The sequence below is a fragment of the Monodelphis domestica genome, chromosome 2 (genome assembly GCF_027887165.1).
Source record: "Monodelphis domestica isolate mMonDom1 chromosome 2, mMonDom1.pri, whole genome shotgun sequence".
Classification (NCBI taxonomy): Eukaryota; Metazoa; Chordata; class Mammalia; order Didelphimorphia; family Didelphidae; genus Monodelphis; species Monodelphis domestica.
The window spans coordinates 214074920-214219098 of NC_077228.1; the positions used below are offsets into that span (position 1 = coordinate 214074920).

The following is a 144179-nucleotide window of genomic DNA, read 5'->3' on the forward strand; positions in this document are numbered from 1 at the left end:
GCTGGATGGAAAGATCTGGCACGTTGATTTCATTGCCCAGCAAGCTGCTAAGGGAATAGAGTGTCTTGTTTTGCCAGGTCTTCATCTCAAACTCCCCTTTCTCCCTTTTTCATCCCCCCAAACCCAACTGCCCTATGGGATATTCAGGGCTGACTCTAAATTCTCTAATCATTATGCTGGTGGCACCGTGGATAGAGCAATGGGCTTGTAGTCGGGAAGACTTAAGTTCAAATCCAGCCTCAGACACTTATTAGCTGTATGATCCTAGATAAGTCATTTAACCCTGTTAACCTCAGTTTCTTCAACTCTAAAATGAGGACCCTGGAGAAGGAAATGGCAAACCATTCCAGTATCTTTGCCAAGAAAATCCTGCTAGGGTTATGAAGTGACTCTTCATAACTGAATGCAAACTTAACAGCAAAACCTTTTCTAGAAAGGATTCTGTTATCCACCTTATGGAGAAATCCTGGAAGTTAGTCACATCTAAGTTTTCTTTTAGAGATTTCTGGAGGTACTCTGGAATGACTGTAGAACATACTGGTGTTCAGGTGAAATTTCTGGCATCTTTCATTCACTCCCCGCTTCCTACTAGCCCCCATATCAGTTCTGTCCCTGATCCCAGCCCTCACCATCATCTTTCTAGGTCCATGAGAGTGGTCAGTGGCTAAAGAAAACAAGGAGGAAAGCCATGCAGAAGCTATGTAAGCCAATACAGATCATATGCAAATACTTGCCTGGCTTAGGAAACTGTTTGAGCCCACTGGGAAAACAATAAGTTGAAATGAGTCCATTACGGGATTGCACGACTCCCCAGCCTGGCAATGACTATTGGTGATGACACACTGGGGAGGCTGCTACAAAGATCTGAGAATCCAACATGAATCCAGAATGAGAATTCAAAATGGGGATCTTAACAAGGATGGAGTCCGAAGATCTGAGGTCAAATGTGACTTTGTCACTTACTAGTTTTTGTGCCCTTAAGTAATTCAATTTCTACTCTCCCTCTTGACTTCATTATCTTTGTATAATCAGAAGGCAGGACTAATTGATCTTACCTTGTCTTAGTATCAGTTCTAAAAAAGAATGGGGGGGGGGCAGCTGGGTAACATAGTGGCTTGAGAGTCAGGCCTAGAGACAGAAGGCCCTAAGTCCAAAGGCCCTGGCCTCAGATGCTTCCTAGCTGTGTGACCCTGGGCAAGTCATTTAACCCCCATTGCCTATTCCTTACCACTTTTCTGCCTTGGAACCAATACACAGTATTGATTCTAAGGCGGAAGTTAAGGGTTTAAGATAAAATAAAATAAAACAGAAGTGGAGTAAGAGCTAGGCAATGGGGATTAAGTGACTTACTCAGGGTCATATAGCAAGTCATATAGCCAGATTTGCACTTAGGTCCTGCCAACTCCAACCCTGGCTGTCTGCTGCACCACCTAGCTGCCTCTCTCTAGCTGATTGGTTTAAAGTTCCTTCCAGTTCTAGCATTCTGGGAGTCTGTGGATATTGTAGAACTGTAACCTCATTGATGCTCAGCAATCCTGTCCTATTATTATTCTCTTACAAACTCTTACAAACCTCCTCCTCTTGCCTCAGCTTCCATCCTCTAAAAATTATAGTAAATGATCTAACTTTTTTTCAGTAAGAAAACTGAAGTTATCTCGAAAGCATTCCCATCTTCCCTCCAATCCTCAAAACGTTTGTCTCATCACCCATTCTGCTCTCTCTTCCTCCTTTTTCAAAGAATAAATAATCCTATTCCTTTTTGTTTCTCACAATCTTTTCCTTCCCTCACCCCCAATTTTCCTGCTCAGGGCATTTTCTCTGGCTGTCCTCTATGCCTGGAATTCTCTCCCATTTCATCCCTACCTCTTGGCTTCCCTGATGTCTCAGCTACTGTCCTGCATTCTGCAAGAAGTCTTGTCAAAAAAGAAAAGACTAAAGTGAAGAGAAATCATGCAATTAAAGAAAAATGAGATTAAAGAATTGAGATAAATCTTTAAAAATTATTGGGTAGGGTCAGTGGATAGAGCTCCAAGGTTGGAGTTTGCAACACTGAGACTCAAATCTCGCCTCAAACACTTCCTAGCTGTGTGGCCCTGATTAAGTCACTCTTCTGAAATTTAGTATTGATTATAAGACCAAAGGCAAAATTTTAAAAAGAAGACTGAGGAGACTCTATCGTGTATATAGGCTAATGGAAAAGATCCAACGGAGAAGGAGAGAAAGAAAGCATGGAAGCAGGAATGGATCACCAGTAACAAGGACTTGGAGGGTATGTCTAGGACCTTGTTGGTGAACCTATAGCACATGTGCCAGAGGGGGGCTGCTCTCCTTCCACTCTCCATTGCATCTTGGGTCATTTTTCACATTACCAACCCACCTGCCCAGCAGCCCAATGGAATCACTTCTTCCCTTCCCTGTCTGGGGTAAAGGGCTGCTCACATGTGTTGTGAGGGTTGCAGTTTGGGCACTTGGTCTCTAAAAGGCTCACCATCATGGGTCTAAGGTTTTCCTCATTAGGTTAAATTAGAAAAAGCATTTATTTGGGATCTATTTTGTGCCAGGAATGCCTAAATCTTCCTTAATCTTAGTAGCTTCCATCTGAGATTATCTCCAATATATCCTAATTCTATCTTGTTTGTATGATTGTTTGCATGATTGTTTGCCTGTTGTCTCCCTCAGTAGACTGAATTCCTTGAGAACAAGGACCTTTTTCTTTTTTTGCCTTTCTTTATATCTATATCTATATCTATATCTATATCTATATCTATATCTATATCTATATCTATATCTATATCTATATCTATATCTATATATACCAGAACATAGCAAATGCTTCTTGCTGACTTGACTGCTGGGAAAAACCCTCAAGTCATGTCCTAGGTTCCATGTCCTTTGTAACTGATAATTATTCCTGCTTTCATGCATGTTATCCCTCCCTCAGATTCCTCATCAGTCTATATACATTCCTGGATCTCTCTCTAGTCATTAAAAAAGATAAGTAAACAAGCATTATTTCCTGTCTTAGAATCAATAGGTATTGGTTCTAAGGCAGAAGAGTAGTAAGAGCTAGGCAATAGGGGTTAAGTGACTTGTCCAAGGTCACACAGCTAGGAAGTATTTGAAGCTAGATTTGAAATTGGTACCTCTTCTCTCAATATTTTTAATCTTATCCTGATTTCTCTTCATTTTCTCCCTTTCCTTACTGACAAACTTTTTGGAAACATAGTCCACATCTGATGCTTACATTTCCCCACCACAATAAAAATCTGGTTTTTATATTCATTACTCAACTGGAAACTGTTCGCTCTCCAAATCCAATGATCTTTCTTCAATTCTCATCCTCCCTGACCTTTCTGTAGCATTTGACTCTATTCAATATCCATTATTCTAGATATGGGTTTCCCTCAGTTTCTCTTGGTTCTTTTACCTTGTGAATGCTTCCTTTTGGGGTTTTCTTTTCCCCAAATCCCTGAGAAGGGTTTTCTCCAAGGTAGTATCCTCATCTCTCTTCTCTTATTTAGCAGTCTCATGGATTCTCACAATTTCATTGCTCACATCTACACAGAGGACTCCCAAGCCTATATATCTCATGCTGTCCTGCCAGGCTTACATCTCTAGCTACCTCAAGGACATCTCCGCCTAAGATATATTGCCAGCATCTCAAACTCAACCTGGCCCAAACTAAGCTTCTCTCTCCTCCCATACCTGCTCTTCTTTTTTCAGTTCATGATTTCTGTTAATGACATCATCAGTTCTTCATCAGTTAGATTATCTATATGTTCACAGTCATATTTTCTTCCCAGGACTTTTCCCTTTCTCTCAACAATCCTATTTAGGTACCAAATCCATTTCCCCTTTTCTCACTACTACTACCCTAATACAGGCCTTCAATCCTACCTGCCGTTATTATTTTGCAGACATCTTTTGGTAGATTTTCCTCCATTCTACTACCAGATTATTACCCTTATACTTCTTTAAGCACAGATCTGGTCATGCCACTCTTGTGTGCAAAATCCTTTGATGGCTTCCTCATTTTCTGGATGAAGTTTGGATGTTTTAGTCTAGTATTCAAGACACTCCACAATTGATCACTCTGTTACTTTCCTTGCCTCATTTTATATTATTCCTTGTCATATACTCTGTGCTACAACCTCAATTTCCTGGGATGCGTCTCATGCTTTCTTCTTTCTGCACCATGGCTCACTTTGCTCCCTGTGCCTAGAATACACTCACTTCCAGTCTGTCAAATTCTTGTTATTCAGTCATACTCAACTCTTCATGATCCCATTGGGGTTTTCTTAGCAAAGTTACTAGAGTGGTTTGCTATTTCCTTCTCCAGCTCCTTTTGTAGATAAGAAAAGGGAGGCAAACAAGATTAAGCAACTTGTCCAGGATTCCACAGCTAGCCAGTGTCTAAGGCCTGGCACTCTATCCACTGTGCTACCTAGCCTCTAGCTCTAGGATTCTTTCATTCCTTTATGCCCCCTCCCCCAGCACATGCTCCATTATCCTTTGGGGAACCATAATTGTGACCTCACAGAAATACAAGGAATGAGACAGTGGACAAGGAACTAAAGGGGTCCTTTGGGTATCAGAACTGCCCCCAACATCCTTAATCTTTCTTTAGCCTAATACCCAAAGAAAATGCTCATGACTCTCTCTTCTAAACCTCAGCCTCTGAGCTACTCAAAGGGGATGAGGTCATAGCACTGTGGAGTTGGTTCAGATGCTTTCAATAATTCATGGAGTGTCTCTTAGTGGGAGCAGGTTCCTGAAGGGCAGTGGTAGAGATGGCAGAGTAAGCCAATCAGGCACTCTTGTTTAACCTTGGGACATCTTTCCTCCTAAACATCTACACAAATCATTCTTGGGACCATGACTCCTCCAGCCTCCATTCACTCGCTGATAGGACTTAAGGTTGCAATGGTGCCAAGACTCTCCTTTTTAAAAAAACCCTTACCTTCCATCTTAGAATCAATCCTGTGTATCAGTTCCAAGGCAGAAGAGTGGTCAGGGCTAGGCAATGGGGGGTTAAGTGACTTGTCCAGGGTCACAAAGCTAGCTAGGAAGTGTCTGAGGCCACACTTGAATCCAGGATCTCCTGTCTCTAGGATAGGTTCTCAATTCCTTGAGTCACCCAGCTGCCCCCAAGACTTTTCCTTTTGCAGGTGATAGTGTCTCAGGCTTCTAAAGTTATCACTGCTATCCAAAAAAGCTTTATGTGAGGTAGTGATGAGAAAATGGAGGAGGGGGCAGAAAAGAGACTGTAGGTACTCTTTACTGGAGAAACCTAGTGAGTATTGTTGTAAGGGATTTTAACAGGAGCAAGCTGAAAGCAGCCCAACATTCCAGGGCTCTCAGGAGCTGAGGAACTGAACACACAGTTTCTGGGAGCAGTTGGTTGTCTTCTCCGGAGGAGTGAGAGGCTGTTGCTTTCCCTAATAGTCAGGAGAGCCAAGAGGGTTTTCTCTATGGTTATTCTGGGGTGGACCCAGAGAGTCAGTGACTCTCTCTCCTGTACCTCTCCTGAGATTCTGTCTATCTGCTGCTGCTGAGGAGTGAATTTTCAACAGAGCTGCTGCTGGTGATTTCCTGCTGGGACTTCTGCTTGACCCAAAGTGGTCAGTTGTGTGAGATTAACTTTGACCCTTATTCTTGCTCCTACCAAACCCTCCCCAATCTTAATTAGTAATTAAGGAGTTAGTTATAAAAGGTTGTTGGGGTTTTAGTCTCTGATTTGGGTGTAAAGTTAGTTATTCCCTGATCTTTCCTTTCTCCCTTTAGTTATATAAATCTGTTATTTTGTTATATATTTATAATTTTGAACCCTTATTTAACCTGCCTATTTCAGTACTAGGAGTCAAGAGGACTCACTCAGGGTGCAACTTCGGACAAGCTATTTACTCCTCTGGGCCTATCTTTCTTGTAATAAATGCTAACTTCATCTGCCTCAGTTTCCTCATTTTTAAATTCAGGAATTGGTCTAAATGACAAGGACAACTTAAGATGTGTGCATTGTATACATACATATAGAGACAAATATTTTTTGAAGAATGATTCGTATATGTCTGTCTCCAGAGAAAGAACTGGTGGATAGAAACAAGTTTTACATATACGTGTCTTTTTTGTTAAATGCCTTCTCTAATGGGGAGAGGAGAGGGAGGGTTAGCTGGGTATTTTAATGTCACTGATTTTTAAAATGTGTATACACATACACATATATACACACAATTTCGAGTGGGCTTATTTTCTAATCCTACGTGTTTCATTATTTATATTAGCTGAGGAGTCCATCAGATTCATCCAATTACTAAAGGGATCCAAGGTACATAAAAAAATAGGTCTTGATCAATGATACATGTGAAACCCAGTGGAATTGCTCGTTGGCTACAGGATGGGGGTGGGAAAGACATGAATCATATAACCATGGGAAAATATTCTAAATTAATTAATTAAATAAAAGTTTAAAAAAATTCAAGGTTTATAAAAGGCTAATGGTCGAGATAATGTGATGTCAAATTAGAAGAGAAATGGAGACCAATTATCTCTACAGGGGGCAGCTCAAGTGGACAGAGCCTTGGGCTTGGAGTTAGGAAGATCAGACATCAAATTAAGCCTCAGATGCTTACTGTGTGACCCTGGGTGAGTCACTTAACCTGCTTGCTTTAATCTTAATTAATAAATTTATAATATATATAATAATAAATACAATAAATTTATAATATAATAAAAAGTTAATAAATATATATATACTGAAGTAGTTTGCCATTTCCTTTTCTTTGGGTCAGTATATGACCCAAAGGATCTTAAGAGTCAGACATGACAGCACAACTAAAGAAATCTCTGGGGCAGCTCGATGGCTCAGCAGATTGAGAGCCAGACCTAGAGCCAGGAGATCCTGGGTTCAAGTGTGGCCTCAGACACTTCCCAGCTGTGTGACCCTGGTCGAGTTACTTAATCCCCATTGCCTAGCCCTGACTACTCTTCAGCCTTGGAGCCAATACACAGTAGTGATTCTGAAGACAGAAGGTAAGGGTTAAAAGGAAACCTCTATAGAAGAATCCCTGCCATTGCATATTGATTTAGCTGTCGTGTTTCTATTTGTTTTGTTAAATATTTCCCAATTACATTTTAATCTGGTTCAGGGTACACTAGGGAGTGTCAAGGGCAACATGTAGCCTTGCCCTGTGACTGACACTTCTGGTCTAATAACCCCAGAGGTCCCTGGTAGCTCTAAATTGATGGTCTGAGTCTTGCTCTCAAGGTTGTAGTTAAGATAATCGCAGGTGTAGCTGGGAAAATGCTCAATTATTCCCTTCCTCGCTAGTGCTTTAGCTTTTCCCTAAATCCCTGGACATCATCTCCAGGGGACCAAAGCAGTTCCATGGCTCTGGTTCTATTCCCAGGGAACCAGTGGGAACCTGATTGTGTAAGCAGCAATGGCCTCTGGGGCATATTTGGTTAAGAGTTCAACCAACAATGGAAGCCCTGACCCCTAGAAATCATCAACCAGGACTCCAGAGCTAGAAGGCTAAACAAAGCCGAATGGTATTCTTAGTAAGGAGGGTGGGTTTGAGCCCAAAGCAACCAGGCATGGATCCAGGTGAGGAATGCTTTCCAAAAGTTGACTGTTGCCAGTTGCCTTCTCTTACTCCTTATAACCTCTCCACCAATGCCAATGCCTCAGTAGCTCTCTCCATAGATGTTCAGTTGTTTCAGTCATAAATGATTCCTTGTGACCCCATTTGGGGTTTTCTTGGCAAAGAAACAGGAGCAGGTTGCCATTTTCTTTTACAGATGTGGATTGGAGGCATACTGAAGTGACTTGCCCAGGGTCACAAAACTAGGGTCTCAAGGTCAGATTTGAAGAGAATGCAGGAGCCTTTGACTCTAGGTCCAATGTTAATTCAAAGCCACTTAGCAATAGGTAGTCAGTCATGCAGTTAGATGATACAAAATTGGTTCCAGGTTCATTTACTAAGTGTGAGCCTGAGCAAACCACTTCACTTCTTTTAGTCAATTTTTCTGGCTTTGCAAGTACCACTGCTATCACAGATTGTGAGGATGATGTTAGCAAACGGTAGCACGCCCTGCAAACCCTAAATGGCCACAGATGCATTTATGAAATCTTAAGTTTGCATTAATATTAATCTATTTGTAGATCACAGGAAATAGTTCCCCACTACTCAATAACATAATGCAGTGCTTGCCACAGTGCCTGTCACATTTTGCTCAGTCTTTTTAATGTATTTGATTCTTAGTGTCCCCATTTGGTGTTCTTGGGAAAGAAATTGGAGTGGCTTGAGACTTCTTTTCTCAAGCTCCTTTTACAGATAAAGAAACTGAGGCCAAGAGGGTTATGTGACTTACCCAGGATCACAGCAAAGGTGTCTTCCTCATTTCAGGTCCAGAACTCTTATCCACTGGATCATCTCTAGCTATATGCTTCCCACACCTCCAAAGTAATGGGATTCTACTCAATGGGATCCAGCATGCAAAGAATATTAATATTGGAATCAAAGAGCCTCTGTTCAAATTCATGTTCTTCTGCTGGCATAAAGATGACCAAACTTGGAATCAAGCCTCCGCTCTTGACCCTGGGGCAAATTACTAAACCTCTCTGGAGCTCTACCTCAATTCATGGCCTTTGATGTCACCTCCAATTCTAAATCTGACCCCATCAATTCTTCCATTGTGCCTTTCTCTGTGCAGTCCAGGTCTACCATGAAGAATGCCTTAGCTAGACCTGAAAATGAGAGATCCTGGGTTCAGATACTTCCTAGCTGTGTGACCCTGGGCAAGTCAGTTAACCATATGTCACCCTTACCCCTTTTGGCCTTGGAACATAGATAGTATCAATAAAAACAATCAATCAAACCAGAAAAAAAACCCTCTTACCTTCCATCTTAAAACCAATACTAAGGGTTTTTAAAATAAAGTGCCACTTTTCTCTCCCCTCCCAAAGAGTAGCTCCATGGCTTTAGGATTCTTGCATCTGTGGCTTGGATTGTGTGTTTTTTTCCCTCTCCACCCTATCCCACCTGTTCTCACCCATCTCAGAAAATCAGAGATCCTTCAGGGGACTTTTGCTATCTTCCCTGGCCAGCCTTGTGGCTGATGGGCCCATCTTTGGCTGGAGCAGTCAAGATGCAAACATGACTTATACAAAACATATTAAAACTTTATTCACTCAAAGGGATCTTTGGGGGGCTAACCAAGATCGAGGAAACTTGGGGCAGAACAAGGAGACCTTTCAATCCCAAACCCAATCCTTCCCATGGAGAGGAAGTAATACCCAGGTTACAGGTAAAACAGGGTGAAGGCACAGCAGGTCACATCCAGCAGGTACAGATCCAAATCACGGGCTTCCTCTTGTGTTCTTGGTCCATCCGCCCTTTGCTTACCTCCTTGCCCCCATACTATTAAGTTCATTAAGCTTAGCCCCAGAAAAATACTGTTTGCCTAGAAAAGTACTTGGGTAACGTGAGAGTAACTTGCTGCACCTGCTAGCACCCATAGCTAAGCCCTATTCTGGGCAGTTGAGGCTAGGTCAGAGTGGGGATGCTAAGGGTACAAACTCCTTTTGGTTTCACAGGGAAACCTTCACTGGGGCAGGATCTCTGCCAACAAAGATGGCAAAGATGACTCCTTTTGTATCTTCTTTGGGTTGATTGGACTATTTCCTAGGTGACCATTTGACAGTAAGCCCCTTGACCCCACTCCCCTTCTCTGGGTGGGAACTTGTATTTCAAAATAAATAACTCCTGATTCCCCCAGTGGACACACAACATAAGGGCAAATTGGAGGGGGCAGGGACCTTTGATATCTGACCAGTAGGAAGTAAAAGTATATTCTAGACCTTTTAAGTACAAAGAGTCCATTTTCAAATGCCCTGAGCCCGCGTTCTGGTCCCTATCCCATTCTGGTCCAGGGAGCACACAAGGCTCCTTCTTTCATCTGGGTGTCTCTTAAGGACCCTCTTCCAGCCTTAGTCCAGGGATGTCCAATTAATCAGTCCTTCCTGTTGCTTCCTGTCTCCTGTGTGTTCCAGTTGGGAGTCCTGGTCATTTACACTGACCAGGATTCCAGGACAAAGTAAAAGAGGATACAAGGGGGAAAACTTCACAGAAAGGAAAGCCAATGGGCGTCCAAACAGCATCTCTGCATCGTTCAAGGCAGCCAAGCCCTGCAAATTCCCTACCCTTCTTGGCCAAGTTTCCCAGGAAGAGGCAGAGGGGGCTAGGGAGGCAGGGTGTCGAGCTTCCAAGTAGGACAGTCTGTGTAGTCAGCATCCCCTCTGATGAAGTAGTGAGGAGGCCAGAGTGCTCAAGGTCTCATGGCCCAGGGGTGTGAATCTGATACAGAAAACTAGTGGCAGAGAATGTAGGTGGGGGGAGTGAACGCCGCTGCACTGAAATGGCTCAGATCCAGGAACCATGGCCCAAGGAGCATCACTTACAGCAGAAAAAAAATGTCACTTCTCCAGGAGGATGTTAGCCAAGAGGCCTGCTTCCTGCCCAGGAAGCCTTTCACCCCTGGTCATTTGCTTCCTTCCATTCAAATGGCAACCATTCACCCTCTTGGATAGCAAACCCAGGGGAGCAGGGCTTAAACTACCTACCTGCAGGGTCACCTCCATCTCAGGACAATTCCAGGAGGCTGACCCTTCCAGAGAAAATGGTCTGTGGAAGGAGAGAGGGTTGGAGTGGGCAGCAAGGGGCATGGCTACATCAGTATGGTCCCATGATGTGGGCCCAAGAAGAAAAGAGGTACCTGAGATGTCAGCTCACAGTGGCAAAGGTAACCTAGAGGAAAGGCAACCACAGGGATCCTTCCTTCATTCTGGGATCCTTCCTTCATTCTGAAGAGCTAGGAGTAGCTCCAGACGGGATTGTGTCTTTGGGGAGTAGGAGGGTGGGAGGGAGGGAGAGCTGGGACTGATCCTTATGGCCCGTAGCTCCCTGGCAGACAGGGAAGCCCAGAGACAGGTAAAAAAGGGATATAGGGAAGTGAGTCCTGCTTTTTCTCAGATCAGACATCCATCACGCCCGCCTAAGTCCACTGCTTCAGATCTGCTGAATCCGGGGTCCCTCCTAGTTTGCATTACAAGGCCTGGAAAGGTGTTGGGTCCTGCATAGCCTGTATAAGGAGGAATGAGGACATCAGAGAGGCTTGAAGTCCAGGGGAAGGAGGGAGTCTACCATCTCGTTTTATTGGAAGGGGAGTGTTCCTAAAGTAACCAAGAGAGAGAACAATAATCAAAAGGGGACAGGGCTACTAAAGTTTGAATCACCCTGGTTCTTACCCCTCATCCCTAAGGAGGAAAAAAAATTTTTTTAAGGCCCCAGGAAGTTTGTGTAATCTCACAATCACAAAAAAACACAAGATGTTTTGGAAAAGTTTCCTTATTTTCTTCTCTGATCTTTCCCACACTTTCAATCAAAACATTTCCCTGGAAACAGTGCCAGAAACACACAGCATTTAGCTAGCAGGGAAGGGACATTCCAAAAGTCTAGGGTGACATGACTTGCCTAAAGCAGATGGGACAAATACCCAGGATATCAGCCAGTCTCCTAGCTAGAATTTCGAGGTGAATCTGGACACTTCTTTCCTATTATTCTGAGCGTCTTCTCTATTTGGGCCTCAGTTACCTCCTCTGCAAAAATCATAGTGATTGGACGAGGTTGTCCCTATGGTCGTTCTATTTTAGCTCTGACATTCTACTTGATATTCTCGGTATAAAAACCTTGGGTCACCTCACAGGGGATCTTATCAAAGCCTGGCTACCCTCCCGAAGTCCCACCTTTCCCAAGAATGAAGCAGAAACTGATAATAAAATCAGCTAGCATCATTTTCTCTGGAATACCAGGAGCTAATATCCTGTGTGTTTGAAGCCTTTGCCTCCCATAAATGAAATGCTTGATCTCCAGTTCCAATGCTACTCCCAGAGGGTTTGTATCAAAAGCTTTTCCCAAAGAGAAGCTACAATCAATCCCTCTTTTACAGATACCTCACCCTGGGCTACCTGTCCCATTGTCTTCTCCAAGTGCCTTCAACATATGGAGTTACTGTGGGGGCCCTTGTGTATAGCTTAGATGAGTGTAGATAGGGAAATAGCAGCTGCTCCCTCCAACAAGCCCGGATCAGGGGTTTGATAACACTCACACAGTGTATTGTTGTATGAGGAAGTTTTACTTCTACGGAAGGTGGGACTCTCCCAGAGGGCAACTGGGCTTTGATCCAGTCACCTGTGCAATGACTCCAGGGTATTTACAACTGTAGAATGCCAGAGCTAAGAGAGACCAACCACAGGGATTGCCTGGTCCATTCCTCATTTTACAGAGGAAGAAGCTGAGACCCAAAAGGAAAAGTCTTTCCTCAAAGTCACATTCATTTGGGTGTCTATGAGGGGGGAAGCTGAAATATCCAGAATTCCCATATACTGTAACACACTGTGTTGTTAGAGCTGATTGATTTTTCTCTAAGATAATATACAAATTACTTCTACTAAGAGGGGGTGGGATATGTCTCCCCCGAGTGGGCCTTAAACACCATATAGATCTAAATAGTTTTTTTAAACCCTTTTCTTCCATCTTAGAATCAAAATTGTGCATTGGTTCCAAGGCAGAAGAACTGTAAGGGTTGGACGATGGGGGTTAAGTGTCTTGAGGCCAGATTTGAACCCCAAGACCTCCTGTCTCTAGGCCTGGCTCTCAATCCACTGAGCAACACAGCCCCCTCCCCCGATCTAAACAGATTTTAAATGAGCTAGGAAGGAGGAAGATGAGGGGAATCAATACCAAGCTGATGAGTGAATCTTGAACGGGGTACACTAAACAAACCCCAAGGTCAAGTCTAAAATCCTGTGATCAGAAGCAGAATTTAGAAGAGAATTAAAGTGGTGGAAGAAGGAAATGGTGGTAGAAGTCTACAGGAAAGAGATGGGATGGTGAAAAGGAAGATAAAGAGTTAGGGTCTCCAGAGTAATGAAGACAGAAACAACATGGCCAGAGAAAGGAATAATAAAGCATAGATATGTTTATTAGATGCCCTTGTTCCTCACAGAGGAGCAAGAGGTAGAACAGAAGAGTTCATGAAACTCCTGAGGCTATAGAGTTCTCTCTAAGCAGATCCAGAGAACAGGAGGCCCAAATCCAGTGGCCAAACAATGAGAGAACACTATATGGCTGGAGTGCTGGTGGCACACAGGGCAGGCCCTTCTGCTTTCCAAATAAACACTGTGGAGGTGCGTGGGAGATGGGTGGGCTGACCACACCAATTTTGGCAGGAGGGACCTGAGTCAAAGGCTGCCTGCCTAGTCAGTGGTGGGGAGAGGGCTTCATTCACACCCCCCACCTGAGGCCCCAAGTCAGAGGGCATCTCTGCCCACTCCCCTTCTAAAATCTTCCCATCCCTTTGGTTATGGGGATCAATCCCATGAATAGGGGTTTCTAAAGACCTGCGCATTCTTGACATCCTTCTGTGATGCTGCCTGGTGGCTCTGGGTGGCATATACATCTTCAGCCCGAAGGGTCGAGTTGGCACTGCCCATCACCTGGCTGCTGTTGGCAGTGGCCCGTGGGAGGATGACATCATAGGGCCCTTCAGACTAGAGAAGAAAGAACAGAAGACTTTATGGTCAGAGATGAAGAAGGATCACAGGAGGTGATGAAAAAGATACTCAAGATTCCCATGAGGCAGAAGGGTCTATATCTGCTCCATCCCCCTTGTCCCTTAACCTGAAGTTCCAGACCTCTCAGGATGACCAGCACACAACCTGATAAGATTGTAGTTGATTTCTAGAACTCTATGCCAGAAAGGGACTGACCTTTAGCATCTTATGCTTGGACTGGGTCACTGGAACAAATAGCCATTGATATGATGGTTTGTCTTTTTTTTTTTTAACTAGTTGAGCAGATGGGATGGTACATGTTCTTCCCAGAGCACCTCCCTTAAAACCAGCATCTCATCATTCCAAACCAAACCCAGAAGACAAATGGGTTTCTAAGACAGCCTAGGATTCCAGGCTAAGCTGTAGGGTGAAATCATCTGTGGGTTTTTTTTTTTAACTCTTATCTTCTATCTTAGAATCAATACGAAATGTCAGCTCCAAGGCAGAAAAATGGCAAGAGCTAGGCAATAGGAGTTAATCTCAAGCGAGGAAGTGTCTAAAGCTACATTTGAACCCAGGATCTCCCATCTCTGTGCCTGGTTCTCAATCTCCTGAATCACCTCACTGCCCCCAATGATATTATTTTGTCTTCCTGAATTTCTAAACCTTCTGAGATTTCAATTGAACATTCTCAGCTATTCCAAACCATCCCAGATGATTCCATACTTTCTTGAGATGCCTCTTCCTTGTTATGTATGCACCTGAGCCTTTCCTCTCCTCTGGGGTAGACCTGGGCTTTCAGTGATTCAAGATTTATAAGCAGTTCTATCCCCGGCATATAGTTGGCACTAAAAGGGTGGGGATACCATCTCCACAGAAGGGGCCTTAAACACTATTCCATTTCTCCATGTGATCAGTAAGTAGTCCCTCCTCTGAATTTATTTCCCAACTAAGCCTTTCTCTATGACAAAAATCCTCTTAAACCTTTGACTATTCAATTGTCAGCCACCCAGAGTCAGGAAATAGAGTTTAAATTCAACCTCAAGATACTAGTGAGTATCTAAACCCCAGACGTCACTTCTCCTCTGTAAAATGGGAAATCATACTAGCCCCTACCTCCCAAGGGTGTAAGCATTTACCCCAATGGCTGGCACATGGTAGGCACTTAATAAATACTTATTCCCTTCCTCCTTTTTTTGGTTATGCAGCCATAATTGACTTTAGATGTTCTCCACCTCCAGAGAAAGAATTTTTGGAGTTGTCTTTCATATCAGAGTATTTTTGGTTTTATTTTGAGCTTTTGGTTTGGACTTTGCTCTTACAACAATGGAAGTGTTTTGCATGACATCATTAACTCCTGGTGACCCCTTTTGGGGTTTTCTTGGTAAAGATACGAGAATAATTTGACATTTCCTTCTCCAGCTTCTTTTACAGATGAGGAAACTGAGGCAAACGGAGTTAAGTGACTTGCCCAGAGTTACCAGCTAGTAAGTATCTGAGGCAATATTTGATTATTGATTAAATCAGGTCTTCCTTACTTCAGATTTGGAGCTCTATCCACTGCACCATCTAATTATAACTGTCTTCCCTTCCTCTCTCTCTTTCAGAATAGTCACTGCCTAGCACAGCAATAGTCAACCCTAGGATTCTCCTGACACAGCAGACTCAGGAATGGAGGGGACTGGGGAATGAAGCACAAAGTAGAGGAGGGAATACACGGGAAAGAAGCTGTCTTGTTCACAAACCTCAATCCACCTGCCTCCCAATAGAGGCAAAGAAGAGAAGGTAAGCAGAACCCCAGGGATCACCCTTTGCTTCCCGTTCCAAGCCTCTTGCCAACTCTCCGAAGAGCATGTGGGAACCAAATCCAGTTTAGTCTTGTTCCTTCGCCCAACATCCCACTTAGCTGGCCTATCTACGGAGAGGAATCTGTAGAAGGTATAAGGCTGAGGAGACCTCTAGAGACTTGGTGACCATATAGGGTGTTATAACAGCTCACAATGATATACACTTTAAGGATTATGAACTACTCTTTATAGATACTTTGTGAGGAAGGCACTGTAACCCATCTTAATAGATGAGGAAAGCTGAACCTCAAAGAACTTGTGCCTTGCTCTTGTTGTATATGTCAGTCAGGATTTGAATCCAGGTCTCCGAACTCCAAATCCTTTGCTCTTAGGTGCTCTAGTAGCATTAACTTGGCTAGGATGCCCATGGTAGTGGGAGAGGGTCATAGCCAATTATATAACACTTTTTCTGTCCTTCTACAGCTCCTAAGTACCCAGAAAAAGAGCAAATAGTTCATCTCTGGATTTCAATTATTGCCTTCTAGTAATAGGTACCCCAAGAAGATGCCAGAGGAGGGGGTAGCTGGGTGGCTCAGTGGATTGAGAACCAGACCTAGAGATGGGAAGTCCTAGGTTCAAATTTGGCCTCAGATACTTCCCAGCTGTGTGACCCTGGGCAAGTCACTTAACCCCCATTGCCTAGCCCTTACCACTCTTCTGCCTTGGAACCAATACCCAGTATTGATTCTAAGATAGAAGGTAGGGGTTTAAATAAAAAAATAAAAATAAAAAAAAGATGCCAAAGGAGATCGGTACTCTACCCAAAGCCCCAACCTAGGGGAAAAGGCTTAAGAGTCAGAAAGATGAGTCTTCAAATATGGCCTCTGACAGTTATTAGCTTTGCCTCAGTTTCCTTATCTGTAAAAGGAGATGGGGAAGGAAATGGCAAGCTTTAAAAAGTCATTGAAATGATTATTCTAACTAGGACTGGCTTTTCTCTTTCCCCAGAGCAAATGCCCTACCTTTCCCAGTCCTATCAGCATCCCTGCTAATGGTGACATTGGTGGAGATGTCCATTATGGGTTACTACAGAGGAATAATAATAATATGTTCTTGCTAACTCTCCGCCCCTTCCCCAGGGCAGTGAAATCCAAGTTCATGAAGCCAGAAAAAGGAAATTTCAGGATAAGAGGAATGTGTCAGGAATGTAAGTTTCCTAAAATGAACTCACTACATATGGTGGAATACTCATACCACCCTGTCCCATTCTTAACCCCCAAAAGATCCCACCCAGGCCTTAGAGTTTCCCAGAAGAGGCAATAGTCCTGTCCTTCAGAAGACTTAAAAATGAAGAGATGGAGCATCTCAGTAGATAAGAGTGATAGGCCTGGAATCAGAAGATCCCAAGTTCAAATCTGGACCTAGACACTTCCCGGCTGTTCGACCCTTTTAAATTGATTATTATATAATTATATACACATAATTAATATATAATTAAGTAATTAAGTTATTTAATTTCAATGCCTAGCTCTTATGGCTCTTCTGCCTTGAAACTGACATTTAATATAGATTCTAAGATAGACAGTAAGGATTAAAAACAAAAAAAGGATGAGGGGAGGAATGAACTGCCCTTCATACACCACCAAGGTGGGACTTTGCTTTGCTTGACTATTTTGTGATAGTCTTTATGAGCTCTGGACCCAATCTCAAAGAACATCACTCACCAGGCCTTTGTGCATCAGGGCCATCTCAGTTGGCTGGTATACACTTGTCAGCAGTTGGCCATTGTATCCGCTGTACGGTGACACAGGTCTCTTGGCTGTAAGGGAGAAATGAGGTGGAGAGATGGAAAGTCAATGTCTGGGGCTCCTCATTCATTTCAAGGACCAAACAGGATTGCCCTGAAGGCAAGGGGTGGACTTCAAGAGGACAGGTGCGGGGCTGGACGGTGTACATCTGACAATGGTCTCTTGGTTAGTGTAGAAGTTGTTAGTTGGAAGCCCTGGAAAGCTTGCTATCTAGAGAGTAAGAGGGGTTGTCTCCCAACCATTAAGGACACTTGCAAAGTCAGATGTGACTGGGTCATAACATGGGGATACATTAATGTAGCTCATGGTAGATTTCTACTCTTTTCTGGAACTAGAGACGTTCCACCATCCTTTTGGTTACTCCTTACTTGGAGGTCTATGGCAATGTCAAATAAGAGCACTAAGGCTGTCTGTCAGTGGTTCCCTTTGCTCCCATTAGCCCCATAGACCAGATGGCCGTCTCCTGCAGGAGTCATTTGCTCACAAAGCCCTCCCCAGATCCCACTTCTCAGAAGCTTTCCCACCACCTGTTTTTACATCCATCCTTTGGCCCCTTGGTTGACAGTGGTTGAGAATGAGAAATGGCCCAATTTCCATTTGCAGCTTTCCTTACCAGCTGCATATCCAACAAAATACCTCTTTGGCCTTGAGGCAAGAGCTAAGCCCACCCTATCTGTGGACTAAGAGACTTGTTGGTAGTGAACAGAACATCAGGCTTGAGTCAGAAAGCCTGAGTTCATATCCTAACTCGGAAGTTTGGGTGACCCTGGACAAGTTTCTTCAACCTCTTTCAATTTCCATTTATTGATTTCGAATATTGTAAGGATCAAACAAAGGAGACCCGGTGCTTTGTAAACCTATTATTACTTGCCTCCTACCCAGGGCCCTTTGGCAAGCCTCTGGGGCTGCTTTCAAGCACAAGAATGCTTCTCTGTGCCCCTGGGAGTTGGTTTCCCTGGTTTCTCTTGCCCCTAGTTGGACATTTACCTGTTTGTTTGGGTAGGAATGCTTGAGAGCCCCTGGGGCTTTACAGGAGATTATGCTGGAGGGCCCACAGCTCAAATGGCTGGCTCCTGACAAGGCTATCTGCCCACAAGCTAAGGGACCACAACCTATATATGGCTTCCTAAGTGCTAGGCTCAGTCTATTGATTTTTCCATTTTGAAAAACAAACATATGCACAAAAACCCAACAAGCTGCATTTCCTGAAGTGTTTACTTTGGGAGAACAAAAGCACAGGGCTGTTTGGCCTTGGCAAACTGGTATAGGGGCTAAAAGCAGGAGTACTGGAGGGGCCAGAGGCTCCTTTCTAATCACTCTATGGAATTTCCCATCATTCCCTGTCAACTTCCAATCCCCCACTGGATCTATTCCACATTCTACAGTCAAAGCTGAGAAATGTGAACTCCTGAAGAGCCTGTAGTGCAGCCTAGGGGGGAGAAGGGTTAAAGGTCAAATAAGTTGGATGGACATGGATGACTGTTCATTTCCCTTGAGGATTGTAGGGTGACTATGGCCTTTGGTGAGGGGACAGGAAAGATCTACAAATCAGGGATTTCCAAGGGTCCTTTGGCCAGGAGGCTAAAAGTATGACTCCTTCAAGAATTGGGTTCAGGAGTCCCCATCCTAGTTCCTATATAATAAGGAAGTTTAGAATTTGGGTCTTATGAGCCATTCCACATGAATTAAAAGGTTAGCTATGTGGAGTGAGTCAAGCTGGTTTCATTGAGACCTTTCTTGACCAAAACTCCAAGAAGAATCTGCCTATTCCCTTACCTACTAAAGACTTGGTTTGGATGTATGTAATCTCCCTTTATTCTCCCAAATTCCTCCTGAGTAATCCCTCTTCTTTAGTTCACAGACCAGTAGAGGCCCAAAGGCATCCTTGAATCACAGGGCCCAGAGTCAAGGCAAGTGTGAACAGAAAGAACATTAGGGCTAAGGGTGATGACCTAGGTGGACAAAAGACGAGCCACTATTTTCTCTTAAGTGAATTGACTTATTCTTAACTTGAAATAAAATAAGTTGGTCTTCAATCCCTGTCCTTGTAGGATGCAGTAAAGTATTTTCAGGAGTTCATATTTCTTAGCTTTGAATGTAGAAGACAGATCAGGTGGATGCTTGCCAAAAATATAAATATATAAAAGATGAAGTACAAAACAAATTCTTTCTCTACAGTCCTAGGGGTGGAATTTTAGATGCCATCTTTCACCTCCCTTGTCACTATTTACTTCCTCCGTAAAGAAATGCCTATGGTGTGAGGGGTACACAGAGCCCAAAGTTCAGCCACAGGGTTGACTTAATTCTTTAATAGGTCCACACCCTAGATCTACTGGGGTGATGGCTCCTTGGACCAATTGTCCCTATGACTTGTAAACAAGAAAAAAATGCCTCATATGGAGAGGACAATATTCGAAGACATTCTAGGCCACTCTTCTCCATTCCATCCAGCACCTACAGGCATAGTGACTGCCATGTAGCCAACATTTCACTGACTTACAAGGAATCTCTCATTTTCCACAAAGCAATATATCCTTTTTGTCATGCCCACAAATATACACCACTTGGCTCATTTCCCCAATGAGAGGTGTTAATTCTTAGAGAATTAAGGGCCCAATATCCTCCCTACCTACCTGAGGATGGCTCATCCATTGAGAAAGCCTTGTTTTCCACAAACATGCTCTGTCCCTTCTCCTTCAGAATGGTTTCATAGCCCACGCCCCGGGTGGGATAGATATCCCCCTGGTAGCTCTGTTCTGGACTGGCCTTGGTCACCTGGGAGACTTCTGGGATTATATAAAAGAGAACAAAAGCCCAGGCATTGGCAGCCAAGGCTATGGCCAAGGTGGGGTCATCCCAGGTAGGACTGTTCCGCTGTTCGTTGCCATAGGTGTACATAACAATCCATACCACCCAGATAGCAATGGAAGTGGCCGTGGTCAGCAGCACAAACACCCCGTGTTTCCGCCAACGCTTGAAGCGGCCACAGAGGATGGGCCAAGCCCCGACAAAAGCAGTCAACAGCAGGAGCATAACATATATGAGGGCCATGACGAAGTCCATATTGGCAATGGCACAGGGGGATGCCTCACCCCAGCTGGTACTGCTGTTGCCATGAAGAACGCCTCCCCCTCCATGCCCACCCCTGACCAGTGTAATGATCAGCCACTCTGTGTTGATGATAACCTCCACCAGGGCCAGCAGCAGAGCCACAGCAAAGATTACCCAGCCCCGAGGGCCCTGGTTCTTCCGAGCCAGGAAGTTGAGGGCGAAGACATGGGCACTGAGACAGGAGAAACAGATGCCAAAAAGGACACCAAAGAGAAAACGCCTTGAGGCACAAGTGGAGAAATCAGGCTTGACCACACAAGCAAACACCAGGCAGAAGAGGCCCAGAGTCCCCAGCAGGAAGAACACCTGGGTCCCTAGCAGGCTCCGTTTCTTGCTGTCCTGCACAAAAGGAAGGCTGGCCACCAGGATGATGGTGAGGACAAAGGTAGAGATAACCCCAGCCCCTGCCAAAGCCTCCAGGACAATACCCCAAGCCCCTGAGCGGTCACACAGATTGTAGTAGAGGGGGTTGAGGTCTGGGCTGCACCCAGGTGGGGCATGGACCTGGGCTTGATTCCTGGGGAGAAGTAGCAGCAAGACACCCAGGCAGGATAGGAGGGCCTGGGGGATAGCCATTCTGGCTCTGGAGCCAGTCCAGACTGGGTCCCAGAAGAAGCCTGGAAAAGAAAGAGAAAAGAGAAGAATAAATTCCTCAAAGGTCGTCCACAAACTAGAACTTATATAGAATAATATACATTTATGGGCGAGGTAAGGATATGTTACATGACTATGCAGACTTGTTACAAGGTTTATTTTTTTCCAGAAGAGGAGAAAAAATGCTTGTAAGTTGAAAAAGCTTTTAAAGAAAAGATACACGTACATATATTAATGAAATAACAGATCATAATAGTCAATGACAAAACCAGGAACAAAAATGAACTGTCCCTGACTTCTACTCAGAAGAAAATTTTCAGTCTAAATATATTTCCATAAAACAATCCCCCCCAGTCCCCCCCCCCCCGGGCTGGATACAGTCCCCTCACCAGTTGTCACACTCTTTTGATCAATACACTCCTAAGTAGAAAACATCTGAGAATCCTCTCTCAATAGATGAATTTACATTTACAATAGATTTACATGAAGTGTATGCATGAGCTACTGTAAGTAAACCATATGCAAAATTATGATGAAAGAATAATGAAATAGATCCTTTTAAAATAGTTCATTTTATTTACTAATGATATAAAAATGATGACACTCAAAATACTACAAAATGTATTTTAATGAGAATAATGTGATTAAATATGACTTAAAAAAGATTGGTTTTGCAGGTCTGCATCTAAGTTCAGGTTACTTCAAAGCTTCTGTAGAAAAAGATCACTTATGAAGATACAAGGACCCAAAAGGAAGAAGCCAAGGAGTGCAATGATGAATATAGTGCTAGGCCTGCCATTGGGGAAGACTTGAGTTTAAATCTAGCCTCAAGACACCGGGCAAATCATTTAACTGCTGTCTGCCTCAGTTTCCTCAATTGTCAAACGGGAATAATAACTACTTCTTGTGGTGGCTATGAGGATCAAATGAGACCAGATTTGCAAAGCACTTATTAGCACAGTGCCCAGCACATAGTAGGTATTATGTAAGTGCAAGCTATCATTATAATGGCAAACCATTCTATTATATTAGCCAAGAAAATGATCAATGGGAGTCATGAAGAGTTAGACATTTAGTAATGACAGAAAATGACCGAACAACTATTATTCTTTCTGAGAAGAGTATCAGGGCAGCAGCTAGATGGCTCAGTGGATGAAGTACAGGTCCTGGGTTTAAATCTGGTCTCAGACACTTCCTACCTCTGTCATCCAAAGAATGTCATTTAACCCCAATTGCCTAGCTTTTACTTCTCTCTTCTGCCTTGGAACCAATACTTAGTATAGATGGAAGACAGAAGGTAAGGGTTAACATTTTAAAAAGGTATCACCCAAGCCCACCCAGCAATTTTTGTTCAAATTCACCTGGGGGTTCTTAACCTTTTTTATGTCATGGTCCACTTTGGCCATCTATACTTGATCTTCTCAGGCTCTCCTTACCAACCCATTCCACCCCATCCAGTGAGTTGAACCTCCCTTGTTTTCCAAGAAGATCCTGGGTGGGCACTAATAAACTCCAGGTCCAGGGAAGTACTTTCCTTACTTCCTGGCCACCTGGACTCCCAGAGATTCCCTTTATTCATCATGGTGTAGCTTCATCTGTCCCAGCCAGGTACAGCACCTTGTCCAGAGTAAGGACTAAATAAAAATGTGCTATTATTATTAATTATCATTTTCTAAGATTAAGCCCCGGAAGAGGATTCCTGCTCCTGGGGAGGCAAGATCTGCCTCCTTCCCACAAGCCCAAGTGCCCCAGATGTCCCAGCAGCAAACAGAGCCTGTTGCAGCTGCTGAGGTTCCAGCTGGAGTGGGGGCTAGCACAGCAAGGACAGGGGCATTCAATGAATGAGTGACTGCCTGCAGCCTCTCCCCTCCCTGCCTGCCCCTAACCTGGAGCTATCATTGTTCATCACATAGTACAGCCCACATTGGATGCAGACTCACTAACCTCAGTCAGGCTGGAGACATTATCGACAACCAAACTGTTCACTCAGCATTTCTTCTTTCCCCTCAGATTCTTTTCAGAGAACTCCTTTGGCACTAGTACCCAGAACTATCCTAAACCCCCTTCCTGTAAAACCTTCAACCCAGAAGCAATCATTCATCAAATATTTATCAAGCAATTACAGTGGACAAAAATGGGGCCAGACGATAGAAAAATCCTATTAAACAAGATGGATCTTTAGCAGTCCCCTTCTTAGACTCTCCACGTTGGATACCTACCACCTTCATAGGCATCTAATATTTGTATTCTTCTGGTCAATTACCGAATGTATAAGATAAATAGATTCATGCTGAGATTTCAATGACTTTGCCTAGAGGACAGTATGGGATAGTGGGAAAAATCTCTTGATTTTCAAGTCCTAGGACTTGGGTTTGAATCGTGCTTCTTCTGCCCTTTATTTCTAAGTCTCATTGAGTCATTTTTCAGTCGTGTCCAACTCATTAAGTTGGTAACTTAATAAAGAGAATAATATTAATATTATTATAAAGAGAATACCTTTGCAGATAAAGAAAAAGAAAATAAACAAGCTAGAATAGAGAAAGTCTCTAGTTTCAGTAATACACACTGTGGACTAGAAGACCCTCAAAAGAAGTAACCTGAAGGAATAGCTAACTTCAGCAACAGCCCAAGAAATTTAAGTTGTTGATTTTCAGTAATTGCAATTGTGTCCGACTCTTTTGTCACTCAAATTTTTCTTTTCAAAGATTTTCAAAGATAATAAGAGCGATTTGCCATTTTCTTCTCCAATTCATTTTATAGATTAGGAAACTGAGATAAACAGGGTGAAGTGACTTGCCCAGGGTCACACAGCTAGTAAGTGTTTTAGCCAGATCTGAATGTAGGTTTTCCTACTTCCAGGTCAGGCACTCTATCCACTGTGCCAACTGGCTGCCCTACTAGGTTTGACCTTGGGGAAATCATAGTCTCTGTGGGCCTTATATCTTCATCTTTATAATGAAAGGACTGCTGAACCTCTAGGCTTTAGTTTCCTTAACTATAAAACGAGAGGGATGTTTAACCTCTCTGGACTGGCATTTTTGTCTGTAAAATGATAGGGCTCCACTAGATGATGCAAGTTCCCTCCCAACGTATGATCTATGATAAGTCTTCATCGTAGGACTTCATTCACGATGGAGGGAGATTAGTGAGTTATTTTCTCAGTCTTGGTACCCCTCAAATTAAATTCTATTCTTCCATGTGTGTTAACCAGCTCTGTATTAAGTACTGTCTGATATGGTTATGAAGATACAAAAAATAACTAGAAATAGCCTCAGATACTTCCGAGCTATGTGACCCTGGTAAGGTCATTTAACCCCCACTGTATAACCCTTACTGTTCTTCTGCCTTGGAATTGATACCAAAATCAATTCTAAGACAGAAAGTAAAAGTTTCAAAAAATAAAATAATTAGAAAACAAAATATGTTCCTTGAATATTTACTCTGGAGGGGCAACCAGGTAATGCAGTGGATAAATGAATTCATCATCCTGAGTTCAAATGTGGCATCAGATACTAACAGGAGGTGACCCTGGGCAAGTCACTTAACCCATTTGCCTGGGCCCCTTCAACTGTTAAAAAAAAAAAGGTGGAGAAGGAAATGGAAACCAGTGTATCTTTGCCAACAAATCTCTAAATGGGGTCAGAAAGAGTGAGAAACAATGAAACGACTGAACAACTAAACATTACAACATTGAGGTTGCCCTGTTTGATATAAGAAATCAAAGCCTAAAGAAATCAAGCCTCATTTGGGGAATTCAACCTGAAAACTTATAGGGAAACAACACATACAAAGAAAAAACTTAGGAATAACCACAATGATGCAGTTAAGTAGTATAGTGGATAGAATGCCAGCCCCCAAGTTAAGAGGACCCAGGTTCATATCTGGCCTAAAACACTTCCTAGCAGTGTGACCCTGGACAAGTCACTTAACCCTGACTGGCTAGCTCTTGCCACTCTTCTTCCTTAGAACTGAGAGAAGGGTTTAAAAAAAAAAGGAATAACTACAACGCAACACACAATTTCTAGAAAACACTGACTCTTTTAGGCATGAACATCATTTGCCTTGCAAACAACTCCAAAAGGTGATGGGTAAGACCAGTTGCATATTGCCAATCCCCAAGAAAGCTGGGAGTGTTCTGCTAATGTCTTCCCACCAAAACCATACCTGCTCCCGGACCCATTCCAGAGAGCACCTAAGCAGCGATGCTCCCACCTTGTCTCTCTGGCCCTTCCTTCCTTTGCTGTGATCAATGTGTCATCCTCTTTTTTTTGACCCCTAACAGTAGACACACACCCAGGGTCTGTGTCTGGGGCCCTCTTTTCTCTCTATTCTCTCTGCTTTGATGACCTCATTAATCCATCTTGGATTCATCCGTCTATCTGCAAATTCTTTTAAACTTCTCTATTCTCGATTAAGATATCAAATGTCCACTTTTTCAACTTTAGAATTAACCTTGATTCTTCCTTCTCCTTCTTCCACAGTCCCAACATCAAATCAGGTATCAAGTTATATCAATTATATACCTATGACCTCTCTCACATTTGCACTCCCCCCCCCTTTCTCTAGATGTATGACCCTAGACAAGTCACTTAACCCTGCTTGTCTCCTCATCTGTAAAATGAGCTAGAGAAGGAAATAGCAAACTACTACAGTATCTTTCCCAAGAAAATCCCAAATGGGAGTCTAAAGAGCCACGCCCAAGAAACAACTCCCCTGTCAGTCTTTACCATAACCCATTCCTATTTTCACATTTCACCTAAACCAGTGATTCCAGGAACCCCTTTTAACAACAACAAAATGTGTTGTGACCCCTTAGGGTAATTTAATATACTACTTAAATTTTCTACAAGGAGCTACTGCAAATTAATATTCCTAAAACATAGCTTGATTCAAAAATCTTTGATGTATCATTGGATTGAGAGCCAGACCTAGAGATGGGAGGTCCTAGGTTCAAATCTGGCCTCAGACACTTCTCAGCTGTGTGACCCTGGGCAAGTCACTTAACCCCCATTGCCTAGCCCTTACTACTCTTCTGCCTTGGAACCAATACACAGTATTGATTCTAAGAGGGAAGGTAAGGGTTTAAAAAAAAACCTGATTTACCTCTACATACAAAATCCTCAGCCTGGCACTTAAAGCCTTCTCCACTCTTGCTTCTACCTATTTCTCCGGACTTATTTTAGATAACTCCCCTGCTTACACTCTCCTCTCTAATCAAAATATCCTAATCATGCCTAGCAGTGTGACCCTGGGCAAGTCACTTAACCCCAATTGTCCTAGCCCTTACAGCTCTTCAGCCTTGAAATCATACTTGGTATCAATGATCAGTGATTCCCTTTCCCCACAACCCTCACCATGATCCTAGGACCCCGATACATCTTTTATGCTGAAACCCAGAAAAACCACAAAACTTCCCTATCAACAGATTCCAGTCAAACGTTATACTGTGAAATTTTGGGCATCTAGAAGTAATTAATTGCAATTGTGATATAAAGAACATCATTCATGTAGAAAGAAAGCATTTAATGCCTGGGATATGAATTCTGGATGTAACATGAAGCAACTAACCTGGGTTTTTATTTGCTTATTGTTTTTGGTTTTAAAATACTTAAAATAGAATGCTAAAATATTGCCAATCTCCAAGAACCTTGGGTTAATTTAATGTTAGTCTATCCATGGAAAAATAACAGTAAAGTTTAGAAAATGCTAGGTGATGAATTGAAGTCTTTATTACCTAGTTAAGGCAAAGGTTTAAAAAAAAATGTTCTCCTCACTATTCACCGGGCACAACATTCAGATCTCCTGGCTCCAAGTCTTTGCAGGGCTGATTACATACTTAGCTTTCTTACTTTCCCATCTCATAACTCCAAGCTTCCTCCAAAGTACAATTTCAATGACATTTCCTGCCTAAGACCTTTCCTGGTCTCTGGCACAAGTTAGATGTGTCTCTGAAATAACTTGAAATATCTATTCTTTCCACAATATGTTAAAGGATTTTACCAAGGGTCAGCTAGGTGGGTCAATGGTTAGAGACAGAAATCCTGAGTTCAAATGTAATCTCAGATTTTTCCTAGCTGTGTGACCCTGGTGACCCTGGGCAAATGATTTAAGCCCAACTGTCTAACCCTTCTCTTCTACCTTGGAACCCATACTTAATAAAAATTCCTAGAGAGGGGGTACGGATTTAAAAAAACAAAACAAAACAAAACAGGACCCAAGCAGTCTCACACAGAGAATTTAGGGGAGAACACGTAGATAATAACTAACTTCACATGACGACAGGTTAGGATTAGCTGTGATCTATACCCATGAAGGGAGAACCCATACTGAGAGAATAACCTATCCATTCAGGTAAGTTTCTTGGGAGCAGCTAGGTGGCTCAGTGAATTGAGATGCAGGCCTAGAGATGAGGAAGTCCTGGGTCCAAATTTGACCTCAGATGCTTCCTAGCTGTGTATGACCCTGGGTATGTCACTTAATTCCCATTGCTTAGCCCTTACCACTTTTCAGCCTTTGAACCAATACACAGTACTGATTCTAAGAAGGAAGGGAAGGATTTTAAAAACAAAATAAAGGTAAGTTTCTTGCAGGGTTTCTAACAGGGGCTTCTGTGAACCATAGGGAACTGGACACCGGGATGGAGCTGGAGAAAGTGAAGCAGGAGTTGGAGAATGCTTCTCCCTCAAAGAACCTCTAGGCACCTTTACTGGTTTCTCTCCCATTCCAAGTTCCTTTTTTTTTTTTTTTTTTTTTTGCATAGAGCCAGTACTTGGCGGATATCAAGTAAGGTCATCCTTTTGTCCACACTGATGATGACCTATATAACAAGACAATCCTTTCTGTCCTCTTTGCCTTGGTTACCACCCCAGGAAAATACCGGATTGGAACCTTCTCTGAATTCTCTATAAGAACACACAGGCAAGATAAGGAAGCCTCAGCCCAGTCATCTATTTTCTTACTGTCTGTTATCAAGCAATTCTCCCTGTCCTTGACCTTTCCTCCCATCTGGAGCTCCAGCAGCCTTCCCAATCGACTGCCTTCCTAACTGTTATCTCCATCACTATGGAAGTGTCCAGGAAAGTATGAAGGATAGGGCTATTAAGAGAATGCCAATGGCTCACCCCATCAACTATACTCTGCCCTAATAAACCAGGGAGGGGCAGGAGGGCCAGAGGGAGTCACCCATTTTCCACAAGTGGAAGAATGAGTTTTCTGAGTTGCTGTGCTCTAAGTATGCCTAGAAAGGGGACAACCTGGAGCTCATATGTAAGGATCTGGTAGCTATAGGGTCTGAGCTCAAGTTCAGTTTGTGGTATAGAAGCTAGGAATTCAAATTCAGTCATGGCCAACTATTTCTCCCTTCAACAAGAGGTGCTGGAGAAGGAGGCAAAGCAGGTTGTACTGTGCTATCTGAGGTGAAGTACAGGGATGCTCATTCTCTTTTCATTGCTAATATGATCTATTTCTTGTGTTTTGTAAGGGACTCCCCAGGCCTGGACCTAGTGCTGAGATTCCTAACCTGGGATCCATGAACAAGCTTCAGGGATTGGATGGAAAAAATTACATCTTTCTAGGTTCCTCCACTGGACTGCTAGAAGGGACCAAGAGATGAGAACTCCAAGCCTGGAGCTTTTGCTTTGGGGCTCAGAGTAGGATACTGAGATTGGTTAATCGAAACCTCAGAGAGGAGAATTGGAAGAAATCCCTTCTGCCCCTCTGTACATCCCCTCTTATTTTGATGCTGAAGCAATACAAAAGTAGCTTTCCTTTCTGTGGCTTCTGACTGACCAAAGGGCTTTTAATCACTTTTAAAATCAAGCTGATCTCAGATCAATCCACCCAGCTCCCCAACACAAGTCCTGGTCAGTCCAGTCCAATCTAGTTCCCCCCTTCCTCCTCATCTTGAGAGGTAAATGGGCCCAGGGAGGGAACTGAGGGAGGAGGGGAGAATAAAGGAGATGGAATCATCTCAAGACTCAAACCAGACTAGACTAGCTTTGTTGAGACATTGTTTTAGCGTAAGGGCTGCAAAGGCTCTTTATTCCTTCTTACCCCCAATCTTTGGGATTTACAGTACCTACTCAGGTCACCACATGCCTCACCATCAGAAAACTCATTGGGCAAAGGATGATTTCAAAGAACATTAGACTTTTACAAAAACCAAGGAGGGTCAGCATAGTATATAGTCAAAAAGAATGCTGGACCTGAACTCAGGAGTCTTTAAGTTTGAATTCTACCTTGAAACTCGCTAGTTGTGTGACTATGAGGAAGTCACTTAATTTCTCTGTGACTACTCCCTCTTCAAATGGGATGTTTATTATTACTCACCTTATCCCAATATCTGTAAAGTTTAAATTCTAGACACCACCTAGAGATAGCCTCCACACCATCGCCTTTCCTTCAGCTTTCCCCTCCCCCACCCCAACACAATAGGGCAACAGGAGGAAAGCAAAGGATGGGTCTAGAAAGTCTGGGTCTGAAGCATCCTTTCTCTCCTTCCTTTCCCTCCTGGATCTCTTACTATCCGTTCCTTCCCCCTCCCTTCACCACTTAAGCAGCCAATCAAATCTATTGATATATCGACAGCTTTACCATTTCCTCCTACTCTAATCCCATTTGTTCCATCCTCTTCCTATCCCTAGGGTAGCTTTTAGCTCAGTGGTCAGATTTCTCATTCTGAGGGCTCCAGATTTGTTTCTACACTTCCTTCCACCCCCATAAAAAGAAAGGAGCAAAATTAAACAAAGGACAGTCAAGTCAACAAGGAACATGAAACAGGCTCCAAAGGTGGGCATCTAATACTCTCAGAAACTGTTCCCAACCTTCTAAGATCTGCATGCTTTTTGCACTGGGCCAGTCACAACTCCTGACACTGGGACTATTTTGAAGGGGAAGGTGCCACATCCTGTGCCAGTAGTTTCCTAGAGAAAGTTTAAAGAATTTTGTTTTGTTTTTCTGTGACTTTTCCATACAAGTGCAGGGGTCAAAGAGAAGCTTAATGGGTGGTTTGTGGCTAGTAAGGGAATTTGGAAAGCAAAGACACCAAGGGGGGTGGGGGGGGGAGCGGTGAGAGAGGATGGCCAGAGGACAAAAAATCAAATGACTTTAAAGGGAGGTCGGAGGTTTTACCTTGCTACGGTCTTTCCTCCAGTGTTTCTTGAAGTTAGACACTCCCTCGTCTCTCTGGCTTCTGGGGTCTATTCCTACAGTTCCCAAACTGATGAAACCGGGGCTACTACGTGCAGTGTGGCAGCCAGATTTCTCGGGCAGTCTTTTAGGCACGAGAATCGGCCCTATCCGGTAGCGGACGGCCAGAGGAATCCTACCCACAAGAGTCAATATTGACTGAGAGGCTCCCTAGAAGTAGCAGTCCGGGGAGCCGCTGAGAGTGCCTTCTACCCCCGAACTACCGTAGGAAGGAATACTCCTCTCCCTGAACGCTCCGTCCCCAGCCCCTCCAATGGACAACGAGTGCTCCAGGAAAATCCCCCAGGGAAATCGCCTATGGCCCGGGAGAAGGAGGTGCCAGTGCCGTCCCACCTCGCGACCCTCGACTCCGAGCTCCCTGCTCTTCCGCCCCACTCCTCTCCAACGAGGCCAACGGAAAGGAAGCCATACTTACCTGGGACGCCTCTACCTCCGGGACGGCAGCAGGGAGATCGGGGCCAGCAGCGGCCCCGGGCTAGGCGCAAGTGGAAAGATTGGAGTGAGGGAGGAGAAGGAGGAGGGACTCTCGGCGGGGCGTGGGCGCAGGTCTCAGCGCCGGATCCCGGGGCAGATTGGCGCTGGGAATTGGGGAGGAGGGTGCTGAGCTGGGACGCGGGAGGGTCAGGGGTTGCCGGTCTCAACCCGAGGCCTAGACTGGAGAGAGGGGCTGGCTTATCTGCTTCCCTCCCTCTCCCAGTCCCAGCCCCACTCTCGTCTTTCTCTTCCTAGAGGGTGGGCCGGCTTCTGCATCAGCGTGACATCACCTCCATTCAGGGCCCTTATCGAGCTCTCCGCAGCGCTCCCAGGTATGTGCAATCAGTTTACGCCTTCACCAAACCTCGCCCGAGGGCTTCCCGCCCCCTGGACTTATTTCCACCCCTTCCCGAGGCTAGCTTTTGGGCAGATGGGGGGGGGAAATTGAGTTTCTGGAAAAGCTAGTTTGTGGGTTGTTACTGTTCTCCACCCTCCTTTCTCCCCGCCCCCTCCCCCCACCAACACGTGGGCAAACACTCTCTATACTTTCTACCTGGCACACGCGTCTGTGTTGTAGAAACCCACCCTACCTAGCCCAGGATCCTAATCTTCCTTCAGTCATTGTTTCCCAATTGCACTCCCCTTTTGTCTTCCCTTTAATTTGTCACTTGTATTCACACATACATATACACACATCCACACCCGCTTTCTTGGGGCAGCTGCACATAATGGCTTTCTTTGTCGCTTCGGCGGGTCTCTCCTGTCCCACACGCGCCCAAACACGCCCCCCCCCCCTTGTCTGCCTCCCTCCCTTCTCAGGCACCCCTTTCCAAGAGAGCGATAGAATTAGCCACTGTGGCCACTCCAAACTCGGTGTGTTGTATGCGTAGTGATAGTGCATAGGGTTCCAAACCCCCCAACCCTCACTGGACTGCCCTCCAAACTTCCCTTTGGTTACTCCTCCCGAAATAGATCGGAGAGTTCCCCCGATCAGTCCTCACATGTCCGCGGAAAAGTGGACCAGATATCATTCCCATTCCCCCAATCTTTCCCCCGCGCTCGTTCTCCTCTGGGCCGACCTGCCCTAAGGTGGTTGTTTTTGTTAGAGGATCTTTTAAAAGGGCCGGCCGCAGGTTTCAAGGACTTCCCTTGATTCCTTTTATCTCCCCTTCCCCTTCGAGCTGGAATCCTTGTTAGTCCTGGTCCTCCCGAGCATTTCCAGAGGATGATGGGGGGCTTTGGAGGACGTTTAGAAGCCCTTTCGCATACACTCCAGGAACCAAAGAAACCAAAGGAAGGGGAGACGAAATCGGGAACCAGCCTCCAATTCCACCCTCTCGGACATGTAAACAAGGGGAGAGTTTTCCGGCTGCCTTCCCCACTGGAGCTTTGGGGCCCGGCTGGGGAAAGGTGTAGGACGCGCAGCTAGTGACGGAGCAAGGAGACCTTGTTAATAAGGCATAGAGGACCCAGAGGAACCCTATCGCTGCTGAGAAGGGAGATGGTGTTGGGACCTAGAGGGGCCCAGGGGGAACTGGGAAGGGGAGAGGTGGGTCTCTGGGGCGCCAGCTGGTTGCCCCGGGAATCGCCAGCAAAGCGCGCTCGGAGCCAACGGGCTGGTGGGGCGTGTTTGCTCAACTCTGACCGCAGGCATGGGGGGGGGGGGGAGGGGAGAAAGCAGCTGGTCACGGCGAGGGGGGGGGGGGAGTAGGCGGGGAACTAGACTGGGGTGAGGAGAAGGAGGAGGAGGGGACCGGGAAGGAAAGGGGTAAGGGGATAGTGTGGCAGCTTGTTTGTTTGCTTGCCCCTATCTATGACAACCAGGAGTCAAAACTCAAATGAATCACCCCGGGTTGCCGGAGCGATAAACCTCAGCCCGGCCTCTTCCCTGCTCACCATGTCAGAGCTGCTTTGCTGTCTCCTGGAGAGAGGAAATGTTTGCTTAGCGGCGAGAGCCCGGCTATGAGGAGCCCAACCTCCCCAAACCCTGCTTTGCCCCAAAATGAAATCCGAAGGCAAAGAGAGTAGATGGAGTTTAACGGGTAGAGTTGGAGGAAAGACTGGATCGTTTTGAAGTTCTTGGGAATCTCCAGGAGAAATAAGTTTCTTTTGCAAAGTGTGCCTCAGCTTCTCTGATTCCCACGGCTACCCCAAACTTGGGGTCCTCTTTAGAGGCATGCATGTATGCAAACATTTCTACTCTTCCTAGAGCATAAGCCTACTTGCCCTTGTATATATGCAAAAGCAAGCCAAACCTCCATACAAAGGAATGAGCAGGTAGCTGCTTTAAAAATAAACCACGCAGTCAAAACAACCCTGAGATTTGACAGCACATCTAGCAAATTGGCAAAGATATCAAAAGACGGAAATAGTGTTGGAGGGGTAGTGGGAAGATAGGCTCAGTAGTGCATCGTTGGAGGAGCCATGAATCAATCAACCTTTTTGGGAAGGCAATTTGAAAGAATTCAAATAAAATTAATAAAATGACTGTACTCTTTGCCTCAGAGATTCTATTCCTATCTATACCTCTGGGAGGTTATTGATAAGAAAGTCCCAATATGTACCAAAATTCTTTTAAAGCACTTCCTTCCTTCCTTCCTTCCTTCCTTCCTTCCTTCCTTCCTTCCTTCCTTCCTTCCTTCCTTCCTTCCTTTCTTTTTTTCTTTCTTTCTTTCTTTCTTTCTTTCTTTCTTTCTTTCTTTCTTTCTTTCTTTCTTTCTTTCTTTCTTTCTTTCTTTCTTTCTTTCTTTCTTTCTTTCTTTCTTTCTTTCTTTCTTTCTTTCTTTCTTTCTTTCTTTCTTTCTTTCTTTCTTTCTTTCTTTCGTGGTAGCAAAGAACTAGAAATAAAGTAAATGTCCATGTCTTGGGAGAATGGCTAAACAAATTGCCCTACCAGAATGTAGAGGAATATTATGGTGTTTTAAAGAAACAAAGAATAGGAATGCTGAGAAGCTTGGAGGGAATTTAAAAGCCCTCCGTACTGAAACAATTTGAAGTGAACAAAAACTAAACAGTATTTACTGTGACTGCAACAATGTAAATGAAAAAAAAATCACAAAACAATTGGAAATGAATGTTGCAAAATTACTAAGAATAAACATGACTAAGGGTATATGAGAAGACACACCTTCCCTCCACACACCTTCCCTCCTAGCCCCTACTTTGCAGAGGTGGAACATTGTATATATTTTTAGACTTTTCAATGTATTGATTGTTTTTTGCTGATTTTTTTCCCTCCACTTTTTCTTTTTTAAACAGTCTAGTTATATGGTATAATTCTTTAAAAAGGGAAGGGGAAGGGTTATTAGGAGAAATTTAGATGATGCTAAAACAAACAAAAAAATATCAATAACATGTATTTTTAAAATAGAGGGGGGAAATAAATTGAACACTCTGATCATAGGATTTATAGCCAGAAGGAACTTTGAAGATAATCTAGTCCAACCTCTCCTTTTATAGATGAGGAAATTGAAGCCAGAAAGGGGAAGTCAATTGCACTATTAAACAGTAAAGGACATTGGGACTTATGCCTAGATTTTCTAATTCTGAAATCCCTTTCCACCACAGTGCCCTCTGTATTTATTCATTAACTAGGATGAATAATGTTGGAATGATCCTGCCAGCTTATATTTTTGTCCACTGACAAAGGGAGTCTTTGAGTAATATATGTGAAAAACCATTTAAAGAAGTTATATGAATAATAGTGTGAGAGGTGAGAAAAAATAGGGAAGTAGGTAGAAGGTAGGACAAATATAAATAATGTCTTCATAGGGGGCAGCTGGGTAGCTCAGTGGATTGAGAGCCAGGCCTAGAGATGGAGGTCCTAGGTTCAAATGTGAGCTCAGATACTTCCCAGCTGTATGACCCTGGGCAAGTCACTTAAGCCCCATTGCCTAGTCCTTACAGCTATTCTGCCTTGTAACCAATATACAGTATTGATTCCAAGATGGAAAGTAAGGGTTTAAAAGAAAATGTCTTCAGGATACCCAGAAATGAGTTATTGATTTAGCTGAGCTATCTCCATTTCTTTCTTTCTCTCTCTCCATTTGTTTTTAAATTATTTTAGATCAGTACCATCTTTTTTTTTTCCTTTTGGATAGACCAGGTCACTGACTCAAGATAGAAGGATTTGCTCAACACTTTGCCCCTCCTTACCTTTAAGTTGTAGAATCCTTCACATCCTTGAGAATCTAATTCAGATGAGGCCTTTCCTTATCTCTCCCTCTTAAGGTTACTATGGTTAACTATTATTTAGTTATTTTTCTTGAGTAAGCAGAGGTAGTATAGAATAGAGTATAGAGAGCTGGTATTGGAGCTTGGAAGACCCAGTTGAAGTTCTGCCTCTAATAACATATTGCCCTTGTACGTCATTCTCAATTCTCTAGGGCAGCAACTCTCTGAGGCTATAAATTGCAGAGAAGGAACCAACTGGCACTCTGGAGTTCCCTAGGCCAATGTAATGACAGGTATAGCTCCTTTCTTACTTGAGTGTATTGGCCATATACCCACATTAGAATCTGAGAACTTTGGTGGAAAATGCTGGGGGGTTTTCTTTTTGTCTTTTGTCCCTGGCACCTAGTACAGTACCTGGCACACAGTAGGTGCTTAACAAATAATAATTAAACTGTTAAATTCAAGATATGGACCACTAAGATTCTGGAATTAAGTAGATGGATAAGAAGTAGAGTATAAACTTCTTGAAAACAAACTTTATGCCCAGCATTCAGAATGCCGAGAGCCTTGCACAAAGTAGCCTCAGTGTTCATTGAATTGAACCATCAATTCTCTCTTCCCTGCCCATCCTTTAGTAGATTCTTGTTAACTGAATATTGAAAAGTAGGGCCCATACTGATGATAACTGCTTCTTCTCCTTTCTCTTCCCTAATTCATTTCATCATATCACTTCTGAAACAGGATTCTCTTCAGGACAACCATAATCCTTCAATCAAGTAACATTGAGGTCTCAGAGTTGCCACCTGTGATAATTAAAATATTTGAGAGACTGGTTTTGGGGGTAAGAATATCAATTTATTGATTAGGCTAGCATTTAGCTAAATTAATGTCAGTAATAATCGAAGAGTAGGAAGTTCTTCATGCTAATCTATAAATACAGATTGGGAGCTCATTATTCACTTCTTCCCTTGGACATCCCAAGATATCTCTGATTAGTGAATAGTTAACCAGGTTGTCCATAAATGATTAGGGGGAGAGGTGCAGTCATATAAGAGCCTTTTCTATTAATCAGGTTTTGTGCGGTGGAAACATTCTTGGGAGTTGCTAAGAAGAAAATGTAAAAGTCTACAGACTGAAAGATCTCCTAATCCAGGATGCTGATATAGGAATAATATAGTATATAAAAATAAAATTGGGGGAGGGATATTCAAGTGCCTCAGTGGATTGAAAGCCAGATCTAGAGAGAGGAGGTCCTGGATTCAAATCTGAACTTGAACACTTCCTAGCTGGATGATCCTGGGCAAGTCACTTACCCCACTGCCTACCCTTTACCATACTTCTGCCTTATAACCAATATACCAAATTGATTCTAATATAGAAGTTATAGATATTTTAAAAAAATAACCCACAAGACATATGAAACCTGCTACAATGAGTAAGACATGTTTTATCTAGCCCAGTATAGTATCTGCCAGTGGAGTGATGGGAAATTTCATAAGGACATTTTCATTTTCCTGATTGTGGCCTTCTAAATTAGGGATATGTTCCCCAGATGCCTTCTTCTCCCTAACTAGCCTATGATGAGTTGCTCATCAAATAAACTTGCCTAATTGATTCTTGAATCTTTACCACCTTATCGGGTTACATAGTTTTGCTATTCATCTTCCAAAGAATTCTTCATTGCAAGCATGAATCTTTTTTTTCTTCTGAATCCTTCCATTGCGTCTAGTATTGAGCTGAGCAAGCAGTGACCCTCCAAATCTTACTGAGGAAATTTGAGAGTCCCAGATAGGAGACGATTTATCCAAGGTTACACAACCATTAAGAGGTAAAGTCTGCCTTCAGAGTTCTGAACAGAAACGGGGCTTTCAGATCTGGCAGTCACACCATTTACACCACGGTACCTTGATAATTCACTTTTACCTTGGGCAAGTCTCTCTCTTTTCCTTAGACTTTACTTTCTTCTGTAAAATGTGCAGTGGCTAGAGCACTAGGCCTGGAGTCAGGAAGACCTGGGTTCAAATGTGCCTTTACATGCTTATTAGCTATCTTACCCTGGCTTTGTTACTGTTTGCTTTAGTTTCCTCAATTGTAAATGATGATAATAATAGCACTTATCTTCAAAGGTGGATTTGAGGATCAAATAAGATATTTGGAGGTTTTCTTTAAGTGCTTACAGATAGCGAGGTGCCTCAGTAGATACAAAGCCAGACCTGGAGTTGGGAGGACCTCGGTTCAGATCTGGCTTCAGGTACTTTCTAGCCATGTGACCCTGGGCAAGTCACTTAACTCCAATTACCCAGCCATTACCAGCTCTTCTGTCTTAGAACCAAAGGGTAAGAGTTATTTTTTTTTAAGTGCTTAGCACATAATTTCTGGAGGCAGAAAGTTTCATATTCATGATTTCAAATTTAGCCTTACTTTATGACTCTGGGCAAGTCACAAACCCTGTTTGTGTTAACCCTGTTTGCCTCAGTTTCCTCATCTGTAAAATGAGCTGGAGAGGGAAATGGCAAACCTCTTCAGTATCTTTGCTAAATCTCTCCCCCCCACCCCAATCCAAATGGGATCATGAAGAGTCAGACACAACTGAAATGACTGAAAGACAGAATTCTATGACTAGAATTTCGAAATCCAGTCTCCCTATTGCTTACCATTATGTGCCTTAGAGGTTATATACCACCTAAAAAAGGTAGTATTAATATTTATTTGGGAGGCTAGGTTACAGTCTCAGTTATGTCACTGTCTGCTTGCATAGGTTCATAGATTTCTAGCCAGAAGGGACCGTATGATCTTCCTTAAGCCAGTTCCTCTGTCAAGAGAAGATACACTTCTCTGGTGGAGTTTAAGCCCTCCTTTGACTACAGCCATAGCCCAGATATTGACACTGTGGAGCTGAGTCAACTAAGCCTCTGGTTCCCAGATATCTTGCTGGTTAACTTGGATCCTTGTGCCAAGCAGGAGCTAAGACTGGTCTGGTAAACAGATTTTTGCATTTGACCTCTCCTGGCTCCCAGTCACCTGCCTTATCAGCATTAACTTGTTACTGCTGAGGCTATAGTGTCCTAAATTAATAAATGGCCTTGTCTTTAGGCATCACATAAGGGCCAGAAAGACTCCTTGGGAGGAACTAGGCACCTGGCCAGCAATGGGCACCTACCTCCTGGGTGTTTACGAGAGTTCAGCTACTCGGGTGGGCCTTGGCTCCTTAAGAACCAGGAAGTCAGGGGCCAGGGGCGGTTCCAGTTAAACATACATTCAGTGCAGCCAGTCGCCCATGGCTGAAGTCTTTGGAAATGTACGCCAGAGGAGGGTGCTGGGCAGAGCCTGCAAGGAATGTCACCTGATGAGCAGAGCTGAAACCTTTGGCAGAATCTGTACACTTCCTCTCCTCCTCGCTCCCTCCTCCCCTCTACCCACAGCTACAACACACTAACTTATTCCAGCCACTGGTGATCCAAAGGCAAGAAACTAAACTATTGTGGGTGGAGAGAACTGGACTTTCCACCAGATGGCCAAGCCTGAGGCATGTTTGGGTGAAGACCACCACCAAATTGGCTAGGCAGTTCTGCAGAATGCCAGAACACTGAGAAAAGCATTGAAGAGAGAGCATGTTGTTGTTGCCTTTTCCCTCTTTAGAATAGGGTGAGACTTGTTATCTGGGGCATTTGTCCACAAGTCAACACATATTTATGAAACAGCTACTATGTGCAGAGTACTAACTAGGGCACTATGATAGGTGATAGGAGTTAAGACAAAGATGGGGGGGAGGGACTGGCACATTTCCTGCCCTCCAGAAGCTTATGATCTCTTACAGATAAAAAGATGATAAGGTGTACCTAAAAAAGTAAGATACAAGTTAGAATGTCACCATAGCCTTACCTCCTGTCCTGGCTTCAGAAAAACTACAGGACACAATTAGCCACCTCTTCCTTGACCTTGCCTTAAGACTGAGCTTCCTCACCAATGACATAGCAACACTACTTGCCAACTTCCATTGCCAAGGTTGAAAGACTTTGAACTTTTCAATCTCCTGCTTTCATCAGTACTACACCCTGCCATTCATTCTCTGCCTATACCCATTCCCCAATTTTGTTGTTGCTAAGTCCTTTTAGTAGTGTCTGGCTCTTCTTGACCTCATTTGGGATTTTCTTCTTATATAATACTGGAGTGCTTTGCCATTTGCCATTTCATTCCTGATCTTCTTTTACAGTTGAGGAAACTGAGGCAAAGAGGGTTAAGGGACTTGTCCAGGGACACACAGTGTCTGAGTACAGATTTGAACTCCGGTATTTCTCTAGGCATGGAGCTCTCTCTGTGTCTCTCAAGCAGCCAAGATTTATTCACAGAAGGTAAAACAAGGGAACCCCTGGAGTACCTTTATTGGGCCAAGACAAGTGTCTGAAAGGGAGGCTTCCAGCTCTGTTACTTGTCAGCGATGAGTGGGTTTCTGAGGACCACTATGATCAAATTCCCCTGCGGGAACACCTTGGAAATATAACAATCTCTGCTCACTGACTTCATCTTCTTGCCTTTGCTGCTTTTAGGGACCCCTGTCTCTATCTCCTTCATGTTTCAATGCCCATCAAAAGCCTTAACTCAACCCAGCAGTCTTCATTGTTATTTCGCTCTATCCACTAATTGTCCCTATGTTCCCAAAAGGTGAGTATATTCCTTTCATTCCCCTTCCCAGTGATACTGAATGAAAGACTATCAAAGAATACCCCATTCCCATAACTCCTACACAAAGGTGCCAAGCTTTCAAGAGCATAGGATAGTATAACCAAAGCAGGGCTAATGACCCAGGGAAAGACTAAGGGTAACAGGGATTGTTGGTCAGAGTGAGGACAAAAAAGTTTTAAGAATAAGGCATAGTATGAGAAAGAATGCTATCTATCCACATCCAGAGAAAGAACTGTGAGAGTAGAAATTCAGAAGAAAAACATGATTTAATTGGGATATTGGCATTAAATGATCACTCTATTGCAAATATGAATAATATGTAAATAGGTTTTGAACCCAGTGGAATTGCTTGTTAGTTCTGGGAGTGGGGAAAGAAGAGGGATGGGAAAAATCATGAATCATGTAACCAAGGAAAAATATTCTAAATAAATAAATTATATATATGAATAAGGAATAGGGGGTGGTAGCTAGGTGACTCGGTGGATAAGGAACCAGAGATGGAGATGGGAAGTCCTGGGTTCAAATCTGGATTCAGATACCTCATAGCTATGTGACCCTGGGCAAGTCACTTAAGCCCCACTGCCTAGCCCTTATCACTCTTATGCCTTGGAGCTAATATTAATATCAATTCTAATACAGAAGGCAAGGGTTTGGGGGGGGGGAAGAATAAGGCATAGGAAGAGATGGAGCACACAGCTTAGAATCAGGAAGACATTTTCTTAAGTTCAAATCCAGCCTCAGATATTTTATTAGGTGCATGAACCTGGACAAGTCACTGAAGCCTGCTTGCCTCAGTTTCTTCATCTGTCAGATGAGATGCAGAAGGAAATGGCAAACCACTGCAGTATTTCTACCAAAATGAGGTCATGAAGAGTCTGACATGACTAGACAACAACAAAATTTCAGAGGTTTTGAAAACCAAAAGTATAATACTTCAGGTAATGGCAAGATCAGAAGTGTGACCATCCCTTTACTTTTCTGAGATCTCTTTGTTTCTTCATTTTCTGGTGCTCACTGAGACCTGGTACTCTCCTCCCCAACCATGACATTGTATCCCAGCCATCCTTTCCAATAGTGGCTCAATCTTACATTATTAGTCTTAATGGGAAAGTTGAGAGTCCTTGTTCCCCATCATCACTTCTAGCTTCTCCTCCTGCCACCACTTATCATATTCTCCTCTGAGGTTGACTTTCTCCAAATTTATTACACAATCCAGACCATCCTTATAGTCATTATTTACTGATCTCCAGGACTTTCCCTTTCCTTTCTCAATGAGTTTGGCTCAGGCTCCCATTCCATCTCAAGTCCTTCAACATATATAGTAATGATTTTTCAAAAACACAAAATTCTTAGTTTTAAAAAAATATTTAATTATTGTTTGTTTTTTATTTTAAGCATTTTCCTATGGTTATATGATTCATATTCTTTCCCTCCTCTTTTCCCTCTACCCCTCCCAAAGCCAACACACAATTCCACTGGGTTATACATGAATTATCATGCAATACCTATTTCCATATTATTTGTTTTGGTAATAGAGTAATCTTTTAAAAACCAAAACCCCAAATCCTATACCCATAAAAATTCTCAGTTTTTTTAGCCTACTCAATTCTCATTACTTACTATTCCCATTACTATTTTATTCAAGCTACATGCAAGGATGGTTATCCCCTTGACCTTGCCATCTTCACAAGTGCTCTACTTTCTTCATTAAGGACTCTGAAAATCCTTTATCCAATCATTTTATCATTCCATCTCTCCTTATGCTTTACTCCTAAATCTATTTTTTTACCTCAATGTGACCTCCAATCCTTACACCTTCCTAGACCATCATTCCTACTCTGCCTATACTATCCTAGACTTTCCAATCTTTTGAAAAAAAAATGGGAAAGGACCTACTTATACAAAAATATTTATAGCTGCACTTTTTGTAGTGGCAAAGAATTAGAAACTAAAGAGATGTCCCTCAATTGGGGAATGGCTAAACAAATTCTAGTATATGATGGTGACAGAATACTATTATGCTATAAGGAATGACGAACAGGATGATTTCAGAAAAAACTAGAAAGACCTTCATGAACTGATGCAGAGTGAAATAAGCAGAATTGGAGAATATTATACATAGTAACTGCAATATTGTGGAATGATCAAATGTGTCAGGCTTTGCTACTAACAGCAATACAATTATCTAGGACAGTGATGGTGAACCTATAGAATAAATGCCAAAAATGGCATGCAGAACACTCCCTGTGGGCACACATGCTGCCCTCCTTCTCTCCCACCACCAGAAGGGCAGAGAGAGGGCCTCAGGCAGAGCTGCTCCCTTCTCCCTCTCCATTGTGCCTGTGGATGTTTTTTTCACATCATCTTCCCCTCTACCTAGCAGCCCAATGGGAGTGCACAAGGGGTAAGGTGGGCAGCTGATAGACAGCAGAGATGTAGGGGAGGGGAGCCCTTGGGTCATTCCCTGCCTCTATACTCTCTGAGGACATTCCTCATTTCACCCACCCCTCTGCCCAGCAGCCCAGTGGGAGTACTTTCTTCCTCCCCTGTGTGGGGTAAGATGGGGGGTGCCCAATACTAGGGCTCTGGAAGAAGTGGGCAGGACACTCTGTCTGGGTGGTGGGCTGGGGGGTAGGGCCTGGCACTCCATCTCTAAAAGGTTCACCATCACTGATTTAGGACAATTCTGAGGACTTGTGAAAAAGAATGCTATCTACCTCCAGGGAAAGAACCATTGAAGTAGAAATGCAGATGAAAGCATATGATTTTTCACTTATTTATTGGGTATATGTTTTACAGAAATGAATAATATGAAAATATGAAAAAATGAAATAAAATGATAGTGATTGGGAAAAAAAGTCTTGTGCACTCTATACTATTTGTCACTTATACTTTGCCAAATTCCAACTCTAGATTACTTCTATCCTACACCTCCTTTGTTCCCATTCACATGCTGCTGGACAGAATTAGAATTCATGAAGCTATGCTCATTGGATTCTTTACAAATTTATATTATCTAATTTCAGCTGAGCCCTCATTGATGAAAGGCAATCTTGTTATTTCCCCTAATTGGTTCTCTATTCCGCAAACCACATAGGCTCTTCCAAATATTTTCTTCAACCCTCAAGCTTCCCACTTCCTCCACCCACTTAGCAGACCTTACCTCATACTTTACTGAAAAAAATAGAGGCTGATCACCTTGAACTTCACTTCTTTATTTCTCATCTCATATCCCTCCTACCTCCTCCTTTATTTCTGACTCACATGAAGAAATGTGCTTTTTTCCTTTCCAAGACTAACTCCTCTACATGTTGATCCCATTTCCTCCTGTCTTCTCCAATAGGTTCCCCTACTATAATCTCTCTACTTGTAATCTTCAATCTCTCTATTGGCCCCTTCCCTCCATTCTATACCCAATATATGCCCTTATCTCAGCTTTTTTTTTTTAATTTAAACCCATACCTTCCTTCTTAGAAGCAATAGTAAGTATTGGGCTAGGAAATGGGAGTAAAGTGACTTTCTCAAGGTCACTTAGCTAAGAAACATCTGAGACAAGATCCTGAACAAGATCCCCCAATCCCCCCTTTGCTGGGCTCAGCCATTCTTAAAACAACTAAGAATAATCCTTCTTTAATCCTACCATCCCCTATATCAGTGATGGCAAACCTTTTAGAGAGGGAGGTTTAGGGCTAACTCCTACTCCCTGTCCTTACCCCAGATGGGGGAAGGAGAAATCACTCCCATTAAGTTGCTGGGCAGAGGGACTGGTGATGTAAAAAAAATGTCCTCAGGACAGTGTGGACAGGGGGAAGGGAGCAGCTCCACCCAAGTTCCTCTGCCTTTCCAGTAACAAACACTGGGTGGAGGGAAGGGCAGCATGTGTGCCCACAGAGAGCTCACTGTGAGCCATCTTTGGCATCCATGCCATAGCTTCACCATCACTGCCCTATATCATTCTATATCTCTCCTCCCCTTCTCAGATAAACTCTTTGAAAAAATATTTATTTTTGTTACTTCTACTTTCTTTCCTCTTATTCCCTTTAAATACTCCCAAATCTGGCTTCTGACCTCATCCTCAAGCTACAACTATAGTCTTCAAAGTTACTAGTGGTTCTAGTTGCTGAATCTAACATGTTTTTTTTTCAGTCCTCATCCAGTTGAACCTCTCAGCATTTGCCACTGTTGACTATCTTATCCTTTTAAACTTTCACTCCTTTCTGAATTTTAATAATTCTCTCTTTCATTTCTCCTATCATTCCTTCTCATCAACACTCACTAACTGTGGGTGTCCCCAAGACTCTATCCTGGCTCCTCTTTACTTTCCTCCTAGATCTCCAGGATCCCATCACTGGTTTCCAACTGGTTTTCCCAAAGACATCTCAAACTGAACATGTCCAAAACAGAATTATGATCTTTCCTCCTAAACCTAACTTTTTGTACTTCCCTGAACAGTGCAATGGATAGAGTGCTGAGATTGAAGTCAGGAAGACTCATCTTGAGTTCAAATATAGTATCAGATCTCTACTAGCAGCAATGTATCAATCCAGGACAATTCTGAGGCACTTATGAGAAAGAAGGCTATCCACACCCAGAGAAAGAACTGCAGGAGTAGAAACACAGAAGAAAAACAACTGCTTGATCACATGGGTCAATGGGGATATGATTGGGGATGTAGACTCTAAATGATTATCCTAGTGCAAATATGAATAATATGGAAATAGGTCTTGATCATGACACATGTACAACCCAGTGGAATTGCTATGGGGGGGGGGTAGGAAGGGAGGGATAGAACATATGTCATGTAACCATGGAAAAATATTCTAAATTAATTAATTAAAAATTTTCAATTAACTATGCCCAAAGGGTGCTAAAAGACTGTCTGCCCTTTGATCCAGCCATAGCACTGCTGGGTTTGTACCCCAAAGAGATAATAAGGAAAAAGACTTGTACAAGAATATTCATAGCTGCGCTCTTTGTGGTGGCAAAAAATTGGAAAATGGGGGGATGCCCTTCGATTGGGGAATGGCTGAACAAATTGTGGTATATGTTGGTGATGGAATACTATTGTGCTCAAAGGAATAATAAAGTGAAGGAATTCCATGTGAACTGGAATGACCTCCAGGAAGTGATGCAGAGTGAGAGGAGCAGAACCAGGAAAACATTGTACACAGAGACTGATATACTGTGGCACAATTGAATGTAATGGGCTTCTCCATTAGTGGCAATGCAGTGATCATGAACAATTTGGAGGGATCTATGAGAAAAAACACTATCCACATTCAGAGGAAAAACTGTGGGAGTAAAAACACTGAAGAAAAACAACTGTTTGATTAACATGGGTTGAAGGAGCTATGATTGGGGATGTAGACTCTAAATGAACATCCTAATGCAAACATCAATGACATGGAAATAGATTTTGATCAAGGACACAGGTAATAGCCAGGGAAATTGTGCGTCAGCTATAGAAAAGGTGGGGGAGGAGAGGGAGGGAAAGAATATGATTCTTGTAACCAAGAAATAGTTATAAATTGACTAAATAAATTAATTTAAATTAAGAAAAAATATTTTCAATTAAAAAAATCAAATATAGTCTTAGACACCTACTAACTATGTCAACTTGGGGCAGTCCCTTAACCTTGTTTGCCTCAGTTCCTCATTTTTAAAATGAACTGGAGAAGGAAATGGCAAAGCACTCTAGTATCTTTGCCAAGAAAACCCTAAATGAGGTTATGAAGAGTCAGACAGGACTGTAAAACAACTGAATAACAACAGTATTATTGTCTAGTATAACACAATCTGTCATTTCTCTCTCCACAATCTAATATCCACCCTGTTCTCATTCAGATCTTCCTCACTTCTTGTCTGGCCTAATGCAATAAAGCTCGTAACTGACCTTCCTGCCACAAGTCTCTTCTGACTAATCCATCTTCTATTCCAGACACCAAAGTGATTTTCCTAAGGTGAAAGTTTTCCTGGGTCATTCATCTACTCAATAAACTCCAATGTCTCCTTATTCCAGGATCAAATATAAAGTCCTCCATTTGGCATTTAAAGCCTGTTGCAATCTGGCTTAAGCCTACTTTTCAAGGCTTACTGTACAATATGTTCCAGCCAATACCAGCTTACTTGCTTTTCTTCACACATGGCATTCTACCTCTCCTAGAGATAGCTAAGTGGGCACAGTAGGTAGAGACTGACTGGCTCTATCTAGAGTTGGGAAGACAATGACTTCAAATTTGACCTCAAACTAAGCTAACGTACTACATGGATAACCATGAGCAAAGTCACCTATCCCCTCTATTTGCCTGATTTTTCTCATCTATAAAATATAGATTACAATAGCACCAAGTTACCAAGATTTCTGTGAGAATAGAATGAAATAATAGGTGTAAAGCACCATCTAATTACTAGCTATTATTATTGTTTTGTGCTATTATTCTGTGCCTTTTTTTGGTTGTCTCCAGGAGCTCAGGGAGAGCTCTCTGACTTCCTTCAAGTCTCCCTTCTGGGCACTTAGGTGACTCAGTGGATAGTAATGTCTGGAGATGGGAGGTCCTGGGTTCAAATTTGACCTCACGCACTTCCTAGATGGGTGGCCCTGGATAAATCACTTAATCCCCATTCCAAGAAAGATAATGTGGGTTAAAAAAAGAGAGAGAGAGAGAATTCTGTTGTGTTGTTCCTTAGGAAATCCTTCAGAGTCCATGAAGCTGCCAGCACTTTTCCTTCTAAGGTTATGTTGTATCTGTTCTGTATGCATCTTCTATAGCTACACATGTTCCCATTGTCTCTCCCAAAGCCAGGAGAGGTAGGAAACAGGACTCTCATTGACCACATTGGCTTAGGAGACTGCCAGTGAAGAATTTCCTCTGCCAGTTGCTGATAGGAACCTGAGATGGATAATCTACCCAAGAGTCTGTTATGGATCTCATCTAGTTCAATCCCCTCATTTTACAAATTAGGAAGTAGAGGCTTAGAGCAGTTAAGGAACCTTTCTTCAGGGTCTCACATGATGCATATCAAGTCCCCAGGGTCCTGTAGTCACTCTTAGAGGCATATCTTAACCTTAACGCCACCTTTAGCTCCCCCTTTACAAAGCATTTTCCTCACAACTAACCTGTGAAGAAAGTAGAACAAAAATGTTCTCAATAACACCTACAATTTATATAGCACTTTGAGAGTGTCTGAGTGTTTAACAAATATTATCTCATTTTATCCTCACAATAGCCCTTTGAGACAAGTGCTGTTATTATCACCATGAGCTAATTGACTTGGCCAGGATCACACAACCAGTAAGTGTCAGAACCTGGAGTTGTGCTGAATCTTCAGTAGTACAATGCCTTATATATCCTGGGCACTCAATAATGAAAGGTGTTGTTTGATTAGGGAGAAGCAGATAAAGAATGCCAGGCTTTTGTAAGGAGGAGAGGGAAGCTGAGGGCTATATAGTACAACCAGCAGGTGATTCGGAATCAGAGGACCTGGGTTCAATTCCCAGCTCTACTGTTCATTATCTGTGTGACCTTAGAAAAGTCAAGACCTTAGGGAAACATAATTTTTCTGGGCCTCAGTTTCTTCATGTGTAAAATGAGGGAGTTAGACTATACAAATTATCCCTTCCAGGCTCTAAATCCTGTGATTCTATAATCCTAGTATGCCCCGTTTAAGTTATTCTAAATGAGAGAGCAGAACTAACTAGATTGGATGTTGATGACTTGAGTTGTTAAAAGGTGTTTGGGGAGGAGGGGAGGCAATGTGAGTGTGGGATGGAGCTAAACCAGACCTACAACAAAGCTTCACCCATAGGCAGACAAGCTTGAGTAATTAGGTGTAGGTGTAGGTCCCTGGCTGTCTTTTGCCTCTGCCCCCAGATCCTTAGGTACAGCAGATAAAAGAATCAGTTACTACACTGATAATAATTATCTCATATTTCTAAAGCATTTTTTTGGGGGGGTGTATGTGTATACACACATACACAGATATATGTGAGGGGCCATTAGGTGGCTCAAAGTGCTGAGTCTAGAGTCAGGTAGACTCATCTTTCTTAGTTCAAATCTAGTCTCAGACACTTCCTCACTATGGGACCATAGGCAAATCACTTAACTCTTTCCTCAGTTAGTCTTTGCCTTTCTGTCTTAAGGTGGTCATTAAGGCAGAAGGTAAAGGTTTAACAAAAAAGGAAGAAAGAAAGGAAGAAAGAAAGAAAGAAAGAAAGAAAGAAAGAAAGAAAGAAAGAAAGAAAGAAAGAAAGAAAGAAACAAAGAAACAAAGAAACAAAGAAACAAAGAAACAAAGAAAGAAAGAAAAGTGCTTTGTAAAGAGGCAGCTAGATGGCACAGTGGAAAGAGTGCAAGGCTTGGAGTCAGGAGGTCAAATTTGGCCTAGAAGTCCTGAGAAGGGAATGAATGAGCCAGAGAAGGAAATAGCCAACCCACTCTAGTATCTCTGCCAAGAAACCCCCAACTGGGGTCTGTGGAAAGAAAAACTGAGTTGAGCAACCTTTACAATGTTGAAGAGTTGGACAAGACTGAAAAATGACTGAATAGCAACAGGTATGTGTTATGGTCATTCCCTTTTTATCAATGGGGAGACTGAGGCCCAAAGAGTCATGTCCTTGACTTGTCCATTGTTACATTGCTAGCAACATGACTAGTTGGTCACATTGCCCAATAAAACCCTAGACTGGTGTTCTTTTATTACACAAACTTGTATACAAAGAAAAGAATACTGCTGTCTGGCTCACAGGAAGGAGCAATATGCCTGCTCAGTCCACTTACTTCTTCAGCCCAGTAGAGACTCTGAAAGAGAACTCAGCCTCATGGTGGGACTGTGCCAAAGCAAGACTGTATTGCTGAAGCTCTGACAGGGCTGCGTCTCCCTCTTCTTCCTTCTCCCCATCACCATTTAATAATCCTTAAGTGTGTACTATACAGTCCTTCAGAGGCCATGCCTACACTAGTTATATTCTATCTGCCCTCCCCTGACTTTAAACATTTGACTATGTCATTTTGCTCAGAGACAGCTGTCTGCATGATTTGGGCAGTGGACCTCACACTGGTATATGATGGAGAAAAATAGATGCCCCCCACCCCTGACTGGACTAGGATTTGAACCCACAATAGGGTCAACCAAGGGAAGGACCAAGCCGTGGTGTTGACACTCACCTGAAGGGGTCTGAAGGGTGTCCTGTTCCAATTGCTCCAGGAGCTGCTTGGCTCTGTTAGAAAGGCCTGATCCATCCTCTTCCCTCCTTGCCTCAGCGGCAGTATCAGGTGAAAGCTGCTGGAACATGGCTATTTTGGGAACATGATGGAACTCCAGGAAGTCTGGCACCAGCTGAAATTTCAAACCTTTTCCCCCTCCCCTACATGATATAGCAGAGTTCAAGTTTTTCTGCAAAGCCAAAAAATTATGGATGGCAAGTTTGAAGGTCTTAAAAGTAGCTACGATTGTCTCTGAGAAGCTACTTGATAGAGTAGATAAGAGAGCTGACCTTGTAGCTAAGAAGACTTGTGTTCAAGTTCTACCTCGGTCACATATTGGCCATGTCAGGTTGGGCAACTTACTTAACTTGCCAATGTTCTAGGACAGAGATGTCAAATGTGATCATCCATCTGTCCATCTGCTATCTGTCTTCATATGTCTATCAACTCAGCTTTTGATCATTTACCTTTCTATATTTTTTGCTATTTGATCATTTTTCAGCTGTGTTCTACTCTTTGTGACCCCATTTGGAGTTTTCTTACCGGAACAATTTTCCATTTCCCTCTCCAGCTCATTTTATAGATAAGAAAACAAAGAAAACCAGGGTTAAGTGACTTGCCCAGGGTCACATGACTAGTAAATATCTGAGGCCAGATTTGAGCTCAGATGAGTCTTCCTGACTCCATACCTGGTACTCTATCCACTTAGCTGCCCTCTATCATCTGTCCATCTATTAGTCTATTATCAATTTTTTTAATCTATCATTTATCCATTGAACTATATCTATCTCTCTCTTCAGCAGCTAACAGTGTTCTGTCCAGAATAGGCACTTTCAGGTGGTTAGTGCATGTATGTAATGAGTTCGGGAACCTGGCAACATACATTTCTATCTTCCAACATTCAATCTCTTCCACAAAGAATTTAATCTCTCTGTCCCTCCTCTTCCTCATCTATAAAATGTAAAGATTGGACTAAAGTCCTTTCCAAGTGTAAGTCTGTGACTATGGGCCTATGATGTGATGTTGTTGTTTACCAGAGGGCGGGGAATTCCAAGGATATACAGCTTGTTCCAAGTCTTAGTGCAATTTTAAGCTTTAATAACTTCAGAAATATAAATGTTATGAACAATAAAAAGCATCATTTGAAATTTTGCATCTGAATGCTATTTATTATGTAACCTCCAGGCAGGTGTGGCTATATTTTTAAAGAATAAATAGCATTATTTTTTACCATTAAGAGCCTTTCAAATAATTTACATATTTTTATCCAAATGAAATGTTTAACAGGATAAAATATTCAGGTCCATAACTGAAGGGAAAATTAACAAGTTGAATAGTTTAGCAATCCTAATAACTATTGGACAGTAGAGGAATAGGAAAAGTGTCAATACTGGTTGCCTTTTAACTATGGTCACATTCCCTTTAGGTCACAAGTTGGAGCCATCCCTCTGTGTGCATGTGGGTGGTGCAGTGGTTTTGGTTATATGGATCTGATTAGTACAGTAACCTCCTATGTTTCCTTCAGTACTTTGATATAAATAATTGCCTTTTCCCCTTCAGTTTTAGAATCAATACTGAGTCTTTGCTCCAAGGCAGGAGAATGGTAAGGACTAGGTAATGGGGATTAAGTGACTTGCCCAGGGTCACACAGCAAGTAAATGTCAGAGATCAGATTTGAATCCAGGATCTCCCATCTCTAGGCCTGACTCTCAATCCACTGAGCCACCCAGCTGTCCCCTAATCCTATGTAAAATTAGATATCAGTGATATGCATGTTAGAAATAAAGAGGGCAGCTGGGGTGGCTCAGTGGATTGAGAGCCAGACCTAGAGACGGAGGTCCTAGGGTCAAATCTGGTCTCAGCCACTTCCTAGCTGTGTGCCCCTGGGCAAGTCATTTAACCCCCATTGCTAAGCTCTTATCACTCTTCTGCCTTGGAACCAATACACAGTATCAATTAGTAAGGGTTTAAAAAAAGAAAAGAAATAAAGAAAAATAGCTTAAGAAAAAAACCAGAATATGTTCCCCCTACCCCTGCCCCGAATCCTAAAGCCAAACCAAGTCCTTTCTTGTTTAATAAAACTAATCTTTCTTTCTTTCTTTCTTTCTTTCTTTCTTTCTTTCTTTCTTTCTTTCTTTCTTTCTTTCTTTCTTTCTTTCTTTCTTTCTTTCTTTCTTTCTTTCTTTCTTTCTTTCTTTCTTTCTTTCTTCCTTCCTTCCTTCCTTCCTTCCTTCCTTCCTTCCTTCCTTCCTTCCTTCCTTCCTTCCTTCCTTCCTTCCTTTCTTTCTTTCTTTCTTTCTTTCTTTCTTTCTTTCTTTCTTTCTTTCTTTCTTTCTTTCTTTCTTTCTTTCTTTCTTTCTTTCTTTCTTTCTTTCTTTCTTTCTTTCTTTCTCTTTCTGTCTGCCTAGATATCTAATATCTATATTCTAGATATTACAAATATTATGGCAAAGCCTTTGACTTGCACAGAAATTATGTAATTTTACTAATGTGGTTCAGACTTTTGCAGGATAGTTTATATTTATTTTCTATGTATGTTTGCAAGATCATTTATAAACTTTGTATAATCCTAAAAAAAAAATCATACATAAATAGTCAATTCTTACAGTAAAAGAGGCAGTTACCCTGCCTTTAGCAAAGCTGCCTTGCTCCCAAGACTTGCTGGTGGGCACACACCAAAGACCAGGATGAAGAAATAAGAATGCTGGGAGGGTGTGGGTTATAGATTCTTGAAGAGTGTTTACTAGTGCTCCAGTCAGGAAGACCTCAGACACTGTTTGACCTTGGGCTAATCACCTAACCTTTCTGCTTCAGTTTCCTCATCTGTAAAAATGGAGATAATAGCATCTACCTCTTTGGTTTGTTTTGAGGACTAGATGACATAATATTGATAAAGTATGTTGTAAACCTTTAAAAGTACTATATAAATACTAGCTATTATTATTATTTAAATCTATAAAATAAAAATACATAGGATTAGAGGGCAGCTAGTTGGCTCAGTGAATTGAGATCCAGGCCCAGACAGGAAGTCCTGGGTTAAAATCTAGCCTCAGACACTTCTTAGTTGGGTGATCTTGGACAAGTCACTTAACTCCCATTGCCTAGCCCTTACCATTCTTTCTTAGAACTGTAATGGAGGGAGAGAAATGGAGTCTCCCACCACTGTATTCAGGACCAGAGTGTGGCAGAGGTGGAATGGAGCCAACAGGTGGAGAGAGGGGATAGATTGGTTTCCCTCTCTCTTTCCCTGGTAAACCCCACTCTGGTTGCCTTCAAAATCATAGGTTACTGTTCCCTCAGAGACTTGGTTGAAATAAATACAGGACAGACAGCTTCTCCTTCTCTGAGGAGAGAAGTGTAATTTTCCTCCCCCCAAACTCCAAGTCTCCCTTCTTGGATACTATGAAGCTGGCACTTGATCTAGCAAATAGCTGTTTATTCTAATGGAACACGTGAAAGGCAGGGCAAATGAGTTGTGGGATAAGGTAACAAGAAGGTGGAAATAGGAATTCCCTAAATAACAATTGAACCTCTTCTCCCCAAATTCTGCAGGGTCAGGCTTTGCCGGCCTGACCCTCTGGGTGTGATAGAGACTTGAAGAGAGAGAGGTTTTGCAGGACAAGCCAAGATGCAAGAAACAAGGCTGGGGACCTGTCTGTCAATCAAGAAGAAGGTTCCAAACGGAATGTTCCCAGGAGAGGCAGTTGAGGCTAGCTGAAGGACCCTTGTGGGGCTGACTTGGCTTTGGGCTATCTGACCAAAGGAGGATCTGATTCTGTCTCTGTCTCTGGGGGTTTGACTGACCAAAAAAGGAGGCAAGCCTAGTTGTAGAGAGAAGCTGAACTGATCCTTGTAACTTCCTGTTCCAGGCTGAAGGACCCTTGTGGGGGGCTTCTGAAATTAGGCTGAGAGACCTTGGTGGCTTTGTGAAGAAGAAAGATTTTAGCTGTTGACCTCCATCCATCTCTCTAACTGTCCCTCTGTCACAGTTACTGGACTGATTTCTCAAACCCTCAAATTCTTATTATAAATTAGGGAAACCCTCATCCCTCTTACCTCAGTTTCCCATCCTGTTGTTTCCCAATAAACCCATTACCTGAGAAAGAAAACAAGAGTATTTTATAGTCCACTCAGGGGGGAGGGAGGAAGCCAAAAGGCTTCAAGAAGCAGGTAGTGAGGGAGGAAGAGGGTGGGAGGAGATTAGGAAATTTTTGATCCATTAACCTCACATAGGGATCAGTAGGCAGACCCCAGAGCATTCCCCTGTGGCAGCATCTCTCTCTAGCATTCTCTATCTGTAGCCAGTATCTCTCAGCATCTCTCTATCTCTGTAGCAAGTGTCCCATACCAGTAGCTCTCTCTAGTCACAAGCCAGAGTACATCAGTCACTGGAGCAACAAGAAATCATGTCACACAGATTATCCATTCTATTTCATGGGTCAATTGTGAGAGCTGTCCTAATTCCTAGCTGTCCTAGATATGATATCAAATTCCAGGCTGTCTAGAGGGATTGAGGGGAAATGTTCTTGTGGTGAATAACTTCTGGCAAAGTCCTATTCACTCTGGTTTGTCTTCCACCGGTTACTGGGGTCTGGCTTTCCAGGAGGATGCTCCAGGCTCAGAGGTTCTCTCAGATCAACCTCCCTGGTGGGCTTCCCAAAGAGAAGTGAGTTCAACTGTTTGGATCTTCTCAGTTCCTCTGTTCCTTCTCCAGAATTCTCTCTCCTTCCGGCCCTTCCCCCACTTGAGTTGGTCTTCCAGCATGATGAATCTGCTTTCTTTTCTTACAAATTCCCCTTTTGGCTTTTTGTGAATTTGTCAATTTGACAATTTGCATTGCCTTGAATGTATTACTTACCTTATGTCTTTTGTCTCTACTATTCTATCTACCTATTTGCTATCCCCTCTATTTCCCTTCCAAAATAAAAAATCTCTTAACCCTAACCTATGTCCTTATTGTTAACCTAATTTATCTTGACTAATCCCTAAACTAAGATAGGGTGTCAGGAAAGTGGTTTGAGTTAAGTGTGTGGGTACAAAGGTTTAATACAATGAAATAATTCTGGTTTGGAGATAAACAATATATGTAAACAGTATGCAACAATGTTTGTAAATGCTCTGATAACAATGTCTTATAAAATTCTAACTAACATGAAATTTTTTCAAAGTCCTTACATAGCTAATACTTACTTAAAGTTTTAGCTATCACAATTATATAACTCTATAGGATTTTACATGTATATTTTAAGATTAGTTTATCCTTTCCCAGCATCTAACTATCTGAGTTATTTAAACTTTCCTTGTCCACCCTATTTCTGTCCCTAGTTTATTAAGGGTTAAATCTGTTCATTCCTACTCTAAGTTAGTCTGTTAATATGTTAATGACTTCATATTATGTACATGCATGTTTACTGTATAATTATAACATGTGATACATACATATTACATATATACATTAGTTCTGCTTTGGAGTCAACCAGACAGGAAGATATTGTCTTTCTGCTTGTTTGAGTCCTGCAGGAACCTTATTTACAGAAATCAGTTTGTCATCATGTTTGTTTTGGATGCATATACTCACACCCATGTCAATTTCTCCTCTTCACATCTTGCTTGTTGATTCTATTTTCCTTCCTTTTTATCCAGGGGTCCTGCATATGTGTGTCCATTTCCCTAATGTGATGTTCATGTGTATGACGATTCATCATACGTGACATGCTTTATAGAAGTTCTTTTTCCTATATAGTTCTTGGGTGACAGTTCTTTCTTGTGTTCTTTATGTCCATTTGCAATCTTTGGTGTTTTCTGGAAGATATCTCAGGTCCTGCTCTCTTCCTCTGTGCAGCTAACCCCATCTTGACTGTCATCTCACCTTGATTGTAGATTTTTCTTTATACAGGAGCATACGTGTGTGTGAGAGTGATTCAGATTGTGTGAGAGTAAGACTTTGCATGAAGTTTATCTTGTTTGTATTATGTGTATGAATGTCTGACATGTTCTTGTATTGTGATTTAGAATGATTGAGGGTTGAGATGGAGTTAGATAAATATTATTCCTTGTGGATTATGTCTTTCTGTTTTTATGCATTAGTCAATTGCAGCATCACTTTCTATGGGGCTATATTGTGTGTCCTCCTCTTGGTCATTTTCTCTTTGGGTTTGAGCATCTTGCCTGTGATCTGGGGCAATTTCTGTATCAATTTCTCCTGGGCTAGTTGAGGCAAAGTGGTGTTTAACGTGAGAAGCATGGAACCACGGTTCTTTATCTCTCTCTGTTGTAAGAGTTAAAATGGTTGGTAGATATAAATTGTAGTGATTACAATAGTGGAAGACTTAATTGTTGTAGATAAAAGAGTGGATGAGTAAATTGTGACCGCAGAAAATATGTTTTCACTACAGTGTCTTGTTTTTAAATCAATACATAAGGTGGTCACCAGGGAAATATTCCCAATTATGAATATACCCAAGTCAACTGGGTTTTATAGAGAATTTAATTAATAATACAATGAGGAATTTAAAGAAAGAGAGAAAGAGTAAGAAAGGAATAAGTATGAAGGGCCTTAAGCCAACATGGCCTAGACCTGAGTCTTAAGAGAGAGAGATCAGTCAGTCCTTAATCACTCACCACAAGATCTGTCCAAGCAAGAATATAGACACCAGTTCATCCAGCCATCCTTCTCCAGAGAGGGATTCTTCTGACTGTCCTCAAGAGACTGTCCCAAGAGCCTGTTTCCAGAGCTCTCTCCCAACAGCATCCTTAGAGACTGGTTTTTTCTTAAGGGCATTTTCTCCTATGTCACCTCCCCTTAGTCCTTATATCTACCAATCACAGTAGATGGTTTTCAAAGGACAGACCATTCTTAGTCCACACCTAAGAAGGTGTAAATTTTTGAGTAATTCACACCAGAAAAGCTCTGAGTAAGTTTCTCAGCTCTTTGTTCCTTGTAAATTCACAAGTTGCTTGACCTTTATAGGTACTTCTCTTAAGAACTTTTTGCCTTATTATAAGTATGGGTTTAAGTATTTTTCATTGTTCAGAAAAGAGTTTACAACTTTATCTTCCCCTAGTGTAACAGTTAAAATTTAGGGAGACTGAGGCAGGTAGAAATTAGTTTCTCTCTGCAAGGAGTATTATATTTTTTAGAGGTTTATTAAAGGTTAAAGATTAAAGAAAATACAGAATAGGAAAAAACACGTGCCTAGGCCAGAGGCCTAGGCCAGATAACCTCATATCATGGAAGAGACGCATCTGCTCCAAAACGGAAGTCCAAAAGAGCCCCAAAACCCTTTGCCACCAGGTTAAATACCTTCTCGATCTCGGCCCACCTGAGAATTTCCATGAGATTACAAAGCATTTTGGGGAAGTGGAGCAAAGGCTTGTGGGGATTGTAGTCCTGTATTCGAGTCTATTTTTTACACTAGGGCAGACTTAAGTAGGTGAAGTAGAGTTCTCACATTCCTGATCTAAGTAGAGTTCACTGCCCAAATGGGGAATGGTCTTAATCCAATCTTATGAAGTAGGGTCTGGGAATTTTTAAGGTTCACACTGTTCTGGCAACTTGGACAATGTCTGTTTCTCCTTGGCAATGGTTCTTGAGGATAGCTTTTGCCATTCCTTTGGAAAGCAGTCTGCAATGCTTTCTTTCAGCACCAAGGATAGGGCTTCTACTTCTCTGGGGTCTTGGGTTGCTTCATTTAGCAGTCTGAGGTTAGATGTTGCATTCATTTTGGCTTTCCAGGAGGATGCTCCAGGCTCAGAGGTTCTCTCAGATCAACCTCCCTGGTGGGCTTCCCAAAGAAAAGTGAGTTCTACTGTTTGGATCTTCTCAGTTCCTCTGTTCCTTCTCTGCAAATCTCTCTTTCTGCCCTTCCCCTGATCAAGTTGGTCTTCCAGCATGAGTCTGCTTTCCTCTCTTACAGAACCAATGCACAGTATTGATTCCAAGATTGAAGTTAGGGGTTATTAAATAAGAGAGAGAAAAAATATATAGGATTACAAATGAAACCAGTTACATTGAAATGCAGTTACCAAAAAAAAAATGATGTTAATCTCAGGATTAGGAATCCCTTCTTTAAAGGACCTAAGAAAACCACCTACCTTATAGCATAAATGATTCTTTTTCCTTCCATAAAAACAAGACTAGAAGCATGCAGACTGGTACCTAAAATTTCTCCTATATGTTCTAAAATTCTACTGATTAGAAATTGTCCATCCAGGATTTAGTCCTGGGCATTGGCAAAGTACCAAATCTTTACTATGTAAAAGGGAATTTTCAAAGGGTAAATTCCCTTTTCATGGAACGGGTGGGGCAAAGAGCAATTTTGGATCAGGAAGACACCTGGGGCATGGCTTTGTTCAGAGGGACTGAGACCCTCATAGTTTGGATCTTTTGAAAATTGAGGGGGGCTAAAGAAGGAAGGGGGGAGACAAATTGCAGCTTTAAATTTTGCCCTGGGCCTTCATGTCTTTATCCAAAGTCTAGGTAAAGTTACTTTTTAACCTTAATCTGGTTATACCTTCAACACACATAACACTGCATGCTTGAGTGGTGAAATTGGGGAATGCAGAAATCACATGCAGTAGTATTCCTTAGTATTTTCCAGGGAACTAAAATGCTAATGAGAGGGCCCTTAAGTGGTACAGAGACTAGAGTACCAGCTCTGGAGTCAGGAATATTCATTTTCCTGAATTCAAATCTGTCTTCAGGCACTTAATAGCAGAGTAATCCAGGGCAAGTCACTTAATTCTGTTTGCCTCAGTTTCCTCTGTAAAATGATCTGGAGAAGGAAATGGCAATCCACTCCATATCTTTGCCAAGAAAACTTCAAATAGAGTCACAAAGAGTATGACAATACTGAAAAAAAAAAGACTAAACAACATCAAAATGCCAAGGTACATAGAATAATTAGGAGGCTTATCACAATATCTAAAGGCTCTTTCAGTTAGGCACTCAGTAGGCATTATTATGTGCCAACTATACCCCAGAGAGGCTAAATCCTGGGGATCTGAAGAAAAGCTAAAGACAGCTCCTGCCTTCAAGGCACTCACAATTTAATGAGAGAAACAATAAGTAAACATATAGAAACAAGCTGTATACAGAATAAATGGGAAATAATTAACAGATGGAAGGTAATAGAATCAAGAAGAATTGGGAAAGGCTTCCTGAAGAAGGTGGGATTTCAGGGACTTGAAGGAAGCCAGGAGGCAGAGATATGGAAACCATTCTAGTCATGGGAACAGCTAAAGACAATGACCCGGAATCTACTGAAGTTGAGTGATAGTTTCTTGCTTATGGAACATTCAGGTCAGTGTCTCTGGATCAAGGAATATAAGGGAAGTAGGAAAGAGTGGGAAGCATAAGAAGACTGGAAAGGCAGCTTTTCAGGTGAAATAGAGGATTTTGTATTTGATCCTGGAGGTGGTAAGAGAGTTTATTGAGTATTGGCATGACATGATCTTATTTGGGCTTTAAGAAGTTGGTAGCTGGATGGAAGATGAACTCTATTGAGGAGAGATTTTAGCAGACAGATGAATTAGCAGGTTTCAGTATGGGATAGTGAGAGCCTTCCTCAGGATGGTGGCAGTATCAGAGGAGAGAAGGGGGCACATTAGAGGTATTGGAAAGGTGAAATTTACAGATTGATGGAGGGTTGGGGATGACAGTAAAGACTTGGGAGCCTGGGGGACTAAGAGGATGGGAAGTTTAGAAGCCTTTAGGGGGAAAGATAATGACAGGCCCAGAGATAGGAGGGTCCTGAATTCAAATGTGACCTCAGACACTTCCTAGCTATGTGACCCTGGGAAAGTTATTTAACCCCCATTGCCTAGCCCTTACTGGTCTTCTGCCTTAGAACTAATACACAATATTGATTCCAGGATGGAAGATAAGGGTTTGTTGGTTTTTTTTTCCCCAAAAAGAAAGATAAGGAGTTCAGTTTTGAACATGATGAGTATAAGATGTCTACTGGACATTCAGGTAAAGATATCTGAAAGACAGTTGGAGTTATGGAACCAGAGGTCTCCCTTACATGTGATTTTCATAGCTTATTGCAGTGATGGCAAACCTATGGCACAGATGCCAAAGATGGCATGCAGAGCACTCTCTGTGGGCATGCATCTACTCTCCCCCCCCAAAGAATTAATTATTAGAAAGGCAGAGGGGGGGGCAGCTGGGTAGCTCAGTGGATTGAGAACCAGGCCTAGAGACGGGAGTTCCTAGGTTCAAATCTGACCTCAGCCACTTCCTAGCTGTGTGACCCTGGGCAAGTCACTTGACCCCCATTGCCTAGCCCTTACCACTCTTCTGCCTTGGAGCCAATACACAGTATTGACTCCAAGACGGAAGGTAAGGGTTTAAAAAAAAAAAAGAAAGAAAGGCAGAGGGGTTCAGGCAGAGCTGCTCCCCTCCCCCTCCCCATGTGCCTGATGACACTTTTTCACATCCTCACCCCTATGCCCAGCGGCCCAATGGGAGCTCACAGGAGGTAAGGTGGGTTGCTCACAGGCAGCAGAGCTAGAGGGGAACGGAACACTCAGGCCACTCCCTTCCCCCTCTTTACCTGCCATGAAGACATTTTTCACTTAACCCACATTTCTTCCCAGCAGACCAATGAGAGTGCTTTCTCCCTCCCCTGTGTGTGTAGGGGCATGGTGTGCCGAGCACTCAGTGCGGAAGTAGGGAGTGTGTAGCCCAGCATTCTGTCTCTAAAAGATTCACCATCATTGGCCTATTATAATCTATTCAAAGGCAGTTTTCAACTACAATTATAATGCTACTCTAAACATCTTCATTTCTTATTCTCCTTCCTAGTTTCTCAGTCATCTTTCTTAACCAGACATACTAGCCAAGTGTTTGACAAGAGTGATGAATTCTGGCCTCAGAGATTTCCTAACTGTGTGACCCTGGGCAAGTCTCTTAACCCCCATTGCCTAGCCCTTACCACTCTTCTACCTTGGAACCAATATACAGTAATGGATCTATGACAGAAGGTAAGGGTTTTTTTAAAAAAATGAGGCAGTTAAGCAAGTTTCAGAGGAAGAGGATGGGATAAGAGTACTGTGAGAACTTGTAAAGGTCTCACTTGGATTTCCAGCCACAGCTTGTCAAAAGCAGTTTAAGTCATTTAAACTCAAGTTGTCTAGTAATGTCAGCTGTCTTTTCATTTCTCATCATTACATTCCTCTAAACTTCATCATAGCCCAGAACCTTTTTTTAAAATGTATACTCTATTGCAAAAATGAATAATATGGAAAGAGGTTCTGAGTGATAACATGTACAACCCAGTGGAATTGCTTGTCACCTCCAGGAGGGAAGAGGGAAGAAGGGAGGGAGACAACATGAATCACGTAACCATGGAAAAATATTTAAAAATAATTAATTTAAAAAATAAAATGTTGGAAACAATTTAAAAATTACTCTAGACAATAAAATAAGTAATTTTAAACCTTTACCTCCCCTCTTAGAATCAATAGTGTGTATTGGTTCCAAGGCAGAAGAGTGGTAAGGGCTAGGTCAGGGGTCCCCAAACTACACCTGAGGGCCACATGCAGCCCCCTGAGGCCATATTTCTGGCCCCCACTGCACTTCCAGAAGGGGCACCTCTTTCATTTCAGTGAGAGAAGCACTGTATGTGGCGTCGCTGCAAAGTAAGTCACATACAGTACTACTTTCAGTGACATAATTCTTTGGGTTGCGCCTTGTTCTGAGAGTAACTGAACAAGAACAAGGGGCCACACAAAGGATTATGTGGCTGCACAATGGAAGACATCAGCATGGTGAGCAGTAATCTGGGGGGAGGGAATTCTGCACTGTGTATACTGTGCAAGATGTAACATCACATTCAGTGCTGCAGCCTTCGCTATCCCCAACAGCGTTGTACAGATTTGTTCATTTTTTTTTTATAGTCCGGCCCTCCAACAGTCTGAGGGACAGTAAACTGGCCCCCTGTGTAAAAAGTTTGGGGACCCCCTGTGCTAGGCAATGAGGGTTAAGTGACTTGCACAGGGTCACAGAGCTAGCCTGGCTATCAATCCACAGAGCCATCTAGCTGCCCCGGTTCAGAAATCTCTTGAAGGATCATCTCTTCAGCCCAGTTACTCACATCTTGGAAGTTATGTATTTTCAGTCCCTGAAGCTCCTCCTTCTGATTAGAAGTTTGGAAGGCTCCTCCCAGAACCTCCATTAAGAAATGGGCCCAAGATAGTCATATCTTCATTTTCTACCAGGCTTCACCTTTTTGGATTTCTCTCTTTTTTTTCCCTTTTCTTTCCCCACCCTTCATTTTCCTCTTTGGTGGCGTGGTTCACAGTAGAATGTAAGTTCTCCCCAGAAGATACTATCTTTTTGTTTTTATTGGATCCTCAATGCTTAGCTTTGTGCCAGGCACTCTGTAAGCACTTAGTAAATTCTTGAAGTAACTGATAGTGAAATTCCTTTCCTCCCAATGATCTTAGGTTCATTAAATTTGCAAATGTAAATTACTAGGAAAAGAACTCCATATTTGACAAGAATTTCTGAGAAAACAATTTAGTAAGAATTAGGTTATAGGGTCAGCTAGGTGGCTCAGTGGATTGAGAGTCAGTCAGTCCTAGAGTTGAGAGCTCCTGGGTTCAAATCTGTCTTCAGACACTTCCTAGCTATGTGACCCTGGGCAAGTTACTTAACCCCCATTGCCCAGCTCTTACCATTCTTCCACCTTGGAACCAATACACAATATTGATTGTAAGAATTTTTAAAAAAAAATTAAGTTAGAGTAATATCTAATATGACATGCCCTCATAAGCTAAAAATTGATAAATATTAAAAGTCACAACATAAAAAACAATTAGAAAAGAACCAGATTAAATACCTTTCATAGCTATGGAGATTACAAATTCTTAACCAAAAGAAAGGATAAAGATGATTACAATTTTAATTACATGAACATTTTTACACAAACAAAAGCAATGCAACTAGGATAAGAAAAGAAGGAGTCAACTGGAAAAAAAGTCTTTTCATAAGGCATCTCTGATAAATTTCTGGTATTGAAGATATATAGGAAATTAATACAAATGTGTTAGACCAAAAGATTTTCTCCAACAAGTGTTCAAAGACTTATCTAACCAATCTGTATTTCATAATCCTAACCAAATGTCCACTGGAGCCATCTTTTCATCTGCACTCCTTCTCTTTTGGAACATTATCTCCAGAGTGGACCTTTAGGAATCACACCCCCTTAATCCTAGAGCATTTAATTAAAGAACTTTAGAACTCTTATTCTGAGACTGAGCTGTCTTGATTGGTGAGTAAATAAGCAGAAACTCATCCCACCCACTATGTCCAGCCACCCTACATAAGACCATGCTTATTAAGTTACCTCCCTAGGCCATCTTGCCTTCTGCCTAGTATCTTCACACAGAATTCCTTCACCTCCTTCTATCTCCTGGTTCTAGGCACAGTAATCTAGTAAGTACTACTATTGTTCCTGGAAAAGGCATGTCAGTCAACTGTCCCATGGATTTCCATCATCCCCATGATTCTCAAGACCAAAATTCCTTTCTATGACCATCACTTTCCATATGTGTTTTTTCCTCTAATAGAATATAAGCTCATCAAGGACAGAAACAATTCCATTTTTGGATCTATATTCTTAGTATCTAGCACAATTTCTGGCTTATAGCAAACTCTTCAAAAATATTTAATGTATTCATTCAAAGGATATAAACAAATAAGTCTTGTCAACTCAGTACCTTCCTCAGTGTCCAGCCCTACATATTAGTGTCAGATTGAGTGAGAGAGGCATTGAGAACCAAAGGGAGAGGCACAGGCGTTGTGTTTATTATATTCTCAAAAGAACAGCATGTATGGGGAACTCCTTTCCTAAGAAAGGAACCCACCAGCTACAGGGGCTAGCTAGCTTTTATTGTTCAAAACTACCATAGCTCAGGAGGATGGATATAACAGTCAATTCCTGGAGTAGGCTTAGGGGCATTAAGGAAAATGGACCAGGTGGGTTGTTTTTTGATAACAGTTGCTTTATCTGGAAAAGTCCCTAAGGCTGCTTATTTTTTTTTGCAGGTTTTATTGAGGGTTCTAGGTTCAATTGGTGGTAGTCATGGTTGCCATTTCTCAAGCTTAGCTATAGTCACAAAACAATGTTGTTATGTAGAGATTCCATAGGATCAGAGACTCCTGGGAATAATGGAAGCTTGAGCTATTGCAAATGATTTTTAATCAGGATTCCTTTTATTTTCAATCTCAAAATATGCTAACTTTTAGCTGTATGAAAGATTGTTCCAAATCATTAAAAAGGAAAACAAATCAAAACAATTCTGAGTTTTTATCTCATGCTCAGCAAATTGATGGAGATGAGAAAAGATGAGAATAGTCGATGTTGAAGGGATTTTGGAAATATAGGGGCATTAATAAATTATTAGTAGAGCTGTGGATTGGTTTAACTATTCTTTATGCATGCATATATCTATATACCTATTTATGTCTTGTCCTTTCATCCTATACAGTTTGTCACTGTTCCCTCTAAGTGTACTTTTTTTTGCTGCCCAGGTAATAACAACAGTTTTTAAGAATTACCAATGACCTCTTTTCTTATAGGGATACATATCATTTTAACTTATTGACTTATTAACTCTTAAAAAATTTTTGTTTTGTTTTGTTTTTCTTTCTCCCCTCTTTTTTAATTACCTTTTGATGATTCTCTTGAGTTCTGTGCTTGGGCATCAAATTTTCTGTTCAGGTCTGGTCTTTTCTTTACGAATTTTTGAAATTCTTCTATTTTGTTGAATGACCATACTTTCCCCTGTAAGAATATAGTCAGTTTTGCTGGGTAGTTGATTCTTGGTTGTAGACCTAGTTCCCTTGCTTTCCGGAATATCATATTCCATGCCTTTCGGTTTTTCAGTGTGGATGCAGCCAGATCCTGCGTTATCCTCACTGTGGTTCTGTGGTATCTGAATGACTTCTTCTTGGCAGCTTGTAATATCTTTTCTTTGGTCTGATAGTTCTTGAATTTGGCTATAACATTCCTGGATGTTGTCAGTTGGGGATTAAGTACAGGAGGTAATCTGTGGATTCTTTCAATCTCCACTTTTCCCTCTTGTTCTAGGATATCGGGGCAGTTTTCTTTAATAATTCCTTGTAGTATGATGTCCAGGCTTTTTCTTTTGTCATGGTCTTCTGGTAGACCAATGATTCTTAAATTGTCTCTCCTTGAACAATTTTCTAAATTCTGTTTTGTGAATGAGATGCTTCATATTTTCCTCAATTTTTTTCATTCTTTTGGTTTTGTTTTATAGTGCCCTGCTGCCTTGTGAGGTCACTTAATTCTAGTTGTTGTATTCTGGTTCTTAACGTCTGGATTTCATCCTTGGCTTTTTGGTCATCCTTTTCCTTTTGGTTTGATTTTCTTTGGAGGTCATCTTTCATCCTCTACCTCATCTTTCATCTCCTTTTTCTCATCTTTCATCTTCTTTACCTCATCTTTTATCTTCTTTGCCTCATCTTTCATCTCCTTTGCTTCATTTTCCAGCTGGTTGATTTTGGCTTTCAAGACACTATTTTCTGTTTCCAGATGATTTATCTTAGTTTTTAAGTTCTTTTCCCAATTGTCTTCAGCCTCTCTTAATTGTGTTTTGAAATGCATTTTGAGTGTTTCCAAAGCCTGTATCCAATTCACTGGGATTTCCGATTTTTCCTTTGCTGATCCCTCCCCCTCTGTTTCATTTGCTCTTTGCTCATTACCTGTGCAGAAGCTGTCTATTGTAATTTCTTTCTTCTTTTTCTGTTTTTTGCTCGAGTTTACCCCATTTTTGCTCCCCATATTTGTCTGTGCTCTTGCTCCTCTCATTTTTGGGGGGTTTTTGGGGCTGTCAGTCTCCCCTCTTGGAGCTTTGTCAGATCTCTTGGTACAGTCTCTAGGGGAGGAATGTTAGATTCCCTGTCCTCTGGAGGCTTTTGATTGGATTAAGTTCAACTGGGTTGGGCTGTATGTACTCTGAGGCCAAAGACTCCTGGAGCGCTGGTGCCACCCAGGCTTTCTCCAGTTCTCTCCAGCTGCTTCTTGGCTGTCCGAGAGGTTCCCCAGTGTCTTTGCCCTCCCTGAGGTTCCAGTCCTTGTGGAAGGCCCTGCACTCTAGGGGTCCTGGCCTCCCTGGGCTCTGAGGAGCCCTGATGGGATTAGGTCCAACTGGGTTGGTCTGGATGTGCCCTGAGGCAAAAACCTCCGGTGAGCCAGATGGAACAACCCAGCCATGGGACTTCAGGCTCCCTGGTCTTTCTCTGGCTTCCTCCCCACTGCCCACGCTGGACGCTTCGAGCCTGGCACCCCGCTGCTCACAAGGTAGACCCTCCAAACCAGCACCTTTGCCTGCCCAGAGGTTCCCGCTGCCGCTGGGGGTTCAGCACTCTGGGTTGGGGGGGAGGGGTCATGGGACCTTCCTTCTGACTTCCCCTTAGACCCAAGTGTTCTCGGATTCTGGCTTTTGGGGGGGCGTACCTTTTGATTTGAGTCCAGAAGGAGGGTTCCCCTCCTCTGTCTTGTTGTTAAGTTTGAATTTCAGTCCCTAGGAGCATTCAGTTTGTGATCAGTAAGGAAGGGTTTTCAGAGGTCTGAACTTTTGCTGCTTCTAAGCTGCCATCTTGACCAGAACTTTTGAATTTCTTGGTTTAACTATTCTTGAAAATAATGTCAATTATGTTGTATAATTGCTAATAATGCTAGTAAATGCTAAATAAAAAAATATTTAAAATGTCTATACCTTTGACTCCAAGAGATCTCATTGTTAGGCATATACTTCTATACTCTAAGATGATAACCAATAAAATGAAAGTCTCATACACAACAAAATATGTTTACCACTACTCTTTGTAATGGCAGGGAACTGGAAACAAAATAGATGCCCACGGATTGGGGAGAGAAATAAACAAATGAAGAACATGAAGTAATGAAATACTTATTGCTGTGCTTTAAAGAAACAATGAATATAAAAAATATGGAGCACTGGAAGACTTGAGATAAAAAGTAATCTCAACAAAATCATGAAAACATATGCATTGATAATGATAATATAAATGGCAAGAATAATCACATCATCAATACCAATACTGTGATATAATGAGTATGCTTGGTCTCAAAGAAGAAATATAGGTATGTACCCTTCTCCTTTCTTTGTAAAGGTGGGTGATTGTGTATGGAACGCTGTGCATAGTGTTTGATGTTTTGATTAGTTTTGCTGAGCTGGGTTTTAAAAAAAATTCTTTGTTAAAAGAAATAGCTTCTATGAAGGGTATTGTTAGAAAATGAAGTTGATATAAAAAATATTGATAAAAATTTAAACTTAAAAAATCATTTTCTCTCTAATAGTGTATTACTTTTCAAAAACAGTTGCCTTCTACTTTCCAAAGCCCAGATTTAAAACACTAGCCTATTCTGGTTTCTGGACCTTATGCTGAATGATGAAATATGACCCAGAGCAGACTTTGTTCAGAAGGTTCCCTGCCTATTTCTGCTTTCTACAGCCACTATACAGGAGATCAGAAATTTCTCCTTCAAAAATTGCATTCCCAGTATCCATACTCTGTCTCCTGTACCTGCCCTGGAATACTTATTTCCCCCCACCAGCATAACATAGTTAGTCAGCTCCTTTATTTCCACAAATGATTAAAAAACCCCAAAACCCTGACCCTATGTTTTAGAATCAATACTAAGTACCAGTTCCTGTAAATTTTAAAATTTCTCAGACTCTACCTTGGAACATTATCTTAAAGTTATGGTTAAAGTTATTCCCCATTTAAACAATGGAGGTACATGATCAGGAATGTATTACTCCACCCATACTTGGGCATACTTTAGGGGAAGATAAAGTTGTAAAACTCCTTAGTGAACAATGAAGGTAACTCATACTTATAGTGAGGCCAAAAGCCCTTAAGCTAGATCTATTTTTAGATCTAATACAAAAAGGTGCTAAGTTCCTATGAAGGTCAAATTAATCACTAAAAGGTCAGGCAACTTGTAAGGGACAACCTTAACAAAGAAGTGTGAAGTACTCAGAAGATATAATCTACCCAGAGAAGGTGAGAACTAAAAACTAAGAATGGGCTGTCCTAGGAAAAGCATCTACTGTGATTGGTAGATGTGAAAATTTAGGGGAGGTGACACAAAAGATATTTCTCTTTAAAAGGAGCTGTCTGAACCAGTTCAAGGTAGTTTGATTGAGTGCAGCTTTGTAGCTGAATTGGAGGGTCTCTCTGAACACTAGAGTTTTGCTTGGTACAAAATCTTGTGGTGAGTGATAAAAGACTGACTAGTCTCTCTTAAAGCTCAGGCCTAGGCCAATGGCCTAGGCTCTTTCCTACTATTTCCTCTTATTCTGTCTCTCTCCCTTCCCTTAATTCCTTCATTTGTATTCATTAAAATCTCCATAAGCCCAGCTGACTTGGGTATTTCATATTTGGGAATTTTTCCCATGGCGACCACTTATTTTTTATTTAAATCAAGATGCTAAAAATTATCTTTACAGTTTGGGCAATTCACAGTCTTGAAACCCATAATTTCAAGGTCACATTCCAAGGCAGGAGAGCTAGTCAATGGGGATTAAGTGACTTGCTCAGGGTCACATGGCAAGGGAGGGTCTGAGGTCAGATTTGAACCTTGGATCTCCCATCACTAGGCCTGGCTCTCAATCCATTGAGCCACCAAGCTGCCCCTCCTGGTCTTTTCTGTAGTGAATTCTAGTCTAGACCTTGATCCTAAATTGAAAATTCTCCCTCCTGTACTCTGAATTTGTGGTTTTATGGAATACTGGATTCTCTCTGCACACCTCACTCCGCAGCACACCCATAACCATCCTAATTTCCCTGCATTAAATTCTGTTTTCATATTTCATAGATTCTGAGCTGAAATGGAATTCTTAAGTTAGCTGGTGTAATGGCCCTTGTTCAGTTTATAGTCTTGGAAACTACTAAAAATTATTCTATAAGGTCACATAGTATCTATTTCATTCCACTCAGGGGAGAAATAATTAAACAAACAAAATCAAAATATTTTTACTAAATGCAAACACTGTAAGAGTATGTAAACATAGGAAAGAGATACAGGTGCAACTCTCCAGGTCCAGCCAAAGGGGACACATCTGCTGAATAAAAACGCAAGCCCTTGGGGGAATACACAGTTCTTCAAGTCTAAAGAGCTACCCTCCCTTGCTGATGGCTGTTTATTTGTATATAAGATTCTGCCTATGGGCGTTCAGGCTATTCTAGTTCAGCTTCTTAAGACCAAGGGCTGTTGTGGTTCAGTTGTTTCAGTCTCTGTTCTGTTTTAATAAAATTGGGACTCTGGTCCCTAGATTTTAGTAAAATTTATTAGGATTACTTGGATAGGTAGAAGATGAGAGAGATAGAAAAGGGACCTTAATCTCACTTTCCACATGGCTCCTTCAGCTGACCCCAGCAAAGAAGTTTCTTGGCAGAATGTCAGTTGGGATGGGGTGGAGGGAGGAAAGAGATGGAGAAAGAGAGAGAGAAAGAGAGAGGAGGGGAAAGGAGGGAGGGAGAGAGAGAAAGAGAGAGAACTTCCTGCTTAACCCTTTTTATAACCTCCTAGTTCCCTTTGTCCTATCCTAGCTTCTGGGTCAAGTTCAGGCTCAAGCCAGGTACACAGTAGTTGAAGTCACCTGTATGACCCCAGAAAGGGAGGGGTAAATATCCTTTACACAAACACCCTCTGATTCTTGGGTTTTCTAGGAGATTAACATGTCAAGTCTCCCCAATGAATCATTCTATATATGGAGCCTATCCATTTAAAGATTCCTTTATTAGAGATATATAACATTTTGCACCTTACCTAAAGGTAATTATAACAATTTTGGGAATAAGAGCAAAAGAAAGGGGAAAAAATGATTGATATACATATTGGCAAAAAGCCAATTGAGGGCACCTCCCTTTGGCATAAGAGTTTGCAATCAGAATAAGTGATAGGTTCAACCCCCTTCAGTTCAGTTCTTTATATCCCAAAGTTCACTCTGGATCTCTTGATGTAGTGTGTGATTTCTTTTGGCATCCCTATGGCATCTTCTCCAGAAGATTCCTTTTCTTGGTTAGGGGTATTGGAGATTTTCTTTTCCTAAAATTACTTTAATTAATTAATTTTATTGTTAACCCTTACCTTCTGTCTTGGAATCAATATTGTTTATTGGTTCCAAGGCAGAAGAGTGGTAAGGGCTAGGCAATGAGGGTTAAGTGACTTGCCCAGGGTCACACAGCTGGGAAGTGTCTGAGGTCATATTTGAACCGAGGACCTCCCATCTCTAGGTCTGGCTTTCAATCCACTGAGCTACCCAGCTGCCCTCCCCCCCTAAAATTACTTTAAAAAGATCTTAAACTTTGGATTTTAGGATAATTATACAGTTCAAGCCAATTTCTGAGGACCCAGCCTACCAGTATGAGTTGGATTTGGGAGAGTAGTTCTAGAGTATGTGATATTGTTGTTTTTATTGTTTAGTCATTTTTCAATCATGTTCAATGCTTTTTTTTACTCCAGATTACATGTAGATACAATTTTTACTAATTTTTTTGTAAGTTTTCTGACATTTTGTGATCTATTTCCTCTCTTGCCCTCCTCCTTGTTCCCCTCCTGGAGATGGTAAGCAATATGTTATAGGTTATACATGTGCCATCATGCAATACATCATGCAATACATCGTACAATACAATACATGTCTGACTCTTTTGTTACCCTACTTGGGGTTTTCTTAGCAAAGATATTGGAGTAGTTTGCCATTTCTTTCTGTACTTAATTAACAAATGAAGAAACTGAATAAAAAACAAGGTTAAACAACTTACCCAGGGTCACACCGCTTGAATATGTCTGAGCCTGGATTTGAACTCAAGAAGATGAGAGCTCCTAACTCCAGACCTGGTACTCTATCACTAGCTGCTACTAAATGCTATGAATGTGCTTAAAATCTTTAATGCAAGCTCTGTCTAGTTGGTCCCTTAGGTTCCAAGTCTGGGGCAAAACAAATAACTCCTATGGCATATGAGTGCTTTATGGCAAAGCTGTAACAAACTCGGGAATTTTTAAATTTAATTTTTTAAAAAGTAGAAAAGGCATTTATTAAGTGCATACTAGGTGCCAAGCACTGGAGATATAGATTGGGGGTGGGGGTAGTCACCTTAACAAAGAAACACTTGGCTACCTTAACTAGGTGAGAACACATCAATCAGTTGATCAGTGTAAGGCTTTATAAGACTGGAAAAGTCCTTGGCTTATTGTAGAAGTCCTTGAAAGCCATTGGATGAAATAGAGTTCTGCTGCCCAGGAGATATTATGATTTGTTGAGGAGACTCTCATGCCTTGTAAGTTTTGTATAAAATGACAAGCCAATTTGGATCCCAGACATTTAATAAGTATCTGGAAGTGAAGAGGAGAGAGCTGTTCCAGTCAAATTCCTAAGAAAGGATCAAAAGGGAATGGAGAAGAGCTCTGGCCTTAGTCTTGGTCTCAGTATCCTCCTCTCATCTCTTTTTTTTTTTAAATCTGGGTGTGAAAAATCAATTTATTTATTTTGCCATCCAATAATCAGTTAACAGAGGCCAGTGATCTCTTGGTGATCAAAAATGTAAAGTGGGGCAACTGGGTGGCTCAATGGATTGATATTCAGGCCTAGAAAGGTGAGGTACTAGGTTGAAATCTGGCCAGCGATACTTCCTAGCTGTGTGACCCTGAGCAAGTCACTTAACCCCCATTGCCTATTCCTTAGCACTCTTCTGCCTTTGAACCAATACACAGTTTTAAAAGATTCTAAAATGGAAGGTAAGGATTTAAAAAAAAAATGCAGAGGAAGTTTCCCAGGCCAGTATAGGCTTCCTGTCTGTTGTTAGGTTCCATGGAAATATGTATGTTGAGAATGAAACTGTGTGACAAGTAGATATGTGATCATGAGGGTATAAAATAAAGCCAGGCCTCAGACAAAGTGGAGCTGTTTATACTGTGAAGCCTGTGCTGTGGGTTGAATTCGAAAGCTGTGTCCCATCCATCATTTTGCCAACACTGTCCCACCTCCAAGACTCCATCCCCTGTGGGAGGCTGGCCCACCCCACAGCACCATGTGATTAAGCAGTTGTTTTTCTTCTGTGTTTCTACTTCTACAGTTCTTTCTCTGGATGTAGATAGTGTTCTTTCTCATAAGTTCCTCCAAATTGTCTTGGATCATTGCATTGTTGCTAGTAGAGAAGTCTATTATAAATTGGATTGTGCCCAGTGTATCAGTCTCTGTGTATAATGTTCTCCTGGTTCTGCTCCTTTTGCTCTGCATCAATTCCTGGAGGTAGTTCCAGTTCACATGGAATTCCTTCAGTTCATTATTCCTTTTAGCACAACAGTATTCCATCACCAATATATACCACAATGTGTTCAGCCATTCCCCAATTGATGGGCATCCCCTCATTTTCCAATTTTTTGCCACCACAAAGAGCACAGCTATGAATATTCTTGTACAAGTCTTTTTACTTATTGTCTCTTTGGGGGTACAAACCCAGCAGTGCTGTGGCTGGATCAAAGGGCATGCATTCTTTTAAAGCCCTTTGGGCATAGTTCCCAAATTGCCTTCCAGATTGGTTGATCAATTCAAGACTCCACCAGCAATGCATTAGTGTCCCAATTTTGCCACATCCCCTCCAACATTTATTACTTTCCTTTGCTATCATATTAGTCAATCTCCTAGGTGTGAGGTGGTCCAGTACAAATCTAGATCTATCTTCTTGACAACAAATTATTGGGAAATCCTCTGACAACAGAAAAGCAACAAAAGAAAAGCAAAACTGATTAATGGACAATAAAGGAAGAGGTGGACTGAGAGCTCTCCATATTCTTTCTGATTACTTTAGGGCTAAGGAGTTAGGGGTGTAGTTATCTGAGGAAGGAGACCTGGAGTTGAGATTAATGTCCTCCAGCAATCTGGCCACAGAAACTATCCCAGATCTAGATCTCCCTGGCTTCATTTATCCTTCATAAACTAGATCACCCCAAACTTCAATGAAGGGAACAAGGACACAGGATTCCTTCCTCCTCACACTTCTTGATCAGACAAACTGGGGAACTTCTGAAGATCAGAGGATTTGTACTTTTCCATCATCAGGAAAGCCCTCACTAGTGGCAGTGGAGAGCAGAGAATGAAGTATTGAGGGAAGGCAGCTTCAGAAGTTCCCCAGTCAGGATCTGGGCAGAAAAACCATCCCATATGCCTAACTACAAGACTGTTGTGAAGATAATAATATTTGTAAAGTGCTTAGCACTGTGATTGGCACATAGTAGGTGTGTAAAAAAATGCTAAATTGGGGAGGCAAAGAGGCAAAAAAAAAAAATCCCCTGCCCTCAAGCCCATTTTAGTGAAGGAGATTACCTACAAAGAAGTATAAATAAGATATAAACTGGATAATTTGGTGGCAATATCAGAAAGGAAGCACTGAGCAGAGAAGGATGACAAGAAAGTCACTAGTAGAAGGAAAGAGTTAAGCTGAGAATTAAAGAAAACCAGGAGGCAGAAATGAGGAAGGAGAGATCTGTGTCTGGGTAAAGTAAAATGAATGAATGGTCACCAATCAGGAATTATAACACTGGTCTTCTGACTCCTAGTCAGGTGCTTTTTTTGGGTATCTCCTGATGCAATAATTCAATAAGCATTTAAGTGCTAGGCAGCTGGGCTACAAACACACAGAAAAATAGCCCTTCTTGTCAAGGAACTTACAATAAATATTTTTTGGTTTGGTTCTTTCCAGTCACAGAATAAATTTTGGCCCAGATATTCTGAGTTTTATATTTAGTATGGTCCCGGGGAAATTCCTGAGAGGATAGATCCAGTTTTCCTCTATAGATTTCAGGTTCTTTTGGCCTATTACCAGAAATTGAAGAGGTAGCTGGGGCTTAGGGGACTTCATTGTATATTTGGCTAGTTAGCCAAGTGGGAGTAGTTTTGGGTTTTTTGCTTTAGCACTGTGAAAAAAAAACAAAAACAAAATAAACACAAAATCTGTGCTTCAGAGGGTTATTGCTTTGACATGACAAAAAGCAACTGATTCAACAATACTTTTATTAAACTTTATTATTTATTAAACTACTTTCTTAAAAGTAAGACATGGTCAAAGGGGTGCCCCCTTTTCGCTAAAAAGCACAGGTTCTATATTCATTGGGACAAGATTCAGTTCCTGGCCTAATCCCAAAGAGAAGGAATTAGTCTTTTCTCATTCTCTGGCTCATTATCTTAGGTTAGAACTCTTGAAATTTTAGGTAAAGATTTGGCTTATGTTTTGAGTCTCCCAGAAGAGATAAATAGGGTTTCTTCCACAGTGATACTTGTGCAATTATACAGATACCAGATATAGGACAGCTATTTTTTTTCTCTACTGTAAAACAAATGCTTAAAACAAAATACTCATAAACACTCATTGGCAAATGCTTAAACATAGAACAATAACCCATCACTCTTATTATCCTTCCCTGCAAGATAGGAAAGACTCCAGTGAGACTCTTAAAAAGATTGCATTTTCATCTAACTGCAAGTTACTCAAGGTCTTAAGCTTAGATAAACAAGAATAGCTCATCCTCCAGGCTGTGGTCATCTGCTCTAAGAATAATGAACAGGACTAAGCACCTCTGTTGGGCAATCAGCACTTGGTCCTTTAAATAACTAGATGACTTAGTCTCAAGCTTATAAGATAGTGGTTGTGAACTCCAAAACTTCCATTTTGACATCGCTGTTCACCTCTTTGCACACAGAAAAAACACAAAGCAGAAGAGGCAACCAGAAACTTGAGATCCAGTCTGAGGTTCACCTAATTGTATATGCTTTAAGCCCTGTGAATATAGCTACTATTGCTGCTACTGGGAAAGGAGAGCCGTCAGCATCCCAAACCAAATTCAAAAGAGGAAGAGAGAGGGACAGAGACTCTGGCTTCTTTTTTAAGCTTTCTGAGTGGGCATCTCTTCCTGCCTCAGTCTCCAAACCTTCTTTGGCATAGCCCCCAGTTGTAGGGACCAATAAGGGGTCGCTGCATCATTCCAGTAGCTCCATGGAGCCAGTGCACACATGGCCAGCTCTATGGGAAGTTCCAACAGATCAGATGCATTTCTCTCATCACCCCCCCCCATTACATTAATTTTATTGCCCTTCTTTCCTTAAGGTTCTCAGGCTTAGAACAGAATAAAAGTGTTCTAGTTTCATCTTTTCTCTTCCTTTCTGCCCTTCATAATTTGCTTTCTTCCTTCTTCATCCCCTTCCTCCTCCCCCTCTCACAGGGCCATCTTCTCAAATTTGTATTCTTCACCTGGCTCACAGAGCCACCTGGCCACAAACTGACTCTCTCCCTTTTTTCTCCCCCTAACCATTACAAAACCTTTCCCTGTCACTTACTGCCATGTAGATTATCTGCCTCTTCCTGCCAATCCCTGAATAACCTTTTTGATCCATGTTGGGCAAATAGAACATAATGAAAAATGGTGACAGCTCAGCAGAAGCATTCAATTCAAGCTTATGATCCTTCTACCTCTGCTGAGAAGTCTATCAGTAATTCACTCTACTGACCCTTCTCCACACTAGTCATAAAGGAATCTGCTTCCCTATTCCCTCCTGTTGATCTCAACTTTAACACTGCTTCTTCTATCCTCATTGTTCAATGGGCCTTGGCCTGAGGAAGCACAACAGATAGAAACATTATTTATTAATGTGAAATTATATTGAAGAAGTTGTGGCATATGATTATAAAGTAATATGATTATGTTATAAGAAATGAGGAGGAGGATTTCAAAAAACTTGAAAAGACTCACATGAACTGATGCAGAGTGAATGAGCAGAATCGGTAAAACATTATCACAGCAACAGCAATGATGTTCAATAAAAAACTGCAAATGACTTAGCTATTCTCACCAAAACAATGATTCAAAGCAATTTCAAAGGGCTTATGATGAAAAATGCTATCTATGTTCAGAGAAAAAAACTGATAGAATCTGAATGTAGACTGAAGCAAACTATTCTTCACTTTATTTTCTTCATGGAGGTTTTTGCTTATATGTCTTCTTCCACAACATGATGACTATGGAAATGTATTTTGTATGATAGCACACATGTAACCATGTTTACTGTCTCAGGGCGGGGAAAGAGTAGGGAATGTGGAACTCAAAATGTTAGAAAATTAATTCTAAAATTTGTTTTTACATGTAAGTGGGAAAAAATAAAACATTACTGAGGTTTTCTGGAGAAAAAGTAGAGTGAAGTTATTTACTAAAGAGAAATTATTTACCAAAAATTTGTTGGTAGGGGGCAGCTAAGTTGGCTCAGTAGATTGAGAGCCAGACCCAGAGATAGGAGGTCCTAAATTCAAATCTGACCTCAGACATTTCCTACCTGTGTTACCCTGGGCAAGTCACTTAATCTTTATTGCCTAGCCCTTACCACTTTTCTGCCTTGGAATTGTTGTGGAACAGAAACAATACACAATGTTGATTTTAAGATAGAAGGTAAGGATTTGGGAAAAAAAAGTTTATTGGTATTCGGTAAAAGTTTATTACCAAAAAATTATTTACTAATAGTTCAATGAAAGTTTCTCTGCCCCAAATGAAACTTTTTAGCTTTCCAGTAGCAAGCAGTCAGGTATTTGAACTCAGCCCATGTTAGAAAGGTTATGAGATAAGGAAAAGAGGGTGCTGTTATCCATGCCCGATGCCTCATTTATCACCCTCAACTTGCCTTTATTATAGATCTTTGCTGGGGCTGGAAAGTTAGGTTTCCTAATTATTGCCGCAGGTCCATTGTTGGACCCTTGAGGGCCCTCTGATTCTAGGTCTCTTATCACAGCTTCTCTGCCTCTCTCTGTAATTGGATTCTGGACTTACTCTCCCTATGTTAGACTGCTTCTTCTCCCAAGCCTTCCTGCACATGGCAAGGATTCCCAAAGGAAGATTATCAGAAAACAGAACCTGGAACTGGTGCCTGGCAATACAGACCGAGGGATTGTATTGTTAGCCTGCTTTTGGAGAGTGAATGCCCTGAGACTCAGTTTGAGTGGAGCTATAGGAAGTTTTGTTTACACCTGATAGTAAGTGCTGATAGGAAGCTTTGCTGGAAATTATTGCCATAGTAGTAACTGTTCTCTTTCTTTCTATTCTGAGAGGGAGGCATGATCTTCTGGATCTCCTTTACAACCCTCGTAAAGAGCCTGCCATCACAGCCACAACCACAGCCACAGCCACCACCACCACCCAGGCCAACTGATTAATTACTACTGATGGTCAGGTAAGCCCAGCAGAATCCTGGGAGCAGCACCCTCCGCCCCACTTCAGCCCCCTAGACTTTGTTTCTAACCTGCCAAATGGTTCACTATCAGAAGATGATACGGTTCTATTAATAGAAACAATATTAAAGAAGATACATTACCATCTCCTTTGCACCCAAAGCACCTTTCTATGTGTCATGCAGATGCAATGTCCTATGTATGCTATCTTTCCTTGTGAGAATGGTGACACTTTGAGAACAGGGACCATCTTCCTTTTCTATTTGCAGCTCCCACACAGCACAGAGCTAAGCACATAGTAAAATGTTTACTAATTCATTTCCTCCACCCCACCTCCATCCTAGAATTGGGAGTAGTAGTAAAGGGAATGTTATCACTTGGCCTTTTGGCTAAGATCAAATGCAGTAAAGGGCGTGTTGTTTAGTCATTTTAGTAGCGTCTGAATCTTCATGATTCCATTTGGGGTTTTCTTGGCAAAGATATTAGAATGGTTTACTATTTCCTTCTCCAGATCATTTTATAGATAAGAGAACTAAGGCAGAGACCAGTGACTTGCCCAGGGTCACACAATTAGGAGTATGAGGCTAGATTTGAACTTAGGAAGAAGAATCTTCCTTACTCCATTCCTGGTACCTTATCCACTGTGTCACCTAACTACCCTTAGGGAGGAAGGGTAGAGACTCACATACACATATACAGACATCCCTGATATGATTTCAAAGCACCATATTGACAAATAAATCTAGTATACCTGCCCTTCTCCCATCCCTATATATTCTCACATGAAGGATAGGTCAGCTGAGGGCTGTGTCCTTGGGCAACACAACAAAACAGACCACATTTGGCTAGAATGACAAGTGCAGCTATGAACAAAACCTCAGATCCCTCTCCCCATCCCTCTCCTCCCCACCCCATTCCCATCCCCCCAGGCCAGAGCAGTTTCTTCAAGACCATTTCTTCTAAGTGCCTGCCCAGGCCCCCCCCTTTCTCCAGAGGGTTCTCACTCCAGTAATTGATTTTTTAAATGTTCTCCTTGCTAACTTCATTCTACTCTGCAAAGTTCCGCTCCCTGACACTGTGGCTTCTGCCTGTGGGCACGGTTGGGCAGATGGCTGTGGAGAGAAACATATGCTTGGTACCTGGGAGGCTATAGAGCATATTTTCATGGGAAGGGAGGGGAAGAACAACACTGGAAGCCAACTGAATGCCAAATCCTTTCTCTTGATTCCTTTTTCCTGGTTTCTCCCTCTCTATAGTTATATGGACTGAGTTGAAATTATACCTCAGATTTCCATGAATTATTAGCCCAGCAGAACCGGCTATGAATCTGGAAGTGGGCATGGGGGGCAGGGAAGAGGGGTATACCTCCAAACCCATCTATAGGAAAACAAAAACCTTTTCTGGCTTTACAGAACATGTTCAGCTATAGTTCATTTTCTCAGAGCAACTGTATAAAGATGGTGGAGCTGAAACTTATTATTCCCCATTTTGCAGGCAGTAAGTAGAGGCCCACTAAGGTCAAGTGACTTGATCACAATTTAGTATCTAGATCACCTGACTTTTAACCCAGATTTCTTTCTACTACATAATGGGAATCCTGACCATTAGTTACTCTACTTTTTAAAAACTATGAGCAAAGAACCATTTCAAAGGAGCAGCAACTTAGGAAGAATGAGCAGATAGAAATGTTTAGTGAGTGATTTAGGGAGAGGTCAGGTAAACTAATGACTCCAGTTTCTCAAATTCTACACTAGCTCAAAAGAGCCAACTCACCTTTCTCTATATCCATCAAGGGTTAAAACCATCAGATTGGGAGTTGTGATTGGACATGAGAGAGGACCAAAGGGTGATTTTGGAATCTAGGACACTTTATCAAGAGATTTGGACAATTCTAGCTTCATTTTCTTCCCTTCCCGATTTTGATTCTATAGTTAACCTGTTCATTGTTACGTTGTTCTCCACTCAACTATCTTACCCCCTTATATTATCTGGGAACATGACTGGACAAAACCTGACCTTGAATTTTAGCTCTCATTCACCTCCTTCACTCTTATTCTCATGATGCTGACTGGTACACTACAGATTCGTGGTATCTCAACTATTTATTACAAGCAATTGGCAATCTAAAAGGCTATTTTAAACATTCTTTTCTTCTAGCCTCAGATTATCCCTCCTGCCTGCCCCCTATCTTCTCAGTAGAAAACCTGGCCTCTAATTTGTGGATGGAGTACTCTAGAAAGTGACTGCAACCTTGGGTTCAAGGCTATCTACACACTGACTTTGACTTTATTATTCACCTCTCTCCAAAGTTACTAATAGTCTCTTAGCTGCCAAATCTGATAGACTTTTCTCAGTCCTCATCAATGAACTCTACAAACATGTGTCACTGTTGACTATATTTGTCTCTTGGATACTCTTTGAACTTTTGTGAGTGACTTCTTCATTTCCTTTCCCAGTTCATTTTATAGGTGAGGAAACTAAGGCAAATAGGGTTAAGCAACTTGTCTAGGATCACACAACTAGTGTCTGATGCCAAATTTGAGCTCAAGAAATGAATCTTCCTGACTTCAGACTCAGTACTCTACTGTGCCACCTACATACCTTGTTATATATATATGCTGTTACTTCCAATAAAATATAAACTCCTAACTGGAAAGACCTACATGAACTGATGTGTAATGAAATAAGTAGAACCTGCAGAACATTATACACAGTTATGGAAACATTGTGGGACAATCAAATGTAACTGACTTTGGTTCTAATAGCAATGCAATGATCCAGGACAATTCTGAGGAACTTATGAGAAAGAGCACTATCCACATCCAGAGAAAGAACTGTGGGAGTGGAAACACACAGAAGAAAACATATGATTTGTCACTTGTTTATATGGGCATATGATTTGGGGGTTTGGTTTTAAAAGATTATTACAAAATTGAATAATATGGAAATAAATTTTGAGTTTTAATATATGTATAATTCAGCAGAATTGCTTGTCAGTACCGGAAGGGTGGAGGGAAGGGGGGGGGGAATACATGAATCATGGAACAATGGAAAAATTTTTAAATAAAATTTAAAATAATTGAAATTTTTTTTAATGTAAACTCTTTTGGACAGAAATTATTTCATATTTCTAAGCATCTAACATGGAGCCTGACACAGAGAAAGGGATAGGGCCTAGAACAATGAAGTCATTGACATAGGGAACTCCCAGATGAGGAAACTCCTTTTGCCCAATCAGGTCAGTACCTTTTCTACAACTTAAAAGTCTTAGAATGTTGCCTGTACTATTGTACTGAAAAGTTAGATGACTTATCAAGGGTCACATAACTGGGATAGATCAGAAACAGCATTTGAACTCATGACTTTCTGCATTTGAGGACAGTTTTAGACTCTCTACCATACTGCCTCTGACTTTATGTTTGATTATGAAGGCACAAGTACTTTGGAAGAGGAGAAAAGGGAATACAAGGAAATTAGAGGTAGAAAGAAGTTGTAGAAAAGGAGACTGTAGCATGACTCTTAAAGGAAACAATGTGCTTTGAAATTTTTCAGAAGACAGGACTGGATATTATAGAAAAGATACATTTTAACAAGTTAACCTCTGAGGTCCCTGTATGGATATTCTAGTAATTTTTTTTTAATGCTTACTTTCTATCTTAGAATCAATACTAAGTATCAGTTCCAAGGCAGAGAAGTAGTAAGGGCTAGGCAATTGGGGTTAAGTGATTTGTTTAAGGTTCAAATGTGACGTTAGACACTTCCTAGCTGTGTGATCCTGGGAAAGTCAATTAATTCCAATTTTCTAGCCTAGCACTGGTAAACGTTTTCTAGTTCACGTACCCAAATGCCTGAGATCACATTTTGTAAAAATTAAATCAGTCTCTAGCACCTAAAATATTATATTTGATGAGGTTTATTAAGGATTATTAGAAATCAAGGAATAAAGAAAATGCAAAATAAGAAACCAAGTGCCTAGGGTTGATTAGCCCATTCAAAGCTTACTTACTACATCATTGCAATGGCCAAGCAGAGTGAGAACGTGGGAGCCGGTACCTCCAGTTAAATACTAATTGTGATCTCACCCAGGTGGAGACTCAGGTGAAATTACAGGGAATTCTGGGAATTACCAAGGACTTCTGGGGATTGAAGTCTAGGGTTCAAATCTCCATTTTACAATTTGATCCCAGGACCTCCCGTCTCTAGGTCTGGTTCTCTATCCATTGAGCCACCTAACTGTTCCTTCTAGTAAATGCTTAACTGACTCTTCAAAAAAGTCAAATAAACTAGTATGCATGACAGATGTTCAAGTTTAATCTGAATTATTAAGTTTTCCATTCCTTTCTTAAGTCTGGACAAACAATAAGAGAACATGTCATATCAGAGTTTATAACATTTGTTGATTCCAGCATTATAAATGTTCACATTGAAAATTTAACAATTGGCTCTAGTGAGCTCTAGAGTTGGCTACAGAGTTTATGAGGAGAGTCCCCTGTGCCCTACTGGTCCTGTTGTCCTGTCAGGACATCATGGTTTATGTTGGTGCGAGCGGGAAGTATGTGTGTGGTTCAGTTTCTTATGACATCAACTTTTTGTTCCATGAAGATTTGTTTGAATTCACAGGGGCAGGCCCAAAGTTAAATGTAGGCAGAGATATTTCTAGTCTTTTGCAATTTTACTTGCAGGCTACTTCCTTTCCCTTGAGCCTGATAATAGCCTTCAGATTGCACTTTCCTTTTAATTCTGTTTGGCATTTTCATCTATTGTTTCTTAAACCAGAGAATTATAAGGCAATTTGTCCAGTTCTTGGGCTCACTTAATAATGAAGGAAGACAACTAGGGGCAACTTGGTGGCTCAGTGCATCATGCCTGGAGACAGGAGGTCCTGAGTTCAAATGTGACCTTAGACACTTCCTAGCTGTGTGATCCTGGGAAAGTCAATTAATTCCAATTTTCTAGCTAAGCATTGGCAAACGTTTTCTAGTTCACGTGCCCAAATTGCAATTTAAAGCTACCTGTGATCTTCTACCCCCCACTGCCCCAGAGAGAGGAGGGAGGAAGTGGTTGCTTTGGGCGGCTGGACAGAGAGGTGAGGCATGAAAAAATATCTTCAGTACTGGGTAAAGGGCAGGGAATGGAGCAGTTTCCCACCCCCCTCGTGCCAAAGCTTGTCTAGCCCTTACTCTCTTCTGCCTTGAAACCAATACTTAGTATTAATTCTAAGACAAAAGGCAAGGGTTTAAAAAGAAAAAAGAAAACAATTACCTATCTCTAGCTTTAGAGAAAATTATATGGGAGAGAGTTCATAAAGTTTAACCTGATGAAATACTTGTTGAGACAAGACAAAAATAAGAAAACCCTTTGAATGACAAAGAAATGTCCCTAAATTTGTTGCCAAAAATGAACATAATTCAGCCTTGGAAAAGGAATAGACAATATTTACCAGTCCACAAATCTTTTTTAATTTTCTTGCCCTCTTTCCTATGAACTGTATAGGTAGTAAATGAAAATAAATGAACGTTATTTACTTCTCAGCTTAATTCCTTTCAGAAGAGTGACTAACTAGCTGGGAGGTTGACATATAGCTAGCATTTTCTTCATGATTGGGTAGGACCCATAAAAAACTAGAGCTAATAATTCCCAAGAAGGTGGCTCATGTCTTTGACAATTTGACTTAGGAAGTCTAGAGAGAAGTAAGGTTTAGAGCATTTTCCTGAGGCATTGATCCCAGGGGGAAGAAGGAGTGAGGATGTGGAGGAGAAAAGAGGCTCAACAAAAATGTTTATGGTAAGAAAAAAATGATAAAAATTTTTTTAGACATATAGTTTCTCAAGCCTATTTAGTGGAGGAAAGGGAAGAAAACTATTTGTTTTTATCCCTAGTTTTGTCATATTTTGGTTCCATTTGAGGGTAGGAGTTCTTGAAAAAAAAAAGTTTGTCCATTCAAGAATGGAGATGAGAACTGCCAGAGCTGAATTCCCTTACGCAGAAAGAGTTGCAATGGTTGTCTTTATTTATAGCTATGCCCCCATATTGGCTTCTTCCCCAAAGATTTTTCCAGGTTATTTTGTCTATACAACTCCCACCAAATGCATGAGAATGATTGAAAAGATTAAAGAAGAAAATCAGCTACAGTGGGAATAAGAGAAAGGAAGAGCCAAGAAAGTAAGAATGTAACATGCAATAGAAAAATAATGCAAAGAGAAAGCACCAAAATAAACACACGATCCTTTCCCCTACCCCCTCTCCATGACTGGAAAAAGTACTAAACAGGCAGCCAAAATGAAGACATTTAAGGAGTCTTGAACTCATGGACGTAAGCCCTTGGTATAGTTTGCTCCCTTGAGAATAAGACCCCAATTTATACTTGCAGTTTGGGTGTCCTAGAGCGGGGATGGGGGCAACTACTCAGATTCAAAGTACATTATATCTTTAATCTTCTCATGGTTACTGTATATATTTGTGGGAGAGTATGCCCCAGGTTTTGGGGAGGAATGTGCATGCTATGTTATTTCTATGAATGCCTTTTGGTTCAATCTAATTGTATCATTTGCTGACTATTGCACAAAAACACAGTGATAGGGGCTGGTGAGCAATATAGTCTGAGGAGTGTGGACCTACTGTGTTTGCCAAGGATCTCCACTTGGGAGACCTTAGTTTTATGGAAATCTATTGGGAAAAACAGCATTTTATTTATTTTGTTTTCAATTAGACATTTAATTTTCTATGATGTGGCTGTAGCACAGCAGCCATACTTTGGTTATACCATTTTGGCAGATGAGCTAAAACCAGGGTGAGGGTAATGAACAGGCCTCAGACCCATTAGTGAGGTAGGATGATGACTACTCCAAACAGGTGAAGACTCCCCCCTGGAATAGGTGAATGAGAACAATTTGTTCCCAATAACCATGAAGGCAACTGAAGCAGCCTCTGTGGAGTTCTTAGAGCTTGGTCTGACATTGAAGATGCCATCTCCAGGCATCCAGTCCCAGACTTTGGTCTTGCCATTGGATTTAGATAACTGGAAGACAGTGAGGTTGGTGACTCTGGGCAATTCTGCCTCACTTAAATCCAATTCACTAAGAACAATAACAACAATGGGGGCTTGAACCATATTAACAAATACAAAAATCAATGCAATTTTTTTCTTTTAGTGCCTGGACCCCCGAGGTTGGGTGTAGACAAAGATAGACAGCTTTTAGGAAGGAATGCAAAGTAGAGAGAAGACAGCTATTTTTTTTGTATAATAAAATGAAAGAAATGTGTTAAATTGATAGAGGAGATTTTGGAGGCTTATAGAGATGCACTTTCAGAAAGCAATGGTGGCAATGGGTTGCAGAAAGCTTCTGTAGAGTGTTTCATTTTTAAATCCATTGAAAATCTTTTAAAATAAAATTACAGCTTTGAGGCATGTAACTTTCTTTTTCTAGACATCACACATACATATCTCCCTTACAAGTGCTTCAGCAACCTATAGGTCCAGAGGCAGGAGGATAGACAAGATGTGGCTTCAGCTTCTATAAACCCAAAGACAACTGGAAGAATATTTTATTCCAGTTAGTATTACCAAGGCAAAGTCTTACTAAATAGACTGTAAGGGTTGGAGGGGTGGAGTCAGGATGGTGGCTTAGAAGCAGCAGAAGCCAAATCCTCTATGACTATCCTTCTATACCAAGCAAAAACAAGTACTTCAAAAAAAGACAGAAATCCAAATCCAACAACAAGATGGAACCATAGGACTCTCCTACATGATTCAACTTGAAATGTACACAGTTAAAGTTGAATTCTAGGGTATAAAGGAAAGATGGAAAGATCTAATACCCCTCCCCCACGTATTGCACTGAGACCTGCAATAGGATTTGGGCTGACAGTGGGATCTCAGGGCAAAGACTGCTGCTATGATGTAGTACCTTGGTACCACCACATGAACCTCAGGGTTCTGACTGCAGTGGGTGGCTGGCAGAGAGGAGCAGAGGGAAGGGCCAGTTGGTTACTACCTTCGGTTTCCACACTTTCACCTTCAGCTGCTGTGGGCAGGTGGGGAATATTTAGCCCCAGGGCAGATTAGCTCAGCAGGTCAGTTCAACCAGTCTAATTCAGTATACCAGCAGAGCTGAGAAGAAGCCCGTTCAGGGCAGAAAAGCTCAAACTCATAGGACCAGTAAAAAACAAGAGCAACAGAGGAAAAAAGGGAAATTACCATTGAAAGCTTCTATTCAAATAAAAAACAAAGAATAGATGGAACAGAGGAGGACTAAGAAACAGTGAGCAAAACCTCAAAAATTCCAGCAAATTGGACTCAGGCTCTGGAAGAGCTCAAAAAAGAATTGACAAAACAAGAAAGATAGATTGAAGAAAATTGGGAAAAGAACTTGAAAAGCAAAATAGATCATCTGGAAACAGAGGCATGTGAACTAGAATGAGAAAACAGTGTCTAAAAACCAGAATTGACCAGCTCAAAAATGAGGCAAAGAAATTAAAAGATGAAAAGAATGGCTTACAAAGAAAAATAGATCAAAAGGAGAAGGAAGATCAAAAAGTCATGGATGAGGGGGCAACTGGGTGGCTCAGTGGATTGACAGCCAGGCCTAGAGATGGGAAGTCCTAGGTTCAAATTTGGTCTCAGACAATTCCTAGCTGTGTGACCTTGGGCAAGACACTTAACCCCCATTGCCTAACCCTTATCACTGCCTTGGAACCAATACAGAAGGTAAGGGTTTTTTTAAAAAGGCATGGATGATATTCAGTCTTTAAAAATCAGAATTGAACAATTAGAAGCTAATGACTTCGCAAGGTATCAAGAATCTAAAAAACAAAATCAAAAGAATGAAAAATTAAAAGAAAGTATGAAACACCTCATTGAAACAACAACTAACGTGGAAAATAGATCGAGGAGAGACAATTTAAGAATTATTGGTTTACCTGAAGGCCATGACAAAAAAAAAAAACAAAAAAGGGCCTAGACATCATACTACAGGAAATTATCCAGAAAACTTCCCTGATATCCTTGAATAAGAGGGTAAATAAAGATTGAAAGAAACCATAGATCACCTCCTAAATTAAATCTCCAAATGACAACTCTCAGGAAAGTTATAGCCAAGAATGTACCAGATTTAATTGTTATTCCGTTGATTCACAAAGTGTAGTGGGTGTATCAGGAATACCTCAAAGAGTTGAAAAACTTGCCCCTAGAATGGTGTCTGTAGGACCCCTACAGGTACAACATTCCTTTCTTTTGATGCCTGACTCCCCTTTAAATTTTCTGGGGAGAGACCTCCTATGCAAACTCAGAGCCACAATAACTTGTTCACCAGATGGTTCTTTATCATTGGAAGTACCAGAGGAATCGTTAAATTTCCTCCCTGTACTTCTCTCGGAAAACCAGGAGGCAAAAGAGCCTTCCACTGTTGAAATACCTAAGGATATACCGGAGTCTCTTTGGGCCACATCTTTTTCCAATGTAGGCTTACTTAAATCTGCTTTTCCTGTGCAGATAAAAACTAAATCTAGCCCACCTCCTTCCATCCCTCAGTATCCCCTCTCAAAGGAGGCAATTGAGGGTATTACATCAGTTATTAACTCACTAATAGAACAGGGAATAATAATCCCTTGCAAATCTGAATACAACACGCCCATCCTGCCAGTTAAAAAACCAAAAAGAGGGCCTGATGGTAAGCACCTCTATAGATTCGTACAGCATCTGAGGGCAGTGAATAATCACATTATAAAGAGACACTCTGTAGTTTCTAACATAAATACTATTATTTCCTCTATTCCTAGCACAGCTACATACTTTACAGTAGTAGACTTGTGTTCAGCTTTCTTTTCCATACCTATACATGAGAACTCCAGGCATATTTTTGCTTTTACCTGGAAGGGCTCACAATATTCATGGAGTCGGCTGCCATAGGGTTATGTGGAAAGTCCGAGTTTATTTGAGCAAATTTTGAGCCAAGACACAGACAATATAACATTTGAAAATAGCAAATTAATCAAATATGTAGATGATCTGCTCTTGGCTTCAACAGACGCAGAAACATGTCAAGAAGATAACAAACACCTTCTTTTGGAATTGTACAAAAGAGTACATAAAATCTCGAAGGATAAAGTTCAGTGGTGTCTCCCAAAAGTAGAATATTTGGGATTCATCTTGACTGCGGGTGCTCATTATATTTCTCCAAAAGAATTGAGAATATTCAAAATTTAAGCGCTCCTACTACTAAGAAACAGTTGAGAGCAATTTTAGGAACAACAGGGTTTTGCAGACAATGGATTCCTTGCTATGGGGAAATTACTAAACCCCTTATAGCATTAACAAAGGATTCGGTTCCTGAACCCCTCAAATTAGAGCCTGAACACTTGTCAGCTCTATCAGATCTAAAAAAGGCTATCATGTCTGCCCCTGCACCCCAGATTACAACAAGCCATTTACTTTGTATGTGCATGAGTGAAGAGGACTAGCTTCTGGCGTGTTAAATCAGAGCACCACCATGTCTTAGAGGAGTAGCTGCTACAGCCTTACTAGTAACAAAAATTGTTGATTTAGTATTGGGATGTCTATTAACAATAATGTGCCCACATGAGGTAGAAGCATTGTTGATAAAATATAGAACACAGGCATTCTCGGATCAGAGAATTACAAGATATGAAATAACCTTATTAAATAGTGAAAACATTACTTTAAAACGTTGTACTACTCTTAACCCTGCCATCTTGCTTCCAGATTTACCAACTTCAGGAGACCCATTACACAATTGTGAAACATTAGTGTCCATGGCAGAAAAGCCTCAAAATAATCTCTTGGACACTCCCTTAGACAATGCAGATCTGATTTTATTTACCAATGGTTCCTCTTTTATGAGGGATGGCATACGTTACACTGTAGCTGCCGTAGTCTCAGAATTTGCCACTGAATGGTCAGCTTCACTACCTTCTAACATTAGCGCTCAAGGAGCAGAACTCATAGCTCTGAATCAAGCTTGTATAATTGCCAAGGATAAAAAGGCAACAATTTGTACGGATTCTAGATATGCTTTCGGCATTTGTCACTCAGTCAGAATGTTATGGCTCCAGAGAGGATTTTTAACCTCAGCTGGAAAATCTATAGCTAATGCAGAAATTATTAATGAAGTTCTTTCTGCTCTCCAGCTTCCTGAAGCCCTAGCTGTAGTTCATTGTTCTGCCCATACAGGTGGCACTGACCCTGTCTCTAGAGGAAATGATCGAGCAAATGCCGCTGCAAAGGTAGCAGCCATAGAAGGGCCTGAATTAATTTTAACATTAACAACCACTAATGATTTAAATTTACCACTTTCCTATAATGAAAAGGAAGTGGGAAAATGGAAACAAAAATTTAAAGCAAAACAGATTAATGGAGTATGGGTGTCATCTGAAGGAAAACCCCTGCTCCCTAGAAGTTTCTATAACCAAATTTGCCAATCTATTCATAAAAATGGTCATTTTGGCACCCAGGGCATCATGGACTCTGTCAAGAGAGTATGGATAGCCCTTGTTATAACTACTATAGCCTCTAAAGTATGTTCAGCCTGCTCTACCTGCCAGGCATATAACCAACATGCATTTCGTGGAAAAGCCTTTGGTGGACGTCCTCTAGCTTACACACCTTTTGAATATCTACAGATAGATTTCATAACAATGCCAAAGGCTGGACGTTATAAATTTTGTCTAGTAATTGTAGATCAACTAACCAGATGGCTGGAAGCATTTCCTGTGACCCGAGCCACAGTGGATTTTGTTGCAAAGATACTTTTAAAAGAAAGTATTCCTCGCTTTGGCCTGCCAGCACATATTGATTCCAATAGAGGGAGTCATTTTACTGATTCTGTTCTAAATCAGATATATTCTTGCTTGGAAATAACTCCCAAATTTCATGTTCCATATCATCCCCAGAGCTCAGGCCAAGTAGAACTTAAACTTAAGAACTTAAAGAACTTAAAACTATGATTGGAAAATTATGCACTGAGACCCATTTAAAATGGCCTGAAATTCTCCCTCTGGCTCTATTTTATCTTAGAAGCAGGCCTAGAGGAGACTTACATATTTCACCATTTGAGATGCTTTTTGGACATCCGCCTATACAGGCTAAACCTTTTTCCCCTGCATATACCTCACTATTAGGGAGAGATATTACTATTGCTTCCTATATACAGGAGTTACAGCACAAACTACGTGAACTTCATGAATCTGGAGCTGCAGTACAAGCTAGACCACTAGATTTTTCTCTGCATGACCTGAATCCAGGAGATAAAGTTTATATTAAGAATTTCAAGTGAACTGGAGCAACTCAGCCTTCATGGGAAGGACCATTCCAAATATTGTTAACTACTCCAACATCCATAAAGGTTGGAGAGAAGGACTCTTGGATTCACTGCTCACAGGTGAAGAAAGCATCTTCTGCTGAGACTGATTGATGTATCTTATCACATGAATTGGAGATAATAATCCATTGACAAATGGATGCTGTTTTTTGAGAACACATTGAATTACTAATTTTTCCTTAATTTTTATTATTGCTTTTCTTTATTTTGATTAGAATATTTGATTTTTTCTATTTTCTTGTACTAAAGGTACACATAATTAATATTATTTTTCTGCAGTAATACAAGTTAATATATATATTCTTGCTATAATGTCAATGCATACCTAAAAGCTTTAAACTATGGGAACCTGCCAATTATTAATAAAATATTATAGGACTGTGATTAATGTTTGTATGTGATTCTAGAAAAAGGGATAAAAAACAAGGAGCACAGACTTAACCTGAATAGTGCCAAAAAGAGCACACATGAAATACTAATGTGAGACTCGAGGTTGCGACGTTTGACATATGTTAAGTCGTAGGACTTCCTTGTATCTACACTCTTTGTGAAGTACTCATACAAGTACAAAATTTGACTATCATGCTGGCTCCCTATATCCCTGAGAATGACAAAAAAATCAGACGAGGGAATGATGCTTCCCTATCAAAATAGAATTCTAATTCTTTTCTTCTTATATTATGGCAACTTCCTGTAGTCTTGGCTACAAATGACTAAGTAAAATATTACTGCATTCTGTCCTACATACTTGTGGGATAGAAATTACTTTAAATTGGACCTATACAAGGACCTATTTTGAATTTTTTCCTTATGTTTTTGATTGTGCTTTTCTCCTCTTTTGATAATTGATTCATACACCCCCATAACTGAACATTGCATTCTGAGCTAAACTTGATGTTTTTTAACACCTACTTCAGGGGGGATTGTATTTTAATTTAAAATCTAAGAATTTTTGAATTTTTTTGTATGAGATTGTATTTTTATAAAAATCCAAGAATTTTGATTTTTTGTTTAAGATTGTACTTTTATAAAAATTCAAGATTTTGATTTTGTTCAAGAAAAGATCTTCAAGAAAGAAGCTTGAAACTTTTATATCCAGAGAATGAACTGTTGCAGAAAAATGCCGGAAAACCTACACTTCATCAAGAAGATCAAGAATAAACTTTGAATATGATTGATTGAACTGAACTTTGATTGAACATTTATTGTAAATGTACACATTTATGCCAAAAGGGACTGCCCCTAATTTGGCTTTCTGTCAATGCGCCTAGCAAAACATTGGTTTTGCTTTCTTCTCTTTTCTATTTCCTCCCTCACTATTCTAATTCCTCTTAGAAATTTGAATATTGTGTATATCCATAGTTTAGAAGTGCATTTTGGATTACAAATTGATTATGTTAAATGATCAATGGGGAGACTAGTCTCCCAATGATCATCAGGGGGGATTGTAAATCTTGAAATTTCTCAGACTTGTGAATGTTAAAAATTTCCACATTGAGGAATCCTCCATTGGAACAAATTCCCTACTGGAAACATTCCCCATTTTGATGTGAGAACTCGCCAGGATCAGAAATGGGAGGACCTCTACTCCACCCGTACTTAAGACTGCTTTAGGGGAGAAAACTCCTTGCTAAACAATGGAAGTACTTGGACCCATGCTTATAATAAGGCAAGGAGTTCTTTGAGCCATGCCTGTTTTTTAGAATTGATACAATGGGATGCTAGGTACCTAAAAGGGTCGGGCAAGTTTTCTCTTAATGATTAGTCCACTCAGCTGTGTTTTCTCTGGTTCAGACTTACTGAGGGGATTAGTCGACACAGCAGCATTTTCTCTGGTTCAGACTTACTGAGGAGATTAGTTGATTTAGCAGGAATTCAGATGGGCTGTCCTTTAGGAAACATCTACGGTGATTGGTAGATGGAAGAACTTAGGGGAGGTGACATAGGAAAAAACCCCCTATATAAGAAAAGGTATCTCTTGAGCAAGAGAGGCTTGGATTTCCTTGGATGCTTGGAGATAGATCGTTGGAGATAGATCCTTTTGGAGGAGGCCCTTTGAAGATCTCTTGAGAAGAAGTCCCTTGGGAGGCTGACTCTGGCTCCCTCTGGGGAGACTCTGTTCCCCAGACATCCTTGCTTAGACAGATCTTGTGGTGAGTGATAAAAGACTGACTGACTGATTCTCTCTCTCTTAAGACTCAGGTCTAGGCCATGTTGGCTTAAGGCCCTTCATACTTATACCTTTTCTCTCTCTCTCTCTTTTCCTTTAATTACTTATTGTATTATTAATTAAAATCTCTATAAAATCCAGTTGACTTGGGTATATTGAATAATTGGGAGTATTTCCCTGGCGACCACCTTATATATTGATTTAAAAACAAAACACTGTAGTGGAAACATATTTCCTGCGGTCACAAATTTACTCACCCACTCTTATATTTATAACAATTTACATCTTCCACCATTTTAACTCACTACAGTTTACAACATCAACCATTTTAACTATTACAGTTTAAGCCATATACTATTTTAACTCTTACAATGAATAGGTAAAGAAGAAAGAAGAAAAAGTTAAGGGCTTCAATAAGGTCAAATGATTTGTATTCCTATATGAAAAGATGATATCTGTAACTCTTAAAAATTGTTATCATTGTCATAATAGTTAGGCCTACACCTCGAAATAAATAAAGGGTAAGGGTCATTGTCTTGGGTCCTACTGCAATCTGTTCCATATCCTGCTCCTATTGGTTCTTTAAGGAACAGCTTTTAATTATAATTTGTTTTTATTCTTTTGCACTGAATATGGTGACTTTGTTGGTGGTACACAATATAGAACTCTGTGCTTTCCCCCTTTATTACAGGAGTGCTTTGGAGCAAGGGAATGGGACATGGGGTTCCCAATATAGGGATATAGATTAAGGAAATAGGCTCCATGGTGGTAGACCTCCTTTTTTGGTTTGGAATCAAATTCCATGACTTTCCAATTTACTCCTTAGAGGCCATGTAGACCATGAGGTCTAATATACAGTTGCTATAACCATACTCATTATCATGGGTATTGTTATGGAAGTGATCTCAACAAAATGGTCCTTGACAAAGTTTTAACCCAGTTAATTTACTCTGGAGAAGGACAGAAATGGTTCACATTCCATTATTTGTAAAGTTACCTGCTGTTCACTTTCATGATTCTTGCTATACTCATTTTATTTATATTTAAATGGTTTAGGCAACCTAAGAACAAATGTACAAGTAAAGATGCAGTAAAAATGAATTGCTTGATATTCATAAAATCACTATATATCAAGCACAGCAGTAAAACAAAAAAACCCACGTTTTTAATTTTTTTTAGGTTTTTTGCTTTTGTGATTTTTTTGATACTTGCCTAACATGCATGTGCCGTAAAAATAGTTAACAGGGAAATAACTTTAGGTGATGGCTAGCTTTGTTTAATGTATTATGAAATTTTCATGAACGAGCCAAGCATAATTGTTAAGAACATGTGTATTAAGTTGATGTAAGTGGAATAAAAGTTTTATGAATGGGAAAAAAATGGTCCTTGAGGTAATATCAGCACCAGCATCCCAGGTAGAAGAGTAAGTATTGCTGTTAAAGTCATGGAATACAGCCTGGTCCTCTCTGTTGTGGAAGATACCCTTCAAGGGTCCCTCTGATACTTGCTTCACCACTTTCTTGAAATCATCGTAGGTTTCACCAAGTGGCAGGTCGGATTCATTATATATGGGGAGCAGGAACATGGAAGAGCATGCCAGTGAGCTTCCCATTCATATCATGTGGGACTTTGCCTACAGCCTTAAGCAGCACCAGTGGAAGTAGGGGTGATATTTTGGGGAGTACCAGCCCATCATACCTCAGCTCGCTAGAGGGGCCATTTACTGTCTTCTAGGTAGCAGTTTAAAGGCATGGACACTAGTCATGAGTCTTTTTACAATGCCAAAGTTGTCATGAATGACTTTGGCTGAGGGAGCCAAGCCATTGGTGGTGTGGGAGGCATTAATGACAATTTTAAGGAATTACTGTATTTTTTTGTGGTCCACACCCATCACAAACATTGGGGCATTTCCATCGTGTTAGAGACAACTGTGGGTTCTATGATATATTCAGCTCCAGCATCAGCCCATTTGATATTGGTGAGATTCCGTCCATCCTGGAAGATTATTTCCAATGCTTTCCATTCTCAACTTTGACAGTGAGACTTGAGACTTGAGACTTGAACTTGCCATGGGTAAAATCATATTGGAACATATAAACCATGTAGTTGAGGTCAATAAAGTGGACAGTGTCTACTCTGCTTGAATTGAGTATCCCTGGTCATTAAATGACCAATATGACTAAATCCCAAATCCATTGACGCTGACATTCACCATCTTGTCTTGAGTATGTGATTGTTTCAGTCTATCTTGGGACAGAAATTGGGAGAAGAGAAGCAGGAACAGCTTTTTTTTTTTTAATTTTATTTAGTCAATTTAGAATATTTTTCCTTGGTTACAAGATTCATGTTCTTTCCCTCCCCTTTCCCCAACCCCATCCCTGTAGCCAATGCACAATTCCACTGGGTTTAACATCCTTGATAAAAACCTATTTCCTTGTTGTTGATGTTTGCACTAGGATGATCATTTAGAGTCCACATCCCCAACCATATCCCCTCGACCTATGTGATCAAGCAGTTGTTTTTCTCCTGTGTTTCTGCAGGAACAACTTTTTTTTTTTAAACAATATTTTATTTGGTCATTTTCAAACATTATTCATTGGAGACAAAGATCATTTTCTTTTCCTTCCCCCCCCCCCCCATAGCCAACGTGCGATTCCACTGGGTTTCACATGTGTTCTTGATTCGAACCCATTTCCATGTTGTTGGTATTTGCATTAGAGTGTTCATTTAGAGTCTCTCCTCAGACATGTCCCCTCAACCCCTATAGTCAAGCAGTTGCTTTTCCTCAGTGTTTTTACTCCCACAGTTTGTCCTCTGCTTGTGGATAGTGTTTTTTCTCCTAGATCCCTGCAGATTGTTCAGGGACATTGCATTGACACTAATGGAGAATTGCAGGAACAGCTTTTTAAACCCACTAGAGTATGCATTCAGAACTCATCAGCCCATTGAACTAATGGCCTGATATTCTTGCTGCCAATTATGGAGTACTTAGTAATCCAGCAGGACCCAACAACTTCCCTGGATTCTAGATCCTTAAGTGGGATGGTTAGGGACTGAAGCCAGTAGTGCCTCCAGAACAGGACAAAACTAAGTGTGCCTTTGAGCTCTAAAATCCTGTGAGTCTCTAACTCATCCCTTAAAATTTCAAGAAATGCCCAATTTTCTTCTAAAGGGACTGTCACTTGTTCCATTCTCAACCTCTTGCCTCCCAGAGGCCTACTTAGGGGTTCCCATTCACAAGAGGTTCTAGCTTTGGGTTTACCTGGATTTGGATCATTCTGAGGGACTGGGACTGACCCTAAAGTGTAGAGAAAGTTAGAATTTTTTCTCTTTCTGGATTTGTCCCCATCCCCAGAGTAAAGGTTTTTATATCAACATTTCACCCCAAAAAACTTGGTTATGATACATATTTAGGTTTCTTCAAAATGTGGATAATAAGGCCCTTTCTAGAAAAGATACTGAATATAAAATCTGGATATCAGGTTTAGGACAGCTGTATGTTTTCTCTACCACAATAAATACATAATGCAAAGGACTCAAAGGCCCATGAAGAAATGTAGTAAATAAGACATCTCAAATAGTCCATTAAAGTAATTATATATTTTTGGAAGATAAATACCCTATGTTACAGAGACAGACATTTTGCATTCTTACTCACCTAGAAGTTGGTCTTTTACAGATCTTTTGGCTAGTCAGGCATATCTTTTCCTCTCTCTCTCTTTTAAACTCATGCCTTCTGTCTTAGAATCAATACTGGTTGTCAGTTCCAAAGCAGAAGAGTTGGCAAGGACAAGGCAATTGGGGTTAAGTAACTTGCACAGAGTCACATAGCAAGGAAGTGTCTGAGGTCAAATTTGAACCCAGGACTTTCCTCCTGGCACCCTGTCCACTCTGCTACCTAGCAGCCTCTTATATTTAATTCTTTAGAGGCAGTAGTGTTTCAGATTTTGCTGTATTCAGCCCTCTCAAATGTTTATATTGAAAAGATACTATCGTGGAGAGCTTAGGGTCAGTAAAAAGTGTTTTGCGACTTTCCAAAACAATCTAGCCCAAATTCTTCCTCCTTTCAACTCTGAGTCCCCAGGTCATTGTCCATCTGTACTGTTTGTCCCACATATACCTGCTATTAGAAAGCTTTCTAGGATATCTGTTCAGATACATATTGAAATCAGGGCAATAGATATTATTTATCCATTTGATTTTTCCTGAGTGGATAACCAGGTCAAACTTTTTTTTTTAAACCCTTACCTTTTGCCTTAGAATCAATACTGTATATTGATCCTAAGGAAGAAGAGTGGTAAAGATTAGGCAATGGGGGATAAGTGACTTGCCCAGGGTCACACAGCTAGGAAGTATTTGAGACCAGATTTGATCCTTGGACCTTCCATCTCTAAGCCTGACTCAATCCATTGAGCCATTTAGCTACCCCCAGGATTAAACTCTTGAAAGTTTACAGATTTACTGGAGGCTCTGCAGTGTCTAGGGGCTTGATGTAATCAACATAATGTCATCTGCAAATAGGAGGGTTTATAAGATCTATGCTATCCACAGGGAATCCCCACTTGACTTAGACTTTATAACAAATTTCTTTCATCACAATGGTAAATGTTTTTTGAAATAACGTTTAATATTTTATTTTCCCAATTATATGTAATAACAATCTTTTACATTTGTTTTCCAAAATTTCCAATATTCAAATTCTCCCATTCCCTGATCTGGATTATACATGCATAATCTTTCAAAATATATTTCCATATTAATCATATTGTGAGAGAATACTCATATGTAGCAAAAATCCAAAAACAAAAACACATACAAAATAATATTCTTTGATCTGCATCTGACACAACAGTTCTTTCTTTGGAGGTGAATAGCTTTCTTTATCATAAGTCTTTCTGAATTATCCTGGATCATTGATCATTGAGAATAGCTAAGTCTTTCACAGTTGATCATTGTACAGTATTGCTCTTACTGCGTACTATGTTCTCCTGGTTCTGCTCACTTTAATCTGCATTAATTCAAAAAGGTCTTTCCAGGTTTTTCTCAGATAATTCTGCTCATCACTTCTTACAGCACAATAATATTCCATCACAATCATATACCACAATTTGTTCAGCCATTCCCCATTGATGGACATCCCTTCAGTTTCCAAATCTTTGCCACAAAGAAAGGGCTGCTATAAATATTTTTATACAAGTAGGTTCTTCTCTCTCTTATTCTCTCTTTCAAATCTCTTTGGTATAAGGACCTCGTTAGTGGCTGGATTAAAGGGTATGCACAATTTTATAGCCCTTTGGGTATTGTTCCAAATTGTTTTCCAAAATGGTTGAATCAATTCAGATCTCCAATAAATGCATTAGTGTCTCAATTGTGCCCCTTCCCCTCCAACATTTATCATTTTCCTTTACTATCATATTAGCTAATCTGATAGGTGTGAGGTGGTACCTCAGAGTTGTTTTAGTTTACATTTCTCTAATCAGTAGTGATTTAGAGCATTTTTTCATATAACCATAGATAGCTTTGATTTCTTCATCCAAAAACTACAGGTTCACATTTGTTAATTGGAAAATGACTTGTATTCTTATAAAATTTGATGGAGTGTTCTATATATTTGAGAAATGAAGCCTGTTTCAAAGAACCTTGTTGTAAGATTTTATCTCTAATTTGTTGTTTCCTTCTAATCTTGGTTGCATTGGTTTTGTTTTCAAAAACCCTTTAAAATTTAATATGATTGGGGGCAGCTGGGTAGCTCAGTGGATTGAGAACCATACTTAAAGATGGGAGGTCCTAGGTTCAAATCTGACCTCAGCCACTTCCTAGCTGTGTGACCCTGGGCAAGTCGCTTGACCCCCATTGCCTAGCCCTTACCATTCTTCTGCCTTGGAGCCAATACACAGTATTGACTCCAAGACGGAAGTTAAGGGTTTGAAAAAAAATTTAATATGATTAAAGTTATTAATTTTACATCTTGTACTGTGTATTTCCTTCCATTCCATTTTCCTTTTTTGTTTCCTGCTCTTTCTCCTTTCACTCTGTCCCTCGTCATAAATGTTTCCTTCTAACTACTGCCTCCCTCAAGTCATTTTCTCTTTTATTAGCCTTCTTCCTTTTCTTATTCCCCTCCTACATCTCTATATGGTAAACTAGATTTCTATAACCAGTTAACTATGGATGTTATTCTCTCTCTGAGACAATCCTAATGAGAATAAGAATTGCCTGACATCACTCTCATCCTCTCCTCCACTTTAATACCTTTTTTGTGCCTCTTTGGATAAGATAATTTATTCTATTATACCTCTCCTTTCTCTCTTCTCTCAGTGCAATTCTTTTTATTTTTCCTTTGGCATTTCTTTTTTATGTCATGTATAAAAATTAAAATCTCAATAATAAAAAAATATATTTTAAGAGATTAATGATTCTTAGAAATCAAGGAATAAAGAAGATACAAAATAAAGACCATGTGCCCATGGCTGATCAGCCATTTTTAGCCATCCCCACTCACCACCATCACTGCTGATTCTACATCCAAGAGCAGGACCCTCAATGCCCATGCCTTTTATCCTCTGTCTATAGGAAGTACGTAATGACAGGAAGTCAGTGAGCTCTTGGGATTTGTAGTTCTTTTTTTAGGGTAACATATTTTCAATTATACATTCCCCCCTGAGACCCGCGGAAGAATAGTATCTCCAGTGGGTCTTGTAAACATACCAACTTTGGAATTATGATAATTTGAGGATAAAAGGAAAAGAGAACAAAACCAATAATTGCTAGGCACATTGATAAAAAGCCAGTTAGGGGGCAGTCCCCTTTGGCATAAGAGTATACATACAAAACAAATGCATCCAACCCCACATAGTTCAAATCACCACATCCCAAAGTTCATTTTGGATCTTCTGGTGCAGCGTGTGGTCTGTGGAGGCATCTTCATGGTGCCTACTCCAAAGAGTTCACTTTCTAGATTTGGAGAAGTAGCATGTCTTTTAACCTAAAAGTATTCTCAAAAAGAATTTAAACTTTACAATTTAAAATAATAATACATTCCCCCATGAAGAGGATGTTGAAAAACACAGGGATCACTTAGGAATGCATGGCTGAGTTATGAGGTATATGAATCAATTATCAAAAGAAAAACAAATGGAAGAAAAAGTAAACATTTTTGAGAGAAAAAAATTCAAAATCAGAATCAAAATATCAAAAATTTATGTACATAAAATTTTGAGTAAATAAGAATAAATTCATAACAGGCCCTTATATTAGGGTCCAATTCAAGTAATTTCTATCCCACAAGTCTGTAGGACAAAATGCAGTACTATTTTACTTACTCATTTGCAGCCAAGACTACAGGAAGTTGCCACACTATGAAAGAGACAGAATAGGGACTAAATTATAAGAGCCACGAGGAGCCAAATTTGAGATACTTGGTAAAATGTGGGACAAGGAATGTGGGACAAAAGAGCTGCAACCTTGAACCTCAAACAAGTTCAAGTCCTCTTGTCTTGGTTCAAAATTTCATCAATCCCATTGGGATTGGTTGGTCTCTTTGACCTTGTGCTCTATTGGCACTATGCGGTTTAGCTTTGTTATTCTTTGGCACTGTGCAATGACTCTTTTTGTATTCTCTTGTCCTGGAATCAGACAGAATCATTAAGCAAAGCCCCATAATTATTTTTAATAAATAGCAGGTTTCCATAGTCTAAAGCTTTTGGGTATATATGCATATTATAGCAAATATATTTCAAACTTATATTACTGCAAATTCAAAAAAAGTTAAAGAAAAATATTCTCAATACTGTTGACATATGCTTCAAATACAAAAAGGAGAGAAAAAATAAAACTGAAATAGTATATTGCACATGCAAGCAAAAACAATAATAAAAGAGTTTTAAAATTCAAAAATATATAGCTTACAATCATTGACACACTGTGTCAGTTAAGGAAATGTAGAGTCCTGAGGTTTCTCACCCAAAAAATGAGATCCATTTCCTTTTTAACTTAACCTCTGTGTGAGTACAAACGATTTTCAGAATAAAACAGTAATACAGTAGATAATGCACATTGAAAGAAGTACCAAAGTCCCCAAAATTCACAATAGCCCAGTTAATTACAATAGGTTTTTGTCAATGCTCCAAGCAAAACATTGGTTTTGCTTTCTCTCTTCTATTCCTCTCTTCTCTCTAACTATTGTAGTTTCCTCTTAGAAGGGAAAATTTTGTATACACTAACAGAAGAATTTAGAGGGTCAGGATGGTTATGTTTAGTGATCAATTGGGGAGACTAGTCCCCCAATTATCATCAGGGGGATTGTAAATTTTAGATTTTCTCCACCCTGATTAGTCTTTAAAATTCTAGCAACCAGGAATGTATACACCCCTACTTGAGGATTAAGTGTTGAGGAGGATGACCTATGACAGACATGTGCCAGCAAGTGACAAATAAGAAGTAACTGACAGATCCCCTGTGCTGTCCTAAGTCAAGCTTAAGCTACCATTGGTACATGTGAGATGAAGGAAGTGATGTAAAAAACAGTTTATTTCACGCCACTTCCTCTCTCTGGTCTCTTGTGGGGACATTGCTCTCACTCTTGCTCACGGAGACATTGGTCTCTGTTGGCAGCATGAGGAGTGCTGGGTGGCATTTGGCATACTTGCAGCTCTTGTCTGGGTTTGGCATTTGCGGCTTGCCAGTGAGGTGCCTGGGAGAAGTTCTTAGCGTGCTTGGTGAGTGGTTTAGGTTGGTTCCTTTTTCCTTTACTTCTTAAAATGCTATCCTCCTAGGAGACCCTGCATCTCGAAGGAGGCCTTGTGGCTGGTAGCTGAGCTAGATTGAGAAGGTCCCTTGACCTAAGCCTCTGAACTCCTGCCTGGCTCAGCCTGGGCTGGAACAGTTTAAATTCTCTTTCCTCTCTTTCTCTCTTCTTAATTTCTTCCCTCTATTGTAATTAAACCATCATAAAAATCCCAAACTGGCTTGAGTATTTTATTAGGATTGAATTAACCCCTGGCGACCACTAATATAATATATTCAGTCAATAACCCCTAAAATTTACCCCTTAAACATGTCATCATAGTCAACTTATTCCTTCACTCTGTATCTATATATACTCATTCTAATTGCCCTAATAATGATAAAATTCTTAATTATTAAGAATTACAAGTATCATCTTCCCACATAGCAATGCAAATAGTTTGATCTCATTGAATCTCTTAAAGTTTCTCTTTCCCATTCACCTTTTTATACTATTCAAATCACCCTTGTATTTGAAGGTCAGATTTTCAGTTCAGTGCTGATCTTTTCATCAGGATTGTTTGGAAATCCTCTATTTCCTTAAATAGCCATTTTTTCTACTGATAAGATATATTCAGTTTTGCTGAGTGTAACAGTTAAATTAGTTTCTCTACTAAAGGTTTTATATTTTTAGAGGTTTATTAAAGATTATTAGAATTAAGAAATAAAGAAAATACAAAATAAGAAAGCATGTGTCTAGGGCACATAGCCCATTCACAGCCACTCACATCTTGCCTGCCTGTCCTTAGAAGCAGAAGCAGAGAGAGCAAGTAGGTGGTACAGTCAGTTTAAACACAATTTTTGTTCTCAGCCCAGGTGGGAATTCAGGTGATATTATAGGGAATTCTGAGAACTGCCAAGGACATCTGGGGTTCAAATCGCCATTTTTACATTAGTCAGAGATTCATGGTTGTAAACCTAGCTCTATTGCCTTCTGGAATATCATATTCTAAGCCCTCCAATCTTTTAATGCAGAAACTTTTAAGTCCTGTGTAATCCTAACTGTGGCTCCATGATATTTGGTTTGTTGCTTTCTGACTGGGTTCATTATTTTCTTCTGGTCTGAGAGTTCTGGAACATGGCTATAATATCCCTAGGAGTTTTTTTGGGGGATATCTTTCAGGATTGGTGAATTCTTTCAATTTCTATTTTACCCTCTTCTTCAAGAATTATAGGGACAGTTAAAAAAAATTTCTTGTAATATGATATCTATTCTTTTTTTTTTTTACCATGACTTTCAGATAGTCCAATAATTCTTAAATTATCTCTTCTGGATCTATTTTCCAAGTCAGTTTTGCCAATGTGATAGTTCAACTTTTTTTTCTATTTTTTCATTATTTTAAATTTGTTTTATTATTTCTTGGTGCCTCATTTAGTCATTAACTTCCATTTGTCCAATTCTAATTTTTAAGAAATCATTTTCTTCAGTGAGCTTTTGAAACTCCTTTTTTATTTGACTAATGCTACTTTTTAAGAAATTCTTTTCTTCATTGGATTTTTTGACTTTTTCTATTTGGCAAATTCTGCTTTTTAAAGAATTCTTCTCTTCAGTAGATTTTTGTGCCTCCTTTACTATTTGGTCAATTCTACTTTTTAAGGTGTTTTCTTCTTACATCACTTTTATTTCTTTTTCCCATTTCCCCCCACCCCCACCCCGCCAAGTTTCTCTTATTTCATTTTTGAAATCCTTTTTGTGTTCTTCCAGAGCCTCAGACAAATTCCCATTTTTATTTAAAGTTTTGCCTGTAGTTGCTTTAATCCCATTGTCCCTCGCTGAGTTTGTACCTTGCTCTACCTTGTCTTCACAATAATTTTCCATATTTAGAAAATTTTATGTTTTCCCATTACCCCAGCCTTTTTCTTGGCTTAATTTTGACCTACAGGTAAGCTCTATTCCTGGGGTGGAGGGAGCACTCTCTTGAATTTCATTTTTTCTTTTTTGCTGCTATCCTTAGTTCTGAGAGTTGGCCAGTTTAATTCTTCCAAGGTAGTATGATAACTACCAGGATGAGAGCTCTAGAAGCTGCCTCCCATTGCTGATTCCTTCTTTCTCAGAGCCTGCTATTAGTTTTCAAGGCCAGGCATACTATAAGGGTTTAGGGCCTCACTGAAGGCTTGTACTTCCCAGGTGGGGCTCAGGACTTCAGGGGTAAGTGTAGGGATTCTCTGTTGTTAGCTTAGGCAGAGTCTCTGGGTCTTAATATTGTCCCGTGCCTGGGTTCAGAACCTTGAGCAGTTGGGGAAGAGGGTCACAATGTTGGTCTGTGCTATTGGTTGCAGTCTTATTACAGACTATGCTCCCCTCTCACCCTAGTGAAAGACCTTTTCTTCTTACCTTCCAAGTTGTCTTCTGCAGGAAATCTGCAGGAAGATGCTGTCCCTTTGTTGATTCTGCCTTTCTTGGCAAATGCTTTTATTGAACATACATCTTCCTGCTTTATGCCTCACCTGATTTAAAAAATATATTTCTTGTTTCAATTTCCTACTTTCATTTTCAAAAACTTATCTAAATAATTCAGGTTTAAAAAATTTAATTATGTGCTATTTTTTCTCACTATTTTTTTCTTCTTGTTAATAATAAATTCTGATCTTAGCTCTGATAAAACTATGCATAAACAGCTGGCTCAGGAATAGCTTCCATGTCCATATGTTTTTTCTTGTCTGTAAAAATACAGTCACTTTCATTTTGTGATGTTGTTTGGCACTTGCTATGTGTAACATCTATTTTTTAAAAACTAATAATATAGAAATATGAAGCTTCTCTATAATCCACAAATCATTGGTCCCTTTAATTTCTTTCTCCTAAATCATACTTTCCTCTAGGGCTGTAATGGCAAACCTATGGCACGCATGTCAGCACTGACATGTGTAGCCATTTTCAATGACACATGGCAACATGCAGGCTCAGTATGCCTCGGGGCCCACCCAGGGAGCTGTGTGCCCATAACTGTGGCCATGGCCATGCCCTAGACCAGTGGGGTGGGGTGAAGGGACTGCTCCACATTCTGGCTGTGGGGGCAAGGGGAGAGCAGCAAGGGTGGGAAGGAGGAGCATGTAAGCAGGCAGCCTGACAGGTGGCAGCTGCTGCTCTTGCAGTGCCCCCAGCCAGCCAGCTAGGGAGGGGCAGGGCCAGGCCAGCAGAAGACTGGGCAAGGTTCCAGCCCATTTGCAATGGAGGAGTGCCTGGAACTGATTACCAGACATTTTTAGCATCCTGAAAAATATATCAATGGCTTTACTCACAATTTTTCCCTCTACATACTTTTGTGAGACCTTATTCTCAGCGTTAAATAATATCAAAACCAACAAAAGAAACAAATTGACAGATGAAGTTAGTAGTACTTGCTTGGGCTTGAAGTGTACAAAATACCAACCTTCAATTGAAGATTTAGTCAATGAAATTCATCAACAAAAAAGTCACTAATAGGCAGGTTAGTTGAAGAATTCCCCCTTCCCCCTCACTTATCTTAGTTCACAGCACCCCACACAAGTTAAATAATATCAAGACCAACAAAAGAAAACAACTGACAGATGAACAAAGAAGTCACTAAGCAGGTAAGTTAAAAAATTAGTTTTTGGTTTATTAAATACAGTTATATATTACAATTATATATTTTTGTTATTTAAACTATAAATATTGTGAAATTATGTTTTTTTTTTCTCAAAGTGACACACCATCCATTCAAAGCAACCACAACTTGATAAACTATCTAGGCTTAAGGTCTAGAGTAACAAACAGGCCTCAAACCCATCAGTGAACTAAGAGGGTGTCTACTTTAGGCAAGTGAAACTTTGGGGTACCAATGGAGTGCTTAGAGCCTGGTTAGGCATGGAGGAATCTGTGATCATCCATTGTATCCTTTAAGGGGGAAATGAGGTTATTTATTATTTAAGAGTGGTTGCCAGGAATTTAATTAATTTTTCCAAAGAGTTTTATTTTACAATTTATTTACAAAATATAGAGAAGAATGAAGAAGGAAATCAGAGAGAGGGTAGAGTAAGATATCTAGACTAAGCACTAATTAATTTACTCTTGGTTCTCCTGGGCAGGGAGAGTTAGTTTCTGCTGGCCTCCACAAAGCCAAGGACCAGGGGAAGTCTTTCAAGAGGATAGATCTTTCCCAAGATCAGTCTCTTCAGAAAAAAAAACAGCAGTTAAGAGTAAGCTTTTCACTCACCACGTGTTAGTCTAGTTAGCAGATTCTTTATCAGTCTCCCCTCCAAGTTGAACTCCCAGTAGATCTCCCAGTAGAACTCTCTCTCATAGGAGCTTCCACTCCAAGTGAGAGTTCCAAGTCAAACTGCACTCAGGCAGTTGTCACCCCCTTTTAAAGGCACTTTCTTTTACATCACTTCCCCTAATTTTTAGGTCTACCAATCACAGTTGATGCTTTTGCTTTTAGGACTGCCCAGGGGCAGTGAGTTGATTGGGGTGAGTAAACACCCCATTTCACACATGGGTCACAGACCTCCCACTTAATGTATGAAATGGGGTGTTTACACCTTTGGTGATTAAATCTAAAAAATGGGCAGATCTCCCCACTACTGTAAGTCGGGTATTTACACTTTTGGTGATTAAAATCTAAAAATAGGCAGGGGTTACAATTTAATCTTCACAATCAGGGGAGAGTTAATTAATTTCATTGTTACAATCAGGGGAGTGTTAAATTTAATCTTCCCAATCCCAAACTATCACCAATCATCTTGACTTTTGTTTTGCCACTGGACTTCAATGACTCTGGAAGAGAGAGTGAGCCTAAGGGCTTTGTGTAATTTATTCCTGAGTCAAAAGACATTACCAGTGATATAATTTTGGTACTCTTGTAGTAAAAAGGACAACAACTGATCAATTTTCTCTTAAGTTTCTACCCATTCTCACTTTCCCTCCCCTTTGCATTGATATCATCAAGTACAAGAATGGAAGTCAATTTGATTTGGAGGGTCTTATTGAATTCTTTAGAGAATTTTTAAAAATACTTTGCCCTCAGCAACTGTTAGTGTTTAAATTATAATCACATTTATAGTGGTTTTCATCATGATCAAATGTCCCATGAAGTAATGTTGTAGTTTTTGTACATACAATAAAATACTGTTGTTGTTGTTCAGTCATGTTCAACTCTTTGTGACCCCATTTGGGGTTTTCTTGACAAAAGTACTAGAGTAGTTTGCCATTTCTTTCTCCAGCTCATTTTATAGATGAGAAAAATAAGACAAACAGAGCTAAGTGACTTGCCCAGGATCACACAGCTAGGAAGTATCTGAGGCCAAATTTGAGATCTGGCAAATGAGTCTTCCTGACTCCAGACCTGGCATTCTATCCACTGTGCTACTTAGCTGTCCTATAAAGGGACAATAACAGGAAATAAGATTTAAAAGGGAACCTGGAAGTCGGTACAAACTGTCACAAAGATCAAAGAAGCATAATTCACAACTCATTTATCTATCATATATTAACCAAAATTCACATCCTGGTTGTATGTGCTGAATCAGCCCAAGACATCTAAACTCTGTTCTCAGGGTTGTTGGTCCTGTGGCTTATAAATCTCAGACAAGTTCCAGACATTCTCAGTAAGACAAGCAGACTACCAAGTGGTGCTGATAATTTTGAGATGACATGGACATATTTTATATTTTGAAAAAATCCTTATCTTCCATCTTAGAATCAATACTATGTATGAGTTCTAAGGCAAAAAAGGGATAAGGACTAGGCAATGTGGGTTAAGTGATTTGCCCAGGGTCACCCAGCTAGGAAGTTTCTGAGGCCAAATTCAAACTCCAAGTCCTCCTAACTCCAAGCCTGGTACTCTACCCACTGAGCTACTTTAACTGCCTCAACTGCTCCCAATTCCAACCCATGGTTCGTTAGGGACTCTCTTTACATCTTCCCTCCCCATCTTCTTCCCCAGTCTACTTCCTTCCTTGATCATCTCATCCCTCTCACCCTGTCCCCTGGCCATCTGGTTTTATATCCCTTTCTCTTCTTTTTTTTGTACCCTCTGTGCCTTATTAAAGTATGGTTGCAGTGCCACTTCCATTTGCCATTATTGGGTTTTCCTGGTGAGTACCCAAAGGATTGGGCATACCTGTTCCCATTTTTCATAATTTCATAATTTCACAAATTATCAAGTCAATCCTTGACTGAGTTTCTAAGCCCTCACCTGGCTTTCAATTCTTTTATTATCCGTTCTTCTCTCCCTGTGGTTGGGATGCCTTTTGGATTCCAGCTCCCTTGGGGGCAGGCAAACTGTCTCAGAAGAAGCCAGCTGGGGGCTGTTCCCAAGGGAGGTTTAGAGCAGTCTTTCCTCACCCCCCTGACTCAAACTAAGGCTTAGACCTGACCTTTGGGGTCCTCCTCCTGTTCCCTCCCAGTTAGGGCTTTACAATGGAATGCAGGCTCCTCCTGTACAAAATGTTTTCTTAGCTGCTGGGGCCTCTCCTTTGGGGATCCACTGAATAGAATCGTCCTTTGTATAGCACATGCCCTCAGCTCCCCCTCCAGCTGCTGAGCTAGAGGCTGGCTTCCTCAGTCTGAGAGATTCCTTATTCCAAATGGGGCAGATTTCCTAGAATATTCTAAGAGAGTCTCCTACCTTATAGTCGGTCAGTTCAATTCTCATGGATTGAGTGATTGACCTCCTGAGTATGGGCTCAGGAAGGAGAGTATCACTAAGAAAAATAATATACTTGAATTAAAAAAAGACGATGAGAGACAATATGGATGGGGATAGATGCTTAATCAATCAATTAATCAATCAGTATTTATTAAGGATTTATCTTATGCCAGGCAGTGTGCTGGCTGCTGGGGACACAAACAAAAATGAACACATTCCTCCTCTCAAGGAGTTTACTTGGCAGAGACGCCATGTACAGATATAAATTTAATCAAAATAAATAAATTTGTTAGAGTTGGAGGGAGGCACTGGCAGCTGGGGATGGGAGGAGATTAGGAAAGGTCTCACAGTAGGAGTGGACATTTGAGCTGAGCTTTGAAGGAAACCACGAATTCCAAGGAGATAAGTAGATAAACTACTGGATAGATTAGCTGAAGAGGACAAGGCTCCTCTCAAAATTCCTACCACTGGCCTGTGTTCCATGTTATGGATCAAAATTCAGAGCTGGGCAAGAGTGATGTAGAGACAGTGGGAAGGAGGGCAGACAGAGGGAAGGAAGTGAGCCTCTGTCTACCTATAATAAGTTAGTTTTTATTTTTCCAGATGACATATTAATTTAATTACTTGTTTTCTGACTTGTTTTTGCAATCTATGTTCTCTTCCTCCCACCAGCCCCTTCTTCTTCCCCAAGAAAGCGGGTCATATGATAGAAGTTGTATATATATTATCATATGATCCATATTTCCATGTTCCTCATGTTGTGAAACAAGACACATATTGCTTACACTAGAGAAAAATTCATGGAGGAAATAAAGTGAAGAATGGAATATTTCAATTTGAATTCAGACTGTTCCTTCTATGGCTGGGTATATTCTTTTTTGTCATGAGTCCCTACATGTAATCTATTAACCACATTTCAGAACCAAATAGCCATGATTTCTGTATGATGCATACCAAACATTGAGAACCTTGGGAATATAGGAATCTTGGGGAACTTGTAGAATTACTTGAATAGCCTCAAACTTTGAAGAAACAAAGCTCCACGAGGCAGCAACAGTGGCTCAACTGATTGAGATCCAGGTCTAGAGAGTGGAGGTCCTGAGTTCAAATTTGACCTCAGACACTTCCAAGCTGTGTCACAAGTCACTTAACCCCCACTGTCTAACCCTTACCACTCTTCTTCCTGGGAACCAATATACAACAGTGAGTTTAAGATAGAAGGTAAGGGTTTAAAAAGAAAAAAGAAAAAAACATTTTTAAAAATACTAGGGTTTTGCCAATAAGTTATATTGATCTTAGAAATGGAACATTATGATCTCTTCAATAGAGGCTGGACTTGTAATTTCCCAGGTGAGGAAATTTCTTCTACCCTTTGTATTTCTATTAGTCATAGAACATTACAATCCCTGGAATAGGTATTTGCCCTGTGATTTTATTGTTTAAGAGAACTCTTGGATGAGGAAACTCCCCCCATCAGTACCCGTAAGTACCTCTGCAATTCAGAGTCTTAGAGGGTTGCCTAGTGCATTAAGACATTAGTAACTTGCCTGGGTTTACTGAACCAGAAGGTAAATGAAAGAGAAAGGACTTGAATCCAGATTCTCCTGACTTCAAAGCTCCACTCAGATACATTGCCTCTCTACCATTCTTGAAGACTTCAGAATGTATATCACTCAGAAGGTGATGGAGAAGCCCATGGTGAGGGTGAGCAGTCTATAACATGTAAAAGATAAGAAACAAGAAGAAAAACCAGAGCAAAAGAGATGATCGAACAGATTTTGATCAAAATATATCAACAAGAATTTTTCAAATTATTTTTATGTTCCAGGTACTGTGCTAGACTCAGAGAATAGAAAAACAAATAAGGGTAGCTTCTGCTCTAAAAAAACTTGCACTCCCTTCTTTGAATCAATGAAGTTACAGATTTATTGGAGTCTACACAATTTTGTCTCTTTCCTCAAACAGATTTATTACAATGTTGACTTTACCAGATGGCATATAGACTCTGCTCAATGAGAAGGGCCAATGCTGGGTGACGACAGGGCAGGTGTGAGGCTAAACCTTCTGATTGATTGGGAATCCTGTGTAATCTTTTGTTTTCTCTTAAATTTCCCATGATCCTCTCTTTCCACAGACAGATGAAACTGTTTCCTTCAGTTTGATGCCCCAGCAGGAATTCTATTCTTTTGTTGTTCTGAGAGCCTTCTGTTCCTCCCCAATGGACACTGCCCTCCATTAGATCTCTTTTGACTGAGTTTCAAACTCTTTAACTAGACTAAAGAGGAGAGTAGGGAGCCAAGGAGGAGTCATTCATTTGGGAACCATATATTAAATACTTGGTAGCAGCTGATTAAATACTACTGGTAAAGTGAATAGAGAGCAGGTCATGGAATCAGGAAAATGCATCTTCCTGAGTTCAAATTCAGCCTCAGACCCTTACTAGCTGTGTGACTAAGGGCAACTTACAGAAGATAACTTTGCCTGTTTCCTCATCTGTAAAATGGACTGGAGAAGGAAATATCTTAGCCAGAATCCAAAAACAATTAAATGCTTATGTCAAGCATTATGCTAAGTGTTGGGGATTACAAAGATAAAACAAAAAATGTGATTCTTCTCAAGGGAGCTCATTATGCCAGAAAAATTGAAAGAGTGACTTGGCTCCACAGTTTGCCTGGTCACATCCTCCCCATTCTAACTTGGGTTTCTTCATCTCTCCCTTTTTCTCTGCTGAGCCATCTTCAGTTTTTCACTTAAACTGTCATCTCTCCACTTCCTTTTATCCATCTTCTTGACATTCAAAAAATCATTCAAAGCCCTTCCTAATTTAGACTCCTCCCATTTTTCCAGTCTCTAAACCTTCCATCCTGACCTTACTTCCTCAAAGTTGATTCACTTTTCTCCTCCCCTCAGAGAATTAAGTAAAACACACACACACATACACACACACACACACACACACAGATATTAGAGCTGGACAAAACCTTAGAGATCATCTAATCCAGGGATCCTTAGTATTTTCAGTGTCATGGACCCAGGGGTGAGCTAGAGCCAACCTGAAATGGCCAATGATTAATTGGAAATTTATTATCTCATATTTAGAAATCAGCAAATGTTATAAACCAGGAATAAATTTATTTTGTTGATTATCTAGACTCAAGAAAGTGATGAAGAAAATGTTAATAGCGCAGATTAAAAATAAAGGTGTATCCTACATACATTCTGCATCCCCCTCCCCCAGGAGGAACTATTTACCATCACATCCTTCTATGGACCTTTTAGGCCACCTAGTGAAACCTATGCATCCTCTCTAAGAAGATTATTTTAAATACATAAAATAAAACATGTAGATTTGCAAAAGAAACTAATTATGTTGAAATACAGTTATCAAAAATAGATTTTTTAAAAATTCATAGCTAATAGCTCCTCAAATCCAATCAGTCAGGAAACAGCTTGCCCAAAAGTACAGTATGAGTTATTGACAGTGATAAGATTAGAACTCAGGTCACTTCACCCTGATCCATTGCTTTTTTTCCCTCCAGAAGGCTGCCCACCTACTGGGTGGATTATTCACTGCCATGGAAATCTGAGCCATTTACCAGGAGACTAACTTCATAGCTGACTGCCCCAACCTTCACCTTTCCCCCATTTACTGACTGGGGCACTTGCAGGATTGTGGTCTTTGAGATTCTTGTCAGCTCTCTTGGTGATGTCAAATCTGAGCAGATGGTGTGTTTTTTTCCTTCAAACTCCTGGTCAGAGAGGTCAGGAAAGCAGAGAGGAAAGCCTTCTGGAGCTTGGCCTCTTACTGCCCCACCCCCACTTTAGACTCTTTTCTGTTGCAATTCAATTGGCTCTCCTAGCAAGTTCAAATTCTGGTTTTCTGCAATTCTTTGGGAATGTGCAAGTTGTACTCTCTTCTCTTTTCCTCTCAAAGGATCACTGTGAGGATAAAGTTAAAGAAGAGATATGTAAAAACTTGGGAAATGTCATCTGGACCATATAGGCACAATGTATTGTCTTAAAACCAACAGAACATAAGGCCAAAACAATCAAAGAGTTTGGCATGGGAGAAATAGCAGAGAGACGAGTGGATAGATTAGGGACTGCCAGAAAGGCACATTGAACTGCCAGTTGACATAATGGAGGTCTTAGACAGAATTACGTATCCTCATTAGTTTGGTTTTTTTTACAGGTAGAATAAGGGAATTCTAGGGATTAGAAGTATGACTAATGAGGTCCTGCTTAAGCAGGGAGATGGTAATTAGACAGTCACTCTATCTTGGACTTTTTACTCTCCTTCACGCCCACATCTCCAATTGGTTGCCAAATCTTGCCAAAAATTTCTACTTTGTAACATCTCTTGTATCAGACTCCTTCTCTCTACGTACAACTACCATCTTAGTTCAATTCTTCTCTCTGCTTGATCCACTTCTCTCTACTTCAATTCTTCTCTCTACTCATCAACTGCCATTTCTCATCACCTCTCATCTCAATTATTACAACAGACTCCTAATTGGGTCTCATTGTCTAAAGCTGAACCAACATACTGTTGTTCAGCCATTTCAATCATTAAAACTCTCTAGGGTTTTCTTAGCAAAGATATTGGAATGATTTGCCATTTTTCCCTATAGATCATTTTTACAGGTGAGGAAACTGAGGCAAACAAGGTTAAATGATTTGCTCAGGGTCATACAGGTGGTAAGTGTCTGAGGCCAAATATAAATTCAGGTCTTCCTGACTTCAGGCCAGGAGCTTTATGCAGTGCACTGCCTAGCTGCCCTACAATCTTCTATATCAGTGATAGAGAAACTTTTAGAGGGGTGAGTGATGTCATCGTGCACACATGGAGAAGGGGAAAGGAACAGCCTGGCCCTGAGTCCCTCTGGCTTTCTAGTAAAGAACTCTGGCAAACTCTGTGCAGGGGAGATGGTGGGCATGTGTACAGAGAGAGCTCTGAGTACCCTCTCTCGCACATGTGCCATAGGTTTGCCACCACAGTTCTATATGAAGATACACATCTTTAAGTATTATTATGGGGGTTAAGAGACTATAGAGATCCAGTCTTGGAGATGGAAGGTCCTAGGTTTAAATCTGGCTTCAAACACTTGCTAGGTCTTTGACTCTGGGCAAGTCACTTAATACTTAGTATTAATTCTAAGATAGAAAGTAAGGTTTGGTTTTTTTTTTTTAGTACTATTTAAATATTAGAGATGATGATGATAAAGCCATTTCCTATCCCCCAACTACTGTTTTCCCTCCCAAATTACTTTTTATTTAACTACTTTGCAGATATTTATATTTATTAACTTCATAATTATAATGTACATGTTTATCTGCCTCCATAGAATATAATCTCCTTGAGTTTTTTATTCCCCAGTGCCTAGTACAAATTAAATGTTTAATAAATACATGTTGATTGATGTGTGCCTTAGATGCATCCACTCTTTCCACTAATGTCAAGTGTGCTTATAAGAATGTGAGTCCAATTTTTATAGGGGAAATGTTTTATTTCTACTTGTCTTATTGGAAAAAATCAGATCTGGCCTTGTTAACTGTCATCTATGTTAAGGAAAACCTCTGGAGAGCTAAGACCTCCAAAAAAATATCAGCTAAGCAGCATTGGATTATTACCACTCAGTCAACAAGGAAGATTTTATCCCCAGATATTAATGGGTGAGAAAGGACTTTAAAAGATCAGAAAAAGGCCCAAATGAAACTGGCAAAGGCTGGTTAATAGAGTTACATTGCCTGATTAAATTAGGGTTAATTTTCAAATACCAAAAGTAGTTGTTGCTTCCTCTAAACAGAGGGGCATCAGAGAAATCCTACCACTGGACCATGGAGACCATGAACCATGGCGACATGGATCAGATCTATTATTTAGCAAAAATTAAACTTTCTTCTAGTCTAGGGTTCAGTGGACAAAAGGTTGATCTTCCTGCACAGGGATAAAGGAGACTGTTAAAATAGTGGAGAAAGGAGAGATGATACCCGGCTCCCTTAGGCTATCCTAATAAGAATTCATATTTTTCTTTGGCAATAAAATACAACACTGATTTTTCCAGTGTCCGGGCTATTTATAGTAATGGCAAGTATCAGAGAGCATTTGTTTCTGAGCCACTGGGACAGCTGGGTGCAGGGAACATTGTACTATGAGGAAAGAAATTAGACAGAGGCAACTTCTCAACTCCACTCATTTATCCACCTCTTTGGCCTAGCCAAGACCTCCCTTCTGGTCATACTGAACTCACTGGAGGTTCTGAATCTGTAGATCCATTATTTTTTTCTCAGAAGTCCTTCTGATATTTCAAAATTATACATGAAGCAATTAGAGCAATAATTCAGAGAAGAGATTTATTTTGCCATTCCATAGATTTGGAACCTGATCTCTAATTTTGAAGCACAGTCATTGGATAAAGGCTCAAGCCAGAGGCATGCTCTAACCATTCATTTATGCCTGAATGGTAAACAAATACATAACATAACAGGTCCTTGTAGAACTTTTTATTGTAAGAATTTATTTTTATCCAAATATCCCTTTCTTTCTTTTTTTTTTTAAACCCTTACCTTCCATCTTAGAATCAATGCTGTGTATTGGTTCCAAGGTAGAAGAGTGGTAAGGGCTAGGCTAGTGATGGTGAACCTTTTAGGGACCAAGTGCCCATACTGCACCTTTACATAGCATGTGAGCTGTCCCCTTACCCCAGACAGAGGAGGAAGGAACAGCTCCCATTGGGATGCTGGGCAGAGGGGTAGGTGATGGTGAAAAATGTCCTCAGGCATGGTAAAGAGGAGAAGGGAGCATCCCCCTTCAGCATGCTTGCCATAGGTTTGCCAACACAGAGCTAGGCAATAGGGGTTAAGTGACTTGCTCAGGGTCACATAACTAGGAAGTGTCTGAGGCCATATTTGAACCCAGGACCTTCCTCTCTGTGCCTGGCTCTCAATCCACTGAGCCATGTAGCTGCCCCCAAACAATCTTTTCAACATAAGCTACCATCACAGCACTCCATGGACTTTTTCATAGTTGGCTAAGTTCCTGACCAGTTCCTGGACTCCCTAGCCTCCAAAAGTGAAGAATTGGGGGGATTTCCAGGGAAATGATGAGTGAGAAGTATTAGATTTTGCCCAGCAGTCATTGAGGAAGGGATATATCCTTCAATAGTAATTTAAATTTTTTTCTTAAACTTCTATGCATGTGTATTCCTAGGTGACAATAATAATAATAATAGCTAGAATTTATATAGTGCTTTATGATTTGCAAAGAGCTTTACAAATATTAACTCATTTGATCTTCACAATTCTAGGAGAAAGATTCTAGCCCCATTTTTTTTAACCCTTCCTGTCTGTCTTAGAATCAAACCCAAGTATCTGTTCCAAGGCAGAAGAGTGGTAAGGACTAGGCAGTTGGGATTAAATTATTTGCCCAGGGTCAAACAGCTAATAAGTATCTGAAGTCAAATTTTTAACTTGAGTCCTCCTGATTACAGGTCTTGCTTTCTATCCACTGAGCCACCTAACTGCCTCTTGCTATTTCCACTTTACAGATGAGGAAAATAGAGCAGATAAAGGTTAGATGACTTGCCCCAGGTCATATAGCTAATAAGTATCCAAGGCCAGATTTGAACCAAAATCTTCCTAATTCCAGGTCTAGTGCTCTATTCACTGTGCTACCTTGTTGGATCTGAGAAAACCCATGAAAAAGGATATTAAAGTTGCCTGGAGTCCATCCATAGGGGCATGGACAAGAATCAAAGACATTTCCTTTAGTAGCCTGGCCAGGATATTGTCTGAGAGGAGCATGAAAGATTTGGCCTGAGTGACAGCAAGCAAGAGCGGATTTGGGATTTAAGGCAGCTGAGCTGGCAGGGATGGCTTTGCCCAAGTCGGATGGGGAAATGAAAGAGAGGAACAGGAAACATCAGGGTGCTGAGCCAGCAGCTGAACTAAAGATTCTTGCCAAGGGAGCCTCTGCCAAGGGGAGAAGGGAGAAGAGTGAAGAGTGGGATCCAGAGGGAAACTAAGGATAAAGAGATGGAGCTTAGGAGCTGGGTCACAGACCAATAAGGTCATTTAGGCCTCAGGCTGTTTTGCTTTCAGGAGATAGCTGGGGGTACAGACGACCTGGAAGGGAGAGAGGGCATGTATAACATTAGGATGATCCTCGATTTCTTTTTCTTCAGGAGCTGCCACCTAGGAATCTCAAATGGTTATTTAGAATTTCTGGTGCTATTTTGCACTTTCATCATGCCAATTTTAAAAGGCTGATTTGGGGGGGAGGTATAGAATGAATGGAGAACTGAGGTGATTAATCCTAAGGGAAAAGTAGCCTGTAAGGCAACTGTTTTCTAGAATCATCTTAGGTCTAAAAATACCTCTTGTACAGAAACTTATAATACTTTGCACAATATGTTTATAGATGTGGTGTCTTAGTTGGAGAAGAGGGATGGTAAGGGGAATTTGGAACTCTTTTACACCACTTTCATTTCCTCTCTCCTTCCTCTGTCCCCCAGATCTGGAATCAAGTGTTAATCATTAAAAAACAACAACAACGAAGGGGCAGCTAGGTGGCACAATGGATAGAGTGCTAGGCCTGGAATCAGAAGGACCTGAGTTAAAAAGTTGACTTCATATACTTACTAGATGTATGACCTTGGGCAAGTCATTTAATCTTGCTTGCCTCACTTTCTTCATCTGGTAAAGAAGCTGGAGAAGAAAATGGCAAACCACTCCAGGATCTTTGTCAAGAAAATCATGAAGACTGGGACATGTCTGATTAACTAAACATCAATAATAAAAAAGGACCCATGTGGCATAATCTTTGGATCTAAGGTCATGAAGAAATAACGTGACTTGGAGATGAAAGGATCATTAAAAAAAAAGCTAACTCAATTGAAAGCTACTAGGAGGAAGTAACCAACTTCAACAAGCAGTAGCTAGAAATAAATGGATTTGAACACCAACCTTTGTAAGAACAGTCATATATTAAAAAAACAAAAAACAAAAAAACAACCAAACAACACTCTTCTTATTCTAGACAGAGTACATTCAGAAACCAAACTTAGGAAATATTAGTCATACAACAATAATGCAACACCAAAAAGATACCACTATACTTGTTGGGCAAAGGATTGAGCCTCACAATCTAATGGAGACGATGATTCACAGTCCATTTCCCATATCTGCCTTAAGCATCACTGAACAAATGGACTGGGCAGCCAGGACCTTGAATGAAAAAAAAAACACTTCAGAGTTTTTAGGACAGAATTCAAATGACAATAGACCCATGTAAGGGAAGCTAGTGGCTTTCTTAGAGGTTAGCAGAACCAGAACAAGTTGAAAGCAGAGGAATCAATCTCTAGCTGTACCATTCAGAAGCAGCCTTGGTTAATGTAATTCCTTCAAAACAGAAATACAACAGATCAGGAAACATTTGCAGAAGCTAGCTTGGCCAGAACCACTAGGAAGATTAAGGAGTCAGGAAGAAGGTCCACCCTTCAATCCTGGGTAGGTTGCCTATATAGATTAGTGTATCTTTAAACAATGAGAAAAAATGAATTATTCATTTGTCTATGATAAAGCTCTGGTAATTAACTGAATGGGAATCATAAGAAATATACATATTTCTCAGCTTTCAGCATAAAGAACTCATAAAAAATCACAGAAAAGCAGAAATTTAAAATACATACTTTATTCACTGTGGTCTAAACATAATAAAAATTATAATACATTAGTTAAGCTGTGTGGCTTTGTCCTGACATGTATATTCTCTGATGAAGGCAGTTCAATCCTCTACCATGTTTCTTCATTTCAGAGTAAAGGTCTCTTACCTAGATTATTGGATAAGACTTGGTAGAGGAAGACTTCCTCCCCATACTGCATGCTGAGGATCTGACCAACTGTAATATCCAAGTCCAGTGGCACCAGAATTGTCAGAGAAATAACCAGTGCTTTGCTTATGATAAGGATATGACATTTCTTTTGCTAACATGGGACTGCCTAATGGGACTGCAGAGCTCCATCTAATCTGGATAGCAAGAATCCATTACCATAATTTGGATAGTGATAGAGATTAAACTCAGGATTTCTTTGGCATAAGGGAACTCTCAGGTAAGTAAACTTCTTTTACCAGTGCAAGCTGACACCTACTCTGTAACTGTAAATCTTGAAATTTCTCAGACTTGTGAATGTTAAAAATTTCCACATTGAGGAATCCTCCATTGGAACAAATTCCCTACTGGAAACATTCCCCATTTTGATGTGAGAACTCGCCAGGATCAGAAATGGGAGGACCTCTACTCCACCCATACTTAAGACTGCTTTAGGGGAGAAAACTCCTTACTAAACAATGAAAGTACTTGGACTCATGCTTATTTATAATAAGGCAAGGAGTTCTTTGAGCCAAGCCTGTTTTTAGAATTGATACAATGGGATGCTAGGTACCTATAAAGGTTGGGCAGGTTTTCTCTTGATGGGATTAGTCAACACAGCAGTGTTTTCTCTGGTTCAGACTTACTGAGGTGATTAGTCGACAGCTGAAATTCAGATGGGCTGTCTTTTAGAAAACATCTACGGTGATTGGTAGATGGAAAAACTTAGGGGAGGTGACATAGGAAAAAAACCTCTATATAAGAAAAGGAATCTCTGGAGGCTGGGCTCCTTGGAGACAGATCCTTTTGGAGGAGGCCCTTTGAAGATCTCTTAAGAAGAAGTCCCTTGGGAGGCTGACTCTGGCTGGAACTCCCTCTGGAGAGACTGTTCCCCAGACATCCTTTCTTAAGACAAATATTGTGGTGAGTGATAAAAAACTGACTGATTCTCTCTCTCTTAAGACTCAGGTCTAGGCCATGTTGGCTTAAGGCCCTTCATACTTATTTCCTTTTTCTCTCTTTCTCTCTTTTCTTTAATTCCTCATTGTATTACTAATTAAATTCTCTATAAAACCCAGTTGACTTGGGCATATTCATAATTTGGGAATATATTCCCTGGCGACCACCTTATAGTTGATTTAAAAACCAAGACACTGTAGTGAAACATATTTTCTGTAGTCAAATTTACTCTTCCACCATTTTAACTCACTACGGTTTACAATCTCCAACTATTTTAAATATAACAGTTTATGAACATCAACTATTTTAATTATAACATAACTCACAGTTCTATAGGATTGCCTAGGACCCTGAGAGGTTAAATAATTTGATCACACAGCTAGTATGTATCAGAGACAAGGTTCAATCCAGTAGATCTTCCTGGCTTCAAAGCAAGCTTTCTATCCATTATATCATTCAAGTCAAATTGAAACTTTAAAAAATCTTGAGTAGTGGGCAATTAGGTAGCCCATAGATACTGCCTAAATGTGTGACCCTAGGCAAATCACTTAATCCCCATCACCTAGCCTTTACTTCTCTTCTGTCTTAGAACAAATACATAGTGTTGATTCTCAGGCAGAAGATAAGAGTTTAGACAAAAAAAAATCTTGGGAAAACAAATTAAAGGACAGTATATTATTGTGTCATATTATCATGTCAGAAATTACAAAGTGGATACTTTCAGAGAAAAGTTAAATCTCCGAATTGATGGGGACATCTGGGTGGCACAGTGGTACTGAGCTTGAAATCAGGAAGACTCGTTTTCCTTAGTTCAAATCTAGCCTCACATACTTATTAGCTATGTGACTATGGGCAAGTAATTTAATCTTGTTTGCCTCAGTTTCCTCATCTGTAAGATGATCTGGAGAAGGAAATGGCAAACCACTCCAGTATCTCTGCCAAGAAAACTCCATTGAGTCAGACACAACTGAAATGACTGAACAACAACTGAACTGATGCAGAATGCATCAGTGAGCAGAACTAGGAAAACCATTTATACAATGACAACATTAGTATAAAGAAAAATGACTGAAATTTAGGACTCTGGCAAGATCTACTTGAACGGATACAGAGTGAAATAAGCAGAACCAGGAGAACATTGTACAAGGTAATAGCAAAAAGGTACTTTGTTCAATTGTCAAAGTCTTAGCTACTCTTAGTAATATGATGATCCAGGACAATTCTGAAGGACTAATGACAAAGGATGCTATCCACCTCCAGAGAAAAACTATTGGAGTTAGAATGCAGACCAAAGCATACAATTTTTCATTTTAGTTTATTTGGGTTTTTATTTTAGAGTTTTGGTTTTATATGAGTATTTTCTCACAGTAATGATCAATATGGAAATGTGTTTTGCATGATGCCTGGGAAAGGGGAAGAAAAGGAGGAAGGAAGATAATTTGGATTTTATAATTTCAGAAGCATATGTTGAAAGTTATTACATATAATTGGAAAAGTAAAATAATAATAATAAAAGAATTTTAGGACTCTGATAAACATCAGTATAAACCATGATGCCAGAGGACTGAAGATGAAGTATGCTACTCACCTCCCACCAGTAAGGTTATGGTTTTAATGAGCAGAATAAGATACACATTTGTGGACTTGGCCAATGTGGGAATTTGTTTTGCTTGACTCTGCATATCTGTTAAGAGACTTTTTTTTCTTTTTTCAAATTACCTAATGGAAAGGGGATGGAGAAGGAGAGAAAATACTTACTTTGTAATTGGAAAAGATAGTAAAATTAAATTGAAAAAACCCTGAGAGAAAAAAAATCAAAAGAATGGGAGCTGTAAAGTCAAATAATGAGGGGTATAATGCAAGGAAGTCAGGGAATAGAAGGGTTTGGAAGATCAAGGAATCCATAGAACTACTCACAAAATTAATAGATACATTTAAAGGCATACAACTCTGAAGTTTAATGAGTTCTGTGTGGGTCATCAGAGTATCCAGAGAAAGATGTGGATTATGGAAAATTACACAAGCAAATAGCAAAAACTTGTCATTGCTTTTAACCTTGGGTCCATGCACTCAATTGGTCATCTTGGATGAAAAAAAAATCACGTCTTTATTTTTACTATCCTCTAATTGAAATTTAGCATTTCTTTCCATTATGAATCTAAATAACAAAATATTTTCTGGGAAGATAATCCATAAATTTTTTAAAAATCCTTACCTTCGGTCTTAGATTTAATATTATGTATTGGTTTGAAGGCAGAAGAGTGGTAAGGAATAGGCAATGGGGGTTAAGTGACTTGCTCAGGGTCACCAGCTAGGAAGTGTCTGACATCAAATTTGAACCCAGGACTTCCTGTCTCTAGGTCTGGCTTTCAATCTAGTTAGTCACCTAACAGCTCCTGGTCCATAACTTCCATTGACTTCCAAAGGAGTCCATGCAACAAAAAAGTTTAAGAACCCCTAGCCTAGAGGTAGGGGAATTTCCCGGATTCCTTCAGGGTAGCAATATCTAAATTATTTAGAGGCCTTCGCATTAATACTAAGCTCCTAATAGGTCTAGAATTAAGTAGCCCTAGTATCCTGATCCTACACAGATTCTATAAGGAGGTACAGAGAAGGGAGGAAAGGCAGTTCTTACCTTCACAGAACTTAGTCTAATGGGAGAAACATAATATATATTTGGAAGTGGAAAACATCTATGAAACAACATGTATTCACATTCTATAGTGTCTAGAATGTGTTTAGTTCTGGGTGAACTATTTGAGGAGGACACTGTCAAGCAGGAGAGTGTCCAGAAAATAGTGACCTAGATGGAGAAAGTACTTGAGACAGCACCACAAGAAAATCACTTGAAGAAAATGAGGATATTTAGCCCAGAGAAGACTGAGGAGAGATTTTATAACTGTCTTCAAATATCTGAAAGGTGTGATGCAGAGTGAGGAAAAGGCTCCCTCTATGTTTCTCCTAAGGACCAGAAGGGATAAGTTCCAGGGCATTAGATTTTAGCTTAATTAATATAAAGGAGAATTTTGGGACAACTGGGTGGTAAAGTGGATAGAGTACTGGGCCTAGGGTCAGGAAAACTCATCATCCTAAACTCAAATCCAAACCCAGACACTCACTAATCATATAACCCTGGGCAAGTCACTTAACCTTATTTGCCTCAGTTTCCTCATCTGTAAAATGAGCTGGAAAATGAAAGACAAGTATCTTTGCCAAGAAAACCTCAAATGAGATCCCAAAGAGTCGAATGTGTCTGGACAACAACAAAGGAGAATTTAAAAACATTTAGAGCTGTCTTTCAAAGGAAATGGCTGCCTCAGTGGGGAGTGAGTTTCCTGTTATTGGGATGTGTCCAAGAGAAAAATGAGTGTTAAAAATAATCAATAGACCACAGGTTAAGAAACCCTGTTTTAAACGCTTTCATCAACAATGTAAAAAAAAGATGGACCATGACCAAAAATACTATCCTCAGCCAAAAAAAAACCTGTTGGAGTCTAATTGCAAATCAAAGCATGCTGTCTATCTTTCACTTTATTTCCTTCATGAGTTTTTTGTCTTATATATGTCTTCTGTCATAGAGGGAAGAATATGGAAATCTGTATTGCATGAAACCACTAATATAACCTTTATTAGACTATTTACTGCAGGGGGGAAGGGAGAAGGGCAATAATATGAATTCTAAAATATCAGAAAACAATTGTCAAAAATTGTTTCTACATGTAATTGAAGGGAATAAAAAAAGTTTAAAACATAACAAAAAAAAGAGATCAATGAATTGAATATGCAATGAAGAAAACTCTGAAATCAACCAATCAGAAAAAAACAAACTTCCAACAATCAAAGAAGAGACAAGCAAAACTATTGAGATAGGAAATTAACTAAGAAATGTTGTTTAAAAAAAAAAGTCACAGGAAAACCTGGAAAGACTTACATGAACTGATGCAAAGTGAAGTAAGCAGCACCAGGAGAACATTGTACACAGTAATAGCAATATTGTATGATGATCAACTGTGAATGACTTATCTATTCTCAGGATGGCAAAGATCCAAGATAGTTCCAAAGGACTTATGATGAAAAATACTATCCTCTTCCAGAGAGAGAACTGATAGAGTGTGAGGTATAAAGTGAACCATTTTATTTTTTAGTGGGTTTTTTTGGTCTGTTTTCTTTCACAACATGACTAACCTCCACATAAGGGAGGAGGAGGGGAAGGAATAGAGGAGCATTTAGAACTTAAAATTTTTTGTTTTGTATGATAATACTTGTATAACAAAGATTGAATCCCCTCCTAGAAGCAGGAGAGGGAAGGGAAGGGAGGGTAGGAGATAAGTTGGATTATATAACTTAGGAAAACTTGTGTAGAAAATTATTACATGTAATTAGAAAAAAATAAAATTAAAAATTGAACTAAAAATATTTAAATGAATGCTAAAAATTATTTATACATGTAATTGGAAAAAAATTAAACAAAAGCACATCACAGCTAATTTTCTGGGGGGTTTTAAGAGAGAGGAAAACAGAATTACTAAAATCAAAAACAAAAAAAGGGAAACTCACAATAGATGAAGAGGAAATAAAGGAAATTATTAGATATTCTCATGCTTCATTCTATGCCAAAAAGTTGAAAGGAAATGGATGAATATTTATAAAAATACAAGATATCCAGATCAGCAGAACAAAGAACTGAGAACTTGAACAACCCAATCTCAGCAAGAAAAGTTGAGCAAGCAATAAAGTGAATTCCAAAAGAAAAAAGCTCAGGCCCAGATGGACTCACAAGTAAACTCTTAGCAAGTATTCAAAGAACAATAAACTGGGGGTGGAGCCAACATGGCAGCTTAGTAGAAGCAAAAGCTGGAACTGCTCTGAGAATCCTCTCAAACAACAATAAACGCTATAGTAAATAAATTGCTTGCAAAAGTGAGGCAGAAATCATCAGACCAAGTTCAATATGTATAGTCCTAATCAAACCAGTGACAATGAAGCAGAGAAGTAAAACTACAGACCAAGAATGAATATAAATACAAAAAATGTTTAAAACAATGTATCTAAAAATAGGACAGGGTTGGTTGTATACAAGGAAAACAGAATTAGGATAATTATAAGCATAATCAACCATATTAATAACAAGTATTCAGATGGATTCCCATAGCTAGCTAAGTGGAATAGTGGACAGATTGCTGGGCAGGGAGTCAGGAAGACTCATCTGTCTGAGTTTAAATCTGTCCTCAGACACTTCCTAGATGGGTGACACTGTCACTTAACCCAGGTTGCCTAAGTTTCCCCATCCATAAAATGAGCTGGAGAAAGAAATAGTAAACCATTCTAGTATCTTTGCAAGAAAACTCCAAATGGGGTCATAAAGGGTCAGATATGATTAAAAATAACAAAAACAAACTCATAGAGATGTTTTCATTATCCATCCCTGCCCATCCTGTGGGACTCTTGTAAGTTCAGAACAGGGGTTCACTTGAATTTCTGGGGTAAGTGAATCTGATGGACTTTTATGATTGTTCCACCTGAGGGTCAGTTGAAAAAAATAGGGAAGACTTCCTTGATTTCTCCAGACATTGTGCTGATGCCAGGAGAGTATTTGAGTTCCCTACTTCTCCTCTCTCATTCTGATTGGTGTACCTTTACCCAAAGTGAAGTGGAAGCTAAGTAAAATTTAAAATGCAGCCATTGTCACCACTGTAGACTTCGTCAATGTTTCTCGTATTTGTTATTATAGTATAGTGGTACTACAGAGATGCTTCTGAAGAGTTATTCTCATAAAGACATAGCAAATAGCTGTTCTCATTTGATAACCCAGTCGTATGCTATTCAGAATTCAATAGATTTTCTACATTATAGATCAGTCCATAGAGTACCACTAAAATCACAGTAATAAGTATAATCTAGTGGTCACATAGTGCTTTTGTGCAAAGTATTTCTAAAGTTTCACATTCAATATGGCCAAATGAAACTCTTAATAATGTTAAAAACCTAGAGTAAAACTCTCTCTCAAGTCAACTCTTGTATATAGGGGCCATTTGAATTGAAATAGCTTTTCAAAACTGTCCACATCACATGAATATATGGGTATGTGACTTGGGGTTTAGGCTTTAAAAGATTGCTCTATAGCAAAAATGAATAACATGGAAATAGGTATCAAGCGATAACATTTGTACAACCCAGTGGAATTGCTTTTCGACTCTAGGAGGGGGAAGGGAAAGAAAATGAATCATGGAAACTTGGAAAAATATTTTTAAATTAAATTTTTTTTAAAAAGTAGAAAAAGAAAAAAAAAACTGGCCACAACTGAGTATAGCCTCATTGGCATAATAGTAATAAATAAGAAAAGCAGGAAGAGATCCTTAGGAGGCTGAAATATTGACACTTTAACAGGGAGGACAATAGATTAATAGTCTGTATAGAACAACTCATCACCAAATTAATTATTAGTGTGTTGTATAAGCAATTTTTATAATTCGAGATAGGTATATTCCAAAGATGTCATAGGTTTCAATTATTAAAGTACATCTTTACTTTGCAATTGAACAATTATTTTACAATTATACTCATTTCCAAATTTTACCTAAAATCTTCTTTGCAACAGAAATTAAATATAGTCACAAAAATATTCTCCAGCATTTCATGTAATGTAATTAAGATTTTTTTTAATATTAAAACAATATTTATTAAGGAAAATTTGTATTTCAATACTGAGCCTGGTGACATTCTTTAGATGAATATTTTGTATTAATGACAGATTTCATCTTTGCAGAAACAGAGACAAACATATAAGGTTCTCTTAATGTATACAGTAAGCAGTTAGGGGAAAAAACACAATGACAAACTCATCATCTGATATGGACCATATTCTAGGGCAGTAATGATGAACTTTTTAGAGACCAAGTGTCCAAACTGCATCCTTATGCCACATGTGAGCTGCCCCCTTACCAGGAGAGGGAGGAAGGGCTCCCATTGGGCAGCTGGGCAGAGGGGCAGGTGAAATGAAAATTGTCCTCAGGTGCTGTGGAAAGGGGGAAGGGAGCTACCTCTCTGGCACATGTGCCATAGGTTCACCTACAAAGTTCTAGGGCATATGATTTTTTTGGTCTAACCTCTATACATAGAATATATTTAAAGTTGCAATAGTAACAGTAATAATGTGCCAGATACTTTATAATTATTTCATTTGATTCTCATAACCCTGGGGGGGGGAGATAAATGCTATTATGATCACCATTTTACAGAAACAGGCAAATAGCTTAAATGACTTGTCCAGGGTCAAACTACCAGTAAGTGTCAGCAGCTGGATTTGAACTAAGATCTTCTTAACTCCAGGCCAGGCACAATTATAGTAGCCCCTCTGGTTTTATTCCTTCAATTTGTACTGACACTGTCAAGTTAGATACTATTTTTAGGATTCTGGGAAGAATCTTGTAGATGGTCATCCTCCTAACACTAATCACACTAGCAGACAAACCCCCATTAGTGTGTTTCCCCATAATAATCAGCCAGTAGACTCAGTTCTTTATCAAAGACCTGTACTCAAATAACATTGCAAGAATAACAGTTACAAAGCATTTTCCCCTAGGCAGTGGTATCAAAATCCGTACTGAGTCTCTAGTGAGTGGTCATGAATTTAAATATAATACCTTATTAGCCCAAATATAATATAGTGCAATCCCAAATATTTTGAAGGGTAACTCAGACAGGGGAAACAACCATTTTATTTTCTCCTTTTAAATCACAACTTCTCTTAACTCATGAATAATGCAGGCACTTTATATTTGAAGTTTTTTCAAGGTCCTAAAAACAAGTTAAAGAAGTTTTAATGCTAACATTTTTTATTAAATATGTATTTCTTTTATAGGTACTTGGAGAAACTACCTTCCAATAATCAAGTTCTCCTTCCTCTTCTATTCCTCATCTCCCAAAGTGGAAACATCATTCCAGTCATTGCTGTCACCCTCTTTCCCCCACAAAACATCATCTTCATTACCATCCATAGGTAGCCTTGTGAGACAGTCTCACAAGCCAAAGGTCAGAGTTTCTACCTCCAAACTAAATAAACTGTGGATCACCAAATTCCTCCAGGCTACAAGCACAGGGACCTCTAGATTCCATGTTGACAGAACACACATGTCCAAAGCAAGTCACAATCCTAGAACTGCAAAGCCTTAAAAGAAGTTAAAGAAGTCCTTTCTTTCTCCAGAGAGTCCTTACAAAGTTTGATACAGGGTGTGGTGTTGGTTTTTTCCTACCCCCTGAACTCTTTGGACTGGATTCCACCAAAGCTTCAGGAAATCCTATCACCAATGAATTAGTCTTCCAGTAAGTTGCATCCCCTTTGGTACTCAAACCTCTTTAGTTCCCTGTCCCTCTGATTGGAGGTAGGGAAGGCAGAGCAAAGAACTTCTCTCAAAGCCTCTATTTAAAAGAGGGCTTCCAGGCTAGCTATATTCTAATTTCTCAACAGCTATACTCCTTTGTTAATAGACTCTACCAGTACTCTTTGACGGGTACCTTTTCCTCTACCCTCCCCTTCACATTCCGGCTTCCTTTTATGTGGTCTTCCCCCACTAGTCTGTAAGTTTCTTGAGGTCTTTTTCATGTTTGTATCCCTAACATTTAGCAGAGTGCCTGGCACTTAGTAGGTACTTAATAAATGTTTATTAACTGTCAATCTGAAAAAGAAAAGTACCAGAGCAGTTTATTTTTATTAAATCTCTACCTTCTGCTTTAGAATCAATACTGTATAATGGTTCCAAGACAGAAAAGCAGTAATGCCTAGGCAATGGGAGTTAAGTAACTTGCCAGTCACAGAGCTATAAAGTATTTGAGACCAGATTTGAATTTAGGACCTCAGCTCTCAAGGCTTGGCTCTCAATCCACCGAGTCATCTAGCTTGCACGACCCAAGATAGTTATAATAAAAGGGTTTTCATTTCAGATTGCAATCTGGGTTCCCTCTTGGCACTATGCAACATAGTACTTAGGGTCTCCATCAGATACAGAGAGAGGGGTGAATAGATAATCTTTTGAAAGGTACAATAGCCAATATAGTGAGTTCATAGGAGCCAGGGCAGCATTGGTGAAGTTTTTTGAGTTTGAGTGCCTAGAGGGGCAAAGCCAAGCACTCTGTGAGCACCTACCTCCTGCCCCCATTTACCAGATCTGGTAGAAGGAAGTGCTTGCTTAGGGCAGCTGGACAGAGGCAAGGAATGGAAGAAAGGGGAAGGGATGGAAAGGGGAAGGGATGGAGCCAGGCCAATTTCATCTATGCTGTGCTAAGGCAAGATGGTACTTGCCAGAGGCAAATATTTGGTATTTGGTATTTGGAAGTGGCCAGATGTTCTTTAGATTTGAATATCCTAGGGCAGAGAGCTATGTGGCTGAGTAGGTGGAGAACCAGACCTGGAGATGAGAGGTCCTGGGTTCAAATGTGACCTCACACTTCTTAGTGGTATGATCCTGGGCAAGTCACTTAACCTCCATTGCCTATCCTTACCACTCTTCTGCCTTGGTACCTGTATCAATTCTAAGACATAATGTAAGGGTTTAAAAAAAAAAAAGGTTTGAAAGTTTTCTTTTAAATTCAGTCCTCAGTTCTGGAAAAGAGGCAAGACCTAGTCTATTCAGTCATTATCTGTAGCTGACAACTCTTTGTTTTAAACACTCGGGGAAAGTGTCAGCCTGGACATTTTCTGCAAATAATAGTTCTCATAAGTGGACAAGTCATTATCTTTCAGTTGCAATGACTGCTCAATGGGCATGGTGCCCAATGGCTAGATAGGTAGTTCAGCTGGTCAGTATGGAATTGACTGGACCAATCTAGTGCCTGGATTTACTGAGTTCTCTTAAAATTTTTTTTCATTTAAAAATTTTTAATTAAAAAAATTTTCATCTTCTATCTTAGAATCAATACTGTGTCTTGGTTCCAAGGCAAAAGAATGGTAAGTGCTAGGCAATGGGGGTCAAGAGACTTGCCCAGGATCACACAGCTGGGAAGTGTTTCAGGTCAAATTTGAACCCAGGACCTCCTGTCTCTGGACCTGTCTCTTAATTAAACTCTTTTTAATGGGGAGTTACAGTCCGTTCCCACATTCAACCACTTGTTCAGTTGGGAGGTACTTCTGTTGGAGTGTTACAGCACTTTTTGGTGGGATTATTCCTGGGCTTTTTCAGCCTTGATTTTTATAGATCCTAAGGGAGGTTTGTCTTCCCTAGGCCTGAGACACCCCCCATTCAGCCACTTATGCTTCCCTGGGTAAGGTCTGGAAGAATGCTGGGTACAAAGATAACATGTAGGTGGTGCCCTAAAGACAAGTGTATTTTCTCCCTAGACTCTTCAGATGCAACTGAGCTATTCAAGTCCAGACCCTTTCTTAGAAGTTAACCTTTTCTTTACATCTGAAAAAGCTTCTTTACATTTCAGTATCTTGTTTTCACCCCTTTGGACCTTAAACTAGGCTAAATTTCAATTGGGCAGGTTATCACACTATTCAAAAATGAGGTAGCTGATAAATAGAATTAAATCTAGACCCTAGAAAATAAAGATTATCTTCCTTATTTGAAAAGATAATTTGGATGATAAATGTAATACCCTGAGGCTATAGGATAATTGTGCTCCTTAGCACTTTTTGAAATATAAATCTTACAAACTGAAGAGAATGAAAATTTAATATAAAAAGTTTTAAATATTTTTTTGGGGGGACAAAGTTAAGTGACTTTCCCACAGTCACAGAGCTAGGAAGTGTTTGAGCACATTTGAAACTAGGACCTCCCATTTCCAGGCCTGGTATGCTATCCACTGGCAACCTAGTTCTCCCATATAAAATTACAATATTAAGTTTTTTCCCCTCAAATTGCATACGCAATTTATATTCTTACAGAAAAATTTTAAGATCAAACATGGAGGTCAATTGGAAAGAGTTACCTTTAATAGCAACTAGTTTCATCAATAAATTATCCAGAACTTATATCTCCTAAAGCAATAAACAGTTAACAGAAAAATAGTACAACTTCCCAGGGCTCAGTTCACCATGTGATTAACAAATATTCTAATGGTTAACTCTGCTTGGCAAGATGAGATTCCAATAGTTCACAAACCAGGCTTTTTAGACCCTCTCCACTATCTGTAGTCAGGAAGACTTCTTCCTGAGTTCAAATCCAGCTTCAGACTTGTATTAGCTATGTGGTCCATGGCAAGTCAGTTAATCCTGATTGCCTCAATTTCCTCATTTGGAAAATGAATTGGAGAAGGAAATGACAAACCATTCCAGTATCTTTGCCAAGAGGAGTCAGATATGACTGAAAGAACAACTGGACGTTGAACAAGTAACTATGTAACATACCTTGAAAAGGGATATTTCTCCAGACACTTCCCAGCTGTGTGACCCTGGGCAAGTCACTTGACCCCCATTGCCTGGCCCTTACCACTCTTCTGCCTTGGAGCCAATACACAGTATTGTTAAAAAAAGAGGGGGAGGGGGTATTTCTCTAATTTTTTCCCTATCATTCAAGGAAAGAACTATTAATTCTGTTTATTCTACCTTCCCCCACCACACCAACTTATTGAAGTCTTATCCCTTCTAAAATTTACCACAGCTAAATTAAAGGCACTTTACCCTAATTTCCACACTGATTTAATCAAAATGAAAACAATGTACTTTTAAAAAACCCTTCTCTTCTGTCTAAGAATAAATATTCAGCATTAATTCCTGGCAGAAGAAAGTAAGGGCTAGGGAATTGGGGTTAAGTGATTTGCCCAGGGTCTCAGAGGCCACATTTGAACCCAGGACCTCCAGTATCCAAGCCTGGCAGTCAATCCACTGAGCCCCCTAACTTCCCCCCACAATATACTTTTAAAGATAGCAAAGCAAACACGTTTACAAGCCAGCATTCACTCACATAATGGACAGGCTTTGAGACTTCCTCTTTTCTTTTGCTCTTTGTACTCCAGTGGCTTTTCTCCTCTGACTTTATGGCAAAGCCTTCATTTTCAACTGGCTGCAGGAAATGTCCTTATTTTGGGGTTGCTGCCCTCTTCAATTACCTGGGCAGGGTTAAAGTTGCACCACAATTTGGGGAGAAGCCATTTCACCCTAGCATTCCTGAATTTACAGTTCTATTTTTTGTCTCGGGTGAATTGAATGGTTCTTGGCCAAGAATTCAGATTTACTTATAGAAGCTTCTGCTTGCAAATAAGAGATGTCCCTTAAGGGAAATTAAAGCTTACTCAAGCAATAATGTCGCCAGTTAGGTGAATAATTTCATCCAGAGCAAAAGACCCATATGAACAAACTGTAATTAAAGAGCATCCCAGGTATAAAATAAAATATATTTAAGGACCTGCAAGTTTGTGGGACATGAGAGCTCCACTAAGCTGGTCAAGGGACACTTTCTTGGATTCTGGACTTTTGTCAACTGTGTTTTTGGAACCCCCCAAGTTTGCCCCTGTCCCTGGGGAACTTGCCTTAAGGGAAGTCCCAGACTGACCTTGTCTGGACTGAACAATAAACTTTAAAGTACTTAATGATCCCAGTTTAGGTAAGATTAGGATATAATCAGATCTTAAGTACCCTTTTTGTCTTAGAAGTTTCTCCCATTGTTCTCCCAGACCTGTCCCTGATAGCCCAGGAGATGGCTGGAATCATCCTTTTGTATCCATTGTAGAGCATCAGCCCTGGACTCCGGATTTCCTGGGGTCCATTGTAAAGCTAGTCAATCATATTTCCCTGCCCTTTATTCCCCAAAAGGTATATAAGACCCCCAAGTTCTGTTACTTTTTGGACAATCTATCTTTGGCAGGTGCATTCTCTTTGCAAAGATACTGAAATAGCAATTTCCTTCTTCAGCTTATTTTGCAGATGAGGAAAGTGAGGCACACACAGGGTTAGGTGACTTGCCTAGGGTCATATAGCTAGTATCTGAGGTCAGATTTGCATTCAGGCCCTAAAACCCGAGTACAGAATTTAAAGGATTTCATGGGATTCTTTTGGTTCCTTATAATTCCAGGATGTCCCCAAGCACTGAATTTAGTTGCTAAATGGAATTCTCTCAGTCAAAATTGCCTGCATTTCTCTTAGCCTAGAACTTGGGTCTTGTCTGAATTACTTGGATTTGTCCTACTTCAAAAACTATTGCTTCTGCCTTAATAAATGAAAGTTTAGCTTTTATTCGCCTTAAGGGGATTTGTCCAGGTGAAGGAGCACCGGGGTCATTGCCAGGGCACCATTCCTGCCAGCCATTCCATTGTGTTTGCGGATATGGGAGACAAAAAGGAGCCCTTATGTCTCAGGCAGGGAAGCAAGAGTTAGGGAACTGAGGGAGACTTGTATAGCCTAGTAAGATATGGTGAACCCCAAGTTTTAGGACTAGCTTGTAAGACCCCAAAGCTTGTCCTTGTTCCCCGTTCCTATGAGAATCCACCCTGAAGGGAATCTCAGGCTAGCAGTTTCAGACTGAATAATGGACCCTAAAATAAACTACAATCCCAGTTAGGTTGGGCTAAACCCAAGCAGAGTGACTCTTCTGGTCTCTAGAAGCCTCTCCCTGTACATCACACCCTCCTCCGGACCTTCAGCATACAGACTGACTTCCTGCCTACTGTGCTTAAGAGTCATATGACCTGGGCTTGGCCCCACCTGATAGTGATGGTCTTTAATCACTAAATTGTAAAGTCAATCCATTATTCAGTCTGAAACTGCTAGTCTGAGATTCCCTTCGGGGTGGATTCTCATGGGAACAAGGACAAGCTTTGGGGTCTCCAACTTATAGGTTAGTCCTAAAACTTAGGGTTCATCGGATCTTACTAAGCTACAAGTTTGGGGTTTCTAGATTCCATGCTGACAGCCCTCAGGACCTGGACCAAGGCTTAAAAGCCCTTATTCTAGTGGCAGCTGGTGGTATCATGGCTAGAGCCAGGCAAGGAGACCAGAGATCCTGGTTCAAATCTGGTCTCAGAAATTTGCTAGCTGTGAGGCTTTGGGCAAGTACCTTAATCCTAGTTGTTTAGCTCTTATTACTCTTCTACTATGAAACAGATTGAAAGGTTTTTGTTTTATCCTGTTTTGTTTTTTAAGTCCTTACTTGGGGAATAGTGAGAAAACCAGAATGAGCAGGACATATTCCTACCAAACTACCTAAATTCCTGTGAATAGCTTATTCGGAAACCTGGTCAAATCAACAACAAATGTAGACTCTCCTTAACAAAGACCCACTAAGGTTTTTCCTGAGCTCAATTAACCCCAAAACAATGAGCAATTACCTAAGGCAAAATTTGATCTCCTAGCTCAGATGGATGTCACCCAAAAGGTATGTCATCTGTTTGCCTATCTCCCAAAAGAGAACTTAGAAAAAGCATCTCCTTACCTTCCCAGAGACCTCTGGAGATTTAAGAAAGCAGATGATCCTGTCCCCTAGAGCACAGAGCTGGTGAGCATTAAAGATCTTTGTAGAACTTCCAAGAATTGTCTGAAACAAAGCCACTTTTCTTCAGGCAAAATTTTTTTCAAAAAAAATTTTTTTATTAAAGAGACAGTTGAACAAGTTAGAGGATACTTCTTATTAAAGAAATGATTCCCAGCTCTTAAAAATCCTTTTTATATACATTAGGGAACCAGAAAGAAAAACATCTAACATCTGGTAGAAGTCAGAATAGCTAATAGATCAAGAATTTTCCATAGTGTCTGAATTTAAACATCCTGTCATAAAACACAGAGGAAGACATAAATTTCAGAGTTACCCAAGGGTCACTTAGATTAAGTTGTTTTGAACAGTTAGACAACATCTTGTGCCTGGGAGTACACATTCCTTTGCGGGTAAGGGGAGAGAGACAAGTTACTCATAATTAGAAAAGTGTATATTAGAACAACTCTGAGGTGCCATCTCTCAACAGATTGGCAAGGATGAAGAAAAAAGAAAGAAACAAAGACTGGAAATGACAAATGTTAGAGTGGTTGCAGGAAGAAGAGTGTCAACCTGGAAAAACATATAACCACTAAAGTAATTAGTTACAAAGAACAAGTCTTCAGTCGGGACAATGGAGAAAAGAGTTCTTATGGCTACCACATAGAGTCATGGGCACACACAACACCAAGACCACACTGAGGTAAACTAAGACAGTGGGAATGGTGTCTCTGGGAAACTACGCCAGGAATGGGAATGTCCATCATGGGCATTTCCAAAGAACTGAAGAATTTGGGGTCTTATATTCACTTTGGGGAATAAAGGAAAGTAAGAACAACTGATTGACCTACAAGGAGACAATGGGAGGAGAAGTTTGGGGGGCAGGGAGTGGCTGCTGGCTGTACTACCTGGGAGAGGCCCACATACAATGTGTGAAACTCTCAAGACAAAGGGGTACTTGAGATTAGATTATATCTACTACTCTTATCTAGGCTGAGATCTTGGGTACTTAAATGTTTATTGTTCAGTCTAGGACAAACCTACTAATTCCCTGGACTTGTAGCCTGGAGGGACCTGGTGACCCCAGTCCATTTAGTTTTGGAGGTGAAAGCCTCAGGTCTGAGCTTGTCCCTGTGAGAATTCATCCCAGGGGAATCTCAGACTTAACAATTCACTTCAGACAGGGACTATGCCCAAACTGAAGTGGAGTGACTCTGACTCAGCATATGTTGAATTTATTATGTATTTTTATATTTTATATTTTTTAATTAATATTTTTCCATGGTTACATGAATCATGTTCTTTCCCTCCTCTCCTCTCAACCGCCCCCCCCCCCCATAGCCGACATGCAATTCCACTGGGTTTTACAAGTGTCATTGATCAAGATCTATTTCCCTATTACTGATAATTGCACTAGGGTGATCATTTAGAGCAGCGGTTCTCAACCTCTCAATTTGTAGCGATGAGAATACATAATGCATATCAAGTATTTACATTCCGAATCATAACTGTAGCAAAATTACAGTTTTGAAGTAGCCACCAAAATAATTTTTTGGTTTGGGATCACCGCAACATGAGGAACTGTATTGCGGGGTCACAGCATTAGGAAGGTTGAGAACCACTGATTTAGAGTCTATATCCCCAGTCATATCTGCATTGACCCATGTGATCAAGCAGTTGTTTTTCTTCTGTGTTTCTACTCCCACAGATCTTTCTCTGGATGTGGATAGCATTCTTTCTCATAAGTCCCTCAGAACTGTCCTGGATTTTTTTTGCTGCTAGTACAGAAGTCCATTACAATCAATTGTGCCACAGTGTTTCAGTCTCTGTGTACAATGTTCTCCTGGTTCTATTCCTTTCACTCTGCATTAATTCTTGGAGGTCGTTCCAGTTCACCATGATCATTATTCCTTTTAACACAGTAGTGTTCATTACCAACAGATACCACTTTCTCTAGTTCAGTGGAAGTTTCAGGACTGTTTGTTTTCCCAGATTAATCTACCCACCTACATTAAGTACTCTTAATATGATCACATTGGTAGCTCTATATTTTTCAGATCAATATAACTTATATAGCCAACAAATAGGGAAGGATTAAAGAGGGTAAATTTAGGGTTGAGACTGAATATAATTTTAGTTGGTCGCCAGGGATTTAAATTTTAATCCCAATGAAATACTCAAGTCAGAATGGAATTTTATGTTGGTTTATTTACAATAGAAGGAAGAAATTAAGAATGAGAGAGAGAGAAAAGGGGAAAGATCTGCTCCAGCCTGTCTGAGCCAGGCAGGAGTTCAGAGTCCTTGGCCAAGGGGCCTCTCCAGAAAGCCAAGAAAAAAGGGAGTCAGCCTTATCTATCATCACATGATCGTCTAAAGGAAAGCAGTCTGAGGTCTCACACTGAGCTCCTGCAGGGTCGAGTTCCATGTCCAAATCCACAAAAGTTCCCTCTCACAGGAAGTGAAGGCAGTTCTTTACATCACTTCCTGTGTCTCACATGTACCAATGATGGCTTAAACTTGTCTTAGGACAGCCCAGGGAGTTAGTTGTTTCTGATTTGTCACTTGGTAGCACACAAGGGTCATAGACCTTCCTCCCCCACACTTAATCCTTAAGTGGGGGTGTATATATTACTGTTTCCTAGAATTCTAAAGACTAAGCAGGGTGGAGTAAAACTAAAATTCACAATCCCCCCTCATGATGATTGGGGGACTAGTCTCCCCAATTGATCACTAAACATAATCATCTTGTACCTCTAAAATCTTCTAACTACAGGTGCATATAAAATTTCACCTTCTAAGAGGAAACTACAATAGTTAGAGATAAGAGGGAAATAGAAGAGATAGACACAGTAAAACCAATGTTTTGCTGGGTGCATTGACAAAACCAATTAGGGGGCAGTCCCCTTTTGGCATAAGAGTGTACACTCAAAATAAATGTTCAATCAACCACACCTCAAAGTTCATTCTGGATCTTGTGACAAGGAAATCACTTTAAAAGACTGATATATATTAATTTAAGGTCGCCAAGGAATTCAGCTATGTAATTCCTAAATGAAAACTCAAGTCAGCAGTCAACCTTTTATCGAGTTTAATTACAAACAGGATGAAGAAAGGTATTAGAGATAGAGAGAGAGAGGGAGAGAGAAAGGGGAGAGAAGGGAATAGGGCTTAAATACCCCTTCTGTTTAGGCTGGGCCAAAAGGCCTAAGTCCTTAGATAGCTGGGGCAAAGAAAGGAGATCAGTCCCTATTACTCACGTGACCAAAATGGAGAAACAGTCTCAGGGGCCTCCACCTCCAGCTTCCTTCAGAGACAACCCTCAAAGCACCACCTCTCAGACCAAAAACCTCTCCAACCAACCACACCTCAGTCCTCAGACCCCTCTATCTTTAAGGAAACCATCCAAGTTCCCTCCCCTCAGTTCTCACATCTACCAATCACTGTCCATGTCTTCCCTGTGCCAATGGTGGCTCTAGCTTAACGCAGGACCTCCCAGAGGTCTGTGGCTTTGCACATGTCTGTTGAAGGTCATATTCTCAATAATTAAATCTTGATCCTTTGCTGCAGCCCTTCCTAAATCCTGTTAGGACTGAGTGGGGTGGAAATTGTATTTTTCAAGGCCTGGTTCTGTCATTCCAAGTATCTCTATTGTATCAATTCTAAAATCAATCATGACTCAAAGAACTTCCTGTTCTATGCTTAAGCATAGGTCAAAGCCCTTTCCATTGTTCAGCAAAAGGTTTCTGTCCTAAAGTAATCTTAAGAAGGGAGGAGGAGGAACCTCCCATGCCAATGGGGTTCACATTCCAATAGAGTTCCCACTATCAATAGGAAAATTTTCAAGTATGAAATTTCCCAATGGTGAAATTTCCAACATTTATAAGTCTAAGAAATTTTAAGGTTTACAATCTTCCTGATGTAATGTAGGTTTTCAGGCATCTTTCTGCAAACAATTCATTCTCTGGATTTTAGGAGTTAGCAAGCTTCGTTCCTTGAAGATCATTCTGAAACAAACATTTTAAATCTTGGATTTTATGAAAATACAATCCCCTCCTGAAGAGGGTGTTGAGAAACACCCAGTTCAGCTCAGGATGCAAGGTTGAGTTATGGGGCATATGAGTCAAATATCAGAAGAAAAACAAAAAACAAAATTATAAAAGAAAAAATGGAAGAAAAATTAAACTTTCTGGAGAAAGAAAAATTTGAAATCAGATCCAAAATATAAAAAATCTATGTATACAAAATTTTGAATAAGCAAAAATTCATAATAGGCCCTTGTATTAGGGTTTAATAAATTTCTAACAGGTCCTTGTATTAGGGTCCAGGTAAAGGAATTTCTATCCCACAAGTCTGTAAGACAGAATACAGTAATATTTCCCATTTTACCCATCTGCAGCCAAGACTTCAGGAAGTTGACATACTAGAAGAGAGAAAAACAGACCAGATTTTTGTGATAGGGAAGTGTCATTCCCTGGTCTGATTTTACCTTCATTCTCAGGGATAGGGGGAGCCAGGATGATAGCCAAACTTCTGTCTTGTCTGTGAATGTTTCACAAAGAGTGTGGATACAATGGAGTCCTACATATTAACATATGTCAAGCATGGCAACCTCGAGTCTCACACTAGGTTCAAGTCCTCTTGTATTGGCTTAGATGTTCATCAATCCCACATGGATTGGTTTGGTCCTTTTTGACCTTGGGCTCCTTGGCACTGTATAGTGGCTCTTTTGTTCCCTTCTCCTGTTATCAGACACAATCATTAATCACAGTCCCATAACATTTATCAATAAATGGCAGGTTTCCATAGTCTAAAGCTTTTTGGGTATGCATTAATATTATAGCAAGTATATATTTTAACTTATATTACTGCAGGATAAAAAATTAATATTTATTTTATGTACCTTAAGTATAAGAACTGAGAAAAGGGGGGGGAAATCAAATATTCTACTCAAAATAAAAGAAAAGCAATAATAAAAGTAAAAAAAAAATTCAAGAATTCAATGTGTTCCTAAAAAACAGCATCCACTTGTCAATGGATTATTATCTCCAATGCATGTGATAGGAAACAGTCAATCAGTCTCAATAGAAGATGCTCTCTTTACATGTGAGCAATGAATCCAAAAGTCCTTCTCTCCAATCTTTATAGATATTGGAGTAGTTAACAATATTTGGAATGTCCCTTCCCAGTAAGGTTGAGTTCCTCCAGTATGCTGGAAGTTTTTATATATACCTTGTCTCCTGGGTTCAGGTCATAAAGTGAAAAGTCTAGTGGTCCTGCTTATACTGCAGTTCCAGATTCATGGAGTTCACACAGTTTGTGCTGTAATTCCTGTATATAGGAAGCAATAGAATTATCTCCACCTAATAGTGATGTATATGCAGGGGAGAAAGACTTAGCCTATATAGGTAGATGTCCAAAAAACATCTCAAATGGTACTAAAATGCTTCTAAGATAAAATAGGGCCAGAGGGAGAATTTCAGGATCTCAGTGCATAATTTGGCAATCATAGTTTTAAGTTCTCTGTTCATTCTTTCAACTTGGCCTGAGCTCTGGGAATGATATGGTACATGGAATTTGGGAGTTATCCCCAAACAAGAATATATCTGAGTTAGAACAGAATCAGTAAAATGACTTCCCCTATCTGAATCAATACATGCTGGTAGGCCAAAGAGAGGAATAATCTCTTTTAAAAGCACCTTAGCAACAAAAGCTGCTGTGGCTCGGGCTGCAGGAAATGCTTCTGACCATCTGGTTAGTTGATTTACTATGACTAGACGAAATTTATATTGTCTAGTCTTTGGCATTGTTATGAAATCTATTTGCAGGTGCTCAAAAGGTGTGTAAGTCAGAGGACACCCACTAAAATCTTTGCCATGAAAGGAGTGTTGGTTATATGCTTGGCAGGTAGAGCAGGCTGTACATACTTTAGAGGCTATAGTGGTTATACCAGGGGCTATCCATACTCTCTTAACAGAGTCCACAATGTCCTGGGTACCAAAGTGACCATTCTTATGAACAGATTGGCAAATTTGGTGATAGAAACTTCTAGGAAGCAGGGGTTTTCCTTCAGATGACACCCATACTCCATTATTCTGTTTTGCTTTGAATTTTTGCTTCTATTTTTCCATGAGAGAGAGGGGCTCATCTTGGGAGTAATCAATTGGAGAAGATGGGAGGAGATAGGACCAAGGATATATGTACAAGAGTGGTCTAGGCTAGGAGAAGGACCACCTCTTCATGTGAAACAAGGGTAAAGGAGGAGATAGTAGGGGGAGATGTGTGAGTGATGTAGGATGAGGAGGAAAGGAGAAGAGGGAGCTCTTAGAGAATAGCCTTAATTCTTTCATTGAAGATGAGATCCTTGGCAGAGAGGGTAAGAGAAAGGGGTGTCATGAGAAGTCTGAGAAAGGAGGAAAGATTTCTGATAGAGCTGCTGGAGTAAATGGGATGATGAATGGATTAGGAAAACTGAAAAGACTGCTGTCAACTTGGAAAAACAAAGAACCACTAAAATGGTCAGAAAAACCATATCTTTAGTCAGAACAAGAGACAATGCTCAAGATTTAACTGCCACACAGAGTCAAGCACTAAATACCACACAGAACCAAAGCTCTGGTACTCTGGGAACAGTATCTCTGGGAGAATGCATCTGCCAAAGATGATTCTCAGTTCTCCAAAGAGTTACAGAACTTGGGGTCATATAGCTTTTGGGCGAATTAACAGAAAACACTGACTAGGAAAGAGGCTGTAGCCATAGACTGGGGTACCAGGGAGTGGACTAAGATACAATGAGAGAAACAAAATGGATACTTAAGATTTGATTATATACTAATCTTACTTAAATTGGGATCATTAAGTACTTTAATGTTGATTGTTCAGTCTAAGACAAGGTCATTCTGGGTCTTCCCTTAAGACAAGATCCCAAGGGACAGGGGAAAACTTGGGGGTTCCAAAAACACAATTGACTGTACCTTTCTATTATGAGGGACCAGTTGATATTATATAATATAAATTTTGCTTGGGTCTAATCAGCACGGCATCAACTACTCAGTAGATGCTTAATTAATGTATGTTATGCTTTAGAAGTAATAACAATGGGCTGCTTGGTTGACATAGTAGATGGAGAACCAGACCTGGAGTCAATGAAGATCTGAGTTCAAATTTGGCCTCAGAAACTTCCTAGCTATGTGACCCTGGGCAAGTCACTTAATTCCTCAGAGGAAATTCAGTTTCCTTATCTATAAAATGAGTTGGAGAAGGAAATGGCAAACCCACTCCATTATCTTGCCAAGAAAACCTCAAATGAGGTTGAGTTGGGCAGGACTGAACAATGACAAAATAGTAATACAGTAGCAACTCTCACTGGTATTGGATTGGGGTTGGACCTGTGATTTCATTGTTACAAGGATTTTCCATATTAGGACACTTCTACCAATGCAAGGTAGAACCTTCACTACAACATTTAGTCTTAGAAAGTTGTCTAGAGCAGAGGTGCAAATACTTTGTCCACAACTGCATTTGTACCCCAACACTCTCCATTTGTGATTTGTAGAAGGGGTCTCACAATTGGTGAGACACTGGGGGTGTGCCTATAGGAGAGGTAGTCACTTCACCATTTATCTCTCCAGGTAAGAGTTTGGGTGTTGGCTACAAGGCATTCCAGTCATTCTAAAGCTATCTATTGTCTGCTCCCACACACTGCAGCCCTATACAGGGATTGGTGTGGATGAGTCAGTCTCCCGGAGGTCAAGAGTCCTTCATTTAGGGGATATGTTAGGTCCTTTTGTGAGAACATTATAAGAGTTTCAGCAAACAGGAAACAGAATCAAAACCTTTGGAAAAATAATCAAAACAGCTGATGACTACCTTTGTTTGTATAAATACATAAAATCAAGTGAGTGGCCCCTCAGCTATTCCAATATTACCTAAACTCAGTTTTAATGCAATGGAAAACTTAGGGTTGATGGTTATCAGTCCTTTGGCTAATCCCCTAAATCCTAACAGATTTAGGAACAACACCTAGACCTCAGAGGCTGGAATGGTCCTCCTGAGAATCATTATCTTCCCATTCCCTGTATTAAAATAGATATTGCCCCAATACCTAAGCCTTCCCCTTCTGTCCCTTACCTTCTCCACTGACCCTAATATATACCTTCACACCTTGAACTGACTCTTGCTATGCGGCCTTGAAAAAGATTACTCCTGGGACAGCTAAGGGATTCAGTGGATAGAGCACCTGGCCTGGAGACTGGAGTCCTGGGTTCAAATGTGGCCTCAAATACTTCTTAACTGTATGACCCTGGGCAAGTTGCAAAACCCCAATTAACCTTTACCACTCTTCTGCCTTAGTATTGCTTCTAAACCAAAAGGTAAGGGAAGAAAGGAAGAAAGCAAGGAAGAAAGAAAAGTGAAGAAAGAAAGAAAGTCATTCCCTTCTTCTGAACTTCGGTTTACTCATTTGTAAAATGAAGGGATTGGACCAGATGGTCCCTATAGTTTTGATTTTTTTTTTCATTCATGACTCTAAGAATATGGAACCCTTGGGGAAATGGAGTCTACAAACCAGAGATTGTCTTAAAAAACAGTAGTATTCTGATTGTTGGATAGTGCTCATGATCTTCCCTTGAAATATCTGCAATTCAACATGGCAGATTTACTTTCAGAGGGCCCACCACATGTTTATTAGCTACTTACCAATTTATTATATCATTATATTTACCCCTATTCACCAATACCAACATTATAAGTCCTTACCAGAAATGAAACACCAATGAGTTAGCACAGACCATATTTCAAGAAATGTCAGAGGTTTGCATGTCTTGGCTAGGCTGCTTTGCCTGGGGAAAAACATGGAATGGGATAGGGAGGAAAATTGTCAGGAATCTATTTGACCTGTCTCTTTGGACTGATCCTGGAGCTGTAAGGAACAGACCTATAGAGATCTCAGGAGTTTTTGATGAGCAAAGTTTCAACTATTTGGAAAATTTCACAAGGAACTATTATTCCCTTGGGGATAGAGTAGGGAAAGATACCCCAGAGATAGGAGAAGTAAGTAGAGTTGAGCCATATATTTATTGATTTATTTATGTATTGACCCTTCCTTTCTGTTCTAATAACACTAAGGCAGAAGGGCAAGGGCTAGATGAATGGGGTTCAGTTGCCCAGGATCACACAGCTAGGAAGTGTCTGAAGCTATTTTTGAACCCAGATTCTCCAGGCTCTATCCATTGAGCAACCCAGCTACCCCTGGAGCGATGTATTTTTCAACCTTTCTAGATCAAACTATTTCTACTGACTATCCTTAGGATTTAGCTTTCTTGGGCCATGGATGCATTTGAAAATAGTTTCAATGACAGAAGCACAGTTGAATAAATACTGGAGAATGGTTGAGCAAATTATGGTCTATGAATGTAAAGGAATACATGAGAAATCGTGAAAGAGTTGATTTCAGAGGAACCTGGGAAGAGTGATGTGAACTGATGCTGAGTGAAGGAAGCAGAATCCAGAGAACAGTTTATACAATTACCACCTACATTGTTAAGACAAACAACTTTGAAAGATTTTCAAATGCTTATCAATGCAATAATCAATCACAATTCCAGAGGTCTAATGAGGATGCATAATACTGATTTCTTAAAAGAGAAGTGATGCACTTGGGGTAAAAATGAGATATATATTTTTTGGACATGAAAAATGCAGGAATTTAATAATGCATATTTGTTAACAATGGTTTTGGGGAGAAAGTGATAGGGAGAAAAAAAGATTTGTGTTAATGGGGAAATAATTAAAAATACTTTAATTGTATGGCAAAATAAATATAGGAATTCAATTCAGTTCATTCTCGTTTTCCATTATGTTATTCCATATCCATAGCCCTACAAGCTACACCCTTTATATCCTCCTCCTCCTTGATATCTCCAGTTTCCCAAAGGGAGAGAAAGTCCGGCCAGCTCAGTGCCATAAGCTACCTGTCGTAATATTACAGCTAGGTTAGCTGTGGGAGCAATAGCAAAGAAAGAATTTTTATTTAGGTTGAGAATAACTTTTTTTAAAATTGTGAACTAGAAATCATCAACACATAAACATTTCTGCATATTACTAAATTAATTTCCTTATTTAATGCTATACTAATCAAACTACAATTACTAAATAGAGCTAGAAAAAAAATCCAGAGCAACAAAAGGCCAAGAATAAGAAATTCTACCTTTCCTTATGCCCTACTACCCTTAACCCTTCATCTTCGTTGTGACCTCCATTCCCTTCATCCTTCAGTTCTTTCCCAGACCATTACCCCCATTTTGTCTTCTCTTTTCTATCTTGACCCCTTGGTGAGCCAGTTCAACCCTATACTATCCTCTACTCCCAAAATTTTTGCCCCCTTTTCCTTGTTTTGTTTTTGCTTTTTTCCTTCTTAAACTCTTACCTTCTGTCTTAGATTCTATATTAATTATCGGTTCCAAGGCAGAAGAAAGGTAAGGGCTAGGTAAACACAGTTAAGTGACTTGTCGAGGGTTACACAGTTATGAAGTGTCTGAGACTAGATTTGAACCCTAGTCTTTTTGACCCCAAGCCTGGCTCTCTAACCACTGAGCAACTTAGTTGCCCGAAGCCCCCTTGTTTTTTACTAATCATATCTTGATAAATCCAGACTCTAAAGAAAAATAATTAAATGGTGCTGATTGGATCCAGGGTAGATTTTTGTTTCCTAAACTCAACTAGGTGCTCAAGGCAGCCAGACAATCCTTTCACACCTTCTCCTACTACCACACCACAGTGAGTCTTACAGAACTTTTCATCCCTCAAACTTCCCACCTGAACCTCCCCAGACCCTTTCAGCTGAGAACCTCACTTCATACTTTATTAAAAAAATTTTTGCCATTCCCTTGGAGTTCCCTGTTTTACTTTCCTCTCCATCTCACATCACTAAGACATCCTCCCCTATTCTTTTCCTACTTTTCAGTCTTAGAAGCATTGGCCCTTTCCTTGGCCAAGACAAAGGTCTTGTTCCCTTGTTCCCACTCCTTCCCTTCTTATCCAACAGATTACCCCCATAATCATCCTCACTATCTCACTGATCTTTAGGTTCTCTCCATCTACTGGTACCTTCCTTGCTCCTTATAAACACATGCATTTCTCCCTCATCCTAGGGGGAAAAAAAAAGCCCTCAAGTATGTTGTATCTCACAAATCTCTTTTCCTCATTCAAACAGTTAGCACCCCTCATCTCTTCTCACCTGGCTAACAAAATGGTCTTAAATATTCTTTTGTTTATTTTAACTTATTTTTTTCTTTCCCATCTATCTCCCCATTAGGGGGCAAAAAGGAAAAAACACTGCCTTTATAACAAATACGCATTGTCAAGCAAAAGAAATTCCCATTTCTGTAACCAAAATGTACATCTTATTTTTCACTCTAAGTCCATCACCTCTTTATCAAGAAGTGGGTAGCATGCTTTACCATTGGTACTCTGGAATTACCATTGGTCATTGAATTAATTGGAGTTCTTATGTCTTTCATAGTAATTTTTCTTTACAATATTCAGTCATTGCATAAATTCTTTGGGGGCAGTTGAATTGCACAGTGAATAGAATGGTGGGCCTGGAGTCAGGAAGACTCATCTCCCTGATTTCAAATCTAGTCTCAGATACTTACTAGCTATGTGACCCTGAGCAAGTCACTTAATCCTGTTTGTCTTAGTTTCCTCAACTGTAAAATGAGCTGGAGAAGGAAATGGTAAACCACTGTAGTATCTCTGCCAAGAAAATCCCAAAAGGGGTCATAAAGAGTTGGACACAACTGAAAATAACTAAACAACAATAATACATTCTCTTCCTTGTTCTTCTCACTTTACTCTGTATCAGTCATACAAGTCTTTCCACAGTAAAATAATCTTCCATTATATCCATATGCCATTATTTATTCATCTATTCCTAATTTATGGGCACTCCCATAGTTTCCAGTTCTTTCCTACTGCCAAAGAGTTGCTATAAAAGTTTTTGTACATATGGATCTTTTTTCTGTTTTTTTACAATATAATTTCAGTCTCCTCAACATATCTCTTTCCACTCCAATCTACTCTCCACATAGCTATCATAAAGTGTCTTTGCTAAGATGCTTGTCTAACCACATCATTTCTCTACTCTTTAAACTTTGGTGGCTCCCTAGTGCCGAAAGATCAAATATAAAGCCTTTATTCAACTTTTAAAGCCCTTTGCAACCTGTAAATCTTATCTTTCTGGCCTTTTTATTCTTTACTTGCCTCAACCTCCTCTATGATCTTGCTATATTGACCTATTTGCTATGGCTCACACACTACACTCCATCTAATATCAATGTACTTTTTCACTGGTTGTCCCTTATTCCTAGATTGCTCTCCTTCATTTCTGCCTCTTAGTTTTCCTGAATTTCTTCAAGATTCAGTTTGAATTCCATTTTTTGTAGGAAGGTTTTCTTACTTCTTCTGGCTGCTTATAGTGTCTTCCCTTTAAAATGATCTTCAACCTAATCTATATGTTCCTGTATGTCATTAGTCATTTACATACTGTTTTCACTATTAGAATGTGAGCTCTTTGAGGAAGGGAACATGTTTTGTCTTTTTTTGTATCTACAAAACCTAGCACATTGCTAGGCACATTGGTAAGTGCTTAAGAAATGATAATTTACTGATTGAAATAAAGAAAAAATTAAGAAAGGGGCACAGCAATTGCAGATTTCAAACTCTCTTTACATAGCAGTAATCATAAAATTTATTTGATACTAAAAATAGAAAAGTTGATCAGTGGAACAGAATAAATGCAAATTGTACCAAAGAAAATGAACATGCTCTCCTTGTCAATACTGACCACAAAGGTTCCAACTATTAGGGAAAAAACTTAACATGGCAAAAACTGCTGAGAAAATTGGAAAGCAATCTGGTACAAATTGGGTTTCAACTAGTCTCTCACATCATATACCACAATAAGTTGTAAATGGGTATGGAACCCAGATATAAAAGGCCACAACATAAGCAAATTAGGGGTAAGGAAAGAGATACCTGAAAGGAATAGTTTCTGAACAAATGAGGTAAGAGAGAGGATCAAAGGAGAGAAAATGGAAAATTTTATTTACATAAAATTGAAAAGCTTTT

At 40.3% G+C, this 144179-nt stretch overlaps 2 protein-coding genes and 1 pseudogene across 8 annotated transcripts; 1 reads left to right on the plus strand and 2 right to left on the minus strand.

Moving 5' to 3' along the window:
* Positions 1-9160: 9160 nt before the first annotated feature.
* Positions 9161-48722, minus strand: GPRC5C (G protein-coupled receptor class C group 5 member C). Of its 4 annotated transcripts, none has more exons than XM_056817199.1 (5): positions 48614-48721; positions 19841-20935; positions 17124-17218; positions 13460-13609; positions 9161-11139 (listed from the first exon to the last, which is right to left on the minus strand). In XM_056817199.1, exons 2-5 carry the CDS (start codon positions 20892-20894, stop codon positions 11104-11106), a joined length of 1335 nt encoding a protein of 444 aa, XP_056673177.1. In that variant the 5' UTR covers positions 20895-20935; positions 48614-48721; the 3' UTR covers positions 9161-11103. The 4 variants fall into 4 exon arrangements, with proteins under 4 accessions (XP_056673177.1, XP_007482756.1, XP_056673178.1 ...); XM_007482694.3 differs by lacking the exon at positions 48614-48721 and adding an exon at positions 37927-38091; XM_056817200.1 differs by lacking the exon at positions 48614-48721 and adding an exon at positions 30535-30810.
* On the plus strand, positions 30793-90571 carry LOC130453546 (protein NYNRIN-like). 4 transcript variants are annotated; one of them, XM_056817201.1, is made up of 4 exons: positions 30793-30925; positions 65521-65790; positions 75805-75928; positions 78084-90571. In XM_056817201.1, exon 4 carries the CDS (start codon positions 86493-86495, stop codon positions 87885-87887), a length of 1395 nt encoding a protein of 464 aa, XP_056673179.1. In that variant the 5' UTR covers positions 30793-30925; positions 65521-65790; positions 75805-75928; positions 78084-86492; the 3' UTR covers positions 87888-90571. The 4 variants fall into 4 exon arrangements, with proteins under 4 accessions (XP_056673179.1, XP_056673180.1, XP_056673182.1 ...); XM_056817202.1 differs by having other exon boundaries at positions 78383-90571; XM_056817204.1 differs by lacking the exon at positions 30793-30925 and adding an exon at positions 53734-56450.
* A 1136-nt stretch (positions 90572-91707) lies between these two features.
* LOC130456916 (glyceraldehyde-3-phosphate dehydrogenase-like) lies at positions 91708-99101 on the minus strand (annotated as a pseudogene).
* Positions 99102-144179: the final 45078 nt, after the last annotated feature.

Excerpts from the sequence above, each read along its gene's own strand:
- GPRC5C (XM_056817199.1), bottom strand. The coding sequence starts at position 20,894 with ATGGCTATCCCCCAGGCCCTCCTATCCTGCCTGGGTGTCTTGCTGCTA. Across the intron at positions 13,610-17,123 it reads CCCTGATGCACAAAGGCCTG|TCTGAAGGGCCCTATGATGT; the intron begins GTGAGTGATGTT and ends TTTCTTCTCTAG. Across the intron at positions 11,140-13,459 it reads AGGATGTCAAGAATGCGCAG|GCTATGCAGGACCCAACACC; the intron begins GTCTTTAGAAAC and ends CTCCTTATACAG.
- LOC130453546 (XM_056817201.1), top strand. The coding sequence starts at position 86,493 with ATGTGCCCACATGAGGTAGAAGCATTGTTGATAAAATATAGAACACAG.